At 36.6% G+C, this 144,179-nt stretch overlaps 4 protein-coding genes and 1 pseudogene across 34 annotated transcripts; 3 read left to right on the forward strand and 2 right to left on the reverse strand.

Annotated features, from left to right (window-relative positions):
- Nucleotides 1-6,752: 6,752 nt before the first annotated feature.
- LOC114268687 (putative L-gulonolactone oxidase 4 pseudogene) lies at nt 6,753-8,868 on the forward strand (annotated as a pseudogene).
- Nucleotides 8,869-21,934: 13,066 nt separating this feature from the next.
- LOC145799965 (uncharacterized) lies at nt 21,935-33,520 on the reverse strand. Its single transcript, XM_082889618.1, has 7 exons — nt 33,387-33,520; nt 24,559-24,565; nt 24,374-24,467; nt 23,811-23,847; nt 23,603-23,660; nt 22,668-22,734; nt 21,935-22,423 (listed from the first exon to the last, which is right to left on the reverse strand). The coding sequence occupies exons 1-7, from the start codon at nt 33,518-33,520 to the stop codon at nt 22,377-22,379; spliced, it is 444 nt and encodes a 147-aa protein (XP_082745744.1). The 3' UTR covers nt 21,935-22,376.
- Nucleotides 33,521-44,870: 11,350 nt separating this feature from the next.
- Nucleotides 44,871-55,003, forward strand: LOC114268683 (uncharacterized). Of its 31 annotated transcripts, none has more exons than XM_082888151.1 (11): nt 44,891-45,221; nt 45,317-45,435; nt 48,275-48,408; nt 48,965-50,742; nt 50,933-50,989; nt 51,113-51,343; nt 52,533-52,934; nt 53,035-53,087; nt 53,230-53,344; nt 53,569-53,634; nt 54,648-55,003. In XM_082888151.1, the coding sequence occupies exon 4, from the start codon at nt 49,209-49,211 to the stop codon at nt 50,682-50,684; it is 1,476 nt and encodes a 491-aa protein (XP_082744277.1). In that variant the 5' UTR covers nt 44,891-45,221; nt 45,317-45,435; nt 48,275-48,408; nt 48,965-49,208; the 3' UTR covers nt 50,685-50,742; nt 50,933-50,989; nt 51,113-51,343; nt 52,533-52,934; nt 53,035-53,087; nt 53,230-53,344; nt 53,569-53,634; nt 54,648-55,003. The 31 variants fall into 31 exon arrangements, with proteins under 31 accessions (XP_082744275.1, XP_082744283.1, XP_082744282.1 ...); XM_082888143.1 differs by having other exon boundaries at nt 48,965-50,664; XM_082888149.1 differs by lacking the exon at nt 48,275-48,408 and having other exon boundaries at nt 44,871-45,221.
- Nucleotides 52,832-61,771, forward strand: LOC145799967 (uncharacterized). The gene is made up of 7 exons (XM_082889619.1): nt 52,832-52,891; nt 53,035-53,087; nt 53,230-53,344; nt 53,569-53,634; nt 54,611-54,695; nt 60,379-61,181; nt 61,272-61,771. Exons 1-6 carry the CDS (start codon nt 52,832-52,834, stop codon nt 61,122-61,124), a joined length of 1,125 nt encoding a protein of 374 aa, XP_082745745.1. The 3' UTR covers nt 61,125-61,181; nt 61,272-61,771.
- A 15,327-nt stretch (nt 61,772-77,098) lies between these two features.
- On the reverse strand, nt 77,099-101,656 carry LOC114317074 (cysteine-rich receptor-like protein kinase 10). Its single transcript, XM_082888160.1, has 7 exons — nt 100,733-101,656; nt 79,885-80,022; nt 79,668-79,789; nt 79,181-79,391; nt 78,519-78,753; nt 77,843-77,993; nt 77,099-77,753 (listed from the first exon to the last, which is right to left on the reverse strand). Exons 1-7 carry the CDS (start codon nt 101,559-101,561, stop codon nt 77,424-77,426), a joined length of 2,016 nt encoding a protein of 671 aa, XP_082744286.1. The 5' UTR covers nt 101,562-101,656; the 3' UTR covers nt 77,099-77,423.
- Nucleotides 101,657-144,179: the final 42,523 nt, after the last annotated feature.

The following is a 144,179-nucleotide window of genomic DNA, read 5'->3' on the forward strand; positions in this document are numbered from 1 at the left end:
CATACATCACACGCACGCACACTTATTACAACATTGCCCTCGCGTAGAGGGTCCGAATAAATAATATACAGTCCCAAATGAATAATTACAGTCCAAATATGTACAAAATCCTAATTAATTAACAAATTAAATTAGGAAAGCAATAAATTGGCATGCAAGCCAGGGAATGCCTCAAATCCGCTCCGGATGATGAATGATGCATGCTCCAGTTGCCTTTGTCGGAAAATTCCTTGTGATGTCCCAGTTTGCCTCTGTTTGCAATTATTCTTGGAATGCGTGCCAAGCTCCGGAAGGCTACCGATTTTTGATTTGCTGCAACAGAGAGCAACAAAGGGGCATGGCAAAGTATTTTCACATATGTATGCATGACTACTCTTCGGGGAATGCAGTCCTCGATTCTCGTGTCACCAATCACGTATATCGATGCATGATGGCCGAGGAGTCGAATTGCACGACTCAATATGAAATGAATGCACATATAAACACAACAAGACCTAAACTCCATCATGGATAATCCGGAGTGTCGGTGACTGGAAATTGAGACACGTTCCATCACTCGAAGTATGAAACATCCCTCGTTTCCCGTGCTCGGGCTAACTCCTATCCCAAGCACAATGCAATATGCATGACATGCATGAATGCAACTAATATACAACCTAGCATGCACAATGCTATGAGATGACATATACAATGCACGATGTAACAAGGCATACACAATGCTCTAACATACAACCTAGCATACACAATGCTGTGAAATGAAATGGCATACACAATGCACGATGGACTTACACCAACATGAGTGGACCTCAGCCACACTCACATTAGTAGCCATGAGATGAAAAATGAGACACTCGAAATGCGTGCACACATGCAAGCAAACCGAGGACCGATCCTAAGGCACAAATGCCACTCTAACAAAGCATGGCAAGGTATGAAACATGATATGCAAACATGAAAATTTCAGTACCAAAATATGATGCAAAACAGCCCCGAAACATGGAAACATGGCACCCGATGCATGAAATGAGACCCGAAACTCGAAACTAGGCGCATGGAATGACTTATAGCTATACAAAGAATGCATTATTTGAACATGAAGTGTGAAGACAGAATCAAGACAGTCCCAAAACAAGCATATTTACAGTTTTAAGTAAGGCCAAAAAGTGAACACAAATAGGGCTAAGTTAACATGCAAAAATGGCCCCAAAAGAGAGATAATGAAGCAAGTAGCAGCTTCTGGCCCTAAATGGCCAAGAGCCCTTAAACAGAGTTGAAGAGGGGCTCAAAACATGGTACTTTACAGTTTACAACAAGCCACGAAAACAAACACAAGTATGGTTAAACTATTGTGCAAGAAATGGGCCAAACCCAAAACAGTGCACACGCAAGCTTAAAATACTATGCAAAATAAGGCCTAAAAGGAGGTTTAAACACAAAGAGCAAAAAAGTCGCTTCAAACAGCAAAATTCGCTTGATCAAACATGAAGAGGGGGTCAAAATAAGGCTATTTACAGTTCGGACCAGAGCCCGAAAATACAAGCACAAGGGGCTAACAAAACATGCAAAAATAAGGTCAAAAGAGGGATAAAGAGGCAAGTGACAAAAGGAAGCCTCAAACAGTGAAGATCCCTTCAACAATGTTGAAGAAGGGCTCAAAATAAGCCACTTCACAGTTTATAACCAAGCTCAAAACAGTTTAAAAATAGACCTAAAATACTATGCAAGAAAGAGGCATACAAGAGAGGTAAAGAAGCAAGTGTAAAAAGGAAGTCTCAAACAGGGAGAGGCCCTTAAACAAACATGAAAAGGAGCTCAAAATAATGCTATTTTCAGTTAGGGTCGGAGCCCAAAAATGGAAGCAAGTATGACTTAGAAAGCATGTAAAAGAAGCTCAAAAACGAGGGAAAGTATGGCTCACCCTTGTAGACCAAACTTTAACAGCCTCTTGGCTTGAGAAAACGTGCTCCTTGCCTTTGGAAAACCAGCTCCAAGTGTTGGAATGGAAGGTGGTGGTATGGTGCTAGGTGGTGGTGTAGAAATGGTGTAGGGTTTGGGAGGTTTTGAGGGTTGGAGTGTAGAAAGAGAGAGATACAATGTGGGAGCCTCAAAGCAAATTTTTTAACCTTCTAAAACTAAAGGGGAGGGGCTCGTTTTATAGGCAAAGGAGTGGAGAAAAGGGGGGAAATTTCAAATTCAAGTTTCCCCCCCAAAAGGCCAAACCCTCGGACATGGGTGAAGTGCAAAACAAAATACATGGCTGGAATGCACTTGGGACAAGGATCATGGCCGACCAGCTCAAAAGGGAAAAAAAGGCCATTCACCAAATAGGTGGCCGGCCTGCTAGATTTTCTGGCCGGCCTGCTACTTTTCAGAACAAAAAATGGTTCTACCGGAAAGAAAGGTGGCCGGCCGGTGATTGGGAAGTCTAATGGTGGCCATTCAAGTGTCCAAATTGAAGCCTCGGAAGTTAGCTTTCCAATGGCGCAAACCTTGCATTAAAATTCCTCCTGTGGAAAACGTTATGCCAGTTTCCGTGAAGCCGCGCAGATTCGGTCCTACCCGGATCCATGCCAAACTTCTCCCAACCTTGTTTTCTTCTCTCCTCTCCTCTTTTCTTCAACTACAAACCCCTAAACAAGGTGTTTTGAAAGATTTTTCAAAATATTTCATCTCTCCTTCATTCATTTCCACTTTGTCCTCTCTCGGTTTACCGAAAAGCGCGACATTTAACAAAAAGCGAGCTTCGGGACATCGTAGAAACTTTATTTCAAATAATTTTTTGAAAGAGAGGGTTTCAAGGTCTAAAATATTTTGATCGAGATTGTTTTGGTCCAAAAAGGGGTATGAAGTTGAGATTTGAATCTCTCTCCTTACCGAATAAATTGAACCTTTGCCCTGCACATCTTTCAAAACCATCAGTCGCGTCCAAGTCTTAAAGGCGGTCAGAAATGGGGTGTCCACACCTGTATCTACATTTACATCCCTCAATGAGATGAGGAACATATATTGGCTTCATTGCTCGTTTTGAATGCAATCAACAACATAGCTCAAAACAAAAACAAAAACAAAAACAAAAATTTGTATATAGGAACAAAAAGTCCAGGATTCAGAAGCAAAAGTGGATACTAATTTTACCTTTCTAGATCCCACCAGTTTTCAGAACAGGTCCATCTTAAGGGAAGAAAAGCATCAGCAGGAACTTTGTGCGACTTAAAACAGTCTTCACATTAAGCCGATTGGATCTTTTCACTGACACAGTTTCGAAACAACATTGGTATTTACTTGGCCCAAAAAGATGTAGACACAATAACAAGTCCATTTAAAAGTTTTAACAAGACCTTGAGATATGGTATAGTATTAAGAAATAGAAATGAAATTCAGTTTAAAGACAAAAGAATGAAAGAACTAATGTTACATTCCTAAAATAGAGACCAAATATGGATGAAATGAAACCTGCAGATACTTGCAGGATGCAACATTTAATGAAACTCAGGATACCATCGCTCAACATTTAATGTAATTGAAATAGTTTAACTCCATAAAATTCATACAAAAATTAGAAAACAAAAGAAAAATATAGAATCCAGCACCAGCATTATGCAAATAATTTTATGCCAGAATAATCTTTCAAATAGTTTATACAATCCGAATAATACAATATTAATTTGAATGTTCATTAAAAGGGGAAACATTGGCGGTGTTTGGGAAGAGGCTAAAATTTTAGCCTCATTTTAAACAAATAGCCAAAAGGTTGCACTGTAGCTGAGTTTGTTTTTTTGTTTTAAATTAGAAACTGACATGGACAGATTTGGCAGAAGTGTGTGACTGTGCAGGGTATATTTGAAATTACGATTTTGCCCCTTTTACTTTTTGACTAACCCACTAACTTAGCATTCCAACCCACGGGGGCACTTTAGTCATTTCATAATCATAATCCAAGTTAGGCACAGCTTCATCACGTCATGCACGACTTTTGGGGAATAGTTTAATTATTTTTTATCTAAACATCATTTTAAACACATTTTTCAATACAACAACTCAAACAAAAATCCAACCCAACTTTCCAAACACAAAAACTAAAATAGCCAACTAAAATAGCCAAAAAGCCTCTGAAATAGCCACTTCCCAAACACCCACATTATCTTGGGGTGAGGTAAATTCTGTGCAAAGAAACACTTCCTTGCGCAGATAAAAACTCCACAACTAGCGAAAGAAAATAAAATCAAACTGGAAGAATTTGAATACAAGTCTGAGCATTTGAGTGATTTACCCCTTATGATCTGTTGCAAAAATCGTAGGCCTCCCAATAATCGGTGCATCTTGCTAGAGTGAATCAAGTCAGAGAACATGTTGCCTTTGAAAATAAAGCACTATGGTAGTTGATCATCATTTAACAAAAGCATGTATTTTCGAATGAAAATCTCATATCTAAAAGGATATTATTTCGAATGAAAATTTTTAATAAGGAAAGACTGTATATTTTCAAATGAGAAATTTCAAATCTCAAACAAATATTTTTGAATGGAAAATTTCAAATCATAAACATATTTTTTGAATGAGAAATCTCAAATCTGAAACATATGTTTTTGAATAAGAAATTTCAAATCTCAAACATATTTTTGAATGAGAAATCTCAGATCTCAAACATATATTTTTGAATGAGAAAACTCAGATTTGAAATCTTAAACATATGTAAACCCTAGGAGAAGAATCGACGGAACGAAAAGCTTGAGAGAGAGAGAGAGAGAGAGAGAGAATACAAAATTGAGATTGTAGATGGTGGTGCTCACCTTAGTCAACGATGCAGATGGTGGTGGCGGTGGAGCTTCGAAATCGAGAGAGAGAGAGAGAGAGAGAGAGAGAGAACTTCAAAGTCGAAATCACTCTGAGATTGGATCTGAGATGAAATTGAGTTGAAGAAGGTTCCATCGTAATCTCTGAGACTGAAGGGTTTAGAGAGAGAGCGAGAGCGATCGAGTGAGTGAGAGATTTGAAGGATTGGTTTCTCTAAGACTCTAAATGTTTTCCAGATTCAAAATGAGGACTCAGAGAGAGAGAGAGAGAGAGAGAAGGGTTCTGATTCTCACAGAGCTAAAGAGAGAGGGAGAGGAATATTATTGTAACACATGTGAAGGCTTTTAAAAAACGACTTCTATTCCTTAAACGGTACCGTTTTAATCAAAATAAAATGCGACGTTTATAAAACGTCGTTAAAGGTTAGAAATAGTGGTGTTTAAAAAAACGTCGTTAAATAAACGCCGCTAAATTCTATATTTCCTGTAGTGAATATACCACCAGCCTTTGGTTCCCAGGGAGGGTCTAGTGTCGAAATCATCAGTTTAAGGAAGCTTAGCTATAATTTAAAACAACTTCTAGTTGACTCTAGCTGTGATTATAGCGACACAAAGCTTCTTGTTGAGAACATCCCAGTAGGTGTTCACAGATGTATATTGGCTGCTCGGAGTAAATTTTTCCATGAGCTTTTCAAGAAAGAAAAGAAGGCCTTTGAGAAGGAAGGGAAACCTAAGTATTGTATGAACGATTTGTTGCCTTTCCCCACAGAGGTGTCAACTGGTGTTGATAATGTATGTGCCCAGGGACGGAACTTAATGTAGGCCTATAGGGGCAGTGGCCCCCCCGTTTTGTTCAAGAAGCTTTGTTGTTATGTATAGAATTAGTTCAACACCTGCAACTTCTTTCCTACATGGGCCTTCCTCCCATTTAATTATCATGTTTTTAATATTCTTTTAACATCTGAAAAATGCTGTATAAATTTTTGCAATGAAAGTTAAAATATTTGTAGTATTATTTTGTGGTAAAGTTGAATTTATAGTGGGCATCTCTAAATGAAAGTTATGAATTATTGTAGTTATGTTATGAATGGTATAGTGTAAATGTTACAACCATTGTGGTGCAAATTGTTACAACTATTTGGTGAAAAAAATTACAATTTGTTACGGTTATGTTACATATATTGTGATAATGTGTATACGGAATGCACTTTAAGAGTACACATCATAACAACTCCCTAACATATTATGTTTTAAAATATATTTATAATTATATTATTCACTTTATAAAATATGGAAGGCTTAAATGAGCATAGCAGTATCTCAGCCGATAAAAAATGATTAATAAAATTAGATAGACAATTTTTGTCTCTCACTAAGCCAATCATTATTTTTCACTACCCTAATGTAAGAATTCTTATTAATTAGTGACATTGCTATTATATCAAATATTTAACAAAGTTTATCAATTTCCAATTAATAGCATGAAAAATCATAAGTGTTAATTGCATAAAAATCTATGGCCCTTAAATCCAACCTTACTTGTCTTCCCATCTTTATTTATTTATTTATTTATTTTCTGGCCCCCCGACGATCAAATCCTAGGTCCGTCCCTGTATGTGCCCATGATGCATGCAGACCTGCTATTGATTTTGCTGTGGAATTGATGTATGCATCTTCAATTTCTCAAGTTCCAGAGCGGGCTTCACTTTTTCAGGTCAGTACTTACAACTTTGTTTAGCGGCAATAATTCAACCAAATTGATATGACGATCTCTGTGCATAAGTGCTGGACTGCATAAAAGTCAGGAAAAAATAATGACATTCTTTTGGGACATAGTGTATTTGATTGATACAGTCATGTTTTTTGTTTTAGTATCCTAGAAATGCTTTATTACTTTCGAAAGTAGTCATAGTTGTGCACTGATTACTTGGAGAGAGAGAGAGAGAGAGGGAGTTTTGAATGGATATTGGTGTGAGTGGTTCTTCTGCATATGATGCTGGTTATGTAGATCGTAAATCAATATTGTATTTGATCAATTGTCTCATCATATAAAGGAAAAGAAAAAACTGAATGGATTATTTGAAGAGTATTATTTATCTTGAACTACCAATTTAGTTCTGTGTATATGTGATGCAAACAACAAAAATGACACCCCTTGAGGTCTTCTGTTGAAGTGAAAAATAAGGATGGAGTAGAATCAAATGCTTAATGTGTTTCTAAATTATTTTGTTTCTAATTTTGACAAAATTAAGCTTTGTTTATTTACTGTTCTGCAGCTCTAAATTTGTTTATGCTATGAGAACATTATTTATTTAATTTTACATGATTCTCATCTATGTTTGTATTGTCTTTGGGTATGCCCTTTTCTTTGTATGTACTTAGTGCTTTGCATTTATATTCTTGGAATTGTAGTGCTTCTTGGTATGTGATAAAATCTTCTTGTTAGTGCTTCTTCAAGTTTTAAGTACTGTTTATAAGTATTGGGTTCAAATTCTTCAATTTGAGTTTATTTTGGCGAATCTGATTGCAGTTTATGTTCTGATACAGGCATGTAGATGAATGAAGACTACAGCTTCTATGCCAAAACGTGATTTTTGGATATATGCTAGTTTATGGTTAATGTTAAAACATGATTTTTGGATATATGTTAGTTTGTGGTTAATGTTAAAACATGATTTTTGGATTTTGGATATGTTAATTTTGTGGGTAATGGTGATTAGATATTAATTGAATGAGAAAATGAATTAATGCTTCGTTTGTTATTTGAATGGGAATTGTTATTTTATATGTTAGTTTTATTATAAGTATTTTTTGAGTTCAATCAAATAAAATTAGCACAATTTCAACAACAAAAAAAAAAGAAAAAAGGGATATGATGGCGTTTCTACACATGCCTCTTAAACCCTAAATACTAACGGTCATATTTTTTTTAAAAATATGACGGCGTTTCCAAAACGTTGCTAAACATCATCAGTGACGTCAGTATGTGTTACGTAGGACATTTGGCAGCGTTTTTTAAAACGCCGCCTATACTGATATCATGACGTTTTTAAAACGCCATAAAGCTATAGCGACGGCCGCATCTTTGGCGTTTGGTCCTAAACGTCACAAAAAGAATTAGCAACGTTGATTGCACCTATAACGCTGCTAAATATGGTTTTTCCAGCAGTGAAAGGATCAAAGCACATTAGGTTTTATCATTACTAATTTGAACGGGCAATATCCAATTATACCATATGAACTGAAATAAAAATAATAAAAAAAAGAAAGTTGAAGGACTAAATAGATGAAAATAGTTTAGAAATAATTTTTTTTAATAGAGAGAGAATAATTTAGGGGATAAAAATTAATATTAAACCTTCATATTTTTAACAAGTATTATATTTATGGGGTACCCAGTGGTTGGGTATCACAACCACCTCCAATCCTCGAGAACTTGCCTTGATAGCCATGAGAATGGAAAGATCACGATGTGCCCATGGGACCATAGGGTTAAGGGACTCTTCTTCCACCAAACCGCATTCAGTATTAGCTTATCTAATGTCAAGAGCTTCATTCAAGATGTGCAAAAACTAGTTGATTTGTAGCCTAAAGCATTGTGTGTCCTAGACTTGTACAATGGAGTCCTCATGAGGTATGTCAAGGCCTCAAGTGCTTTCTTGGGCAAACAAGAAGATGGTGTAGACTTTGATATCACTTATTATCGTAGCAAAGACCCAATGACCTCTAGGCTTTATGAAGACATACTTAAGGAGGTGGAGTAGCTTGGCTTGTTCAAATACGGAGGGTTGCCCCATTGGGGCAAGAATCAAAACATGGTGCAATCAAGAAATACAAGAATGTTGGAGAGTACTTGAAGGTGAAGGCGAGGTATGATCCATTAGGGATTTTCTCTAGCAACTGGATAGACCGATTACTTGGATTGAAAAATGGAGTGACAATGGTCCATGAGGGTTGTGCTCTAGAAGAGTTGTGTGTATGCTCTCAAGATGTTCATTGTGCCCCAAGTAAAGGCTACTATTGTCGACCGGGAAGAGTTTACAAGGACGCAACAGTTTGTACCAAGTTAAGTTAAGGAATTAGATAATGTTCATTGAAGGATTAACTCAAATTCAATTTAAATAATATTCATTTACATATGAATATCAAGATTGAATTTGAGAGGATTGTCATAGATTTGAAACCACAATTATGTATGAAATACTTATTTGAAATAATTCATATTAAGGATTATAATTCTATATGAATCTTAATAAATAGTTTTGTTTCAATCCTTATTTTAGCTTCTTAATCTCATATTTCAATTGTCAAAATGGTTCAAACTTATGCAACTTTGTATTAAAATGGTCCACAACGTTATTTTTGTCCAAATTTTATAATAGAAGGGATATTTTTGTTCAAATTTGCACTAAACCACGTAAAATATCAACAATCAAAATAAAACAAAGTATATATATATAACAGTTTAATCTTTTAGATGAATTAGTGATTAAAAATTCAATATAATATCAAAGCTAAGACAATAGATAGATGTTTACATGTATTTGGCAAAAAAAAAAAAAAAAAGAAAAGAAAAAAAGATCTGACCACACGTATATGGCACATATTGAGGGTCAGCATTTCAAGAAAACTAATTGATTGCACTACTGCTTAATAAAAAATCATATATGAAATTAAGTGAATGACCTTATCTAAGTATGGTAGGGGAGGAAGTGGAAGAATTCTATTTACACCCAAAAAATATTTAAGTGAGCCTAATTCTTTAGTATATCATATTAAATTATATAGGGTTACAATTTATTCTTAGTAGACCCTATTTTTTTTTTCTAAATTACCCTTTTGAGGTACACTTAAATAAAATAAATTAAAAAATTCAAATTATTTTTGAAAAACCTTTTGAAATTTTTTTCTTTTGTTCATGTACATACAGGGAATATCGACTAGGGAACCCGACATCAGTGAAAGCGGCACTAGCAAAGAAGGATGGCGAATGAAAAGGAGAGGGTGAACTTCACGTTTGAACTTCCATCTATTCGGTTATGAAAGTTTGAATAATAATGAAAAAAAAAAAAAACAAGCTGGATATTCACTTTTATGTATATAAAAAAAACACAGAAATCAATAGTTTTATTTTGATATTTATGTCAATATTTACATCATCTTTGATGGATTGTCTCAAAAAACTGTTTTAATTATTATTCTAATTCATTGTTTGATTTTGTTGAAACTTTATTTTATTTGCAAGTAATAATATGATAAAAACAATGATGTTGATGATAATAGTGAGTTTTGATGATGTGAATTGGAGTTTTGGAGTGAAGAAAAAGAAAAAGAAAAAAATAATTGAAATGTAAGGAAGAAAATGAAGAAATTTGAATAGGAAGAATACATATAATTGATTAGGTATACCATAAGAAAAAGGGAAAATTGGTCTAGGGTCCCTCTCCCACTTTTCGTAAGGGAAGAGATCCACAAAATTATTTTTTGATGTCTAAGGTCCTCCCATCTGTCACAGAGAAATTCAGCCCCCTTCCTTTTGTCTACTCTCACTCGTCACCACGATCAAACACGCACAGAGAGAGTGAGAGCCATGTCGCCAGAAGATGTGTCGGTGGAGAGGCTTAGGGAGGTTCTCGCGGAGCTTGATCGACGGAGAGAAGCTCCATGGCACAATCACAGTCACCGACGGACAAAGTTCTCAATCCATCTACAACCGAGATTGGGAAAATTTGCAAGGAATTGAATGTTTAGCTACACACAGATGCTACGTAGGTTTTGGGGAAGATTGCAATCTCTCTCTCTCTCTTTCTATATATATATATATATATATATATCTTCATCCTCAATCTCCATCTTCCTCTATTAACTGGTTCATTCCATATCTTGTATAGTTCTTCATCAAGCTCAATTACTATATTTCCCATTTTGAAGAACTTTACCAGCAAATGCTTGCAAAGGCTTTATATTCATGATGTTTATCTGAAATATATATTTATGAATTAAAAAGGTTGATTGAAATATATATTCATGATTAGGAAATTTCAGATAAAAAGCAACGAAAAGTGCAGTGTATTGAATCAACTCCTACATCTACTCAATCTATTACATAGAACTTGGCCTGAACAATCTCTCATTAAATCATGAGAGAGAGACAGAGAGAGAGAGAGCCAACCCATTTTCTTTGTAGAGAATTTCTGTCCAGAGAAATTCTCTGAGATTTTGGCCACTGTGTAAATTTTCTCTGAGAAATTCTCTGGGAGGTTTCTCTGGACAGAAAATTCTCTGGTCATATTTGCCACTTACCAAAGTTCTCTGGTGGTATGAAGCTTTTAAAAAATTACATAATTTAAAACACTTTTTGTCTATTGAATTGGTGGCTTGCTGTTGTTTTGTCTGGTTTTCTATGTACTAATGTCATGTATATTTGCTATAGGCAAGGGTGAGTGCTAGTGTTGTGGTCTATGCTCAACTTTCAAAGCTTGATGGGGTTCTGGGAAGGTTCCATGCCTTACATTGCTTGGAAATGTTTAGGGTGGCAAAATGGTTTTTCCAATGGTGTGTATTAATGTGTTTCATGAAATTTCATATTGAATGTTCTGAGCTATGATATTGTTGCAGAAAATGTGTCGGTGGAAGCATATGGAAGGGAGAGAAATTTGAAATTTCTCTGGAGAGTCCATGAAAGGCCAAGGAGACTAGAGAAATTTTAAATTTCTCTGGAGATGTAATTTTGTGGGAAGGCCAGTGAAGTCAGAGAAATTTGCAAATTTCTCTGGAGTGTTGAGTTCAGGAGGGCAGAGAAATTTACAGTGAGAGGTTTAGGGAAGGTCAACTGAGGCTTGAAAACGTTTCTGGAAAGTACTTGGCAGACTACAACGAAGCTTCAACATCCAAATTGGGATCCAACTGTACCGAAGCTGCAAGGTTGTGGTCTGTTTTGGAGCTCACGCTCCAAGAATTGCTCAAATTTCTCTGGATTCAACCCAGAGAAATTTGAATTTTCTTTGGATTCAACCCAGAGAAAATTCAAATTTCTCTAGGTTCATTTTGACAACTCTAAATTGCCTCTTGTTGATCCAACTCTACCGAAGCTGCAAGGTTGTTGTCTATTATACATATAAAAATTAGGCTAGAGTGGCAATTTTTCTGATTACTCTCTCTCTTATGCTGTTGTTTGGTATATCTAACATGAAATTTTTGGTTTTTCAAGTGATGTTGAAGCTTCTTTGAGTTGGTGTCCCAGTGTTTTTTGAATTCATTGATCTTCTTTTCAATTGTTTGGGCTTGATTTTCTTGGCTGGTTTTGTTTTTTAATTTCTTCTTCATTCATCCGTGAATTAATAGTTGTAAATGCTACCGACACCGCCAATCTATAAATATAACTATCCTTTCTTGTTGCAGTACACAAAACATAAAGGTCAGAACGTTGAGTTCACAGGTTTCATTGAGTTTTCACAGGTTTGATGGTGTCTAAGATGAAAATATTGCACTGAAGAGAGGAAGAGAATTTCTCTGGATTGAATTTTCTCTGGTTGAATTTTCTCTGGATTGAATTTTCTCTGGTTGAATTTTCTCTGGATCGAATTTTCTCTGGACTGAAATTTCTCTGGATTGATGTTGAGGGACCTTAGACATCATGAAAATAGTTGATGTCCTTTATACTATAAAATCATAATATCAAGGACCTTAAAAAAATACCCCTAAGAAAAAATAATATTTTATTTTAAAATTTAATATTTATTATCCTTATTAATAAATTTATATTACAATATAATAAGAAATAAAATTTTAAAATTTGAGCTGTTGAATAATTTTTGGAAGTAGAATGGCCCAAGGAAGAGCGCTACATATCTCGATCCTCTTCATTGGTTGTAATGCACTAGGCCTGACCCAGTGAAAAGGCAAGGTAAGAGAGGCTTCTGCCTTGGGGTTCAATATTTGGATCAGGGTTGAGGGTTCAGGGCACAATCTACTATAGTTTGTGGCCGAATGTAAAGGCCAGAAAAAATTATACTAAAATCGACAGAAACGTTACCGCTGCTCTTTAGCAGCAGTGGCAGCGTCACTTGGTTTTTGACGGTGGGGCAGAGGCAGTCCGGCGACTGTGAGTGTGACTGTGTGAGTCCTCTATCTCTTTCTCAGATTTTAATTGAATAGTTTTTTCCCTAACTTTTGTTTTACAATTTCTGCGCCGTAATTTCTGTTCCTTATTTATGTGCCCTAATGGAAATCTCTATTTTCTATTATCTAGCTTTTTGAAACATATTATTATATGCCGATATCCGTTTTTAGTGGATTGTGAATTTGTGTGGATTTTTTTTATTATATAGTCATGCTTCCTCGGAGATATAGTTCTGCATGTAAAAAAAAAGAAGAAGAAACAAAAAGTAAAAAAATTTATTCACTCTCAATCGGGTGCAATTGATAAATTTTTTAGTAACAAGAAACAAGTAGAGAGATTATTTTTAGTTGTTGAAGATTTTATAATTGAAGAACCTAGTGAAATTAAGAATGAATATAAATATAAATATCTTTTGGGATGTATATGAAAAAAAGGCCCCTCCTATAAAAATCAGAGCCAGTCCTGTCAATTACATATCTAGGAGGATCTCCAATGCTATTTGATATAATACCATTGTTATTGCTATAATTTTGCAATGAATAGTAGTAATTTGTCACATTATAGCAATGATACTTTAATGGTACAAATGTTATTTTGGTAAATCTCAACTAACTTTCTCATCAAATTTATAAGTGTTGTTTGGATATAGGTTTTTAGTATTTTTTTTGTTTATTTTTTGTCTTTTGTAACCTTTTTTTTAACTGTTTGTAAAAAAAATTTATATATTTACATTATACTTGACTAGACAAATATAAAAAATGAAAAAGAAATTAAAAAATTAGAAAATCAATTTAAATATAGGGTCATGATTGAGACCCCCTCCAATCACCACCCCTACCACCCCATACACGTGGCGGGTGGTGATTGGAGGAGAAGGAAAAAAAAAAAAAAAAAAAAAAAAAAAAAAAAAGAAAAAGTGGCCAATTAGGTGAAGAAAGGGTCAAGGGGGTGGGAAAAAAAGGGGGTCCGGGTCATTATTGTTAAATATAATTCACCCTAGCAAAAAATAAACCACTACAAAAAAAAAAAAAAAAAAATTACGGTAGCGTTTGGTAGAGTTTTCTAAATATGATTCGAGAATAGAATTGTATTTTGAGTTTGTAAGTTTTGAAATTATGATTTGAGTGTAGAAAATTTGTTAGTTATGAGTTTTGAAAAGAATTTTAAGTTGAGTTTTGAGTTGAGTTTGGAATGTTTGATGTGACATGTGAAATAAGAAAATTTGATTAGTTATAAGTTTTGAAAAAAGTTTTCAAAACGTAATTCAAATTGTTATAACTTATAACCAAACACAATATTCAAAACTTTATTGAAAATTCTGATCAACATTCATAACTAAACTCTTTTTTAAATTTAATTAAAAAAATTAATTATTAACAAAAAATAACATTAATCAATTTTTTTAATTGAAAATATTACAAAGGAAATATATTTTTTTTTCAAAATAAATATTCAATTACTGATTTAAAATAACTTTTATTGTCTATTTGGTTCGAATTATTATTTTTAAATATTTTTGATTTAAAATATAAAAAATATATATTATTTTTTGTAAAAAAAATCAAAAACAAATTCCCATTTTTTTTTTCCCTCCAAACAATAGGCGCCATTTGCAAAAAAAAAAAAAAAAAAACTATTCAGACATCTGGGGGATGTTTGGGAGGACGATTGGATAGACCAAAATTGCTCTTTTCAAAATTCAAAATTTAAAAACTCACTTTGCTGCCAAATAGATTTTCAATTAAGTTTTGAAATGTGACTTGGAATCAATTTTGGATAGGTTAAACCAAACAATGTGTTGAAAATAACTCTGAAATTAAGATTCCAGAGCTATACCAAACACAGCCGACATTTTTGCATTCCAAGACACCATTCACACCGTTGATGTTTTCGCAATCCAACGGTTGCTTTTTGCATTCTGGGATCATCTTCATTCAGCTGCTTTACCAACACAGCACACCATTCTCTCTTTCTTGAGAAATTCTATTTCCACACACCTAGTTAGCTCAGTACACATCATTTCTCAGTGCACAAACTTATGAATTTGATTATTAATTATTCTTCTTAATCTACATACTAAATGTTTCAATTATACCCTTCACTCATACCATTATACACACACAACCTAACCCTCCTCTACACTAATTGAAAATTGTAGAGCCACTGCTACGGTTCCATTCTAGACAAAGAAAACCACAGTTAAAGTGCATAGTCCATAGTCCTCCATTGAAGACCTCAATTCCATTGAAAACCTCATTGAAGATCCACCATTGACAACACCAATGAAGACCATGTGCATTATATTACAATAAAACTCTTCTCTTTTTTTTTTCTTTTTTTTTTTTTCGAGTTTTGCAATTTTTGGCATTTGGCACCAGTTTTTTGAAATTATCTATTTAATTCAGAAATTTACTTCCGAATAAAATTGCTAAATTCGACAATTGAATAGTATTTCAGTTCTGTAATACTAGAATGAAAAATGTTTGGGAGCACTAATTAGTGCTCCCACTAATTAGGTGGCAGTGGGTCCCGTCATTAATGATGTGATGTTTTGGTCTTGGAATTGTGTTTTTTTTTTTTTTTTTACTTTTTTAATGCATTAGTGCTATTAGTGGTGATGTTTTTAGTGGGATGAATCATTGTTGATACTAGAATTGGTAAATTTATTCGCCAATTGATTTGCTCAGGGCATGGAAGCTCCACGGTGGTTCCAGGGACAACTCATGCTATTGGTTTGTTTCTCTCTTAGCATAATTCTTTCTCTATAGATATATGTTTGTGTTTATATATGCATATTGTGAGTTATGCATTTATGTATGAATTAGAGTTTCAATATAGTGAGAAGTTTTATTTATGAGAATGATGAATTTGTGTTTACAATGAGGTTCTGTTAATCTTCCATTTGAGAAGTTTTATTAATGAGAATGATGAATTTGTGTTTACAATGAGATTGGGATAATCTTCGATTTGAGTAACTATGATTGGGTATGGATTAGAGTTTTTGCAATTTTTTTTTGTTTTTAGAAAATGTATAAAAAAAATATTTTGATCTAATATTATGGATGTATTTTGATGTTTATTATAATAATTTTAATTTAAGATATAATTATTATTAAAGTAATATTCCATTAAGTGTGTGTATTGAAATAAGTAAGTGTTTGGAAATCCCCTCTCGAGAAAGTCTATGGTACATTTTGTTCAAAAAATGTACGGTACACAAAAAATCAATGGCTAGGATTGAGCCACATCATTAAAAATGACCTGCTAAACAGGTCACTTTTTATAGTTATGAGCTAAAATCATATTTCTTCATAACTAAAATCAAATTGATCATAACTTAGTTATAACCACATCTCATAACCAATACCATTTTGTTCATAACTAATACCACATATTTCATGACCACATCTCATAACCAACACCATTTTGTTCATAACTAATATCACATATTTCATAATCATAATGACATATCTCATAACCAACACCACTTTGATCATAACAAATATCACATATCTTATAACCATTGATCACATATCTCATAACTACTACCCACATAAATCATAACCACATCTCATAACTAGTCCATTTGAGTCATAACCAATATCACATATCTCATAACCACTATTTTCATATCTCGTAACCAACACCTTTTTCTCATAACCAACATCACATATCTCATAACCACTAATCACATATCTTATAATTAACACCTTTTTGCTCATAACCACACCACTTTGATCATAACCAACATCACATATCTCATAACTACTAATCACATATCTAATAACCAATATCACACATCTCATAATCACTAATCACATAACCAATACCTCATAACTCATAATCATTAATACATATAGCATAACCACACCCTTTGACACCGCTTTGCTCATAACCATTACCCACATATCTCATAACCACTAAGACATATAGCATAACCAAACACCCCTTGACATTACTTTGCTCATAACAATTACCCACATATCTCATAACCACTAACACATATAGTATAACCAAACACCCTTTGACACCACTTTGCTCACAATCATTACCCACATATCTCATAACCACTAACACATGTAGCATAACCAAACACCCTTTGACACCACTTTGCTTATAACCATTACCCAACGACTAACACATATAGCATAACTAAACACCCTTTCACACCACTTTGCTCATAACCATTACTCACATATCTCATAACCACTAACACATATAGCATAACCAAACACCCTTTGACACCACTTTGCTCATAACCATTACCCACATATCTCATAACCACTAACACATATAACATAACCAAACACCTTTTGACACCACTTTGCTCATAACCATTACTCACATATGTCATGACCACTAACACATCACTACAAGAAAACTGGGCTTAAAAGACAGAACTTTTTGCGACGGCACAACTTGCCGTCGCAAAAAAATTGACTTTTTGAGACGGCACAACTTGCCGTCGCAAAAAATGTGACTTTTTGAGACAGCATAGCTTGCCGTCGCAAAAATGTGACTTTTTGAGACGGCACAACTTGCCGTCGCAAAAAAAAAAAAAAAAAAAAAAAAAAAAAGAGTATTTGCGACGGTAGAGATTGCTGTTGCAAAAAAATAGAGTTTTTGCCACGGTACAAGCTGCAGTCGAAAAAAAAAAAAGACTTTAATAGGTACCGTTGCAAAAAATAAATAATATATATATATATATATATATTGTGGCTTTGAGACGCTTCATATATATATAGTCACAAAATGGTTTAAATAAATGCAACGGTATTTTTCTATCACAAAAAAAAAAAAAAAAAATTTAAAAAAACGACGTCGTCTTACTCTTTTGAACATTTCTCTTTTCACCCATTTTTTCATCTTCCTATCTCTCTGTCTCTGTCGCTCTTTTCTTTCTCTCTCTTACTCATCATTCTTCTCTGTCTGTCTGTCTGTCTGTCTCTCCCTTTCTCTATGTGTCTTTGTCTCTCTTCTCTCTCTCTCTCTCACTCATCACTCTTCTCTTTCTGTCTGTCTCTCTCTTTCTCTCTATGTCTCTGTCTCTCTTCTCTTTCTCTTTCTCACTCATCACTCTTCTCTGTCTGTCTGTCTGTCTGTCTCTCTCTTTTTCTCCGTGTCTCTCGTCCATCTCTCTTCTCTCTATCTCTTTCATCTATCTTCTCTCTCTGTCTCTCTCTCTCTTTGTCTATATATTTTCACCCATTTTTTCATCTCCTTCTCTCTCTTTTCTTTTTCTCTCTCATTCATCACTCTTCTTTCTCTGTCTGTCTATTTGTCTCTCTCTCTCTCTGTGTCTCTCATTCATCTATCTCTTCTCTCATCTCTTTTCTCTCTTTGTCTTTTTCACTCATCTCTCTTCTCTCTATCTCTCTCACCCATCTTTCTTCTCTCTATCTCTCTCACCTCTCTCTCGCTCATCTCTCTTCTCTCTGTCTCTCTCATTCATCTCTTTTCTCTCTATGTCTTTCTCGCTCACCTCTCTTCTCTTTATCTCTCTCCCTGTCTCTCTCGTTCATCTCTCTTCTTTTTTTGTCTCTTTTTCTGTCTTTCACTCTCTCTCTCTTTCTCTTTTTCTCTTTCTCTTTCTCTCTCTCTCTCTCGCTCTCCCCCACTGTGTTCGCTTTGTTCATTCTCTCCCTTTCATTTTCTCTATTTACTGAGCTCCTCTCGATTTATCGATCCACTACAAGAAAATGCACTTTTAGCGACCACTTTATCTCTCTCTCGCTTACCACTTTGTCTCTGTTTCTCTCTCTCTCTCTCTCTCTCTCTCTCTTTTCTATCTGTCTCTCACTCATCTTTCTCTCTCACTACCCATCTTCTTTACCACCTTCACCACTACTGCAAATGCCATTTCACTACCACCACTACTACCACGGTCGCCATTTCACCTCTACGACTACCATCACTACTACCATCGCCACCTCCACTACCACCACTACCACTATTGCCACTACTACTACTACCATTACCTCTCTTTCATCCCTGCCACTCCATCTACTCTACCACTAGCACAACTTCACCACTAATCTCCTTTGCCATCACCACCACCACCACCACCACCACCACCTTCAACACTACTGTTGCTTCCTCTCCTCCACCACAAAATATTACCTCTCTTCTCTCTCTCACTCATCACTCTTCTCTATCTGTCAGTCTTTGTCTCTGTCTCTATCTCTGTCTCTTTCTTTTTCTCTTTCTCTCTTTGTCTCTCGCTCATCTCTCTTCTCTCTATCTCTCTCATCTCTCTATCTCTCTTCTTTCTCTCTCTCGTTCATCTTTCTTCTCTCTTCGTCTCTCTCTTTTTCTATGTCTTTCTCTCGATCATCTCTTTTCGCTCTCTTTCTCTCTCTCTCTTTGTCTATCTCTCGCTCATCTCTCGTTTCTCTCTATTTTTCTATATGTCTCTCTCTATCTCTTTCTCTCTCTGTCTTCCTGTCTCTCTCTCTCTCTTTATATCTCTTTCTCTCTTTGTCTCTCTCTCACTTATCACTCTTCGCTCTCTCTTTCTCTCTATGTCTGTTTGTCTGTCTCTCATTCTTTTCTTTCTCTCTATGTGTCTGTCTGTCTGTTTGTCTCTCTCCCCCATTGTGTTCACCTTGCTCACTCTCTTCCTCATCTCTTCTCTATTTACCAAGCTCTCCACTACAAGAAAATGCACTTTTAGCAACCACTTTGTCTCTCCAAGGGTTGGTCTTTTCTGTAACTGATTTCATGCATTGACTGTATATTGTAGTTGAAGATTTGAGAACCTGATTCTTGGGGGGGGAAAGACAAGGGATTGACCTTCCAATGGGGTCCTTCTGGACATTTTGATTGTTTAAGTTGATGTCAATACCTCTAGATGATGGGAGTTTGGCTGGCTAGTTATTGGTTTCTCACTTGGATAAGGTATCCCAGGAAGCATCATAAAGAACAATTTATGGATATAGGCATTGATCATGGCTTGCAACTTTCAGTTGGTAGCACATTTTTCTTTTTTCCACTTCTCTATTCTTTTTTCTTTTTCTTTTTAATTTTTAGCAGAATATCATGTGTTAATGACTCAACTGACCAACCCTTATTGGATCATTGAGTGCATATACTTATTGCACATTGTTTTGTTGTTATGGGGTGATCACGACATGTGTTCAATGTTAAGTACTCTGACTGAAGATTTTTGTTTAATTCTTCAGAAACCACAGTTCAAGATGAACAATAGAGTGTTGGATAGGACATTTTTTTTTTTAGCAACACATGTAGGTGGTTTCTAGAGCTGTTATTTTCCTCTGGGGTTTCTCATAGCTGGGTTACAAGTGCATTAAGTATGCAGGGTGTGCAATGAGCATACAAACTATTAGGGGGTCTAATCGTGTTTTTATTTCAATGTCTGTTCATATTTGTGTTTTTGTTTTTGTGTTCGCTTGCATGCATTTGTTTTGACCTTTTTACCACTTTGAGCTTAATTTAAAACAGGAGAATATTTAGATTTAAATGAAAAGGGTAGCACTAGGTAAAAACAATGGATTGATTAGTTTGTATCAAGCATGTCCTGTGATTAACTCTGGTTCTTGTTGGCATTAATGCTAGTGATGCATGGTATTCCTGCAATCTTTTGACATCTTCCGTTATCCGTGTTGCTTATCTCATGCTGTTTTTTTGGTAGAGAAACAGCTCAGACTGGTGGGACTCCAGTCTGAGCAACTTATTGAAAATTGATTTCTTTTGATATATCTGTCCATATTTCCTTTCAATGCAAGCTTCCATTAATATTGCTGCAAATTTCAGAAACACAAAACAATATGGGACTGGAGTTGTTGATGAATGTGTTTGGTGTGGACTCGGAGCTGGTGGCTTAAATCTTCCAAATACGCCTGATGGTAAGAACTTCATCGCATTTCTATGTAAAGTTTTTTTGATAAGCTTGCCTTTTAGCCCTTTGCTGAAAGCAAATATGTCTTTGTTTTTCATAGTGCCTCCAGAAGAGCTTTATGCTACTCAACTGTCACAGCTTCAAGAAATGGGTTTCTTTGATACCCAAGAGAATATTAGGGCACTACGTGCCACCTCAGGAAATGTTCATGCTGCTGTGGAGTGACTTTTAGGGAACCCTAGCACATAGTCAGTACACCTATTTTGAAATTTAATCAAAGATTCAGTTGGTCATGTAAAAGTTATCGATTTGGACCAGTGTCTCATAAAAGACAAGGTGTTGGCACTTTCAATTCCATTTTGGGCTGTGTGAATAAGAAAGTACACACTTCCACGGTAAGAGGTGAACTTGGTGGACAAATGCTTTTTCTTTACCAGGCACTTACATGCCCACTCTCTCTCTCTCTGTGTGCCAATGCGCTGATGTACATACACATTTAAGTAATTCTTCTGTGAAATATTTTTAGATTTTATGGATATTGAAGGATGTCGTGATGCAATTCTTGTCCTGTTCCATTTTGATATTTAGTTGAACATCATTTGTTTTGGGAAGTTCATGGTTTTTGTTTAGAGTTCAGAGTACTATCAACAGTAGTCCTAACATGCACCAGTGGATTGAATTGTCATTTCATCTCTCGTCTCGCCAGGTGTAAAGATTTATTACGAGGCAACTATCCTATTTTCATTACAGGTTATACTTTCACCATCAAAAATCAAAAATCAAAAATCAAAAAAAAAAAAAAAAAAGAGGACAGAAGATTTATGTAAGCTCGAAGCTCAACAAAACAATATACAAGGGGCGGCTAAAGAGGCATGTTTTGTGCCTTATATTGCATGCATTTGTATGGACGAATAATGCATTTGATGTGAAAGAATTGGAGGATAAAAACACCAACATCCACATCTCTAAATTTGAAAGGTTGGTTGAAAATGCTTTAACATAATAGTATCATGAAAATTTGTAAGAATTATTTGTTGGATAAATTTTACTTTGTACCCGTTAAGTTTAAACATTTTCTCTTTGGCCATAAAATGTTTTTTTTTTTTTTTTCACCACTTGGTCTCCAATGTTTTTTTTTCTCCCCTAGTTTGCTCTGAAAAACCTACGTCCATCAAAATTGCTACTTTGGTAGCTACATGGTATCACATGACATAATAATACATTATTATAGATCCAACCCAAAACCAACCTACTAATGTTTGGGTCAACTATTGACACAGCATAGCATAATGACAAGGAAAGAAATGGTAGGATCCTGACAACAAATGTGAAGATAACAGAAACTTTGACACCATAAGCATTGACCAAAATATATGCACTGTTAATTTGGGTAGAAAGCAATTACATGTTCTTAACTCATTGTACATGCATGTCCTTTCTTCCTCTCCCTCTTTCTCCTTATTTGTTTGTTTTCCATCTTGCCGTCATTTTGTTTTCATTTCTTGCTTGCATAATTTTACATCATAAAACCACCCAACTTTCAAATGCATTTGGTCAATCAGTCAAGCGTGACAAAGTGGAAGTCTCAAGTTCTTGCTCTCTTTCAATGGGCACACTTCTCGATGGTGGACCAAACATACTCAATACCACCTACAATCCACAAACACAAACCTATATATGGTTAGTAGTCCAATATCTTGCATTACAGAATGGTCATTTACATGACAGGGCACATATGTGGTGGAAAATACCACTTGAAGCCCCATGTGATCATGTACTTTTATTTAAGGAAAATCTTCTGTCACATTAGTTAGAGGGATGGATCATTACACCACAAAAATCTCTAAACTGACAAGCAAACAAAACTGAAAGTCAGAGGGATGGATCATTATACCACAAAAATCTCTGATTTTGCAAAATAAAGGACAATGACTCCGACTAGCTTTGTGAGTGTAATTCCACTGCAAAACACAAAACAATAAATAAAAATAAAGAAAAAGCAATAGTCAAATAACAATGTCGTGATAAATCAACTCCAAGCCCATCCACTATACACAAGCACACCACGATAGAAGTTAGAGAAAGGTTCCAAATGTATGCATTTTATCAGTCTAACTTCTGTATTCTGCAAATAACACAACACATATTTATGCATTTTATCAGTCTGATTTCTGCATTCTGCATTTCTGTCAGATATACTTGCATCTAACTTTCATATTATCACTTTTCAGCTGAGTATTGCTCAGAAATTCCAACATGCTTACAGAACGTCTCTCACATTTCAAGGTAATTAATGGTAATAAACCTGAAGACAGAAGATCCCATTGTACGCAGAGCCTCCTTTGCTCGTTGGCTCCTATCTCCATGGCTTACTTGTGTTAAGAGCAGAAATGTTGTTAACAGAATAATTGGTTTTCCTAGCAAGTCCTGTTGAATTGGCTCTACGCCAAACAACAACTACTACCTCCTTCAATAAGACAAGAAGTAATCACTGCTACAAATCCTTCAAACAAAATAAAAAGTGCATTTGAATACTGACAGAGAAGGCATGTGATATGTGCACACAGAACTCAATAGCAATCCCTATTGACATTATGAGGCTCACCACAAAAACAGGTATACAGTTGGATATCCAGAATTGCCATCACACCCTGCAGAGTTTTAATCAAGAAAATTTTGGTTTCACTTTTTTTCTTTGGACAAATTGTGTAGCCAATATATAAGTCATACTAAACGATGAACAATTAATATGAACTAAATACATAACAAGAATGTTATAAATGTTTTAGAAGAAGCACAATATATGTTTTGTCAAGGAAGAAGATTTACCAAAAGATCCACAACAATCATGGCCAGGACAAGAACAATGATAGCTGAACTCCATAAACTGCATTTAATAGGCAAGGAAAAATAATAGAAGTAAAGATTATTAAATTCAACAAAGAAAATATTAACCATCCAAGAGGAATTTTTTTGTCTCTCATGAAGGCAGAAATATGGCTCAAAACTGAACTAAAGGCTAGAAGAGAAAGCAAACCTGGAGGTGATAACTAGGCAAACAAGAAATACAGCACCTGTCAAATCAAGAAATTAGATAGTCAATAATTGCTCAAAATAATGCATCTAGTGGCATGAAACGATACAAATACATAATATATTGTTAAATGATGTTAGTCACAATTAGAAGGTAATAAAATACATGTGTATCTCTAACATCTGGAATTAGATAAATGAAAAGAAAATCCTGGCAAAAAATAGCACCTTCAATCAAAATACTAGTTACACATTCTGCAGTCTTAAGACTTGCGTACAAACGAACAAAATTTTCAATTATGTTTCACAGAAGAAATAAATACTGCCTTTACTAATGGAGGCTTCTAACCACCACAAAGATGACTTGATCATATCATACAGAACAACTTGAAAGCAGCATGAAACAACAATTCAAGCAGAGATAGCAGTAAAATGAAAGAATTTAATAGAATTACTAGCAACCACCAGGACATTAACATCACATAATTGGAAACTCCAATCTTTGTCACATGGAGTGAAAGGGCTCTGCAAATATACATCATTGTAGTGTAGAGTTTGAATACCAACCAAGTGCTATAGCAATGTTGATCACAACTGTCTCCCATATATCCAGATATTGTTCAAAGAAAATATAGAACACTGAATATGGAAAGATCTTGATCTGCATCAGATAAGTGCAGACAATGCGTTAAAGACATAACTTCATGACAAGAGCATAGGCTTGGAATAAGATGTAAAAGACCTGAACATACTGTCTGCCTATGTCAGATTCCATATCCCAAGTAAAAAAGAAGAAAAAACTATTGATAAGAGTTCAATGGAGTAGACTCAAAGCAAAAGACAATTTTTTGGGGGGATAAAGGTTTGGAAGGGGCCTCACTGAGCTTCAATAAAGTGAGCATAAGCCACACACCAGAAAAAGAAATATTGTTTAGACACAGAAATTGCCTCATGCATACAGACTCAGCCCCAAGTCATTTGAAAAACCAATTACTATAATCTTGAGGGTTGATTGTTTATTTACTCTTCTCCTTGGCACTACCACTTAAATTGAATATGTCAATAATACCATAAAGAATATCTAACCGACTAGGCCATGAATGGAAATGCAATAAAGAATTATCTAAATGATCAGGCCATGAAAGGGTCAACCAAATGCATGGTGCAAGGGTATATTTCCAAATAACTTCTGTGAATATACTGAATAAAAATGGAAAGAATTCATCACCATTGTGAGCCTTCAAGCATAAAAAGAAAAATAAAGTACTTGCATTGCAGATAACTCCAAACAAGAATGAAAGAAGGGAACATTGATTTCAGAAGATAAGAAGAGCTCAAATTATTAGACAGCGAAATTGCCAATGCAACAAGAGATGAACAAGAGAAATTGTTCATAAATTACACATTTTATTAGAAGTTACTAGGATTTCCTACAAACAACTTATTTTGTCACATTTTGGAATATTAGCCCACTCAGCAATGCTACAGACCCCCAGTTGGGGTGACCCCCAGTGACCCCCAGTGCCACGTGTCGGCCTGGGGTTGGTTGAAAACTCAAAAAAAAAAAAAAAAAAAAAACTGTTTTTTTGGACCAATGGGAGAGGACCCCCAGTACCCCCACTGGGGGTCCAAAGCTTTATTCTTAGCCCACTTGCATTACTAATTGACCAGGAAAATGCAATTAACGTTGCATCATAAGTGAGCCGGAATTATTCTTCAAAAAATGTCTTATGTGAGTTATGACATTAATTGGTTACTGTCTCAAGAATGGATCTCAATCAAAACTTGACTTGCAGGAGAATAATACAAATTGTCTCTATGTAGTGTATAATTGATGAAGCTTTAACCACAATTGAATAAATAACATGAGCAAACACCTAGTCTAGAATCTTGTTTGACATGTATTTCCAGAAACTCAGCTAAAGCTTAATCATAGTCAAGGTATTGATTGAAAGTCTCAAATAATTTGCTCAGAATACTTTTGATACTAAGGATAGACTGCACACAAGGGAAGAGAAAAACCAAAGAAATGAGAAGCACTTCCGATATGAAAAATCAATACAGTCCAACAAATAAATTAACATCTTTGGCAAGTGTAGATTTGTCACTTTCTATGTTCTGTAGACATATAATTGCAGATGGCCTATATCTCATAGAGGAAAAGAACACCCATAACTTTATACGTTTGTCAAATAAGTCCTTTCATTGAAAGCCAATACCCCAAACCATATTCATATGCAATTATAACAACAAAAGAATATTCCAGGACAAGACTGTAAGTTAAATTTGTGAACCTTCAAAGAATCAGAAACCCTTGAGCTAAACTCTCGTGCAGCATGCATTGAATTAACAAAATCATCCTGTAGAAAAGGACAAGCAGATCAGGAGGAATATTCTCTGAGTGAAGTTAAGCAAATTAGTAGAAGTATCAATCCACTAAAAAGATCCTTCTCTACCTGTTTCCTTAGTGGTGCATGGTAAGTACGATACTCAGAGGCTCATATAACACCACTCTCGTAACCTGACAACAAGGTAAAAGCTATTAATAATTCATTTGATGATACAAGCCAAAGGGAAGTTCTGATATATTTAAGCACTACATCATAGTACATTTCTTTGGATTGATTATGTTACGACAAGATATATATGTGTAAGCAGCAGAACAGACCATTCAAATCCACACTGCTTGTGTAAGTCCCATGGCCACCCTTTGCACAGTCAGCAGAGGGCAGTGCATTGAGGAACCATGGCAACTTCTCCTTGAACTGAGCTGTAGATGAACGACCATTATCCAGATCCGAGTGAAGGAAGTGTTAATCATATTATTTAATTTTGATGATGTCTAAAATATATTAGTTAATATACAAATTATTTGACACAAATTATTATCTTTTTAAAATATATATATTTGTTAAATATTATTTAAATAAAATAATATTATCTTTTTAAAATATATATGTTAAATATTATTTTAAATATTTTCAAAAACTTTACTATTCACTTTTTGAAAAATAGGGTTAATTACTATTCATCTTTTGACAAATCGATTAATTATATTATTTTGACAAAAATGATTATTTTAAATATTTTCAAAAACTTTACTATTCACTTTTTGAAAAATAGGGTTAATTACTATTCATCTTTTGACAAATTGATTAATTATATTATTTTGACAAAAATGATTGATTGGTTGTATTATTTTGACAAATTTGATATTTATGAGTTGTCTTATTTTGACAAAATTAATATGGAGTGGTAAAATACATTTAGTTTAAAATCTTTACAACATATACAATATTTTAAAAATGACATATATTTTCAGATCCATCATAAATATTATTTATAGAGATTTTTCTGTATGCAAAATTTTGATCAGAGCTTATATAACATTATATGCAGAATACATCACGTGCGCTATTAAATTTTTTACACTACATTAATTATATCATATTATAATTAAACAAGAAGAACAAGATGGAGTTATGTATATATATATATATATATATATTATAAACTAGATGGAGAAAATTATTTGTTTGTTTGAAAGTTGTGAACTTTGTATTAAATTGTCTACAAAAACGGTGGCTCCATGTTTGAAAAAAACAAGAAGAAAAAATCAATCTTATTTTTATCTTTTTAATTCTTATCATTTGCTGACTATTTAAATTTAAGGAGTGTGCTTATGTAAGCAATGACATCAAGAGCCTGCTTATGTAAGCGATGACATCAGGAGCGTGCTTATGTAAGCGATGACGTCAGGAGCGTGCTTATGTAAGCCATGACGTCAGCAAGGAGCGTCCAACGGGTATATTTTTGTGTATAAATAGAGGTGTTGGATGTGGAGAAAAAATCAAGAACTTGAAGAGAAAATATTTCTGTGAGCTCCAAAATTCTGAGTATTCTGCTCTTTCACTTTCAGATCTAAGTCTAGTTTTTGTTCTTACACTTTCATATCTACTCTTTGTGAGAGAATTATTGTAAAAGTGGGTTCAATTACCACTTATTCTTATTCCTTATTTTTGTGAGAGATTTTGTAAGGGTAAGGCATTTATTGTTGAGTGAGGCTCAATAGATAAGAGTAAGTCCTGTGCCAAATCCACAAGCTTGGTGGTGTATTTATTCAATTGATAGTAAAGAAATTCTCAAGGAGGTTCCTTAGGGAGTGGACGTAGGCCTGGCGTGCCGAACCACTATAAATCGCAGTGTTTGATTTTCTCTCTCTATCTCTTCTACTTTTATATTGATAATTATTATTCTGTTTTTATTTATTTATTAAAATTCTGAATATTGTGTTATTTTTAATATTGTGAAATTTTTAATAACCCAATTCACCCCCCTCTTGGGTTGCCTATCTGGGATAACAATTGGTATCAGAGCCTAGACTCTAGTTTTTGTGACTTAACCGTCTCAGAGTAGATCATGGCAACCCCTAGTTATTCCTTACCCGAGGGACAAGCGTCTAATAGGCCACCTCTATTTAGCGGCACAAATTTTAGTTATTGGAAAACTAGGATGACCATACATATTCAATCTAATGATTATGAATGTTGGAAAATTATTTGTAATGGTCCAAAAATTCCTACCAAAACTATAGATGGACTTAGGGTACCAAAACCTGAAGATGAGTGGGATGAATCAGATACTAGAATGGCCCAAATTAATGTCAAAGCTACAAACATGTTGTACTGTGCTTTAGATGCCAACGAGTTCAATAGAATTTCCACATGTAAAACCGCTAAAGAAATTTGGGACAAGCTTATAGTGACTCATGAGGGAACCGAACAAGTTAAAGAATCTAGAGTCAGTTTGCTAGTCCATAATTATGAACTTTTTAAAATGAAGCCTGATGAAACTATTCCTCAAATGTTTACTCGTTTGACTGATATTATTAATGGTTTAACTTCTCTTGGCAAAATATATACTAATGCTGAAATTGTAAGAAAAGTGCTTAGGTCATTGCCAAAAAGTTGGGAGACAAAAGTCATTGCCATTACCGAAGCCAAGGATTTATCAAAGCTAAGTCTAGATGAGTTAATGGGATCTCTCTTAACTCATGAGCTCATAATGCAAGAAGGAAAGGAAGAGGAGGACAACAACAAGAAGAAAGGAATAGCTTTCAAATCCACCTCGAAACATCAAGAGGATAAGGAAGATGATTCAGATGAGGATGAGGAAATGGCGTTCATCACTAGAAAGTTCCAAAGGTTTGTGAGAAAGAAACAAGGTGTACGAAATTTTTTCAGAAAGGACTTCAACAACAGGGATTTTCAAAGAGGAGAAAATCACAAAAAATCTGAAGTAACCTGCTATGAATGCAACAAACCTGGACACTACAAATCAGAATGTCCAGAACTTAAGAAAAAATTCAAGAAGGACAAAAAGAAAGCTATGATTGCAGCATGGGGAGAAGATAGTGATGAAAGCGACACAGAAACCGAAGTTTGCAAAAACGAGGTTGCTAACCTATGTTTAATGGCACTTGGAAATGAAAATGAGGTAAATGACGAATCCTTTACATTTGATGAATTACAATTAGCTTTTGATGAATTACATGCAGAATTTAAGAAACTTAGTTTGAAAAATAATTGTCAAAAGAAAGTAATTTCAAGTTTATCAAAAGAAAATGAATCATTGACTTCCAAGATAAATGTTTTAGAAAATGAAGCCATGAAAATGAAAAAGGAAAATGAGATTTTAACTCAAAAAGAGTCTTCAATTTCTGAAAAACATTTAGTTGTATTGCAAAAAGAAAACGAGTCTTTAAAAAATGAGCAAATTATTTTAAAAGAAAATATTGAAGACTTGAAAACTACTCTTTCAAAGTTCACTCAAGGTAGAGAGACTTTAGATAAAATTCTTAAAAATCAAAACCGTACTTTTGGTAGAGCCGGAATTGGATATAAACCTTTTTCAAAAGTAAAAACTGCCAAAAATGGTTTTGTATATGCATCTTCTAATCACTCTCATCTCACATGTCATTTTTGTGGAACAAAAGGTCATATTTCACCTTCATGTCCTATTAAAAGAAATCCTTTTGCTAAAATAAAAAAGATGTGGGTTCCTAAGGATATCTCAAGGGTATCAAATTCTAACTTTTATGGACCCAAGAAAAAATGGGTACCAATAGAGAAATCAAATTTTTGTAGGTATGTTTCAAGACAAAATCCAGTAATGATAGATGGTATCTCGACAGTGCATGTTCGAGGCACATGACTGGAAATAAAGCTATGTTCGCCACACTTCAACCAAAGGATGGCGGATATGTGACTTTTGGCGACAATAGCAAGGGTAAAATCATTGGTGTAGGAAGTATTGGTAAAAATCCCTCTCCTATTATTGAAAATGTTTTATTTGTTGAAGGTTTAAAACATAACTTGCTTAGTATTAGTCAATTATGTGATAAAGGTTATAGAGTTATTTTTGAGAAAACTCATTGCACTATTGAAAATACCTTAGAAAACAAAACTTTATTTGTAGGTTATAGACATGAGAATGTATATGTGTTTGATTTACATGATTTATCTTCTCATTTTAACATTAAATGTTTATCTGCTATAAATGATAATGGTTGGCTTTGGCATAGAAGATTAGGACATGCTCATTTTGATTTAATTTCCAAGCTTTCAAAAAATGAGTTAGTCATAGGTTTACCAAAAATTGTTTTTGAAAAAGATAAACTTTGTGATGCATGTCAATTTGGAAAACAAACTAGAATTTCTTTTAAATCCAAAAATATCGTTTCAACTACTAGACCGCTTCAACTCTTGCATATTGATCTATTCGGACCATCTAGAACATTAAGTTTAGGAGGAAAATCTTATGCCCTTGTTTGTGTTGATGATTACACTAGATATACATGGGTATTATTTTTAACACACAAAAATGAAGCTTTTTATAATTTCTCAAAACTTTGTAAAAGAATTCAAAATGAGAAAAATCTTAATATTTGTAGTATTAGAAGTGACCATGGTAGAGAATTTGAAAATGATGATTTTATTAAGTTTTGTGATGACTTAGGAATAGATCATAATTTCTCAGCCCCTAGGACTCCTCAACAAAACGGTGTGGTTGAAAGAAAAAATAGAACTCTTGAAGAAATGGCTCGTACTATGCTTTGTGAAAATAATTTGCCTAAATATTTTTGGGCGGAAGCTGTAAACACTGCATGCTATGTTATAAACCGTGCCATGATTAGACCTATTCTTAAGAAAACTCCTTACGAACTTTGGAAAGGTAGAAAACCTAATATTAGTCACTTGCGTGCTTTTGGTTGTAAATGCTTTGTATTAAATAACAATAAAGATAATTTAGGAAAATTTGATGCTAAATCGGATGAAGCTATATTTCTTGGTTATTCTATGTCTAGTAAAGCTTATAGAGTATTTAATAAAAGAATTCTACTTGTTGAAGAATCTGTGCATGTTGTTTTTGATGAATCTAACGATATTATTTCCAAGAATCTTTTAAGTAATGATATTGTAGAAAATCAACCAAGCATGGAGAGCATTTATAAAAAGGAAAATGAAGAAAATCCATTACACGAACATGACGAAGAAATGACAATGGAGAAACTTCAAGAAATATATGCTCTTCCAGAAAATGACTCAAATCTACCAAAAGAATGGAAGTATGCTCATGGCCACCCTAAAGACCTCATCATAGGTGATGCGGCAGAAGGTATAAAAACTCGTTCCTCTGTTAGAAATATTTGTGGTAACTTGGCATTTGTTTCACAAATTGAACCAAAATCATTTTTAGAAGCTGAAAATGATGAAAACTGGATTTTAGCAATGCAAGAAGAATTAAATCAATTTGAAAGAAATGAAGTTTGGTTTTTGACCCCTCGACCTAAGGATCATCCCGTTATTGGTACAAAATGGGTTTTTCGAAATAAAATGGACGAATCTGGAGTTGTTACTAGAAATAAAGCTAGATTAGTAGCTCAAGGCTATAATCAAGAAGAGGGAATTGATTTTGATGAAACTTTTGCACCAGTTGCTAGACTTGAAGCTATTAGAATGTTACTTGCTTTTGCGTGTTTTAAAGATTTTAAATTATATCAAATGGATGTTAAAAGTGCTTTTTTAAATGGGTACATTTCGGAGGAAGTCTATGTTGAACAACCTCCCGGTTTTGAAAATCATAAATACCCGGATCATGTTTTCAAACTTTCAAAAGCCTTATATGGCTTAAAACAAGCTCCTAGAGCATGGTATGAAAGATTGAGTAATTTTCTACTTGACAAAGGTTTTTGTAGAGGAAAAATTGATACAACACTTTTTATAAAAATAAAAAAGGAAGATATGCTAATCGTTCAAATTTATGTTGATGATATCATTTTTGGTGCTACTAATGAAAATTTGTGCAAAGAGTTTGCTAAAGACATGCAGGGTGAGTTTGAAATGAGTATGATGGGGGAATTAAATTACTTCCTTGGTCTACAAATTAAACAAACTAATGATGGAATCCATTTAAATCAAACGAAATATATCAAAGATCTACTCAAAAGGTTTGAAATGGAATCATCAAAGCCTGCAGCAACTCCAATGAGCACATCGATAAAAATCGACAAAGATGAGCAAGGTAAACCCGTAGATGAAAAGAAATATCGAGGTATGATTGGTTCTTTACTTTATCTTACTGCAAGTAGGCCCGACATAATGTTTAGTGTTTGTATGTGTGCACGTTTTCAATCCGCACCGAAAGAGTCACACATCATCGCAGTCAAACGCATTTTCAGATATCTTGTCGGCACTCAAAATTTGGGATTATGGTATCCTAAGGGAACCACCTTTGAACTTTTTGGTTACTCAGATGCCGACTTTGCGGGATGTACACTTGACCGAAAAAGCACTAGTGGCACTTGTCATTTTCTTGGACACTCACTCACCTCTTGGTTTTGCAAAAAACAAAACTCAGTGGCTTTGTCAACTGCTGAAGCAGAATACATTGCCGCCGCTGGGTGTTGTGCACAATTGCTTTGGATGAAACAACAACTTCAAGATTTTGGACTTCACTATGATCATATTCCTATAAAATGTGACAACACAAGTGCCATTAACCTTTCAAAAAATCCTATTCAGCACTCACGCACTAAACACATTGAAATAAGGCATCATTTTCTGAGAGATCATGTACTCAAAGGTGACATTGAACTCGAATTTGTGCCTACAAATTGTCAATTAGCTGACATATTTACCAAGCCTCTAAATGAAGAACAATTTTGTTATATTAGAACAGAACTTGGTATGATGAATACTCCAATATAATGTTTATATTAAAAAATAATTTTTTAATAATTAAATAAAATAAATATTGTAATAATAATTATTATTATAAAAAATAATAACCATAATAATAATATACATATATTTATATATATAATTTTTCTCTCTCTCTCTCTTCCGTTTCGTCTCTATCTCTCACCCACTCTCTCCCTTACTCTCTCTTTTTCTCCTTCTCTTGCTGTCTCGCTCTCCCCTTCTTCCTCTACCCTTAGCCGACTCCATCTCCACCCTCACCATAGCCTACAACCAACTCCACCATCCACAAAATCATCGATCACTTTCATCACTATCACCATCCATCCAAATCCCTCACTAATCTTCCAAACTCCATCACTACTCCACCCGAAATCTGCATCACCATCTTCACCAATTCATCAAGTTCCATCACCGATCCATCAAGATCCGTGACTGATCCATCAAGATCCATTGCCGATCTACAAAAATTCGTCACCGATCTACCCAATCGTCTCAATTTCTTCCGTTCATCAAGGTTATCACCGATCAACATGTTAAAATTTTTGTTGCACTGTGTTGTATTTTTTTACTTGTTATATGTGCTCCAAATTTTCTTGGATTTAATATTGGTTGCTTCTACCTTGATTGAAGTATTTGTTTTTATTTTTATTTTCTCCTTTTTTGCTAGTGCACTTGGTGTAGTTGTTTATGGCCAGATCTTAAGGGCCTTTGGTGTCATAGATTGGTAATTTATTTCTTCAATTTTATGAAATTTCTAGTGCATTAACTCAGGGGGAGACTCATATTTTGAGATTAACAATCATTATAAAAATATATATATATATATATAAAAAAAAGGGCATGCATAATATATATACATTTTTTTTATCTGCCATACTCCTTATCTGCACCAACAAACAATTTTTTTGTGCAAAGTCGAAATTTAAAAAATAATAATAATAATAATAATAATAATAATCATAATAATAAATAAATAAAGGAAGAAATGCTCACAATTTTATTTCAGAAAAAGAAAATATTACTCGATTACAGGTAAATTTTCAGAAGGTTTCACAGATTTTTTCTTTTTCACTTCTCTCAACAATTTTTCATGAGCCTCTGTTACATGCCTCTCTCTATTTTCGATTTCTGTGAGTCTTGGCATTATCACCGTTGCATAATACTGCACTGCATTCTCCAACTGTGCATTTTTTCTTTTTAGCTCTTTCTTCTCCTTACACATATTCACTACTTGTTGTTTTAACAAGCACACCTCATCTCTCCATTGCTGATTTTCTTGTACTCTTGCATGTAATCGTCGCGCCATATTGGAAACTGCAGTCATGGCCTGTGTACTAAGAGCCATAGTGTGATTAATAGCATCGAAATCATTTTGATTGCCAATACCACTAGAACCCTCATTTACAGGCATAGCATGTGCCTGCGTCACTGGTACTCTCTCATTTGCCTGCATTACAGGCACCTCATGCAGGTCCGACTCATTGATAGCCAAGGTAAGGAATGACATGATTACAAAAGAAGCTAAAACAAATTTTTCTCTCAAAACACTTGATGATTTTGTATCTTTGCCTCTGATCTGTGTCACTTTTTATACACTCCATTGCTCCATTCCTCGATGCATATCTGCTATCTCTGCTCAAATCTTTTGTTTGTCCATACTTCCTGCGCTCGAGATGCTCCAAAATCCCCACAATGATTCCGACAAGACAGCCGGCCTCTTATTTTATTTTTGGCCACCCAGATTATTGTATCCACTGTGTTTGTTTCTTATCTTCATCTTTATTTTGATGATGTCAAAGGGGGAGAAAAAATATGATTTTGAAAATTATATGTCGCAGGGTTGTCAAATATTTTGTCAAATTTATTTTGTGTCAAATCCATACAAATATTGCCATCATCAAAAAGGGGGAGATTGTTAATCATATTATTTAATTTTGATGATGTCTAAAATATATTAGTTAATATACAAATTATTTGACACAAATTATTATCTTTTTAAAATATATATATTTGTTAAATATTATTTAAATAAAATAATATTATCTTTTTAAAATATATATGTTAAATATTATTTTAAATATTTTCAAAAACTTTACTATTCACTTTTTGAAAAATAGGGTTAATTACTATTCATCTTTTGACAAATCGATTAATTATATTATTTTGACAAAAATGATTATTTTAAATATTTTCAAAAACTTTACTATTCACTTTTTGAAAAATAGGGTTAATTACTATTCATCTTTTGACAAATTGATTAATTATATTATTTTGACAAAAATGATTGATTGGTTGTATTATTTTGACAAATTTGATATTTATGAGTTGTCTTATTTTGACAAAATTAATATGGAGTGGTAAAATACATTTAGTTTAAAATCTTTACAACATATACAATATTTTAAAAATGACATATATTTTCAGATCCATCATAAATATTATTTATAGAGATTTTTCTGTATGCAAAATTTTGATCAGAGCTTATATAACATTATATGCAGAATACATCACGTGCGCTATTAAATTTTTTACACTACATTAATTATATCATATTATAATTAAACAAGAAGAACAAGATGGAGTTATGTATATATATATATATATATATATATTATAAACTAGATGGAGAAAATTATTTGTTTGTTTGAAAGTTGTGAACTTTGTATTAAATTGTCTACAAAAACGGTGGCTCCATGTTTGAAAAAAACAAGAAGAAAAAATCAATCTTATTTTTATCTTTTTAATTCTTATCATTTGCTGACTATTTAAATTTAAGGAGTGTGCTTATGTAAGCAATGACATCAAGAGCCTGCTTATGTAAGCGATGACATCAGGAGCGTGCTTATGTAAGCGATGACGTCAGGAGCGTGCTTATGTAAGCCATGACGTCAGCAAGGAGCGTCCAACGGGTATATTTTTGTGTATAAATAGAGGTGTTGGATGTGGAGAAAAAATCAAGAACTTGAAGAGAAAATATTTCTGTGAGCTCCAAAATTCTGAGTATTCTGCTCTTTCACTTTCAGATCTAAGTCTAGTTTTTGTTCTTACACTTTCATATCTACTCTTTGTGAGAGAATTATTGTAAAAGTGGGTTCAATTACCACTTATTCTTATTCCTTATTTTTGTGAGAGATTTTGTAAGGGTAAGGCATTTATTGTTGAGTGAGGCTCAATAGATAAGAGTAAGTCCTGTGCCAAATCCACAAGCTTGGTGGTGTATTTATTCAATTGATAGTAAAGAAATTCTCAAGGAGGTTCCTTAGGGAGTGGACGTAGGCCTGGCGTGCCGAACCACTATAAATCGCAGTGTTTGATTTTCTCTCTCTATCTCTTCTACTTTTATATTGATAATTATTATTCTGTTTTTATTTATTTATTAAAATTCTGAATATTGTGTTATTTTTAATATTGTAAAATTTTTAATAACCCAATTCACCCCCCCTCTTGGGTTGCCTATCTGGGATAACAGGAAGCACTGGAACAATTGCACAATGTTAGTTTTAGATAACCGCTTTTGCATTTCATAAGTTGTAAGTTGTAAATTAATTGCAAGATAGCCCACCCATAAGTACATTCAGCCCTACAAAGTACAAAGTACTGATAGAAGGACACTGGGATGTGTTTTCAAATACATAAAGCAGTGGGATCTTACAGTTGTACAATCCTTGCAAACGCCATCCAAGTCGCAAGAATCTTCATCAGGTGAACAACAAGGAGGCTAAAGAAAGAAAAATGGCCAAGTCAGTTATCGGATGATGCATCATACTCAAGTAATGACAAACAAAGGTCATTTTACATTTGAAAACATTCAAAACCATCAAATCAAGGATTCACAATATCAAAATGAACGCCATACCAGCTGGTTTTTTAAGAAATACAACACATTAACATCTCAAAAATCATTCAGAATTGTAGCTTTTTTTTCTTTTCTTTTTTTCCCCCTTTCAAAATTACAAGACACCATAAACTATTGGACCATACATAAATACGGATGATACTTGAGACAGAGAGAGAGAGAGGGCATATTAATAAAAAATTTAATTAACAACGAAGGACTTCAACTAAGAAAAGAAAAAACAGTGAGCATTTCCAGACATTGATCTAGACGGCAATCATTCCCACTAATTGTCCACATGAAAAGCATGGTATATCACCAACCTGGTCATCAGGGGGACAATAACTGCCATCTACAAATTTCCGACAGCAACCAAAAGCCTCGGGTGACATCCATACAAGAAAGTCATCAAGCCACGAGGCAGCTGGCTTAGCAATGTGGGTTGATTCAGGCATTAAAGATGCCCTTGAAATTTGTAGAAGACAGAAATAAAAATAAATTGTCCCAATAACTGATTGTATTGCTGAAAGATGAATGTAAAAGAAACTATTTACAGTAGTTGACTGACCCTCAAGAAAGGCTAGTGGAAATTACCCTTTAGAGAATGAGATATAATGTGTACACAAGTTCTCAGTCATCAATCTCTTATATGATATTTACCACACACAAAAAATAAAAATAAAAGAACAAAAGTAAAAAAAACTACAGACTTCGTAGTGGAAACACAGTACCAATGATTTTCCTTTCTTCATAGTTTTCTAACATTTCAGAAAAAAAAAAGTGAGCATTTTCCACGCATTGAAACCATTTTCTGATACATGTTGTCACGTCTACAAACATACCATACACTTGTTAATAGTAGGAAGTCTCTTATACATCATACGTTAACACTACATGCACTAAAATAAGAAAGAAAATTTTGAAGTTTTGTGTCATTGCACTATTGATGAGATATTATAAAAGAGGAAAAAAAAACCCTCATGGAATTTCAAATATGTTGAATGTTGGTGCCAGTGCAATAGTGGCTAACACTAATTCTGGTACTTGGAGACTTTTTGAAAACTGCATAATGATCTTCATTTTGGTGTTCCACTTTAAAAATGCATTCAAATGCAAGTTTATGCTTCTTTATTCCCAACCCAACCGTATTGTCTCTTGCCAATCTTATCCATCACTAGAGCCCAGAAAAACACTAGATCTAGGATTACCCCCAAAGGAAGCCTTAAATACTTCAGGGGTAATGACTCAATGAGACAACCATACCAACAAACCAATCCCTATAAACTTTCTTTACAGAAATTAATCCTCACAATCGTACTTTTATCCAAATTCTCCTTAAGCCCCGTAACCAACTCAAACACTCTTAACAAGGAAGGCAAATAAACCATTTTAACTTCCTCACCAAAAGATAATGTTATCATCTGAAAACTAAAAGTGGATCATGGAAACATTATCCCTACATATCAAAAAGCCATCCACCAAACACACATTTTCCCTATCAACCAATCAGTTCAAAACATCAACCACTAATGTAAAAATAAATAGGGATACGATAACCCCTTGTCTAAGCCCCTAGTGGCTCTAAACAAATCCCCACTTCCATTAACTACTACTGAAAGATTCGAAGAAGAAAGAAAGTCCCTGATCCATTTCCTCCACCTATCTCCACACTCTTTCTTCTCCATTGAAAAATCTAAAAACCCACAACTTTTATAGAGGGAGGGCCACTAACAATGTGCATGAATATGAAGAAATTATGGTTTTGGGAGGAAAAAGTGATATGCCTATCTTGTCGTGCAAATAGTGATGTCAAAAGTTTGTTACATTGAATTACGTGTTGAACTAACAAGAAAAGAACAAGTTATATCAAATGTTGCTACACCATGAGTTTTGCAAAAAGTTTGTAAGACATCATAGGAAAAAAGGAAGCAAATAATAGAAGAAATATAATGATATAGACATAAGCATGTTCCAGAATGGGGTTCAAATTCACAAGATACAGTTCAAAGGACAACAAAATTTGTTTCAGTCTTGCAACTTCTCCAAGGCCCAGGCTATTCCACTTCCAACATAAATCATGTTATATGTTGGATAAAATCATATGCACATCTAGGCATGTTAAGTAATACTTGAGATATTGAAGCAAAAATGTCAATATGACCTATTATATTACCTCACTCAAAAGAGAATTTGCATCACACTGGCTGATAGAACATAACTGGTTCGTATGTCTTGATTCTGAACTATAGAAAACAGTCATTGACAAGTAGATCAGACAACTGTGTGATACGTAAACTTGTATTGATTGCATAGGAAAGAGACAACATTTAATATACATCACCAATTGCAACAATCAGAAAATCAGCTTGATACTTTCTTTGCATTAAGGCTCACTCAATGCTTAAGAGAGGATAACCCTTATCAACTAGTAAAATATGTGTTGCCTACATCACATTTTGCAAGACATGTTTATTTTTCTTTTTCTTTTTTTCCTTTTTTAACAAAACAATTATGCACCACATGGTTAAGGTTGTGTCTCATGCAAAACCATGTAACATTCCAGTGAAACAAAATGGATGTTTCCATTAGCCTGAAGCAGAAGAATCCCACTTCAAATAATACTGGACTGCATCAATCAAGAAGAAATCCAGTCTGTGTATAAAATTAGCATCCATGCATTGAACCTAAGATCTCCACATTATAGAAAGTGGAATGGCTCTAATAAAGGAAGGTTAACAAACAATAAAATATACTTGAGCGGGTCCTACCAATCCTTGCGATAATTACATCAAGCAGGGTCTGAGCCTAAACACTATCATATATCATGTTCTACCTGGAGACAGAAAATAAACTATAAATAAAAGGAACCAAAAAATGGTTGCAATTCTCACCATAAATTTCCATATGTAAATGCAAATCTTCAGCCCTTTTTGCTTTTTGGGAATTAGATATTCTCATAAGTAGACCATGGGACTATATATTAGTTAACACAACTTTGTTTAATAAGGCAGGGCAGTTAATAAGTAACGAAAAATAATTTTGGACTCGAAAAGATGGGTGGAAACTATTCCAGTCCCTCCTTGACATATTAATTGCCTTCCCTCCTGAAGTGTCTCTGTCCCATGAAGAGGCTTTGGTTTGTTTTCTTTATCCCTTGTTCTTTCAAAAAATGGTGAAGGCAGAAAGAGGCCTCTGTGTGTTACATGCATGTATTTCAAAAGTCCAGTTAAAATCATATCTGACTGAATCATCTAACAAACAGGCAAACGTTACCCGTTTATGATATGAATCTGAGCAAGGAATCCCTTGGCAAACGTTACCCGTTTATGATATTCACACCGATTAGCTTATATTATTTTACTATAAATTTTCTTTTCCACATTACTCAATTAAAATAAGTGTTTGTTTTATTTGTCTAAATTTTTTACTTTACATGTATCTAATAAAAAATTGGATATGCCAAACTTTAAAATATATATATATATATATATATATATTAATAAAAACTTAACAAAGTAATTTTGTAACTTACAAGCAAAGAATTTTTTTTTATATATAAAAATTTACAATGCCAAAATAAAAATAAAAACCTCCTTTAGATTTTTTGCTTTGGGTACAAAAATAAGAAAAACAAATGTGGGTATACAATGCCAGAGCAAAGTGAAAGCAATTAAAGGAATGTGAATATGATTGAGAACCGATGTTAATTGTCAATGATAACAAATATCAGATATTCATTCTTTACGGTTATGGTTTTGAAATCAAAGCCCCAATGGCATAACTATCTTGCGTGGCTATATATATTAATTTTGATTGATAAAAAAAATTAATAACAAATATTCAATAAGGGTTAGGGTTTTGAAATCAGAGCACCAATGGCACATTTAGATGAAGATTAGAGTTAGCAACAAACCTGAACTACGGAAAAGAGTTCTCGGAAAAATTCGATTCGACTGGAAGGGAAGGGAAAAGACGATCCAGAGAGTGAGAGCTTGCGAAGAAGATGTCGACATGGCTGAAGCTCGGATCGCAGACGAGGCTGGTGGTCCTCGAAAGCTTCGACTATGGCAGAAGAGAAGAGGAAGGAGAAGAGCCAACAAGAGGGCCAAACACGACTGATTCAATTTTGCTTCCCTTGTAACCGGCTACACCGATTGTCTATTTGAGATTTAAATTATTTAAATAATTTAATTATGACCTGATTATGAGATAATATGTATAAATAAATAACTAAATATAATTAAGTTATGGATTAATATGATAGTAGTTATGACTAATATGATATTAATTATGACATAAAATCATATCTATCTATCTATACTATATATATAACCAAATGTAGTGTTTTCTCAAAAGGCTTCAAAAACCTATTCCTAAATTCTCATAATTTTAGAAAAATAAAAAAATACATGGCACTTCCTTTTACTTCTCTTTCTACTATTTAGGCCTTTTCACTCCATCTCCCTATAATAAAATATAAAATTAAAATAAAATAATAAAATATTCATTTTGTATCCATATTCATCTATATCCATCACCCACAACTCTCACATCTATATTCATCCATATCCATCCATAGAAATATTTGAATTTTAAAATTTTTCCCCATAGATAAACATATAAAAATTTATAAAAAAATAATTTCATGGTCTACAAATAAAGATAAAGATTAAATAATTGATTTACATAATTAAAATAATAAATTTAGATATATATATGATTTATTAATCTATATCTATTAAAAAAAAAACATACATATATCCAAATCTTTGTTTTGATTTAATAAAACAAAACAAAACAAAATAAAATAATAAAATATTCATTTTGTATCCATATTCATCTATATCCATCACCCACAACTCCCACATCTATATTCATCCATATCCATCCATAGAAATATTTGAATTTTAAAATTTCTCCCCATAGATAAACATATAAAAATTTATAAAAAAATAATTTCATGGTCTACAAATAAAGATAAAGATTAAATAATTGATTTACATAATTAAAATAATAAATTTAGATATATATATATGATTTATTAATCTATATCTATTAAAAAAAAAACATACATATATCCAAATCTTTGTTTTGATTTAATAAAACAAAACAAAACAAAAAGTTCGAATTTTCCACGGCGCCATGACGCTATTGGACAATTATGTTCTTCTTCTTCCCCTCTAATTAACAGGCCTTACAAGATGATGAATTCATTGGGTACTTTAATGGGTGATTTTGGCATTTCGACGAATGAGTTACAAGATAGAAAGGCCAGAGATTCAACAACAGACTCTCTAGAGTCACTTGATTGCTTACTTTTAGCAACCAATAACAACACTGATACATCAGCTGGAGATGATCATGGGATCTCCATGATATTTCCACTATTCAGGCATTTTCACTCATGTTCTTCTTCTTCCCCAATTAACAGGCCTTACATGATAATGAGCTCATTGGGTACTCTAATGGGTGATTTTGGCATTTTGACGAATGGGTTACAAGATGGAAAGGCCAGAGATTCAACGACAAACTCTCTAGAGTCACTTGATTGCTTGCTTTTAGCAACCAACAGCGACACTGATACATCAGTTGGAGATGATCATGGGATCTCCATGATATTTCCATTATTCATGCATTTTCACTCCCTCTCCCTGTAATAAAATATAAAATAAAAATAAAAATAAAATAATAAAATATTTATTTATATCCATATTTACACATCCATCACCTACAACTCCCACATCTATATTCATTCATATCCATCACCTACACCTCCTATAACTCTTACACACACATTTCTGTATTCAGTTTATTTCATATTTTAGTCAAATTCAATTATTCTCTTTCATCTATCCATTTTTATTTTCTTTTATCTACCTATCTTTTCTCAGATTAAGTCATCATCTTCACTATTATATTTTACAAGTTTGATGATCTGCGAAAATCTTATTATCTTCTCCATTATTACATTTTCTAAGTTTGATGATTTGTAAAAAATTATTACAAGGTCGGTGTAATATGATTTCGTACTTTATATCTTTGTGTAAATATATTCTTTTTCCTAATATTTTTCAATTTATCTGCACATCTTTTCATCTTCTCCATTTTTATGCTCCTAATATTATTTCTTATTTTATATGCATTTTTTTCAATGTTTATTATTTGTGTGTACATATTTATTTTTTTTCAATATTTTTCAATTTATTTACACATCTTAATCATATTCGATTTGTTTTCTTTTTCCTAAATATTTTTCAGTTCATCCACGCATCTTTTCATCTTCTCCATTTTTATACTCCTGATTTATTTCTTCTCATATAATAGTGTTGATATCTTCTTCGACTTTTATGAATCCTTTTTTTACATATCAAAAATAGTTCACCTAAATTCAAGAAAATTAGATGTCTATCACATAACTTGAATAAATTAAAATAAATCTCACTCTCAATTAAATAAATTAATAAAAAAATATAAACCAGCAAATATGTTTTCAATGTCTATCACGTTATTTTTCTAAAAAAAAATTCACAAAGTCTAAACCCACAAAATATATATCTATATATAAATTACAAATATCCAATGTCTATCATATTATTTAAAAAAAAAAAAAAAACTCACGAATATTTGTAAATTAAAAACATATATACAAATTATAAATATCTAATGTCTATCATGTTATTTAAAAATAAAAAATAAAAAAAAATCCACGAGTCTTATTTATACAATTTACTCATGCATATCCATCACCAACAATTCACTCAATCAGATATCTATCACGAAAAATTCAATACAAATTCACAAAAAACACTGCTTTGTGTTTATTTTGTAATTTAAAAAAAAAATCTTAAAGTAAATCTAAATAGAATCCTTTTTTTCCTTTGTGTCCCCCCCTCCATTTACAACAGTAATTTGGTTATGTTATCTTTTTCTTATTTTAAAATCATTGTGCTATAATTTTTTTACAAAAAGTTACATTAGCTCCTCAATAGATGGATGTTGTATAGTAGATTTTTTTTTTTAATATATCTACAATAAACAATGATACTTATTGAGATTTTTTACTCTTTATCTTTTGTATTCCAGGTACCATCAAGCTTGCTTATCTTATTCCTTATGTAATTGTATGTCAAATGTGTTAAATTCATTATATAGATAAATATACAATCTCCTCTAAATTTGCGTCATAAATATCGTTTGGCCATGTAAAATGCCATAAATGAATTTCAAACTGTACTACATAAAGAGGATTTACCAGTAGAAAATATTGATGATTGGAAAATCAAAATGTGTTGGGCAATGCAAAAATTAGGGAAAAAAATAAGTGAAAAATATTTGATGAAAACAATATTACCATCGAGCTAGAATAAAGTAAAAAGAACAAATTTTGAAAATTTTATATAAACACTCCTCATAAGGTAATATATCTTCTTCTTCTTCTCTTCTTCTTCTTCTTCTTTTTTTTTTTTTTTTTTTTTGTATGTAAAAAAATGATAACATTTTTTTTTCTTCTTCTTATTTTTTTAGCAGGCACTTTCTGGGACATTTGGACATGATGAGCAATATTTATTGAGTTTTAATTTATCAAATATAGATAGATTTAATTTATAACATTCAGTTTATTATTAGTTTTTTTAGAATATATATGTTTTAAATATTCGGTTCATTGAGAAACATCTTATTTATTGTTAATTTCATCTGTTAATTTTATCAATTAGAAATCAAATTTATTATTTCAAGAAAAATATGTCAGTTGGATGATTATAATATTTTGTAAATATTTGTTTTGAAGTATTATTGTCTTTACTTATAAAATTTGAAAAGATGATTCATATACATTATGATTATAATTTTATGATTTAAATTAGAATTTAATGCATTATTAAAAAATTTATACATTATTAAATCAATCCTGTGCATCACACGGATTTACCACTAATAAATTCATAACCAAATCTATGGTACATCTAAATGTATCTTAGCATCCCCCCTCTTTCTCATCTTCATTTTCATCAAAGAAGTAGGCTGAGCATCTCTCTCGAGATCGGCATCTTTCTCATCAAAGTAGGCTGCTTTATTATCACCCCCTCTCTCCCTCTCTCTCCATGTTCATCCATGTCTCCATGTTCATCAAACCCATTCACCCTCTTTCTCTTTCTCTAGATCTCATCTCACCATCATCAAACCCATTTCCCTATTACCATTTTCTTGGAGGCCCACCAATCACTACACCAGCCACTGCCACTCCGAGCTTGGAGTTCGATCCCGAGCTTGGAGTTCAATTCTGATTCTAAGCCCCTCCACGGATTCGATTACTTCGGTATATACTGTTTCTATTCGATTAATTCGGTTCTAAGCCTTGAATTTATGTGTTCCGATTCTCCTCTCTCATCTCTCTTTGATTTTGATTTCTAGGGTTTTCGTGCCCTTGTTCAATGTGTTTTCACTTCTGCGATTGCTCGTTTTGGGATTGAACAAGAAGGTCCTCTTCGCGATCGCTTCAGTCAAAGTCTACTTCGAAGAGCGTTTTCACGGTACCTTCTCTCTCTCTCTCTCTCTCTCTAGCTCCTGTTTTGTAATTCTTACATGCTGATTTTCGCTTGCATTTCGAGATTCCTATGATTTTGCGGTGGTTTAGTGGAAGGAATTGATGTTGAATTTGATATTCCTTGCCGAAGATTGACATTATGATTACGCTTGTGTTGTCGATCTGATGATCTGAATTTTACTGTTGTGATAGATGTGATGAGAATTTGATATTTAGATTGTTTTGTCTTTGATTAATCAGAGTATTTAGTATACAAGTAAGAATCCACTACTCTGTAATATACCTATAAATGATTTTTAAATAATTATGTAAAACTGTTTTTTAAAGGGTCCTCAACTTCTGCTTCAATTGATAGATGAAGATGAGATGAGTGAAGAATATGGTCATGCTCTGCTCTACATTTTTTTTTTCTTTTTTTTTTCTGCAGAAGATGATGATAAAATGACAGTAGACAATCTAAAGTAGAGAGCAATAAAGAGACATGATTGAGAACTAGAAGTGTTATTTATTTTTATTTTTATTTTTTTTACATTATGAATTCAGTAGGATAGGAATGAATATATGCAGAGTCGATTTGCCAAATCTTGAGGGTGGCTATGATGTTGGCCTCAGTAGCATATAAAATTTGTCTGAAAATGGAAAGGAATATAAATTTGAGACTAAGCCCATCAATGGACTGTATTCTAAGCCGAATCTGATCCAATAATTTGTGGTTTTAATGTGATTATTCAATTACTATCAGAATCTAATAGGTCTATTGTTAACAGATTAGACATGGATATAGTTTATCTGATCTGTTAATGATTCTGTTCAATTATAAAGATGAATATGCTAGTTATAAAATGTTTCAGCTGTCAAATCCTAATTTATTGGATGGTGGCTTCTCTTTTTATGTAAAGTTTCTCGCAGACTCTTGGCTGGTGGTGCTCTCTCTCTTTTTGTCTCTCTCACGCACACGTGTGCACATTTTCCCCATTTGATATAGTTGTCAGACTCTTATTATAGTCCAGGTTCTGGAAACTGGATTAATTGTTAACTCTTTTTGAGCTCCTTCGAGGAGCTGGATACCGTTGGAGATGTAATGAACATCTTATTTTCAAAATGGCTTCAAATTGAGATGAAATATCTTATGCATAAAAGTGGGGCTGTCTTATTTGTATTCCCCCCTCCACCATGGTTTATGCAGTCTTGTCTTTGGGCTGGATGGATGTAATTCAAATTGGAAAGTTGACTAAACCATCACTTGAAATCTTAGGAAATTCTTGTAACCTCATGTATTTATTTTGTTTTGGAAAAAATGTTTTCGACCTTTTGAATCATTGGGAAATGTTAATGGGGTTTAAACTTTGAAGTGCCCAAATGTTGAAGTTTTGAAAGTGAAACCTAGCAGTTTAATGTTTCTGCTTATATTATGAACATTGTTGAATTTATCAAAATCTATGATCAAACCTTTTGTCTCCACTCAATTGGTTTTAAATTCTCTATATTTTGGTTTGTCTCAATTGAAATGGTTAGATGTCCCTATGCATACCTGAAGGAAAGGATGCATTGTTTTTCTTTCGCATTGAATTTTTTTTACATTTTTTTTTGGATAGCTAATTAACTCGCATAATGATTTTAAAGGAGTAGAGTTCAACAAATCATTGGTGCTATAAATGATATGCATAGTGATTTTATTAGATAGATATGCCCCAGCCCACCTCAATGCATCCTTGGAAGTCAACATCATTATTAACTAAAAACAGCACTCAAACTTGGCAATTCAGCAAAAGATGGTATTGAAAAACGTTGTCATTTCATTAAGGTTGAAAGTTGCAATTTTTTTTTCTCATTTTTTTTGTTTTGTTTAATTTTTGTTAATACGTGTTACAATACGATTGTTCTATAAATTAATTTTATATTCTTAAAATAAAATTTCAAATTTGTTTGTTTGTTTGTTTGTTTCCTTTTCCAACAAATTGACCTTATTTTTCACTTGGGTTTGGAAGTGGACTCATTTACTTCACAGTTGCTGCTTTTGCTTGGTTTGTTCACAGGTTACATTTTATAAGCTACTGTCTGCATACTGTTAGGCAATGTCATATTCCTGTATATATATTATATATTGAAAATAACCTTCTACGGCATATAAAATTATGTTATGAAAAGTATAATGGTTTATGACATGGAGGAAAATGCTGTAAAAGATTATATACGGCTATGAAGCATGGGTGTGGGTACTAGTACGATACGGGTACGAGTACGAGTGCGGGTACGCCAATACGCCAAAGCTCAAAAAAAGTATGATACGGGTACGGCTGCGGTACGCTGATAATTTTTATGTATCCGGTACTCGTACGGCATCATTTTTGGAGTACCCGTGCTTCATAGATATACGGCATACAAAGTATGTCATAAATATATTAAAAATGACCTTTTACGGCGTACAAAATTATGTCATGAAAAATGTGATGATTTATAACATGCAAGAAAATGCTGTAAAATATTATATACGGCATACAAAGTATATCATACATATATTAAAAATAACCTTTTACGGCATGTAAAATTATGCCATGGAAAGTATGATGATTTATGGCATGATAAAAATGTCGTAAAAAATTATATACGACATACAAAATATGTCATTAACGTTTAATTTGTTACTTTTTATAACTTTACTTGCATGTCGTAAATGACACTCAACTTTTCACGGCATGTTATATAACGGCATTTATGTGCATGACGTGAAAGAGTTTTTACGGCATGCATCGCAAGCCGTAAAAATTCAATTTTGTTGTAGTGTTAATACCATTTCCACTCTCTCTGATCTGTGCCTGTTTCAGACCAAATTAGGTGAAAAAAATACAACAGACCCAAAATCTTTTATGAGATTTTCAAATATTGAAACTCAGTGCAAAACCTAGAAATTGGTTGAGTTGAGATGAAGAACAAGTTCATCAATCATATTGGAATCCAAGTATTTATCTTCTAAATTCGAACTAGATTGCTTCAGAAATTTATATAAATTTGTGACATTTTGGTTGACTGATCATTCTGAAATTTGTTATTGACTAATTGTTCCAAATATTTGTGAAATTTGTGAATAATTTCTTGACTGATCATTCTGAAATTTGTGTTTGGGAAATGCAGAAATTGGTGAAATTTAATTTGAGAAAAAAAAATTGAAGGAACAGATGCTATAATAAATAAATGAATTATGTTTGACAAAAAAATTATTAGTGAATTTCGTTTAAAAAAAAAAAACTTCAAACATTTTGGGATATTTTCCTGGGAGAGGATGAATTGAGCTTTGGAGCCAAAATCTGTTATTTTTGATGATGTGCCATGTTTATGTTTAGCAAGAGGAATAGCAGGCCATTGGAGACCCCCCTTTTTTTCACTCTTGCCAAATTATGGCTTTGGCAGCTCCATTGGAGATGCTCTAATAGCTATATAAAATAGTATTATGAACTTATTCTTATTTCAAATCAAGAAAATGTCATTACATTGAGGATCTTCCATTACATATGCAGTACCAATAACAAAAATGGAGAGGTAGCTGCTAATTTGGCAATACAGTCAGCAATTGCATTGGCTTCGATCATGATAGTTATACCGCAGCTGCTGGAGCAGGGCAGAGAACTTGGCACAAAGATGCATGCTGTCCTGATGATATTAAGAAGGAAGAAAACATCTGAAAAACCCTCCTCTCCTCTCATTCACAAACAAATAATATTCCTGTTTACTGTGAAATTGACCATTAATTGATCTATTAGAATGCACCAACTGCTTCTTCCTCATCTTCGTTCCTACAAAGTTGATACCACCGTTATTCACTGCTCCATTATTCTCCTGCTAAAACTCCCAAAATTTTCTTTCTTCTCTTCAACACCCCAACAACAACAACCACCACCACAACAAGAAGACCATAATCAACGGCAGAAACAAAAACAACTCAAACAGATGCAAAAACATGTAGTTCCTTCTCCTCCTCCTCCTCCTCCTGCAATCCCAATTGGGTCCCCTGCTCAAATCCAAAAGCTCATAGCTTCCCAACCAGACCCACTCCTCGCCATAGAAATTTTCAACTTGGCCTGTCGCCAACCCAACTTCCACCACTCTTACTCTTCCTTCCACACTCTCATTCTCAAACTCGGCCGATCTCGTCACTTCTCTCTCATGCACAACCTCCTCTCTCGTCTCAAAGCCCACGGCTGCCCTGTTGCTCCTTCCCTCTTCTCTCACATCATCCGATTCTATGCCGATGCCCAACTTCCCGACAAAGTCCTCAACACCTTTTACACCATCCTCCAATTCAATACCAAACCCCTGCCCAAGCACCTAAGCCTTGTCCTCCAGGTCCTTGTCGCTCATCCCACCTATCTCCGCCCTGCTTTTGACCTTTTCAAATCTGCTCACCGCTTTGGAATATCACCCAACACTAACTCGTACAACATTCTGATGCGTGCCTTCTGTTTTCATGGTCGTCTCAGCATTGCATATTCCCTGTTCAATCAGATGTTTAAAAGAGATGTTGCTCTTGATGTTGAGTCCTATCGAATTTTAATGCAGGGATTGTGTAGGAAGAGTCAGGTGAACAAAGCTGTTGACTTGTTGGAAGATATGTTGAACAAAGGTTTCGTGCCAGATACTTTGAGCTATACCACATTGTTGAATTGTTTGTGTAGGAAGAAAAAGCTTAAGGAGGCTTACAAGCTCCTTTGCAAGATGAAGGTTAAAGGATGCAATCCTGACATTGTTCATTACAATACTGTCATCTTGGGATTCTGCAGGGAAGGTCGTGCTTTCGATGCTTGTAAGGTTCTGGAGGATATGCAATCAAATGGGTGCTTACCGAATTTGGTGTCTTATCGAACTTTGGTTGCTGGTTTATGCAATCAGGGCATGTACGACGAGGCCAAGAATTATATGAAAGAAATGATATTGAAGGGGCTTTCTCCACATTTTTCAATCTTTCATGCATTGATCATTGGTTTCTGTAATGTTGGTAAGGTCAATGAAGCTTGTGGAATGTTGGAGGAAATGTTGAGCCATGGGGAAGCCCCGCATGTGGATACTTGGTTGGAAATTGTACCTAGAATTTGTGAGGTGGATGAAACTGTTACAATGGGAAATCTTTTCGAAGAGGTTTTGAAGGTAGAAATAATGCCTGACACAAGAATAGTGGAAGCAGCTGCTGGTTTGGAGGAATATCTAATCAGGAGGATACATGGTAGATCAAGAGTTGCTTGAAAGTTCTTTGTTATTTACTTGTTTGATCCATTCTATTCCCCTTCAACCTTGGGAATATGTAAGGTTCCAGGCTTGGACAACCTACTCCACATGGTTCTGTCATTATTTAGTTCAGTTTGTTGCCAAATTAGTTGTTGTTAGCTTAGTTGATTGTAGTGTAGTGTTTGTGTCAAAAAATGGTCCATTTTCTATGTTGTTTAACATTGATCTTCTACAATCAATTTGCTTATTTGTTATTTTTTGTTTAGATATTCATTTAAGATGTGATAGGCAAATATGAGAAGGGTAGATCAGACACTGATTAGGTGAGACATTCTCATGTGGCTGGTTGATATTGATAGTGGAATTATGGTTGGAGAAATTTTGAAAGCATATTGGGTACACAAAGGGAGATGGTAGATTTATGTTTGGAATGATCCTTGGTGCAGGGATGCTGTCTCAAATGTGTTTTTCCAGGCCTATTCAGCAACCTGATGGATAAAGATGGCTATATGAGTAAGTCAGGGCCGAGTGTGGTCCGGAATTCATGCTTTGTTACGAACATGCAATATTAGGAGTTGGATTTGGTGATTGGTCTTTCCCATAGGACGTTGCAGCTTCTATCCTGAATTGCAGAGAGAGTTTGTCTTTACACACTGCAAAGTATCTTAAAACTCGAGGTAAGTGAAGGAACTATGGTATTATTAGAATATTATCAGAAAATGTTATTTTTCTATGGAGGCTTAGAATATTATTAGATATTCATGTAAGATGTGAGATCAATCACTACAACAAAACTAACTATTTACGGCTTCATGTTTACGACATGCATCGAATGCATGTCGTGGTTCGTACATTCTATGACATTTTTTTTTTTTTTTGTAAACCGTTAATATTTTTTCAATAACAACATACACACCATGTAATTCATTAATTCATATATTTATGGTATGCAAAAATATGCCATAAAAAATGTATATTTTCACGGTTTACAAAAATGTTGTAAAATATTTATATTTAAAACGACATATATTTCATGTCGTAAACTATTATAACTTTATGCGGCATGCATTAGCATGCTGTGAAAACTTCTACTATAAAAAATTTTAATCCAATTTTTTTATTGCATACAAAAGAATGTCGTAAAAAAATACATATTTTCACGACATACAAATATTTGCACTTAAGACGACATACATTTTATCTCGTAAAATAGTATAACTTTACACGGCATACATTAGTATGTCGTGAAAACTTCTACTAAAAAAACTTATATTATTGAATTTGTAATCCAACCCTTCAATTGAATAAAAATTGCGTCACTTGAAATCATGAGAGAAACTTTTTATATACATTTATATTTATTTGGGTTAATTACACTTTTCACCTCTATAATTTGATCTAAATTTTAATTTAATTCCTATAGTTTTGAAGTGAACAATTTGATCCCTATAATTTGAGTTTAGTTTCAATTTGGTCATTATGTCCAAATTAAAGATTAAAATTAATTATTTTGGAACACTTGTCAATTTTTTAAGATATACACATACAAAATTAACAAAAATTTAGACAAAAAAATTAAATTAAAGTACAAATTGTCCCTATGGTTCTGGAAATTGCATCCCACCCTTGAAGTTTAAAATTTTATAATAAATGATCTATTTTATTAATAAATTATAATGTCAATTAACAGTTTTTAGTGATATTAGAAATTTATTTCAAATAATAATTCAAGTAATTTTATTATTATATTAGAGCAGTTAATAATTTTATTTTTTAATTAATTTTGTTAAATAAAAAAAAAAAGTATAGAAGGGGTATTAATTCTTTTGAACTTTTTTATTTTATTTTATTTTCCTATTAAACCAGGTTAGATCAAATAGAGTCAAGTTGAAAATTTTGCAATCCCTATTTGTGTCGTGGCCACCTTGAATCTTATTGGGGATTCTTCGTTATCGCCTCCTCTACTTGAGCGAGAGAGAGAGAGAGAGACCCTAGGTGGGTTCAGTGATATGTTTTAGTCACTGTATTCAAATCGGATTATGGACTCGCCAATAAAACCCAACCCCTCTCTTCTTCACTCCTCCTTCAAAACCCTAGAAAACGAACCAGACCTTCAAATCCCCTGATAGATCTTCATACAATCGTTTTCGCTTTCGATTAGCAAAATGAAGCCGGCGACGAGTAGTTCGAGGAAAGGGACGCCAAAGAGGAGGAAAGCGACGCCGGTGAGGAATTAGACAGAAATTGATCCAATTCGTGAAAGGAAAGGTCAGTTTTTCTCTCTTTCTCTATATGCATTGATTTGTTGAGATTTTTGTTTTAATCTTGTGGTTTTGTTGTAACTTTGATTTTGATTTGATCTGTTCAGGAGGAAAAAAGTAGCATGCTAGCAGACTCCGCTGTAGTTGTGGAAGAACTCTGGTACGTCTTCAAGACTTCAATGGCTCTGTTTTGCTTATTTATACTACAATATATATATATATATGTATGTATGTATGTATGTATGTATGTATAAGCTCGAATCAATTACAGTAGAGATGTTTGTTTATATATGCTTTTGAAGGTGGCAAGGGATCGATTATGCTCGATTGAATCATAGTATGATTTCATTCTTCAATTTCTCCAAACCAGAGACCGCAGCTTCTTGCTGGAGTCTAGTCAGGTTGAATGCTTTCAAGGTCATTTGCTTCTTCTTCTTCTAAATTTTTCCCCAATTCAGTGTAATTTCTAAAAATAATTACAAAATCATTTGTGGTAACTTTTACATCATTAATAACCAAACTCTTTTAATTTTTCATGAATCTGTAATAATTTGCTTAAAATACCAATTAATCTAATAATTAAGTAGTATTATATTATTATGTGTTCAACGAAAGATTATCATGTTAATTGGGTTGGGCAGGTTGGCAAGGGTTTGTCCAAGGACTCCAAAGCACAGAAATTGGCTTTCCAACACTGGATTGAAGCTGTAAGTTTTCTTTCTCATCTCCATAGATGGACCAAAGGGAAGCAACCTTCAAAGATTGGAAAAAAAATCCCCCATATTTTATTTGTGATTACAATGAATCTCAATTACAATCATGTAGAATAAATCAACAATTTTTGAACTTTTTTTTATTTTTATTTATTTGTAATTTAGATGCTAGTGCTTTCATCATGTATCCACTTCTATATATAACTTGTTTGATGGAGTATGTGTTTGTATATTAATTGCATATCAGATTGATAATAAATGTTGCCGCAGATTCTCTATTCTATTTGACGTGATCATTTCAATGAATTAGGGTTTAAGCTATGTTTAGTTTATAGAAATGTTAAATTTCTATTTGACTTAATAATTTCAATAAATTTCTATGGCCCAGTATAATGTTTTGTGGAATCAATGATATTTTTTTGCAATTGGTAAATTACTTTAGATTTTTCTGAGAAGGTTTCAATTATTTTCTTCAATAACACTTTTAATTTCTCTCAGTTTGTAAAAAGAATTGCCCAACCCTATGACTGAGGCTTCACATTGTTCATGTATTCCATTATCCGTTTAAGTTAGCATAGTTACATCAACCTTAAGATTGTGATTTCACATTGTGTTGGGCCATTTGTGTTAACATAGAATTTCCACTTTTTGTCTCTCGGTTGGTAGCTTGCTAATTGATTGCTCACTCCAAGGCTTCAATAGGAACAAGGGTAGAACCAAGAATTCCTAGAACAGCTAAATGTAACACTAATTACATAATTCACCATCCTTGATAATTGTGTATTTATTCTGAATGCACATCCTCAATCCATGAAAAGAAAGTGCACTCTCTAATTCTAGATTTCAATCAATCATGTTAATGACACTAATTTCTTTATTTAACATATGGGTTTTGAATTTTGATGCCTATTTTTGGAGATTTATGAATATGACTATTGAATTGAAGTGGATTTGTGATTTGCTTTGCCAGCATTTGATGAAAGATGACTTCATTCTCTCTTATGCAGAAGAAGGCGCCTTTTCAGAAGCACAGAGAGGAGGAGGTGAAGAAAAAGGTTTGGCTTCTAATAGGTCCTTTAAAACCTGTTGGTTTACTAACCCAACACATTACACACACACCAAAGATTGATTCTGAATGTAGCTTTTTTTGATTAGGAAAATTATATGATAGTGATATCTTTAAATGTAGCTTTTGTTGCTTAGGCTTGTTAGTATTAGAAAATTAGGAAGCATATGCTGTGCATTTAGTCACAGATTTTGCATTAATCTGAAATGTATATTTTTATTGTGGCATTTTGCAATTTTTGTACAAAGGATTGAATTATGATGTGAACTTATGGAGAAAGTGCAATTATTTCTGGAATTATGAAAGGCATTACTTTCTCATCAATATAGGGAGAATTTATGTTTTTTTGGATGTTTAAAGTCATATTTTGGAATCTTTGTTATAGTATGTGTGTATGTATGAGACATTATTTCATACTTATTAAAAATTAATTTATAATAATGTTTGGAATTGTATAGAGTAAGAAATGATTTTGTAATGATGTAAAGAATTGTATAGAACAGGTAAGATATAGTAAGAGATATAGAAACAACATAATAAATGTATATATATTAAAAATGACCTTTTACGGCATGTAAAATTATGCCGTGAAAATTATAATGATTTATGGCTTAAAAAAAATGTCATAAAAAATTATCGGCTGTGATTGGGGCCTCGAATTTGAGGCTCGAAATTGCCTCAAATGCTATTTTTTTTTTTTTTTTCCTGGGCTTATACATTAAAAAAAAAAATAATAAAAATAATAATAATAATAACAAGCAAAGCATCAACCCAGCAAAAAAAAAAAAAAAAAAAAAAAAAAAAAAAAAGGAAATTCGAGCCAAATTTGAGCCAAAAATTTGAGGCCTCAATCTTTTTCCAAAAATTATATACAACATAAAAAGTATGTTATTAATGTTTAATTTATTACTTTTTACAACTTTATTGCATGCCGTAAATGACGATTAACTTTTCACGGCATGTCATAACATTTGTTTGCATGTCGTGAAATGCATTTCATACTGTAAAAATTTAATTTTGTTGTAGTGAATTTTCTTTCCACTTTGAGTCTCTGTATGTTTGTAAACTTATTTAGGGGATAAATAATCCTTTCCATTCTTGCTCTGGAGTCTTTGTAGTCTTTGACCTATTGGAGGTGTTTGTTCCGTGTCATTTGTATTATGAAACCTCACAAGTCACGAGACCATTAATAATCCGTGATTCCGTGAATGAAGTCAAATAATACTGTCAACATTGCCTGTGTTTCATGCAAGAGTGCTTTGATTACCATAGCCAACAAAAACCGGTAAATAAATATAAATTTCTGTGCTGGAATGTGTCCCACCTATTGTGAGGGGCATCTTTCATTCAGCCGTTTTTTAATACAGAATTGTCTTCTTCTTTTCTTTTCTTTTTTTTAATTTTTTTATTTATTAAGTTCTAGTTTTTTTCGCTAAGGCTAGGAGAATGAATTGTTTGTAAGTATTTTATGTTTCAATTATAGTTTTTGTTGTTTGATTATTGCGATTGGTTGGTTTATATATTTATGGATAAAGTTTTTGTTATGTATAATTGTTTGTTCTATTGTAGACTCTGGGCACAGTAAAAGCTTAGAATTCCCTGTGAATCAAATAATTAGATTTTTATTGTGTAATCAACCACTCAAAATAATCAATCTTTTTGAGATCTTTTTTTATTTATTCAAAATAACTATTTTATCTTCCTATTGGAAACTCCATTTGTGTGATTTTCAGTTGAGTTATACAAATTGAATCGAAAATATATTACAATTAAGACATTGGTGGTGAATCCTTAATGCTTTAGTATTTCATATTATTATTACTGCGAATTATTTTTAATCAATTTCAAATTATTCAAATCCTTTTCATTTAATTTAATTTAATTTTATATTATTCTCAATCACTTGGTTCTTTATTCGAATATACCAATCCTGTGAATTTGACTTTGGACTCACCGATACTTTATTATTTCGCGACAAATCTGCACTTGAATATACACATTCAAATTGTAGCACTTTGCTTCATTTCCTTCACATAGAAAATGGTGTTCATTTAATCACCATTCGTCTCATGGCCATTTGATTTACAGTGCTCAAAGATAACAAGAATAATGAGTAAATTACACCATGCACTTCCAAAGTATAAAATTATTGGATTTTTGTTAATGTGGCCCAATCAATAACTGGAATCGAGTTCTTTCACAAAAAAGAAGTTACTTTTAAGTAAATGGTTTGAGAAAAATTCAATAGTTCTAGACCAAATAAAGATTTGCTACAAAAAATACAATAGTTTAGTAGAGCGATGCATGCTTTGCTTAAGGTATTGAATTTTGGATAAATTACACTTTACCCTTTTTCTATTTAGTCACTTATTCACTTTAACTCTCAAAATTTGATTTTTTTCACTTTGACCTTCATGTTTTATGTTTTTTCCAATTTATTCCTAAAATTAATTTTTATTCAAAATTAGACAGAAATGTCATGATAACTGTCATATAAGATAAAAATATATATTATATTGAAATATGAGTTTGTATTAGAGTTGTGAATTATATATAATAAAATATTTTTCTACCACGTGATTATCAATGTGTCATTTTCTATCTAATTTTTAATAGAAATTAGTTTTAATAGTAAACTGAAAAAAGCTTGAAATGTGAAGCCTCAAAGTGAGAAAAACAAACATTAAAGAGTTAAAATAAAAAAAGTGATTAAACATAAAGGAAATAAAGTGCAATTTTCTCTTGAAGTTTTGGCTTCATTGAGTCGATACGCAAAGTGAGATGGAGATACTCAACTTGATACTTGGACCATAAAATTATTGTTCATGAAAGTTTCTTTTACCCTTATGTTTGGATAGAATTTTTTTTTTTTTTAAAAAAAAAGGTGAAATGTAATTATTAAAATTTAAAATTTTATTTAAATTTTTTTTCTAGATATTTACGTCAGAGTTGCATTCCATTTCCATCTAGTGTAATTATTTTTTTTCACTTTACTACTGATTTGCAATTTCCTCATTTTTAGAAGGGACTTAGCTGCTTGTCAACATAAATACCTAGAAAAAATATTCGAAAAATTATTCAAAAAAATATATTTATGGATCACAATCATTTTAAATGTAATTTATATCTCACCAATTATAATCCACGCCATTTTCTAGATATTTACGTCAGAGTTGCATTCCATTTCCATCTAGTGTAATTATTTTTTTTCACTTTACTACTGATTTGCAATTTCCTCATTTTTAGAAGGGACTTAGCTGCTTGTCAACATAAATACCTAGAAAAAATATTCGAAAAATTATTCAAAAAAATATATTTATGGATCACAATCATTTTAAATGTAATTTATATCTCACCAATTATAATCCACGCCATCCATACCATTTTTGGTATATAAATCGAGAGGCAAATTCATGATATGAAACATTTTTTGGTTTTCAATAAAAATAAATAGCATCAATGTTTTTAAATAGGGTAATTCTATAATACACACCCTGTTTGGTGTTTGTACCATATATATCCTGTGTGGGTGATTTTCCGACCACACTACCCGCCTAGTAATCAGCTGGAGAGCACCGGCAGAATAGATGGCTTCAGTAAACCTGTAACAGAAAGAAAAGGCTCCGGCGGTGGCTCTTCCACCCGGGGGCACTCCGACGATCAAGTCAGTATATCTCTCAAAGATAATCAAGTGCTAAACTCACAAGCTTGAGTATAAAACTGCGTACCTTAGACCCACGGGGGTGCCTCTCTTTTATAGTTTACTCAATCCAAGTCCTACTAGAAGCCTGACTTCTATGGACTCCAATTTAGTACTTACTTTGGATTCCTCAAGAGATAAAGATAAACTCCCTAAGAGCTTTATCCTTATCTTAGCAAAGTCTTCTCTTTTCTCTAGGACTCTTGTTCCTTATCCACTTATCTCGGATTCCGATATCTTCGGAGATAACCTCGGCCTAGCCAAGATAACCTCGGCACAACTACCACGACACGTGGCACGTCGGCGTCACCATGCCACGTGTTGATACTCAGAAAATATATCCCCACAACTGCCCCCTAGGTTCTATTACCTCGGTATCCTGAGGTGATGGAACCTATATCGATATTTCTTTCTGCATATTGGCTCAAAAACTGTTTAGCCAAGATCATTCATTTCAGGCCGACGTGTTCTCTTCGGAGAACAAGAACTCAAACAAATTCCCTCACGCGCATGAGCTGTCATGAATTTCTTCTCAACCGTTCCTCTTACGTGTTCTATCTTCATTGGCCCGTGTCTGTGACGCGCTTGTAAGCCGTCTTTCACCTGTCTGCGCCGTCTGACGCATACGTTCCTCCGGGCGCAATAAATGCCCTGTTTTGCCGCCGTTTCAAGTTTTTTACAAAACTTTACTTTCTTTCTTTGTTTCTTTACTTTTGCACTTGATTTTTTGGCTTTCTCTCTCTCTCCCAAATCCGCCATTGCTCTAGCTTCAAGCTCTGCAACCGTCTTCATTCTTCCATTTCAGCGAGGGTTTCGCCGTTTCGTCGTGTCTACAACCGTTGCCTTACTTCGGCGACTTTCATCCCGGCTTCATTTGTTCTGGTAAGCCTCTGTTCCTCTCATTCCCAATTTCTTCTATGTGCTTTCGTTTTACTTACTGCCATTATTGCTCTGTTCAAACCTTTGATTTGCTGAACTATTTATATGGATGCGTCTATTCCATGATTTCACTCATATTTTGAACATTTGCATTGTTTCAACACTTTTCTTGCCACTGTTCTTGACCTTTTACTTCTGTATTCTTCATGTTCTTGATAGCCCATCCTTGTTCTTGTTTCTGAAATTTCGCCTTTGTTTTCTGTTTTTTTTTTTGTGTCTTTGCCAGATCTTTGCTTTCTTTCAATCTTTGCCGTCATAGATTTAGGTTTGGGCTTTGTCTCTAGAACCTTCAATTTTTAGGGAAAACTGAAACAATCCTTACCAGCATATACCTAGGGTTTCGCCAAGGTCCCGATAACCCCTTAAGAACACCTTCTTTCTGAAACCTAGCCCTCTGTCTTTAGGCCGACGTTATGGGTATGTGGAGACATAGGGTAAATACCCCGACCAAACTTGAGTACTTTAGGCGGGAGTTCTCTATTCCTGCCGATGTACATCTGAGGCTAGCTGAAGATAATGACTCTATCATGCCCATAGATGATTCAATGCCCTTTCCTATAGTAGCTTTTACTGAGTGCGGACTCCGGCTCCCACTTAACATTCTCTTTCGCGAAATTCTTCACTTTTACAAGTTGAACCCTATGCAACTTGCCATAAACTCTTACCGAGTGATCAATGGCATCATAGCTTTAGCTAGGCAGGAGAACGCTAGGATTACCCTGGCCGACATTCAGTACTGTTATACCATGTGCCCCCTTAGCCTGAAGGAAAAAGGCTTCGTCTATTATCTTAAGCCAAGGTCGACAGAATACAAAATCGTAGCTGACCTCCCAGACTCCAATAAGGGGGCTGGAGATGACTATGTTATTGCTTCGGGAAATTGGGAGTTTGGCCCAGACGAGGACGCCCATCTCTACCCTCTTCCCCGATCTATTAAAGAGGGCAAGGGTAAGAGCCCAATGTCAATACTTTAGTTGTTTCTGTTCAAGTCTTCAATATTTTATCTGTTTCTAATGTTTGTTTCTTCTTGCAGACGTTCGTAAGTTACCAAAAGACTTTCGCCAATCCTACGTTCCCAGCAGAGACTTAAAGAAGCTCCTAAATCTGCCAATCCAAAAGCGCAAGGCCCCACTGGTACTGAATTTTATTCCGACGTACAAGTCGACTTTGCCCGACGTTCCCAAACAAAAGAAGAAAAGCCTTTCTCCTCCTGCTGCTACAACTCAAACCGCCTCTTCATCACGAACAGATCAAGAGTCAACATCTGACCCAGCTGATCTGCCATCTGCTTCAGCTTCATACTTAATCCCAATACCAGAAAGAAAACGTCGGCGACGACTTGTCAAGACTGCTGAGATGGGTCGCCTGAAGCCTGTTGCTGTTGATCTCTTAGCCGACCTACCTGCCGACGTTGATGCTGTTCCAGCTCAATCCATGCCCCCACCAAAGCCAAAAAGAATAAAAAAGGCTCAGCCCAAGGCCAAAGCTACTGAGGTTGAGGCTGAGGATGCTCTGCCCATCTCACAATTGGCTGAGAGTAAAAAGAGTGCTTCTGCTTCTGCCAAGAGGTCTGCTGAGGCCCAGCCGTCAGAGTCCACTCAATCGAAGAAGCCGAGGTCATCGTCTGCGACGACCTCGGGTTCCAAAATACCAAGAGTCCCCTGGGTGCCTGAAATCACCCTGGAAGATAAGCCTGTTCTTGCTTCTGACAGTGCCGAAGACATCAACGTCGGCGTGGCACTCAGTACTGCTGTTCTCCTTCCTGGTGATCTTGAGTGAAATGCCAAGATGAGCGAGTACGAGAACTACGCCCTCATGCTCCAACGCTCTGTACAAGTAAGTTCCCCTATTTGGTAACTTGTCTTTCTGTCCCTTTTTCTATACTTGCAAGGTTTGTGTAATAACTTTTCCCTTGGGTTCTTTCAGGCCATTCAACATGCCCATTCTCTCTCCATGCAAGCTTTTGAAACAAGGGAGAAGTTGGCCGATATGAGGTGGGAGGTTTCTGCCCTGAAAAAGGAAAACAAAACTGTTCTGACAAAGATGAAGAAGCTGGAAGATCAGGCCGAGGCTGCCACTAAGGCCCAACAGATGGCCGAAGAAAAAACAGAGTCTGCTGAGGCTATCAGAAAAGTTGCCGAGGCCGAGAAAAAAGAGGTCGAGGTCAAAAAGACCCAAGCCGAAAAAGAGCTTCAGAAGGCTCTGGCCACCAAAAAAAGTCGAAATCAAGGAAGCTGATGAGAAGGCTTACGCCCAGGGCATGGCCGACGTCACTGAGGAATATAAACTTCAAGTCAGGCAGGCATGCAACAGGGGCTTCTCCCTTGGTTGGATGGCCCTTGCCAAGAAGCTTAACATTCCTGACGATTCGCCACTACGCAAAGCCGACGCTATTCCTCTGCCGTTCCCCTCACCTCCTCCATCAAGTCAACCTGAAGGAGAATCTGAATCTAAGTCTGAAGGTGAGGACGAGGCTTTAGTAAGGAAGTCCAAGGAGGCTGGTGAGATCAAGTCCCCTCCTCAGGATGATCAAGTCCTAGACTTGACTCATGAGGAGGATGAGGAGGTTATCAAGGAGACCACTCCTGAGCAAGCATCATTTGATGTTCCTCTAGTCGGCAAGAGCGTTGATGAAACCCTTGTTGAGATCGACGCCGAGATTGCTGCAGATAAAGAAGTCGAGGTATCTCTTCAGGAGACTTCTCAGGTTCAGATCCAGCCAGTTGCTGATGCTGAAAAGTCTTAGCTTTCATGTCTTTTCTTTTGCACCCTTGTACTTTGTTTTATTTTTTGGACAATGTAAGCTTCCTTTCATGGCCGATGTGCCTTTCTTTGTTACTTCGAAACAATTTACTTCTGGTAGGCCGTAGTGCCTTCTTTTGTACACAACTGCAAGTTTTTCTATGGATGCTTTAATCTTTTAATTTCTCTTGATTTGCTTCTACATAGTTCTATACTTAGAATATTCTGTATGCCTTTCATACTTTGCCATCTTTGTGCAATCTTCTCGGGGTTACATATCTCGGGTGTAATAACTACAAGCTTTTTTTCGGCAAGATACTGACCTGCAATCTCATCCTGTAAATTGCTGCAAATTTCAATAGATGATCGCATGTCGGCTTAACATTATCTTGTAAATTGCTACAAATTTCAACAAGTGTTAAGCATCTTTTTTGGTTGGATCAACTTGTAGACTGCTACAGGTGTGCAAACTATAACCTCGGCTTCACTTCGACTTGTAAATTGCTACAAATTTCAACAAGTGAAGAGAAACAGTAATCTCGGCTTAACTTCAACTTGTAAATTGCTACAAATTTCAACAAGTGAAGATAAAGAATCAGTTTAATTCCAACTTGTAAATTGCTACAAATTTCAACAAGTGAATTAAGGAATAATCTCGGCTTAACTTCGACTTGTAAATTGCTACAAATTTCAACAAGTGAAGATAAAGAATCAGCTTAATTCCAACTTGTAAATTGCTACAAATTTCAACAAGTGAATTAAGGAATAATCTCGGCTTAACTTCAACTTGTAAATTGCTACAAATTTCAACAAGTGAAGATAAGGAATCAGCTTAATTCCAACTTGTAAATTGCTACAAATTTCAACAAGTAAATTAAGGAATAATCTCGGCTTAACTTCGACTTGTAAATTGCTACAAATTTCAACAAGTGAATTAAGAAATAATCTCGGCTTAACTTCAACTTGTAAATTGCTACAAATTTCAACAAGTGAAGATAAGGAATCAGCTTAATTCCAACTTGTAAATTGCTACAAATTTCAACAAGTGAATTAAGGAATAATCTCGGCTTAACTTCGACTTGTAAATTGCTACAAATTTCAACAAGTGAAGATAAAGAATCAGCTTAATTCCAGCTTGTAAATTGCTACAAATTTCAACAAGTGAATTAAATGTCTCTGTCTTCTCTCTGCCCCCAATGTGAACCTGAGTTCTACTTGGGTTCTCATTGCTCATGTCTTCCAAAAATACCAATATGTAACTTTATCCATCATATATGTTTTAAAGAAAAAGGGAAAAGATTTTATTGATGACATCGGCCAAAAATAGTGCACATCTAATGATAGAAGAATTTCAAATTACAAGTGTTCCAAGGTCTTGGCAGTGCTTTGCCCTCGTTATCTTTAAGCTGATAAGCTCCATTGCCTAATACCGAAGTAATTCTGTACGGTCCTTCCCAGTTTGGGCCCAGCTTGCCCTCTCTGGGATCCTTCTTGTTGTCGACTACTTTTCTCAGGACTAGGTCGCCGACTTGAAAATCTCTTGGATTGACTTTCTTGTTGTAAGCTCTGGCAAGCTGTCCATGCATTACATACTCTGGAGGCATGTAACCACTGAAAACCATTAACCATTAGTTTAGCATAATAATAAGAATATTACAAGAAACTTTACTTAAACAAATTTTTGGAGGATAAAATCACATATCTTAAACCGCTAAGGACATAATGCATCAAGATTTAATAAATAAATAAATTGTGCTAACAAAGACTACTTTCATAAGGGGCTAAACAGATGGGAGTTGCTACATTGTGCATCTTTAAAAAAGTATATATCGTATGTATTCTACCACAACAAACGTAATATAACTACAATATTAATGTGTAGGGACCAAGTTGTTTAAATTAAAACTATAGAGATCAATGCAAAAGAATAATTAACCCATTTGTATTTGTTTAAATTAAAACTATAGAGATCAATGTAAAAGTATAATTAACCCATTTGTATTTTATTCCAGTCCAAGGGGGAGTATTTGAAGAAAAAGAATGATGCTTGTACTTGAGACTGCATAAAGAATTAACTAATCCAAAATATAGAAAATAAATTAATGGGATTGGGGGACACAAAACTTACTATGTCCCAATGATTCGACTTGTATTTCCTTGAGTATTATCCACATCGAAGATCCTATCCATTCCAAAATCTGAAATTTTTGCATTCATATTCTCATCTAATAGAATATTGCTAGCTTTGAGATCACGATGTACAATTCTAAGTCGAGAATCTTCATGAAGATAAAGCATCCCTCGAGCTATCCCTCCTATAATCTTGTAACGTTTTGACCAATTCAACTTTTCTTGTTGTGGATCTATACATTGATCAGAATATATGCTCAAGGTAGCAGTGAGGAATTAGACATGGGTATGATATGTGTCAATGTTATTCAAGTTGCGATGGAAACAATAGCAGAGGAATGCATTAAGGTTAGATTTTGATCATGAATCTGGGTGGGGATTTAAAAAGGAAAAATGAAAATTGTGAATCAAATATAAGCTAATTTTTTTTTTCTTCATTTTCCTTTGTCTTTTCAATTTTCAATCCAAATCTATAATCTAGAGTGTAAATGGGCTTCTTTTCTTAGCATGCATTGCAATACTAGCCTACTAGGTCAGTTCCTTAATAAATTCAACTACAAAATTCATCGAAATCATGTTTTACGGAGAAACAAAATAAAATATAAAAAATATATATTATAAAGAACTAGAGTTGTTCAAATGTACCAAACCGAACAGTAAGTAGTCCAAGCTTTTGTTGGGCACAAATTCATAAATGAGTATCTTTTCTTCTCCTTCTAAGCAAAATTCTTCTGCACCTTGCCCCGAGTTTTGAGTGTGAAAAAAATCACAATTAAAGCACCTCCAATTGTGAAAAAAAATTACGGGCCAAAACCACAAAACAATCTACTAAGAAGACAGAGGAATTACACACGAGAAAGCGAATCCACTCTCGAATTGAACCAAACCCGATGTGCCTCTTCCGTCATTGTTTTCCATCTCGGAATTGCTTTGCCCAACGTTGAATCTATAACGCCGATGTTAAATCTATGACGATGAGCCACTATAGAATCCACCAAAGTTTCAGGCCCAAGTTTTCCAAAATCCATCAGAGAACACATCTATCTTTTTGTGAATGAAAGAACAAAATCAACCCTTGATGTTTGTCAATATATAGTTCGTTGATCAATCAATCACCTTCAATATATCAAGAAAACTCAAATATAAACACCCTCCAATATATAATACTTTGCTTTTTTCTGCTATTTGAGAATCTGGACGGGTTAAACTCTAAAAATAACAAACAACGCACTTTATACTAAACAGAGTTGTGAAGACTACTTGACACTCACTTTATTGCTCGAGTGGTGTGACTAAGGGCAGTGCACACATATAGGCTAACCGCTCGAGCAGTATCAACAAATTTTTAACAAGAAAAATGCCTTGTAACCCGAATTTGTATGGCTTGTATGACTCAAATGTATCAAAACGACATCGTTTTACTCCCAAAACGACGTCATTTTGAGATATTCAAGCCATTCGGGTCATGAAAATTCAGACTACCAATCATTGTTGCTTTAATAAATACCACCCCTTTTATGCACTTCACAATCATATTCTAGAAATTTTAATAAAAAAGAGGTAAAAATATCTCTATTATTTGCAAATTGTTTTTTGACGAATGGAATAATAACGCAAATTGTTTTTTGACGAATGGAATAATACATGAAAGTTTTAGTTTGAGCAAAATTTTACTTTGATCATCGTAGTTTTAATTTGAACAATTTGAACCCCATATTTTTAATTTTGTTTCAATGTAATTCTTGTCACTTGCCATTAGAATTTTAAACGAAAAAAATTATGTGCAAAAATACAAGACGGAAAGTGGAATTCAAAAGAAACTATAGGGACCATCGGTGTCATAAATAAAATACACTAATGGTCTTATAGTTTTTTTTTTTTTTTAATTTCACTATAGTGCTAATTTTACACCTGATATTTTTATATTTAGAATGTTTACAGTGCATAATGAAAGGACTGTGTTGTAATAAAATTAAAAGTGTAAGATATAAATTATTTAAATTAAAATAATGGAAATTGAAACAACATTTTGTTTAAACTATAAAAACTAATGGTATAATTTACGCTTAAAAAAGGGTATATACAGTGGCAGAGAGTTGGAACTTCTTGTCAAGAACAAGAATGCAAAACTACGGTGACATAGTACACAAGACTGGATTAAGATTTGAGAAAATTTTAATTCAATTTAAATTTTAAAAATAATTACAAATAAGTGATAAATTTATAAATATTAATTATTAAAATTATATTCTTTACCATGATAGAAATAATTTTTTAGTCCCTTAAGATTTTGTAAATTGCAATATATGATCTTTTTTCAGTGTTTTATATTTTTAAGGTAGATACAGGGTTGGAGTCATGAGCAATGCAAAACTAAGAAAAATAATTCTAGGATTGATTCAGTTTAATTTAGTTAAAATATATTATTTTACAAGAAAATGAAATCAATATTTTCTCGACTGTTGCACCACTTGCAATTCCTATCCCATTCTCATTTGTTAAGCCCCTTGCTGGTAGGATTGTGTCAAGATATTACTGTCTATTTCTCAGACCATTCATCAATAAAAGGGTTGCTTTGCTGGAGCGCCAACTGACCCTCCTGGACCACTCAATAACTTTTCCAACGGTTGGGCTTTTCTTCCTTGACTTTGCATTATTTTTTGTTAAATCATAGTAGTCGCTCCTATAATTTTTGTAAATTATAATTATCTCCGTGAATATATTGAAATGTAAGCTTGTCAACAAGCCGGGCTGGAATAGTTTGTGTGTTTGATTTCTTATGTTTTATTTTCTAATTTGTTTTACATGTTTACATAAATAAAAGTATTGAAAATTAAACAAAAAAAAAATCATTTTCATTTTGCGCAAAAATAGTTTTACAAAATTTCAAAATACTTTTGCGTGTTTCTAGAATGTGAGTTTTTTCAGAAAAATTTCTTAAAAACTATTTTCGAAAATAATTAGCCAAACAATTCTTTTGTTTCCTAGAATACAAAAACACAACCAAAAAGTAAAACTCTCAAATCAATGTTTTGAAACCTATACTGGTGAACGATCCCGAAAAGAGATGGGGTGACAATGATTTGAGAGTTTCTGGTCAAATAACCCTTGAAAGGAGAGGGGGTTATAATCTAAGTTATATATTCGTCTTATTTTATTTGCGAACTAAAAATAACCTTTGAAATATAAGTTAGAAATTGAGTTTGGCAATATGTCAAATAAGCTGTTTATTATTGGTTTATTTCTGTCACATCACTTCTCTACTTTTTACACGTCTTTTTGTAATAAATAAAAAAAATAAAAATAAACCATGTCCAAACCACATTCCTTTTCTTTTACAAAGTTCAAAGGAGAGGATGAAGAGGAAGTAGACAACAATGAGAAAATGTAGGAAAATTCACAATCTAAGAAAGAAAAAATCTAGGAAAATATTCTCAGTTTAGGAAAATTATCATTGAAAGGTTGGTAGCAGGCCCACCCACAAATGGAAAACGAAATTGAAAATAAAAAAAAACAGTCATAAAATAATTGCATCATGAATATTTATTTATTTATTTATTATTATTATTTTTTTGTGTGTAAATGTGATATAGGAAAAACTTGCACTAAACACATGAATAGATTTGCACTATACACACAGGAGATTTGCATCACCACAAAAATGAAATTACTTTTTAACCATTCCACTAAAATGTAATTGAGAATAGCGTCTCTCTAGTTTGAAATTGGATTGGACGGTGCTATTGATCCAAACCATTATGTGTAAAACTCGTCGAGTGTATCAATCTTGCAAAATATTATGTTGATTAGATATTGATATCCTCTTGATCATAGTGCATTTGTTTCAGAAAATTATGATTTTAAAAATAAATCACAGACACAAAGACAATATGATCAAGTTGCTATCAATATCTGATTAACGTAATTTTTTTGCAAAAATTATGTACTTGACGAATTATAGACACCCCATTTTTGACCAACCTTAAGACTCAGACGTTATCAATTGAGCACTCGGTGATAGTGCACGTTGGGCTCGTTTCGAGATTTCGGAGTTTTGCTGAGAGCCTTGCCTCCGGGCCTCTAAACTCTTTGTGTTTCGGCTCGATTTGTAGACCAAGCCTTGTTTTCCTTGCCTGAGGGAGGGAAAGGTCTTGTAGACCATCTCTTCGTGGTCATAGACCACTTTTCCCGTTGGGAGACTAGATTTTGGTTTTCGGAGCCTTCGGCTGCGTGCCTTGTCTCGGGATCGCTTAACGTTCTCTGTTTGGCGTGATTTTTGAACCACACCTTGTTTCCTTGGCCTAGAAGGCCACTGTGGTTTGGGGGACCACTTTTGTGGTCGTAAATCACTTTTGGTGCTTGTCAGCTAGTTTTCGAGGCTCCCGGCTGCGCGTTTTGCCTCCCGAACATTCGTCTTGCATCCGTTTTGGTTTGTTTTTGGTACAAACCTTGTTTTCCGTGTTTGGAAGGTGGTACAAGGGTGGGAGACCAGTATTTCTCCTTGGAGACCACTTTTCTTCCCGCCAGCCAATTTTCTGATCTGACAACTGGTTTTCTTGCTCTTTGGGCCACCTTTTTTGGTCGGCCACCCCACCCTTGGCTTGTTTTTAGCGTGCTGATCATCTCCCACCATGGCTGACCAGTTGTCTTCTTGGGAGACCACTTGTAGTGGTCGGCCGACCACTTGAAGTAGCTGGTCGACCACTTCAAGTGGTCGGCTGCTTTTTGCCACCTTTTTGGAGATATTTTCCTCCAACTGTGCCAGCTGGAGGGCACTGAAGCTATCCTCTATACACGTCTATGGAGGGATTGCCTTGAACCTTAGCTTCCTCAAGAAGCTTTGCTTTTGGCTCTCTATAAGAGAGAACCATCTCCTCCCTCCTCTAGGTTCAGAAATTTGGAGCTTGAGTGATAGATATTCACTTGTATCTATACTTCCTTCTTCGCTTCATTTTTGTGCCTTAAAGTATAGTTTTGTCTTACTTTAACACACAAACACACACTTAAACACCATATTCTTGGAGCTGAGGCCCCTTGAGGTTGTTTTTGAAGTTCTTGGACTGGTTTTGGTTCAAAAAGTATGCTGGAGTTGCAGTTTTAAAGAAGGTCTTCAAGGGTGAGTTGCTAACCCTTAAATCCCCCATTCTTGCTTAAGCTTTTGGACCCTTTTGCATGCTGTTTTAAGACTAACTTCCTACTACAAAAAGTTCTGATTTTTGGACCTTAAAATGTTTGTTTAAGGTCACTTTTTCGTTGGGGGTGATCTACCCCTTCTGAGGCCTCGTTAGGCCTTGTTTTGAGCCATCCCTTTTGGCTCTTGTTGTAGCCTTTGCATGACCTTTCTACCACTGAAATCCAGAGGATTTTCAGTGGTGAAAAGGTAGTTTTGGGGTCCTAAATAGGAGAGGGTCATCCCCTCTCCTTGTATTTTGAATACTTGCCATATATGCCTCATCTTTGAGCATGTATTTTAAGCTTGTGTTGGCTTGTTCTTAGCATGTATTTGGGATTATTTCAGCATGCCTTAGATCTATTTTTGGTTTTCTTGATCATCCCTTGCATGCATAATACACTTGTAGTGTAAATCTCTTAAACTAGCTTTGTATGCTTCATGAAGTAGCATGTCATTCTAGCTCATTTTGAGTCCATCTCAGCATGTTTTTGGTGTTGTTTTGCCATGTCATACCTCTGTTAGGGTTTGGTTTGGTCACCTCTTGTATGCCTCATGCACTTGTAGTGCAATTCCATGAAATAGCCTAGTGTGTCTCATGATTTAACATGTCATTGTAGCATGCTGTTGGCTTAACTTCAAGAAACTTTTGTCCATGTTTTAACATGTTTTAGCTCTGATATGTGTTGTTTTGGCCATGCATGACTTGCTTTGTATAGCTATAGTGCATTCTAGCTTGTTAGCTTTGTGTATTAAGTCCACTAGCATGCATTACTTGGACTATTTGAATGATTTGGCATCATTTAATATGTGATTTCAGTCCATGTTTCATGGCCATGCACTTGCATTTATCACTCATTCAATGCGTTGGAGGGTTTCCCCCTTTATGCCTTAACATGAGTCATTGCGTATGCCTTCATGCCTTAGCTTGCGAGCCATCATTTCAATGTGTTTTTGGGGTTATTATGCCATGATATAACTCTGTTTTTTGTTGGTTAAGTCATCCCATGCTTGGTCTTAATAGGTGTAGTGTAATCCACCTTATTAGTCCTGTATGCATCATGCCTTATGCCCCTTAATAGGTGTAGTGTAATCCACCTTCCTTCCATGCATGTTTTAGATTCATTTTAACATGTTCTAGGATTGTTTTGGGTTGCCCTTGCCATATGCTTCATGAATTGCATAGTTATAGTGCAATTGGCCTCGCTAGCTTTGTATTTTGGTGACTCATGCATGCTATCTTTGAGCTATTTAAATGATTTGGTATCATTTAATACTTCATTTCAGAACATGTAGCATTGCTATGTTCCCACTTCTTTCATGCTTTGAATGCCTTTGAGTATTGTGCATTGTTGCCTTACTTGTAGCCTAGCTTGTATGCTTGCATGCCTAGGTCTTTGAGCCTCCATCTTAGCATGTTTTGGTCCATGTTTTGAGCTATTTCAGCTTTGTCCATGGTTGGTTCATGCATTCGTGCCATGTATTGCATGCCTCCTTTGTAGTCCTCTTTAATGGCTTCATGCTTTAAGGACCTTTGCATGCCATGCTTGTGTTAATTAAGTGATTTGGCATAATTTCTTACTTAATTTTAGTGCATTTAGTGTTGTTACACTTTCACATTTGTCACTCTTTGAGCACTCTTGAGAGTTGTGCTCTTAGGTCTAATTGGTGGGCCAATTGGCATGCATGCTTACATATGCTTTTGGTGCCTTTGCTTTTGTGTTTGGGCCATTGATGTGGGCATGACTGAGGTCTACCTCTTTCGGTTTAAGTCCATCTAGTATGTTCACTTGCATGTTGCTTGCATGCTTATCTTACTTCGCATTGTGTATGCTATGTAGTCCTTTGCATTGTGCATGCCATGTTGTTCCTTGCATTGAGTATGCATCTCCATAACATTGATAAGTTGCCCTTGTTGCATTGCATTGCGCATGCATGCATTACATTGTGTTTAGAATCTTGTGTAGTTCATAGCATCGAGTATGCCATGTTGTTTGCATGTTGATTCATTGCATTGTGTATGCTAGTTGTTCTTAGCATTGTGCATTGTGCATGCCATTAGCCTTGTTAGGTTGTTCATATTGCATTGTATGTTTGCATGCTTGTGTTGCATTGCATTTTTGCATACTCCATGTTACATAGCATTGTGCATGCCATGATATGTGTTGCATTGTGTTTGGAATATGTGTTAGTCCAAACACGGGAAAAGAGGGACATTTCATACTTGAAGTGATGAAACATACCTTAATTCCCGGTCGCCGACGCTCTTGATCATACATGATAGAGTTTTAGGCTTTATGTGTTTACTTGTGCATTCATTTTACATTGAATTGTGCAATTTCGCCTCTCGGCCATCATGCATTGAAATGCGCGATTGGTGGCCCGAGGGTCGAGAACTACACTCCCTTGAGCTTATGAAATGATAGGGAGGGTGGTTGTGCACACATACCTTGCAAATACATTGCCATGCCCTTTCTTGCTCTCTATTGCAGGAAATTGGGATTCAGTAGCAACAACTGGTCGGCCAGCCAGAAAAACTAGCTGGCCGACCACTTTTTTTGGCTTTCAACAAAGATAGGTGGTCGGCCATGGCTGCAGACACCAACAACTGGTTGACTATCCTCCCACAGGTCCCCAAGATGTATTAGAAGCTTTCTGGAGCTTGGTGCAAGGTTCTGAGGACAATTGAAAACAGAGGCAAATTGGGGCATCGCATTGGATTTCCGAACGAGGCGACCGAGCATGCATCCAGTCTTCTCCCTCTGAGAACCTCCTACTTTTATTGCTTTCCTTAGCTGCCATGCTTAGATAGCTAGTTTACACTTTGGTTTGTACCTAATTAGTTAATGCATTAACTATTCAATTTGTTTTGTAACAGTTAATTAACTAGGATTAGTTAATTAATTTGTTGTGTAATAATTAGTTTAATTAGCTTAGATTAGCTAGTTAGCTTCTTATTCGGACTCTCCCTCGAGAGGTCCAATTGTTGTAATAAGCGTGCGTGTGTGTGATGCATGTCTTCCAACTGCCATTTCTTTCTCCCTTTTACTTAACCGCTTACGATGGTTAGTTTTAGGGCATATTTTGTTTAGCATACATTATGCTTTGCATGCGTGCATCATTCATCTGTATTGCATGCACCGGGCTCGGCGCATCATACTAATTGCATTGTATTTCAATACCTATTTGAATACATGTATCAAGTTGCATTTCACATGTCATCTTAGAATAGCCGAGCCTATTTTAGATGCATTTTTCGCATGTGTTGCATTAGCCATCTTAACATGAACTAGGATCATGCATGATTTCTAACTAGTTCTTTATTTTGGCTCGGAGTACACTATGAGTGTTTACGCTTTAGCATACTGCATGTGTGTCATTGATTGCCATGAAAGTATGCTTGCCATGAGGCTAACTGCTTATTTTTTATAACTGCCTGAATGCCTGTGGGTGAAGGTTGGATTACTTGAATTGGAACAATTCATCGAAATCCTCGATTTAGCCTACTTGCGAGTAGCAAACTTCAAACCATTTTCAAACAAACGGATATGCAATGTTTTGTTCCAACTTAGGCGATGTAGTCTATACTTGTGTGTTGTGCGCATCACGTAGTAATTCTAGGTTTAATAATCGGAATAAGAACACATGTGTTTTCAAAAACAAAATATCATACTTAGTACAGGCCGATCTTTGATCGGGCGAGCGGGGATGTTCATTACATGACCTTCTCCTCTCGTACCCAAGTTCCCGAGCCGAGGCAACTTTGGTGATGACGGAAACGTGGCCTTAGGCACAAGTCTGGGTTTCCTAAATTCCCCCAAAATAAAATGTTTAGGTGGCGACTCTGTATCTGACAAAGCAGTCCATGTTTGACACTTCTTTATAAAAATTAGTTTTCCAAAATGATTTGTCGGATTTGAACTCTTTGGTGATTTATCGGTCTTACATTGCACATTATAAGATTAGATTCAGAACCGTGACATTGAGTCTGAACTGTAGTAAGCCTAATGAACAAAACAGATTCCGCGCCGCAATTTTCGTGCGCGGAGCTTGTGACGTTCGGGCGTGTCCGCACGAACTATGCACATTGAACGATTTAGATTATTAAGATAAATCTGAAATTGAACTCACCAAGACCCAACAATACCATCTTATCTGTTTTCAAAGTAGGGGGATGATCTTCCCAATGTTATTTTTCCCAATGGAAAAGTGATTTTTTACTAGTCATCAAAATGTAGACTCTCCCAATCCCAATCCCAATCCCAATCCCAATCACAATAACACCACCAGAGGACTCCCTCTTCAGTCAATCATGGCTCCGGAGTCAATGCTTAAACGTATAGAAATTGGAAAATTGTTTCTAATTCACACTTCGATAATGATGCCCCCAAATTCCACATATAACCAACCAATGCCCCATTTCTCACAATTTTTTTCTATTGTCTGATGGACCGTTGGGATGTATTTTCTCAGCAACCAATCAACCCCCAACCCCACCAAAAGATGACAAAAAGAAGGATTTTATTAATTAATAAGTGTTGTAATTGTACTTGTTTATTAATTAATAAAATCCTTGTGGTGCTTGATGTTCCATCTTTAGGTTTTTAACCTATGTTAATCTTTCAATATTTTTTGCTATGTTTTCCCTCCTTTATATACGAATTTCTTATATTTTGTCAAAAAACATATTATACATATATATGTTTATATTAATTTTATACTTTATTAATTAATATTTTAGGACATTTATTAACAAGATTCACAAAATAAAAGCAATTAGTGAGGCTGAAAGAGTAAGATAAATGTAATTTTATTTTTTATTTTCATTGAATTTTTTTTCATTAATAGAATCCTTACCACAATAAATGATAACAATAATGATAAACCTTGTCATTGTGTTGAATTGTCTTTTAAAAAGAGCTGAGTTTCTCTTTAGTTGGCAATCAAACTGGAGAAGTGCTGTTAGAGTTCGATGAACCCATCTTAGACCCACTTCAATGATCTATTTTTAAAAGTTGATAAATATGATTTTAAAAATATATTCACTATTTTTTAAAGCAAATATGATTCAATTATATAATTATCAAATAGATCGTTTAAATTATTACGGTAGAGCCAACACATAAAAATAATAGAGTAATGTTTACAAACATAAAAATTATATATAACGATGTGTCTTATTGTGATTGTTTCATTTAAAAACACCAATCCATCGATATAAATATAATTATAAGCTTGTCACTACCATATCATTTCAGACGTAAATTATGTATAAAATTTTAGTGATATATCATTTTTTTTTCTAAACAATAACTCTCTAATTAAATCACCAACTAGTGAGAACTTGACTCTTAAAAAAGAGAGAATAAATTATAAAAACACTCTCTAAGGTTTGCTTAAAATACGATTTGCTTCATGTGATATTAGAAATTACATCTCGCCCTTTGAAGTTTCTAATTTTATAACAAATGACCAATTTTATTAATAAATCATCAAGTCAATTAACAGTTTTTAATGATATTAGAAATTACATTAAAATCGACAATAAATTCTAGTACAATGATTTGAGATTTTCTGGTCATGATTCTACTGACTGTTTTCCAATAATGTTCACTATTTGAATTACTTGTAAAGCAACTCATTTTGCATATAGCAAAAGCTATATCTGGTCTAGTACAATGCATGAGATACATCAAGCTTCCAATAGCACTAGTATACTCAAGTTGTGCAATTGCTCTACCAGAATTCTCAATTAATTTAGCACTTGAGTCAAACGGTATACTAAATTCTTCAACACAACGAAGCTTAAATTTTGAGAGCATTTTGTCAATGTAATGCTTTTGACATAAGGCATAACCCCCATTATGCCTTTTTACTTTAATTCCAAGAATAGTATCAATTTCTTTCTCCTAGATCTTTCATTTTGAAAATAGAAGATAAATACTTCTTGGTTTCAAGTATCCCTAACATGTTTGTCCCTATGATGACCATATCACCAACATACAAACATACAATCATACCATAGTCATTGGTAAATTTAAAATATATCAACACTATTGTGTGTAAAACCATCAGACATAATCCATGAATCAAATTTTTGATGCCATTATTTGGGTGCTTGTTTTAAACCGTATAAAGATTTATTCAATTTACATACTTTCCTCTCATTTCCTGGTAGAACAAATCATTCTGGTTGATCCATATACACCTTGTTAGCCAAAAGGCAACCCAAAAGGAGGGGTGAATTGAGTTTCTACAAATTAAAACAAACAATTACCCAATAAAATTTAACAACTAGTACTACACGCATAACAAATGATTATCACAATTATATCAAATAAATATCACAATAAATGGAAAATCAAAGAGATTCGGGAAGAGAATGCAAACAAGATTTATAGTGGTTCGACTTCAGCCAAACTTACGTCCACTCCTTAATTTTCACTTGAGATTTTCAACTATTCTTCTAACTTCACAGAGGTGCTAGCAACCTCTTACAGATGGAGCAATCCTCCACAAATTTACATAGATTGTTCAAGTCTTTAGAACCTTGCAAACCTAGGTGATTCTTAATTATGATTTTTGTGGTATTTGGTAATGACCTATGATGGTGCTGGTTATAACGTATTTATAACTCATTATGATTCTAGTTGGGATTTAATTATGACCTTTTGTGATTTTTATTTTAGTTATGACCAAGAGGTCTTTGATTATATTTGAAGCAAAAATGTTACAGATTACAAAAGTTCTACCAAAATTTTTACCAAATGTCTCACATAAGTGTGGGACGCACATGACACCCACATGTTGTAGGCTCCACACCCATGTGAGACATTTGGTAGAAATTTGAGTATAACTTTTGGGATCTCTAGCATTACTCTATTTGAAGTGGTGCTTGGTGATTAGTCTTAAATTATGATTTGGTTATGGCTATTGTGATATTGATTATTGTGGTTATTATTTTGGTTAAAACAAAAAAAAAAAAAAGTCTTTGGTAATGCTTTAAATAATGTTTGGTTATTACTTATTATTTTAGTTACGACCAAAGAAAATCTTTGGTTATACTCCTAAAAAGTAAAATATTTATAGAAAAATGTAAAATAAAAAAAATCAATAAATACACAAGTGTACAAAAAATATAAAACTTCAGTATATTTTCCTATTATTGTTATATATTGAATTTTTTTATACAATAAATATTTACTTTTTAGGTGCATCCAAGTTACATGCATTTAAAAAGTAAAAAATATATATATTTAAAAAAAATTGATTAAAAAAAAGTCTAAACCTGACAAGGAGATTGATTCTTGTATTTTCAAATATAATGATATATAAATCAATTTTTTATAAAATTCATATATAAAATGATGTGGTTTTATGTGATCTTTTATCTCCAATTAAAACTCCAATTATTGTGATTTATTATTTTAAAATATTTTAATCGTTACATTATTTTGGATGAGTTTCAAGAATGAATATTTTGTTTGTAAATTATTTTTCATGTAAAACACACCATTATTACATGATTTAAATGAGAAATTTTGTATTATTCGAATTTTATTTTCAAAAAAGGAGCCATGTGTCCTTTCTCTGTTAATTAGCCATGTTCTTCCTCCATTATTGCTTTAATTGTAATTGGCGCTGCTGGCATGATAAGAGTGTATTAAATTCAATCACAAAATTATATATAATTTCTGTACAAGATGTGAGATTCATACTTAATAAGTCCCACCTCATGTGAGAGATTTATATCCAATTCTATAATAAAAGTTTGGGCACTTACAACTTTATCAATAATAAGGCCTATGAAAAAGAGAAGCACAAAAAAAACTAAAATAAATAAATCTCCAAACAAAAAAGACCTCATTTGGATTTTGGGCTGAGGCTAGGGCACTAGAGAGAACATGAACCCTATATTTTGTTTTTAATCTTTCAAATGTTGAAATATATCATTCATGTCCAACTTTGAGTCTATTGATATTCATCTCATGCCATTAAGCTATCTTTGAACCTTGATATTGCCTTGATTGCTCACATTATCGAGGGTCTAGTTCAGTAATCGATAGTTCATTCACAGAACATGGCAATGACTTGCTTGTAGACTGATTCGAGTCAAGGTCTTCTAGTGTGTTTGGTTGCATTATGCTACGGGCAAAAAATGCTGGTTCCTGAGGAACTGATAGAGTAAAGGAGTAACTACTGAGCATCAAAACTACCGCTGCCATGGAAGGCCTGGCATTAATGTTTTCTTGGACACACAACAAGCCTATATGGATGCATCTAGTGACCTCATTTCTTGAATAAGATTCTTCCAAATTTGGATCCATCAATTTCAAAGGTGTTCCATCTCTCCATAGTTTCCAAGCCTGCAATAATTCATTATATGTAACATGTGGATGTGATGACATTATCCCTAAGTAGGGAAATAATAGTTAGAAAGTATGTAATCACTCACGTAGCTTAACAAGTCTTCAGCATAGCTTGATTGGTAAAAATTACTGATCTTCTTGCCACTTATGATCTCCAAAATTAAGACACCGAAACTAAATACATCGGACTTTACAGAGAACTGTCCATGCATTACATACTCTGGAGGCATGTAACCACTGCAAACCATTAACCATTAGTTTAGCATAATAATAAGAATATTACAAGAAACTTTGCTTAAAAAAAAATTTTAGGGGATAAAATCACATATATTAAACCACTGAGGACATAATGCATCAAGGTTTAATAAATAAATAAATAAATAATTGTGCCAACAAAGATTACTCTCATAAGGAGCTAAATAGATGGGAGTTGCTACATTGTGCATCTTTAAAAAGTGTATATCATATGCATTCTACCACAACAAACGTAATATAACTACAGTATTAATGTGTAGGGACCAAGTTGTTTAAATTAAAACTATAGAGATCAATGTAAAAGTATAATTAACCCATTTTTATTTGTTTAAATTAAAACTATGAAGATCAATGTAAAAGTATAATTAATCCATTTGTATTTTATGCTAGTCCAAGGGGGGGTATTTGAAGAAAAAGAATGATGCTTTTACTTGAGACTGCATAAAGAATTAACTAATCCCAAATATAGAAAATGAAATTAATGAGATTGGGGGACACAAAACTTACAATGTCCCAACGATTCGACTTGTATTTCCTTGAGTTTGATCCACACCAACGATCCTAGCCATTCCAAAATCTGAAATTTTTGCATTTATATTCTCATCTAATAGAACATTGCTAGCTTTGAGATCACGATGTACAATTCTAAGTCGGGAATCTTCATGAAGATAAAGCATCCCTCGAGCTATCCCCCCTATAATCTTGTAACGTTTTGACCAATTCAACTTTTCTTCTTGTGGATCTGTACATTGATCATAATATATGCTCAAGTTAGCAGTAAGGAATTAGACTTGGGTATGATATGTGTCAATTTTATTGAAGTTGAGATGGAAACAATAGTAGAGGAATGCATTAAGCTTAGATTTTGAGCATGAATCTCGGTATGGATTTAAAAAGGAAAAGGAAAAATGTGAACATAATATAAGCTATTTTTTTTCTTCTTCATTTCCCTTTTCTTTTCAATTTTCAATCCAAATCTATAATCTAGATATAGTGTAAATGGGTTTTTTTTTCCTTAGCATGCATTGCAATACTAGCCTGCTAGGTCAGCTACTCAATAAATTTGACTACAAATAATGTATATTCATTGAAATCATGTTTTGCTGTGAAACAAAATAAAATATTAAAAAAATATTATAAAGAACTAGAGTTGTTCGAATGTGCCAAACCGAATAGTAAGTAGTCCAAGCTTTTGTTGGGCACAAATTCATAAATGAGTATCTTTTCTTCTCCTTCTAAGCAAAATCCCAGTAGCCTCACTAGGTTTCTATGTTGAAGTTTGGCTACCAATGCAACTTCATTCTTGAATTCTTCTGCACCTTGCCCTGAGTTTTGAGACAACCTCTTCACTGCTATCTCTGATCCGTTAGGAAGTATACCCTGAGAATATATGACATTTACTAAATTTTGGATCCAAAATGTTGAAACTTCTAATTTTTTTTTTTTTTTTTTTTTTTTTTTTTTTTTTACACAAATGAATTTTTACCACTAGACATAAAACTAGTGAGGCTTATTGGTTTATGGTAAGAAATAGTTGTGGAACCTATTACTTTGTATCTACTATAAGAAAATAGAGTAAAAAAAATTGTTTATGAAGAATAATATTATTGTATTTTATGTCGTTGAAATCATGTACAAGTACAAATGACATCTAACCTTGTAGACATGTCCAAATCCACCTTGGCCAATTTTGTTTTGGTCAGAAAAGTTGTTTGTGGCAGATTGAATTGTACCCAAATCATATTGCAAGGATTGTTCCGTTGTAATTTCATTCCCAACTGGACAAATCAAAAGGTAAATGTAATGGAATTGTTGATTTATTAGTAGAAGAATAAATGGTTAAAACGAAAGAAAAATGTTTTTTTTTGTTTACCATTATCCTCAGCAATGGAACCATATTTCTTCTTTGTTTTCCTACTTCGGAAGAACAAGCATACAACAAAAAGCAAAAGAGAGACTCCAGTTGGGACAATGATGGCAATGAGTACTTGTGATGAGATCCCACCCTTTCCTGCATCAACAAGAAAAAAAATGTATTTGTTGAAAATCTTCACAAGTAAAGAATAGCTCACATTTGAAAATTATGCTTGATATAGCAGATTATAGTTAGAAATCAAGTACGAAAAAAACCATAAATTTGAAATTCAAAGTCAAGAACATGATTGGAAGACTGAAGAAGTATCCTCCTCACCAGCTCATAGACTCACCAGCTCATAGAGCTCATGGACAGCTGTCAATGTTTGTTAAAGCTGCATCATCACAGCTCTGTAATTCTAGGAGCATTAGTTGTAATGGTTAGCAAATCTGTTATGAGTTAGTTAGGCAGTTTAGGTTTCCATTATATAATCTGTTATGAGTTAGTTAGTCAGTTTATGTTTACAGTATATAAATCAATGTAAGTTCCAGATCTGAAATATAATGAAAATAATGAATTCAAAGAATCTCAATATGGTATCAGAGCTTTGAAGCTCTCGTGAGCAAGATCCACAGGTCTCCAATGGCTGATTCTTCCCTGCCATCAAATCTTAGTTTACTAATTTCAAATTTCAACTCTCTCATTACAGTGAAGCTCGAATCCAACAATTTCCTCATATGGAAATCTCAGATGACAAATATGCTTAGAGCATCTGGATTTCTTGATCATGTTAATGGATCTCATCCATGTCCATCTCCAGACCTCATTGATGAATCTGGAAAACCTGTTTCAAATCCAAGTTATGTGCAATGGCAATTGGTTGATGCACATTTGCTTACTTGTCTAACTGCAACTCTATCTTCATCCATTTATTCATCTGTTCTTCATCTGACTCAAAGTGATCAGGTATGGCAATTCTTAGAGAAGCAGTTTACTTCAGTTTCACGCTCTCATATCCATCAACTAAAAACCAAACTTCAAACTCTGCGTAAGAAATCATCTTCAATGGAGGTCTATCTCTCTCAAATTAAAGATCTTGCAGCACAGCTGGCTTTAGCTTCTGCAAAAATTGATGATGAAGATCTGGTTTTCTTCACTTTGAATGGTCTACCAGAGGAATATGATGCTTTCAAAACTTCTATTCGTACTCGATCTGAGCCTATCAAAATGGAAAATTTGTGTTCATTATTATGCTCCGAATCCATTCATATTGCACAGAAACTTAAACAGTCTTCTGGCACTGATCTTCATGTTGCCTATTCTGCCTCACAAGGATCATCTTCATCAGGTTATGATTCTTCAAATTCTGTTACTAGAGGTTTTCACTCTGCAAGGGGCAGAGGTTCCTCTCATGGCTTCAGAGGCAGATATAATAGTTCTCGTGGTGGCAGATTCAATAACAGATACAACAATACTAGTCATAATAATAACAGATCCAGAGGAGCCTTTTCCTTCAACTCTGGATCTAACTCTGGCTGCCAGATTTGTGGAGGTTGGAATCATACTTCTTTTGATTGCTGGCATCGACTGGATCCTACATTTCAGCCTTTCTCTGGCAGCAGTTCCTCTCAGTCAAAGGCTTATGCTGCTTCAGTTCCTCAGTCATATGCTGCTTCAGTTCCTCAGTCCTCTTCTGATCCTTCCATACCTCCTTGGTATGTTGACTCTGCTGCTACCAATCATCTGACCAATGACTTGACTAATCTGCAACAATTTCAGCCTTATCAAGGTCAGGATCATGTTCAAGTTGGTAATGGCTCTTCCTTACAAATCAGTCATATAGGTAAAGGTATTTTGCCAACTCCACATTATTCTTTTCCTCTCTCCAATCTTCTTCATGTTCCAACTATTTCTTCAAACCTTTTATCTGTGCATCAACTCACCAAAGACCTCAACTGCCTTGTTATTTTTGATGCTAATACTTTTGTCATTCAGGACAAATGCACGAACAAGATTCTGCATAGAGGTGTTAACATCAATGGTCTTTACCAGTTCATTCCTTCATCTGAACCATGCTCTTCTCCTCAAGTTTTTCAATCTAGCACTACTGCTCCTCTGTCTGATAGCACTCCAACAACTCTGTTTCAGTCCAGCAATTCAGCATCTGTGCCTGATTTGCTGTGGCATCAAAGATTAGGCCATCCATCTTCTTTAAAGCTTCAGCATCTGGCTGATGTTTTACCAAATAAATTGTCTTTAAATAAGGCCTTGTCTTGCCTTGATTGTAATATGTCTAAATCTCATAGACTTCCTTTCACATTGTCTAATACTTTTGTCAATTGTCCTTTTGCCTTAGTTCATAGTGATGTATGGGGTCCCTTTACAGTAGATGATGCTCCATTTCGTTTCTATGTTTTGTTTGTGGATGACTACAGTAGATTTACTTGGGTTTATCCTTTGAACTACAAGAGTGAGGTGTATGATAAATTGCTTATATTCAAAGCATATATTGACAATCAATTTCAGACTTCTCTTAAAATACTTAGGACTGACTGTGGCACTGAATTTGTCAATAAAAGAATTGATACTTTGCTGTCTTCTCATGGCATTGTTCATCAAAGTAGTTGTCCTTATACTCAGGCCCAAAATGGCATAGCTGAACGCAAACACAGACACATTATTGAAACTACTATCACATTGCTTCATCACTCATCTGTTCCCATTAAGTTTTGGTTTGATGCTGTTGCCACATCCACATTCCTCATTAACAAAATGCCTTCTAGTATTTTACATCACAAGACACCTTTTGAGATGTTATTTCATACCATACCTGATTTCTCTCTTTTCAAAGTGTTTGGCTGTCAGTGTTTCCCTTGGTTAAAACCTTATGTTCCACACAAGCTAGCACCAAAATCCATGTCTTGTGTTTTCTTAGGATACCATCCTACTATTAAGGGATATAGATGTCTTGAGCCTCTTTCTGGAAAAATCTACATTTCTAGGCATGTTATTTTTAATGAATCATGTTTTCTTTTTTCTCAGCAGTCCACAGTGTCCTCTTCTTCATCTACTTCAGATTTATCTACCCTTACATCATTTTTCTGGCCTGCTGCACTCAGTTCTTCAGCTCCCATTCCAACTCAGTCTCCTTCTTCATCTGTTTCATCTTCTGCTGAGCATTCTTCCAGATCTGAGCCTACTCATCCTCTTCCTCAGCCTATTCATATTTCCTCTCCTGCTTCTCCTGCTTCTTCTGAGCCCTCTTCCAGATCTGAGCCTACTCTTCCTCTACCTCAACCTATTCCTATTTCCTCTATTACTATTGATTTACCTCCTCCTTCTCTTTCTTCCTCTGTGTCTAACATCCATCCCATGATTACTCGATCTAAACATAGGCCTTCCCACTGTTTTTCTGCTAAAAGTTCTCTTCTTGAAACTGAACCTACATCTGTTCATGATGCTCTTCACTCTCCTGTATGGTTTCAAGCCATGCAAGAAGAATATCAAGCTCTTCAACAACAAGGCACTTGGGACCTTGTTCCTCTTCCTTCGCATAAAATTGCCATTGGGTGTAAATGGGTTTTTCGCATTAAAAGAGATTCAAATGGTACCATTGCTCGTTATAAAGCTAGATTGGTGGCCAAGGGATTTTTGCAAACAGAAGGAATTGATTTCCATGAGACCTTTAGTCCTGTGGCTAAACAACCCACCATTCGCATCTTTTTGAGTATTGCTCTTCAAGCTCAATGGTCCATCAAACAGCTTGACATTTCCAATGCATTTCTTCATGGTACACTTCAAGAGGAGGTCTATATGCTGTAGCCTCCAGGGTTTGAACAATCTTCTACACATGTTTGCAAACTCAAGAAGGCCTTGTATGGTCTCAAGCAAGCCCCTCGGGCTTGGTACTCCACCTTCTCAACTTTCTTGCTCTCTCAAGGATTCACCAACAGTCTGTCTGATGCTTCTCTTTTTATCAGAAAAACTTCTACAAACCTCACTCTGCTCTTGGTATATGTTGATGACATCTTACTAACTGGTGATGATCCTGCTTTCATTACTCTGCTTCTTCAGCACATGCACACGTCCTTTTCCATGAAAGATCTTGGTCCTTTGTCTTATTTTCTGGGCATTTCAGTTATGTCTGATGAGCATGGTTCCTTTTTATCTCAAGCTAAATATGCTGCTGCATTATTGAATAAAGCTGGAATGGCCGACTGCAAACCATGCTCCTCTCCTATGATAGTTAAAGCTGTGTGTTCTACAACAGATTCCCTGCCATTTACTCAGCCATCACTATATAGAAGTTTGGTTGGTGGACTGCAATATTTGACTATCACTAGACCTGATCTCTCCTTTGCTGTTAATCAAGCATGTCAGTTTATGCATCTCCCTACCAATGCTCATTTTCATGCTGTTAAGAGGCTCCTTAGATATGTCAAAGGGACTCTACATCATGGTCTCTTTTTCACTCCCAGTTCTTTTGCTCTTTTTGCCTTCTCTGACTCTAACTGGGCCAGTGATAGCCTTGATCGAAGATCAACATCAGGCTACTGTGTATATCTTGGCTCAAACTTAATTTCATGGTCCGCTAAAAAGCAGGCCACTGTTTCTAGATCATCCACTGAAGCTGAGTATCGCGCCTTAGCTCATGCTACAGCCGAGCTCACTTGGATTCAACAATTGCTTAAAGACTTTTGTGTTTCTTCTTCTCCTGTTCCTGTCCTATGGTGTGATAGTTTATCTTCCATGGCCTTAGCATCCAACCCTGTTTTTCATTCAAGGTCCAAACATATAGAAATCGATTGTCATTTTATTCGCGAAAAAGTGGTTGCCAACCAGATTGAGCTTAAGTATATTCCGACCATGGATTAGGTAGCTGATATTTTCACAAAGCCTCTTCCTCCTTCCAGATTTCATTATCTTCGTGACAAGCTGTTAGTGGTTTCCTCCCCTATCAGCTTGAGGGGGGCTGAAGAAGTATCCTCCTCACCAGCTCATAGACTCACCAGCTCATAGAGCTCATGGACAGCTGTCAATGTTTGTTAAAGCTGCATCATCACAGCTCTGTAATTCTAGGAGCATTAGTTGTAATGGTTAGCAAATCTGTTATGAGTTAGTTAGGCAGTTTAGGTTTCCATTATATAATCTGTTATGAGTTAGTTAGTCAGTTTATGTTTACAGTATATAAATCAATGTAAGTTCCAGATCTGAAATATAATGAAAATAATGAATTCAAAGAATCTCAATAAAGACAAACTTGGAATAAACAAATGATCTACGTACCCAAAGCAAATGATTTTGCAAGTTTATATAATTTTTTTGGGGAACAATGTACAAGAAGAGATTTAAAGTATTAACATATCAAATCATCTAAATAGAACTTGTATTGGGTTTATGGGCCCAAACTGGAGCGTTCAGTCCTCTTGGTGGATGGGAGACATAGCAGTTCCATTATTTACAACAAATCTCATCCAATTATTTAATTATTGATATCCAATGAATCATTTAATATGTGTGTAATCTGCTCAATAACCCTAAGAAATGAATAATTTCAATCACTAGATGACCCAATAACTTATCAGGTTTAATTTTACGTAAATTGCTAGTAGGAGGACCTAGAGGAGGAGGAAGAACCAGTGAAAGCGGTGGTGCAGTGGCGGTGGCCTTATAAAAGGGGTGCTACTCATAGGCCCTGTTTGGTAAAGCTGTGGGAAAGTGATTATAACTTATAGCCTAACAGCTTATAGCTTATATCTGTGAACATAAGCTGATAACTGTGAACGTAAGCTGATTTTTTACTTATAAATTAAGCTTCTCCTCTCCCACTCAAAAAATAAGTTGATTTTTGACTTACAAAAAACTATAAGCTGTATTGTTAAGCTGAACCAAACACATCAAAATAGCTTAGATTAAGCTAAAAGCTTAAATAAGCTGGAAATAAGCCCTACCAAACAGGACCATACCAGACAACACAATTTGGAAACCAAAATCCTAAACCTTGCCTTCCCAGACAACAACTAGCAAAATTTGAGATACCAGATCTAAGGTAATTATTGCAATCATAACTACAACAAGCCCGTGCAGTGTTTAAAACGGTGTAAATTTAGTTTCTTTAGTTGCAAACTTCTTGCCATACTGACTATCCGAAGAAGAAGAGGAATCCCAAGTGACTATATCATCCATTACACCTCCCAAGACTTCTACAAATCAGTTTAATTCTATTACATTTTGCGTATTAACCAAACTAAGTGCAATTGTCTAATCCACATAAGAGAAGATAGATTGGTTTGAGTATCGCGATATGCACCCTTCGTACCAAACCATGGCAACCTCCAAATTGGGACACTTTTGGACTACTTCTTTAGTAGCAGTGGAGACGCAGGCTTGACAGACGGCAGTGGAAACATCACCATGGCAGAGGAAGAGGCCGTAGGCTATGTCGGGGGGTTGAGGTCGATGGTGAAGTTGGAGAAGCCATTGGTGGTGGTGGTGGAATTAGAGGAGAGAACAGATAAGAGGGTGTTGAGGTTGGTTTGGTATGTGTTGTTGGGAGTGTAAGTTGTTGTGTTTGGGCAGACATATAAGAGAGAATCTGAGCTAACTTTGGTGCTGCTGAGGATGAGAAAGAAAACAAAAAAAAGAACAAAAAGGGTTGTGGGGATGTTGAAGGAAGGGATCATCATGCTGATCAAACTCTTTCTCCACATATTTTTGGGTTTCAATTGATCGATGAACAAGTAGTTATGATGGAAATGTTCGGTTGCCTAAATCTTCAAAAATATGAATTTTAGATCAAGCTAAAAGAGATTTTTTGTTAATAATTTTGTGTTTTGTGTTGGGCTTTTTCATTTTAATTTGTCTCAATTTTTTTTTAAGTTCCAAGTCCACCAAATTTATAAAAGGAAATAACAATGCAGGGTGGAAAACTAATTTTTTTTTTGTAAAATATGATGGTGCAACTCCTTGAATGGTGGGATGGAACTCAAAAGTTACAGGGATGCAAGTTTGAATTTCAACCCTCTATGTCTGTGTAATTTTTTTTTTTTTTTTTTTTGTGTGTGTGTTTCACTGACCTGTGATTTGCCCAATTTGTAGAGATCTAAAAACATAATTAAAAAAAAATCATTAAATACAAAAAATATTAAAAAAAGAGCAAAGTACAAATATACCTTTTAAGATTTATTTAAAATACGAATTATCCCCATGGTTCTGTAAATTGCATTCAGCTCTTTCAAGTTTCTAATCACATCATCAATGATCCCTTTTTATTAATAAATCATAAGGTCAATTAACAAGTTTAATGATGTCATAAATATAATTGAATTAATAATTCATATAATTTTATTGTTGTATAAAAGAGTAGTTAGAAATTTCACTTTTTCTATTATTGTGGGCGCCGTGCCTTTTTCGAGTCTAAGACTCGTTTCCCACAAATTGTTGTACCAACTCGCTTTAATAACAAAGAGTCTCCACTTAATTTTTTTAAAGGGAAATTAAGAAACCTTTAACAATAAAAACTAAGTTAAGGATTGATCCGTCATAACTAGAAGATTCTAGGTTCGGGAGCTTAGATACAAAAGGGGAAGATCATTGAAAGAAAACATCCCATTTTACCCAATTCGAAGATTAGCCTATACTAACTTTCTATTTTATGATTTTAATTGTTAATTATTCACAAATTTCATTTTAAGCCTAAAACCTTTAACTAATCCTAAAACTATGTGATTTGAATAAAATAAATTAAATGAATAAAGCCATATTTTCCATCCAATAGGTGAGTTTCAATATTAAAAAAAATAAAAAAAGGATTCTTAATCATCCATGGCCTTAAACATAAACTAAAATAAATAATATTCATAAATCATTCAAAACAAACAATTTTGCAAGAAAAGCACATAGACTTGGATTATTAAAAAAATAATGCAAACAAAACATGCAAATGCTATGAAAGATGGAGAGACTTACCTAGATGCCCACTTTCAATGTCTTACATGCAAAAGTTGAAATTAAACATAACCTATCATACAACTAAACATACAAAATATTATCCTAGGCCTAGTTTGAAGCTACTAAATGATGCTTATACACAAAAAGCAAATAACAAATAAAGAGCTAAACTACAAACTAACTACATGATGATTTGAACCAAGCCTAATATTGCATGATTGCTATATGAATGCATGATCCTAAATATGTTGTTCTAATGAAAATAGAAGAATCATGGTGAAAAAGAAGAAAAAGATGAGTAAATATGCAAACTATATGACGTATAGATGAACTAAAGCCCTAAGCATGCTTGACTATTGAAAATAGATGAAAACAAGTTTGAGATTAACAAAGAAAGTGTGTTTTACCTTCTGGTTTTCAAGAACTGAAGAGCACACAAAAACAAGTCAAGAAAACTTTACTTTCTTGTTTGTAGGCCTCCATCAAGCTTAGGATTCTGATATTAGTCCAAGTCTCCAAGTCCTTAGAGTATTCTTGATTGCCTTTGGTTGATGTTAGGGTGGGATTTTTGAAATTTAGGGTAAGGGGTAGGATTTCTTTCTTACAAGCTCTCAGATGTTCTTAAAGGTTCACAATTTTGGAACCCCTTGCAAGAGAGGGTGGAGAGGTGCTTTTATAAGCATTCCTAGCTTGGACAGAAAAATAGAGAAGGTTGTTAGAATTGAGCATCGCTTTCTTCCTAGCGCGTCACTCCAATGTCACATTAATTGTCATCCTTGCAAAGTTTTCATTTTTGTCTATCGGGAGAGATGTGGCTGCACAAGGGAAGTGCGACCCCACAAGGGAAGTGCGACCGCACAAATCAGCTACAGCCGCACAATGCACATGCACATGCACGTGAGACCAAGGATCCAAGTGTCAACTTTGTAGGTGCGGGTTTGTATGGCTAGGTGTAGCATTGCATAGCTTTTGCCTACTTATGGCCCAAGCTAGCTCAAATTGTCTTTAGATCGATATTTTTGATAAAACTGATCAGTAATTTTAGAAAATATCATTAATCTAAGTGCAATTGGGCTTCCCTTATCTCTCGGGGTCAGAAAATTGGTTTTGGCTAAAAAATGGATTCAGGGGTATTTTGGTCATATCAGCAAAAAGTTGGTTTTTAGGCCAAAGCAGGGTATAACAACAAGTTTCAACATTCCAAGGGTTGAGATATTATCATTTTATCATTGGGAGGCCTACGAGCGTCCGAAGTCTTGGGGTCAATCAAAATGGGATGACTACAATTACTTCTATTAAATAAAAAAAATTTACAATGGACTATTTGTAATTTCCAGAACCACTAGAGAGACAATTCGTATTTTAAGCAAATATTATGAGTGTATTTATAATTTACCGAAAATAGAACCAAAAAGCCAATTATTTTATTATTAAGGGATACATCCCTCTATGTATTTGGGTAAGAGTTTTAGGACATAAAAAGTTGGTTTGCAAGTGAAAATCCCTAGAATTTTGAAATTCTAAATGGATAAGGATAAACTGTAACATAAATGGTCAGAAATGCTATTTTAACTCTAAAATCCTATACATTTTTCCAACATTTTTTTATTCTCTCTCTCTCTCTCTCTCTCTCTCTCTCTTATTTTCGATTATGTTCTTTTCTATCACCTTCGCCGCTGTCGGAGCCTCCACCGCATCCACAATGCCACCCCACCATATCAACCATCACCGGCACCATTTCTATTGTCGTCACCATATCCATCGACGTTGTCCCACTACCGTTCATCACATCTTTCTCTACCATCAACTGGTATCTACTATCATTCACACATATTCAGTCTAAATTTGATTGATCTAATCTTTTGCTATGTTTCTCTCTTTCCAACATTGTTCATCCACCGTTGCTTGGACATTTTTAGTTCAGATCTAGTTGAAATTACTATTCTCTCTCTCTCTCTCTCTCTCTCTCTCTCTCTCTCTCGAATATCGTTATTTTTTTTTATAAGTTGATTTTAAAAATAGATTCAGTTGATTTGTATGTTGTTAATTGATAGATATTTTGTTATATTGTTTTATCTATATGTTTTCTCTTTTAGGTTCATTGATTTCAGATTTTTCGCTAGAATTAGTCAGTGAAATTTCACTGACTTAGATTCTAACTTTCACTAATTTCGAGAAATTTCATTGTGCTTTTCATTATTAGTTAAAAAAATTTATATATGTTTTGGAAAGTATATAAATTTCACTCACATAGCATAGTGAGATTTCATTTTACAAGAGAGTCATCAAAAATTATCATAGAGAATTTCACTAGCGTTGGAGAGTTGCAGGAAAATTTTCACCGAAAAAATGTACCAATGATGGTCATTAGAAAGTTACCACCATCAATCGAAGGTGGCAACTGGTGACCGAAGGTGGCAATTAGAGGTAGTGGAGTAATGAAACTATAGCAAAAGTAATTTTTTCTAAAAAAAAGTCAATATCCTTAAACTGACACATACGTAATTTAGTTGTCTTTAAACTAAAAAAAAATATTTGCTAAAGAGCTGAAATAAGAAAATATCATATTATTTTAGTGAAATTTTTCTATTTTTTTTAAAATTTTTTATTTTTGCAATTCATCTAGAAGAATAGAATTTAAATATAGTAAATTTTTGATTTTTATTCAAAAACAAAAATGCGTCCGACCCCCAGTAAATCTCACCCCCAGTGACCCTCCAGTGCCACGTGGCACTGCGGGATTAGAAGGAAAGAAAAAAAAAATTTGACCAATAACAGCGCGCCACGTCACTAGGAGTCAGACTCCCACTAGGGGTGTGAAGCATCGTTCATTCAAAAATTCATTGAATACGAATAAAAGTCAACCCAGACGTTTCAGGCCACAAAAATGAGCACTTATGCCACGTCATAATTTGTAATAACACAAAAATAACTAGGGCAATGCTCCAGTCCCCAAGTGGGGTGCAACCCCAGCACCCCACCCCCACCCCCACCCCATCCCCACGTGGGGGTTCAGGAGAGGAGAATCGAAAAAAAAAAAAAAAAAAATTGAGCTAATCACAAATCACTAAGGGTGGTGGGATCACCCCAGTTGGGGTTTAAGTCATTTTGCAAATAACTAAATAAATATATATCTATTTAAGAAGAAAAAAAATAATTTACTCTGCAGAATCTCTGCAAAATCTGCAGAAAATGAAATCAAAATAAAATCAAGAATGAAATCAAGCAATCAATTACATGATCATTAGCCTATAAATAGGATGTAGGTAACAAATATTTCTTCACCAAACACTGCCATATACTTTGATAGGAGAATTGTACCAGGGGAAGTGTTCCGGAGAGCTCCATTAATTCCGGTAAGCTTATTCTTCACGTTTTCCTTTCAAGTTGATATATATATATATATATATTTAAGGTGGGTGGTGATCGGTGGTGACGAGGGAGGTGGTTGCCGGTCGGCGGTTGTGCCAAAAGTAAGAATAAAGACTGATTTTCCAAGTGCGATGGTGGCCACAGGAGAGGCTGCCATGGAGTTTTTGGGGCTGACAATAGCAGCCATGGAAGCAAAGGAAAGAAAAGAAAAAGAAAGGAAAAGATAGTAGAGAAAGAATAGAAGAAAGAGTGAATAAAATGAGAGAAAAATAAAGAAAAAGGAGAGGAAAATCTAGAGAGAGAGTAGCTAGTTTCAGGGAAAATTCTACCATGACAGTGGTTTTCATACATAAAAAAAAAAAATATAAGATGAATGCTAATTATTGGATGAGTAGATAGTACAATTAAGTGAAAAAATTAAGGTACTTTTTTAAAAAGTAAAATAATTTTAGTTAATTTTGAAATAAACAAATCATGCTAACTTTTCATTTACTATAAACATGCTTACCATTTAAAATATTACTCGCTAATGTTTCGTTGGGGAAGAAGGATTAGGTTAGGTTTGGAGTTATGTTAGTTATAAAAAGACAAAATAAGTTTTTTAGTTCAATAAGGCAAAACATCACATCCAATTCATAATTATTACATTCTTTTTCTCACAAAAAGTCAAAAAAGTCAAAAAGTACTTCTCAAACGAGATTTTTTAGCCCAAGCTAAAATAGTCAAAAAGTCAAAAGACAACCCATTTTCCTAACGAAAGTTGAATACGTCATCACCTTATTTCTTAAAATTTTTTACATTTTAAATTAATATTAAATACATAAAATTAATGACACATCATATTTAATTTTTTTTATATTTTATTTTGTTATGATTTATAAAAAGTAAAATATAATAGGTAAATATTAATTTGAAGAATAGAGCATCGAAAATGAAAAACTAAAAAAGTTATAAGAAAACCTGCTCAACTGCATTTTCCTCCCAACTATTTTTCATGACGTATATGCAAATTGTTGGCCATAACATTGCTTTACAACTGTTACCAACACAATAAATAAACAGTGTCACTGGTAGCACCTACCTTTCTTCTTTCTTTGTACCCTCTATTTCTTTTATTTTTTTTAATTTCAATTTTTGTCCGAACATAAAGTTCCATTTTTACCCTCTCACTCACTCAAATATATCTCTCCTCTCTCTCTCTCTCCGCTGGTCCCAAACCCTCTCTCAGATCTCTGCCTCTCTTAGTGTTACTCACCGTTGTCTCACTTCTCCACCGATCTCCCTCCTTCGTCGATTTTCTCACATCTGTTGCCGTTTTTTCACCTCGAGGCAACTTCACGGAGAGGATTTGTCGACGTCGTTAAATTCCGACGACGAGAAGACACCATCGCCATCATCTCTTCTGGAGATCATCATCATCATCGTTAAGGTTCTGCCATTGTTGAGAAATCCCCCACTATTGTGTTGTCACGTCGATCACTTCAGATTTGAGATCATCCAGATCTATTTCGTAGATCAACTAATTTATCGCCATCATCACCAGATTGGACCTCCACACACGATTTCGCCAACTTAGAGTGAAACCCTAAACGACCATTGATGTATCAGACTCTAAACTGTTGGGTATACCTCCTTATTGGAGTGTGGGACCCAATTGATTTATTAAAAGAGTTTTAATTTGGCTTGGTTTAGTATAATATATTTTTATATATTATATTTGAAGAGACCCAATTCAATTTGGATACAATTATGATTTAATTATAAAAATCCAAGATTCACAACATATATAATATAACTAATATATATATTGTTGCTTCTTCACCTTTTTCCGTAGTACGTGAGGCAGCAGCTATTTGTTTGTTCAATCTTGGTACATGTGCTACAAATTGATTCAAGTTTTGTTCTTTCAAAAGCACTATTATTCGGTGGCTGGCGTGTGGAATTTTCTTCACGTCGTTTCGGCTGTTTTGGTAGAATTGATTTGGGTTGTTATTTTGGATCTTCTACAACTCTGGTTCAGAAGATTTGGTTCATCTATTTGGTGAGGTCTTTCCTCTTGTTTATTTGTGATTATTTGGAATTCACCTAAGGGTGTTTTGTGAGACCATTAGTATCTCGTTTGTAATCGTTTGAAACTTATTTGGTTGATAGTGGAATCGGATTTCGATCCCGTGGACGTACCTCACATTGAGGGAACCACGTAAAAATTCTTGTGTTGCCTTTGATTTAATTTTTCCGCATTAGTTTTTATTCCTATTGATTGATTTACTTGTGGGGAATCACGGATTTTCCCTAACAACTGGTATCAGAGCTTACGATTTATTTGGGTTTAGTTATTTGTGTAAATCAATGGAGGGGAATGTGGGTCGTATGTCTAGCTTCAATGGAAGTAATTGGGTAACTTGGAAAACTAAAATGGAGGACCTATTATTTTGTAAAGATTTGTATGGACCCATTGAGGGTGCTAGTGGCAAACCCGAGGGTATGAAAGATGATGAATGGAATAGGCTTAATCGAAAAGCCGTTGGTGTTATCCGTCAATGGATTGATGACAGTGTGTTTCATCATGTTGCTACTGAAACTTCAGCACATGATTTATGGAAAAAATTAGAGGGCCTTTATGATAGGAAATCAGCCACAAATAAAGCCTTTCTGTTTCGTAAGTTGGTTAATTTAAAATATAAAGAGGGCAGCCCTATTCCGGAACATCTGAATGAAATAAAGAGTATTGTTAACCAACTTGCTTCTATGAAAATTGTTTTTGATGATGAGTTGCAGGCTTTGATGCTACTTAGTTCTTTGCCCGAAAGTTGGGAGACTTTGGTTGTGACCGTCAGTAATTCAGCGCCCGATGGAGTTGTCACAATGGGCCAAGTCACTAGTAGCCTGTTGAATGAAGAAACTAGAAGAAAATCAGCTGGTTCCTCTCATTCGGAAGCATTCATTGTGAGAGGTCGAAGCAAAACAAGGGGAAGGAGTAAGACTCCTCATGGTCGTGATCAAAGCCGTGACAAATCGAAAGATGGTTCTTTTTCAAAGAAAGACATTGAGTGCTATTATTGCCATGAGAAAGGGCACATGAAGCGGGAATGCCGAAAGCTCAAGAATAAGGAGAAAAGGCGTGACAAAAGTGTGGACAAGAAGTAAGAAGACACAACGGCAGTTACTACCAATGCTGATCTCATGGTCGTTTGTGAAGATGATTGTATCAATTTTGTGGGCCAAGAGAGCAATTGGGTGATTGATTCCGGTGCTTCTTTTCATGTGACTTCTCGAGTTGATTTCTTCACTACCTACACCGAAGGAGATTATGGTTTTGTTCGAATGGGTAATGAAGGTTTGTCCAAGATTATAGGTATGGGTGATGTTTGCTTGGAAACAAATTTGGGCTGCAAGTTATTGCTTAAAGATGTAAGGCATGTTCCCGACATTCGTCTCAATTTGATCTCTACTGGGAAGCTAGATGATGAAGGCTTCAACAACAAATTTGGTGATGGAATATGGAAGCTCACGAAGGGTTCTTTGGTGGTGGCTAAGTGCAAGAAGACTCATACACTTTATTCGATGCAAGGAAAAATTTGTAAAGGTGTTGTCAATGCACTTCAAGATGATACTTCTACCGAATTGTGGCACAAGCGGCTTGGCCACATGAGTGAAAAGGGGCTGCAAGTTTTGTTCAAGAAAGAGCTTCTACCCGGTTTGAAAGGTACACATCTTAAAACTTGTGTTCATTGTTTGGCGGGTAAACAACATAGAGTTTCTTTTCATAAAAATGTTGTTTCTAGAAAAGAAAATGTTTTGGAGTTGATTCATTCTGATGTTTGTGGTCCTTTAAAAGTTAGAACACATAGTGGTGCACTTTATTTTATTACTTTCATTGATGATTATTCAAGGAAAGTTTGGGCTTTTCTACTAAAAACTAAAGATGAAGTTCTAGAAGCATTTAAGCATTTTCAGGCCATGGTTGAAAGAGAAACAGGGCAGAAATTGAAGTGCATCCGATCAGACAATGGTGGTGAATACATTGGGCCATTTGATGAGTGTTGTCGCAGTCAAGGTATTCGGCACCAAAAGACAGTTAAGAAGACTCCTCAACAAAATGGCGTTGCCGAGAGGATGAACCGCACCATTGTGGAAAGAACAAGGTGTTTGCTTTCACAAGCTAAATTGCCAAGATCCTTTTGGGGTGAGGCATTGAAGACGGCGGTTGACGTGATCAATTTGTCTCCTTCCTATCCTTTGAATGGTGATGTTCCAGAAAGAGTTTGGACCGGTAAAGATGTGTCTTATGAGCACTTGAGAGTGTTTGGTTGCCGAGCTTTTGTTCACATTTCAAAAGATGAGAGGTCCAAGCTTGATAGTAAGTCAAGACAATGTATTTTTCTTGGCTATGGGCGTGATGAATTCGGATATAGATTGTGGGATCCGGTCGACAAGAAAGTCATTCGAAGCCGTGATGTTGTGTTTCTTGAAGACCAAACAATTGAAGACTTTGGCAAAGGTGATCAACAGGAACCAAAAACTAGTGATCTCATTGACATGGATCCATCTCCTTCATCTTCAGTTGATGATGAAAATGGGGGAGATGTGCAGCCACCTATTGAAGATGTAGAGGATGATGCTAATCCTAATGAAGTTGAGCCAGAAATTGAGGAAGAGCACCCAACTCAAGAACCGCCACCACAACTTGAGTTGAGGAAATCTACAAGGGACCGAAAACCTTCAAGAAAGTATCCTCCCAATGAATTTGTGTTGATTTCTGATCAAGGGGAGCCTGAGAGCTATCAAGAAGCTATTGAGCATGCAAAGAAAGGTGATTGGAAAAAGGCCATGGAAGAGGAGATGAACTCCTTACTTGAAAATCACACCTATGATTTAGTGAAGTTGCCTAAAGGGAGGAAAATTCTGAAAAATAAGTGGGTCTTCAAATTGAAGAATGATGGCAAGAATCTGAGGTACAAAGCACGTCTTGTTGTGAAAGGCTTTGGGCAAAAAAAAGGTATTGATTTTGATGAGATTTTCTCGCCAGTTGTGAATATGTCTTCTATTTGGGTTGTACTTGGCATGGCTGCAAGTATGAACCTTGAAGTTGAGCAACTTGATGTGAAGACTGCATTTCTTCATGGTGACCTTGAAGAAGAAATTTACATGGAGCAACCGGAAGGATTTGTGGAAAAAGGGAAAGAGAAATTTGTTTGCAAATTGAAGAAAAGTTTGTATGGTCTCAAGCAAGCCCCGCGGCAATGGTACAAAAAATTTGACTCTTTCATGATGAATAATGGTTTTTCTAAAACCACTTCGGACCATTGTGTGTTTGTGAAAAATTTCCCGGATGGTAAATTTATTATTCTTTTACTTTATGTTGATGACATGTTAATTGTGGGTCAAGATTCTACCATGATAAACAGGTTGAAATTGGAGTTGAGCAAGTCTTTTGCAATGAAAGATTTGGGACCGGCAAAGCAAATTCTTGGTATGAAAATTGTTCGTGATCGCAAAGAGGGGCTGATTTGGTTGTCTCAAGAAAGCTACATTGAGAAAGTTATTGAGAGGTTCAACATGAATAAAGCAAAGCCGGTTGGTTGTCCACTTGCAAGTCACTTCAAACTTAGTTCGAATCAATGCCCTACAAGTGAGAAAGACAAAGAAGAGATGTTGAAAGTTCCTTATGCTTCAGCAGTTGGTTCTTTGATGTACGCCATGGTTTGTACAAGGCCGGATATTGCTCACGCTGTTGGTGTGGTGAGTCGTTTTCTCTCTAATCCGGGTAAAGAACATTGGGCAGCGGTAAAATGGATTCTAAGATATCTTCGAGGGACTTCGAAGGTGTGTTTGTGTTTTGGGGATGGTAAGCCGATGCTTGATGGGTTCACAGATTCTGACATGGCCGGTGATGTTGATTCTAGGAAATCTACTTCGGGGTATTTGATGACTTTTGCAGGGGGAGCTGTGGCATGGCAATCTAAATTACAAAAATGTGTTGCTCTCTCAACTACCGAAGCTGAATTTATTGCTATTACAGAAGCTTGCAAAGAAGAGTTATGGTTGAAGAAATTTTTGCAAGAATTGGGTTTGAAGCAAGAAAAGTATGTGCTTTATTGTGATAGTCAAAGTGCTATTCACTTGAGTAAAAATTCTACTTTTCATTCGAGATCGAAACACATTGATGTGAGATACCATTGGATTCGTGATGTGTTAGATTCGAAATTGTTGCAACTCGAAAAGGTTCACACCGATGATAATATTTCAGATATGTTGACAAAGACTTTGTCGAGGGACAAACATTTGAAGTGTCGAACTTTGGCGGGTATGGTTGATCTCTCCACCTAAGTCGGTAGGGGGAGAATTGTTGGGTATACCTCCTTATTGGAGTGTGGGACCCAATTGATTTATTAAAAGAGTTTTAATTTGGCTTGGTTTAGTATAATATATTTTTATATATTATATTTGAAGAGACCCAATTCAATTTGGATACAATTAGGATTTAATTATAAAAATCCAAGATTCACAACATATATAATATAACTAATATATATATATTGTTGCTTCTTCACCTTTTTCCGTAGTACGTGAGGCAGCAGCTATTTGTTTGTTCAATCTTGGTACATGTGCTACAAATTGATTCAAGTTTTGTTCTTTCAAAAGCACTATTATTCGGTGGCTGGCGTGTGGAATTTTCTTCACGTCGTTTCGGCTGTTTTGGTGGAATTGATTTGGGTTGTTTTTTGGATCTTCTACAACTCTGGTTCATCTATTTGGTTCATCTATTTGGTGAGGTCTTTCCTCTTGTTTATTTGTGATTATTTGGAATTCACCTAAGGGTGTTTTGTGAGACCATTAGTGTCTCGTTTGTAATCGTTTGAAACTTATTTGGTTGATAGTGGAATCGGATTTCGATCCCGTGGACGTACCTCACATTGAGGGAACCACGTAAAAATTCTTGTGTTGCCTTTGATTTAATTTTTCCGCATTAGTTTTTATTCCTATTGATTGATTTACTTGTGGGGAATCACGGATTTTCCCTAACATAAACCTATCCCTACGCCACTAATTTTCGAGCTCAAACTATCAAACCATTAGATGTCACCGTGATGAAGTGAAATTGAGCGAAGAATTGAAGCATACAAGTAAAATTAAGGATCGCGAAGTCGAAGATAACTACAGAGGATTAGCTCAGAGAGAGAGAGAGAGAGGGATTTTGGGCATAACTGGAAGGGGGAGGAAGAAGAAGTGGAGGGGAGAGAGAGAAGAAATTAGATAGGTGCTAATAGCAGCACTTTAAATAAATCCTCCTTAACTATGGTTGGATTGCCTGAGATGAGACCTATTGGCTAACATAAGTGAAAACTTTGAAGGCTGAGTGTGTTAGATGAAATTTTTATTTATTTATTTATTTATTTTTAAAACCTTATGTTGCATTTGGATGGATGAATTTGAAATTAGGAGAATTGTTGTCAACATAGACAAATCTATATAATCTATATTCCATAAGGATCCTTGTGCTACTAAAATCCTTGTTGAGGAGAAATCCAAACAACTAATATTGCAGAGAGACCCAAAACTCAAAAGTCACAAAATTCATGAAATTTATCATATCCAAGATTTTCTAAAAATTAGAAAAAAAAAATCAATATATATATTATTTTCTAAGATAACTTGAAAAAAAATCAGTATATATATGATTTTTTCTAAAATCATATATATACGTTTATTAGAAAACCACACCCCCCCCCCCAAAAAAAAAAAAAAAAAAAAATCAACCCAAAACTCTAAAATTTTCTAAAAATCACAAAAAAGAAAAAAAAACTCTGAGTCTATATGAGAAAATCAAAGGGAAAAAATGGCTGGGCCGATGAGATTGGCTTTGAGTTGAACAAAGAGGTCGTAGAGCTGGCCTAGATCAGCAGCATTCCAGTGAGAGTAGAGAAGGGTGAGGCGAGCACAAGGGTTTTTGAGATAGAAAGTGACGATGTTGTTCCCAGATTTGGTGTCAAGCAACAACCAATCTTTCGTCGGAAATGGGTGAGATCTTGAGCGCTGAGAGCTGTGGAGAGAGAGGGTATAAGAAGAGGGTTCGCAGGTTCGCAAGAAGAAGAGGGTTCACATGTCAATCGTCTGTTCTTCTTCTTGTTGTGGCTTCGATTAGAGGAGTGAAACAGAAAAGGGTTTACAGGTTCAAGGTGTTAGCGTTTTCATAGACAACGGAATGAGAGAGAAAGAGGGAAAGAGAGGGAAAGCTAAGGACTAACGCTATGTTTGGTAACTTAGGAGAGAAAAGAAAAGAAATGATTACTTAAGTAATAAGAGAAAAGAAATGATTGTAATTTTTTTCTTTTTTATTTGGATAAGTAAGAAATAAAAGAAAAGAAATGATTGTGATTTCTCTCCTTCTTGTTTGGTTAGATTTCATTAAGAGAAAAGAAAATAAATTATTTTATGTTATATTACCAAAATAACCTTTTTATATTTTCAATCATTTTATTTCTTTTATTTTTACAGGGGTAAAATTGGTATTATGAAAATATAAACATTTGTGGATTTCTTTTCTCTCCCAATCTCTCTACTTTTGGGAAGATTGAAAATAAGAGTTATGAGAGAAATGAGTTTCTCTCTATTTCTCTCTATTTCTCCCCATTTCTTTCCACTTAAGATAACCAAACAGAAAAAAGAAATACATTTCTCTCTATTTCTTTTCTTTTCTCTCCAAATCACTCAATCCAAACACAGTGTAAGGAAGCTTGACAGAACACGGTAGAGAGAGAGAGAGAGAGAGGGGGGGGGGCAACGATAGCTGTGGTGACTTTTTCTTTTTTTTTTTTCTTTTTTCAATGGTCCAGATTAAAGATTTCAATCTAAACGCTCAAATTCATTTTTATGTATGGTACTCAAGTACTACTTTTGACCAAAACAGACCCAAGTTCATAAAAGAAAACCAGCAATTGCTGGAAGGAAGAAGACATAAAAAATAATCCTGTGTGATTGTGTTATGAAAGTATTTTATACCTTAGTGTATTTAACCCAATCGGGTAAGACTTTGACCCCGAAAATGATTATTCTAAGATTTTTTTGAAGTGTAGAATCTATTTTTGAGGTTATTTTACTTTGATTTTGATCCCAAAATTCTGATCATGAAATGGGTTGATTTATCTGACTATTCGAGACAATTAATGGCAAAACCTCAACCGATTGCCATGATATATTAATAAGTTATCCCCTGAACTTTTGATGACCTGATTGATAACTTAAAAAAAGATGTGAAATATAACTACAATTTACACAATTTTTCTATTTTTTTTTTCAAATTCATACACAAATCTATTATCCAAGATTTTTTAGGTACCTAAAAGGAGAAATTATTCAATGCTCATGGAGCAAGTTTAGGTCGTGATCAAAATGAGGAGTTATAGGTTGAAATCATAGGGCTTACCATTTTTATGTTAGAGTTTTACGAGATAAAGTGTAAAGTGTTGACATGTAAATGGAATAGAGTATTGCTCCAAGAATATTGAATAATTTCTCCCGTAAAAGGGGATCAAACACTCACCACCACTAGCAGCGCCGTTGTCAGTCCTGTTGGCTGCAGATTCAGGAGCTTTTGGGGGAGGAGGATCTACGGCGACTGGAGGAAGAGGAACCAAATTCTCGGAGAACCTATAACTAAGGATACAGCTTGGTGTAAAAGTTCTCGCTTCTATCTTTCCAGCTGCGCATGTTTGAATACCACCAATGACACCAGACAGGCAAGAATTGCAATACGTTGGTGACAAGTCTGCTGTACACTGTGCCATGCTGGACAATTTCCAATCAGTTGTGATATTATCTTCTCTTTCTGCGTACATAGTGGGCTTAGAAGTATTGGAAATTGCCTCACTTCTCAGTTTAGTGAATATATCCCGCAAATCCCATTTGGTTATGTCTCGAGTATTAAAAACACAAACTGCTGATCCTATCTCCGTGGTAGAGAAGAAAGAAATGTTTGAGTAGCGAATAAAACACACATCATGCCATATATATGCCTCTTTTCTGAAGGGACATCTTCTTACAATCTCACTGCTTGCCTTCTTGAGGCAATTTTGGCAGTCACTCAAGGAAACCTCACCGATGCAGAGGAACCGAGCATAAACTTTGTCTGGGTCATCCCCTTCTGTCACGTTGGGGTAGATCGCTTTGCCACTACCATTATAAATGTAAAGCGGTGACCGGTTGAGGGTGTGGTTCAGGTTGATATCAAATTGGCTACCAGCAGTGAAATTGGCATCCGGACATATGGCATCTATGGAGGAAACCAGTGCCACGATCAGACAGTGTGGGAGGATAACAAGCAGAAGCAATAGAGAAAAAAACAAGGGAGTTATTACAACTATAGGCATCATTCTGTTTCCTTGCAACTTTTTTTCAAGAACTGCAGAAAATAATAGCTAAAAGTGTTTGCTGCTAAAGATGTTGAAGAGAAGAACATGTACACATATAGATTGCCTAGCGCTTACTTTGACTAATCAAACCGACACGATCTTTCACATTGATACACGGTATCATCGTTTAATAATAAAATACTGAATGCCATGAGTAAATCTCACTATACAAATGCTTTTTGGGCAAATTATATCGGTATTCTCTGCATTTTGTCTCCTTTGCTATTTTAATTCTTTTAATTTTAATTAGTTTGATTTTGATATTTAATTTTAAATTTTGTATCAATTTAATATAATTGATAACGTCAATTAAGGATTTTGAAGAAAAATAGTCACTGAATTGATTAAAATTAACTCATTGAGTTAAATAAGTTCACAAATTTTGTTGATAAAAAACATGACACGTCCTGTTCATCCGAGTATTTTCTCCCAAAAAAAAAAAAAAAATATTAATATAAATATATAAGTGAGCCGCTATTCTCATTCTACTTTGCTTCAAATACATTATTTTGTTTATCCTTTATTATACATAGTTACATTAATATTCCTTTGCACAAAATACACTCCCTAAAAAAACTAAAATTTTAAGGGTATTAATGTATTTTTGAGTAAAGCAGGGAGTGTATTTGGAATAAAGTAGAGTGAGAATAGCAGCTCCAAAAAAAACTAATAGTTTAATTAATTTGAACAAATTGAGATAAAATCATAAATTTATAGTCAAAATTAAAACAATTGATATTATAAAAACCAAAATAATGTAATGACCGAAATATAGAAACTACAAGTGAAATTTGTCCATGTTTCGTTTAAACATTTTTTAAAAAAATTATCTTTAGGGGGTAAATTACACAAATCAATATGGATTCTTTTCAATAAAAAATCCTTCTCCATTTCGATTATAACAATAATTATGAGTCTATGTAAACCCTATAATAGAATTTGGAGGATTTACACGTAGGTCTTAATAAGTAAACTTATTGTTCAATAGATCTTATGATAATTAACCGTGTTTTTTCATCAAACATTATTAAAAAAAGTCATTAATTGTTAATTTTCAATGATAGTTTAAAAATTGTCACAAAAAATGTCATTAATTATAAGTTTTAGCGGCACTTTAAAAAAATCGTTACAAAAAAGTCACTAATTTTCAACTTTCAGCGATAGTTTGAAAAATTCATTATAGAAAAATGTCACCAATTGTAAGTTTTAGCTATAATTTATAAGAACTGTGACAAAAAAAAAAAAGTCAATAATTGTTAATTTTTAGTGACATGTAAAAAATCGTCACAAAAAATTATTTTTAACAACAACTTTATTAAGACTTATTTTTAATAGAATTTAATTAGAATTAAGTCTAACTATTAGAACTATTGGTAGTTTACCCCAGAATTTGTTACACAAATATTTAATGGTTTTTTTTTTGGTTATAGATTGCCTATAGAGAATTATTATTTTTATTTAACACATTTAATGAAAAATTGAAATTTTTATAAAGCTCGACTCTGTTCCGAATAGAACGCAATAGGGGACAGACGGATAGATAGCAATATCAGCAAATTTTTAATAGATACCACCCCTTTTATACAATTCACAATCATATTCTAGAAATTTTAATAAAAAGAGGTAAAAATATCTCTATTATCTGCAAACCGTCTTTTGAAGGATGGAATAATACATGAAAGTTTTAGTTTGAGCAAAATTTTACTTTGATCATTGGAGTTTTAATTTGAATAATTTCAATCCCACACTTTCAATTTTGTTGCAATACAATTCCTTTGTCACTTGCCGTTACAATTTTAAACGAAAAAAATTACGCGCAAAACTACAGGACGGCAGTGGAATTCAAAAGAAATTATATGGACTATCGGTGTCATAAATAAATAATAGTAATGGTCTCATAATTTTTTTTGAATTTCACTTTAGTCCCTCTAATTTTACACCTGATATTTTTATATTTAGATTGTTAACAGTGCATAATGAAATGACTATGTTCCAATAAAATTAAAAGTGTAAGATATAAATTATTCAAATTAAAATAACGGAAACTAAAACAACATTTTGTTTAAACTATAAAAAAACTAATGTTATAATTTACACTTAAAAAAGGGTATGCAATGGCAGAGAGTTGGGACTTTTTGTCAAGAATGCAAAATTATAAGGCAAATGGTCAAGTCTAATGATACAGTCACACTAGATTCAAAAAGATTGGGCAAATTACATATACACCCCTCGAGGTTTGGCTAAATTATAGATACCTCCTGAGGTTTCGGAAATTACATCCCGCCCCCTGAGGTTTGTATTTTCATAACAATTTGCTCCCTGAGGTTTATATTTCATAACAAATTACCCCCTAATTTCTTATGCAAATATAGCATTCAGGGGGGAATTCGTAATTTCTCAAACCTCAGGGGGCATCTGTAATTTAGCCAAACCTCGAGGGGTGTATATGTAATTTGCCCATTAAGATTTGAGAAAATTTTAATTCAGTTTAAATTTTAAAAATAATTACAGTAAATTTTATAAATATTAATTATTAAAATTGTAATCTTTACCATGATAGAAATAGTTACAATATATGATCTTTTTTCAGTGTTTTTATTTTTTATTTTTAAGATAGATTCAAGGTTGGAGTCATGGTCAATGCAAAATTAAGACAAATAATTCTCGGATCGGCTCAGTTTAATTTGGTTGAAATATATTATTTTATTTAGTCAAAATATATTCAAGCAAAAAATTAAAATTTTTACTTTGCATAGCATGAATTTAAAAAATAAATACTCATCATACTAGCCAATTTATTAAAGTCATATATATGAAGCGATTTTATAGCAAAAATAAACGTTAAACAGGTAAACTATAGGGTTCTTGAAATACCAAAAAAAAAAAAAAAAATGGGCTACAAAAAATTTAGGGACTTATATATATAAAGTATGTCATGCAAGACACAGGGCTATTTACACTAAATATTTGAATTTTAAGTAAATTAAAAATACATCTCTTGTTATTTAACAATATAAATTGTCTGCTGTAGATGTAGAAATTACATCTCACCTTATTAAGTCTTTAATTGCATAACAAATGGTATATTTTGTTATTAAATCATTAAGTTAATTAAGAATTTTTAATAATATTATAAATATATTTTAATTAACAATTTAAGTAGTTTTATTATTGTATATGATAGTCATTAGGATTTGTTTTTGTTAATTATGTTAAATAAAAAATTATGACAAGAAAATATTTATAATTTTCAAAATCATAGAGGATAATCTATATTTTAAGTAAATCTTAGGAGGCAGATTTGTAATTTATCCCTGAATTTTTTTAAATTATAATTTTGATTTTTTACTTGAAGGTAGTTTTTGTTTTAATGAAAAAAATATATAATGGAATGATTTTTTTTGTAGAGGTTAAAAAATAATAATCCCATACTTTACAAATTCAATCTCCACCACACAAATATATATTATCCAGAATAATCCGAGATGGTGATTTTCTAAGGTGAATAGCATTTCCTAATTGTAAATATTAACGATGAGAACTACTATGATAAAAATAAATTTGAGAAAATTAAAATAAAAAATTCACTGAAAATAATAAAATACAAAAAATTGAAATATTTGAAAAGTCAAAACCAAACTAAATGAATTTCCACATCATTTTAGATAGAATTTCTTTCATATTTTTGCTTGGGAAGAGCTTGTTGGAGGTGCATTATTAAAGTTGTGAGATGACTTTGCTCCTTTTCGCCAACCACTACCAAGACTATTTATTTTGGACCAGTTCACAAGAAAATGAAATCAACATTTTCTCGACTGTTTCACCACTTGCAATTCCTATCCCATTCTCATTGGTTAAGCCCCTTGCTGGTTGGATTGTGTCAAGATAGATGAGTCCAGATCCTCTGCCATACATTCCTGCAGTGGCCTCTGCGGTGGTTCAAAACGACGTCGTTTTGAACCTTTTTTTTTTTTTTTTCCTCTGTTCTTATATTTCAGCCTCCTTTTGTTTTGTGTGGTCTTTCAACCCTAGCCCCCCTCTCAGTGAGATGAACAGAGGCGATGAACGGGGAGAGGCCGACGTGACTCCTACAGCGAGGCGATGGAGGCGAGGAGAGGAGAGGCAGCGGTGAGGCGAGAGGCAGCGGTGAGGCGAGAGGCAGTGGCAGGAGACAGACAGAGAGGGGGAGGCGACGGCGACGAGGTCTGGAGAGGCGATGAGGTCTGGTCTTCATTCTCATTATATATATATATATATATATGATTTGATTTGTGGAACCAGATTTGTTGTTTATTGTTCAGTTGAATTTTTTTTCAATTTTTTTTTTGTTTCATTAATTTAAGTGATGTACTCACCTTCCTTCTCACTTGGAAAAGAAAAATGAGATTGAGAATGTTTCCACAACAAACATTTTTGTTTCATTAATTAACTTGGTCATTTGCTTTGAAATTCTGGGTTAATGGGTTTCTAGAACCACTGAAGATGAACAATCAAATTGAAGAGAGAACTGACTAACAGGAGAGAGACATGAATAATTATAATGACTTGATGGGTCATCATCATATTTACCATAGATCATGCCATTCATTGGATTACAAAACTGTGAACATGATAAACATTGCTTTGTGGGTGATGAAGATTGAGTTGCATGAGGGATCTCACCCAACTACATTTCAAGCTCCTCGCTTCGCCGCCATAGAATTGCCGTCGTCCTCAACCTGTCTCTGTTCACCTCTCTCGTTTTATGGTTTAGGGTTCTCAACAAATGAGAGAAAGAAAAGGGGGAAAGACAAAGACAAAAAAAAAAAAAAAAACAACTTACAAAACGACGTCGTTTTGTAACCACCGCAGGAAGCATTGCAGGAGACCACGACAGATGATCTGAACTCAAGATAGATAGGTGATTATTTAATGAATAATGCTAAAAATCATGAAAATAATATCATGAAGAAGATCATGAAAGATTTTTCATTTTTAGATTATACACATAATAAAATACCGCACACTAATCATTACTAATCAAAGGATGAAAAATTTTCATGATACATTTCTTGATATTATTTTCATGATCTCTAATATTACTGATGTTTCATAAAATTATGATTGATAAAGAGGCATAAGGGTCATAATTTATGTTAGGGATAAAAAATAATATGAGATTAAGTAATTAACGATTAGCTTGAAGTATGATCACGTGGTACACCTGAAGTATTGAATAATTTACTAGATATTAACCGTCTATTTCTTAGACCATTCGTCAATTCATGGGTTGCTTTGTTGGAGCGCCAACCGACCCTCCTGACCACTCAATGACTTTTCCAACCGTTGGACTTTTCTCGCTTTGACTTTGCATTATTTTTGGTTAAATCATAGGGGCTCCGATTCGTAGCTCGAATTCGGAAGCTCGAATTTGGCCCGAATTCGGAGAAGAGGAAGAAGAGAAAAAGAAGAAGAGAAGAAGGAGAAGAAGAACTGGACTGGAGGGGGCCATCAAAATCGGAGGTGGAGGCGGAGGCGGAGGCGGCGGCGGCGGCAGGCGGAGGCAGAGGTGGAGGAGGGGCTGAGCGACGAGCGACGAGCTACCGACGAGCTACGACGCCGACGAGCTGTGTTCAACGACGTCAACGAGCTCTGTGTTCTCTCTCGCCTCTACTCTGCTCTCTCTTGCCTGTGTTCAACGAAGAAGAAGAAGAAAAGAAAGAAAGAAAAGGAAGAGAAAGAAAACGAAGAAAAAGAAGAAAAAAAAAAAAAAAAGAATGGCAAAACGACATCGTTTTGCCATTCGAGCCAAAATCGAGCCACAAATTTCGAGCTACCAGTCATTTTCCAAATCATAGTTATCGCTCCTATAATTTTTGTAAATTATAAACCGTTTGGGAGGAAAAATATGGGGCTTTTTTGGCTATTTTAGTCACAAAAGATAAAATAGGTTATTTTAGTTACAAAAACCAAAACATCACATCCAACCCATAATCATTATATTATTTTCTCACAAAAAAAAAAATCAAAAAAGTCAAAAAGTCAAAAAGTGCTTCCCAAACCAAGCTTTTTAGCCCAGGCTAAAATAGCCAAAAAAGTCAAAAAGTCAACCCACTTCCCAAACCAACCCATATTGAAATGTAAGCTTGTCAACAAACTGGGCTGGAATAGTTTGTGTTTGATTTCTTATGTTTTATTTTCTAATTTCCTTTACATGTTTACATAAATAAAAGTATTGAAAATTTTAAAAACATTTATCATTTTCATTTTGCGCAAAAATAGTTTTGCAAAATTTCAAAATATTTTTGAGTGTTTCCAGAATATGAGTGTTTTTCAGAAAATTTCTTAAAACCTATTTTCGAAAATAATTAGCCAAATAATTCTTTTGTTTTCCAGAAAACTAAAATACAACCAAAAAGTAAAACTCTCAAATTAATGTTTTGAAACCTATACCGGTGAACGATCCGAAAAAGAGAACGGATGACAATGATTTGAGAGTTTCCAGTCAAATAACCCTTGAAAAGAGAATGGGTGATAATCTAAGTTATATATTTGTCTTATTTTATTTGCAAACCAAAATAACCCTTGAAATATATGTTTGAAATTGAATTTAGTAACATGTCAAATAAGTTGTTTGTTGAGGTGCTGTTTGATAAAATTAAAAACTGAAAATTAAAAATTAAGAATGAAAAATTGAATGCTGAATTTTTTAATCTAAAAAGTTATTTGGTATGTACTAAAATTTAAATACTGATTTAGTTAAGCTGTTTGATCTATACAAGTAGCTGAACTCTGAAAAATAATTAAAATTAAAATTTTGTCTTTTTACTTTTTACATTAAAATATTTAATTAAATTCTTTTATCACACTAATATAATTAGTAAAGAAATTATTGTAATCATAATTATAACATTATATTTCAAAATTTTGAAAGATTATAATGACTATAAAAGAGAGGCACCTCCGTGGGTCTCAGGTAGGTGTTTTATGCTTTGAGCAGTAACTTGTGAGTTATACCTTGATTTGATATCTTTGAGAGATTATTGACTTGATCGTCGTAGTGGCCTTGTGTGGACGAACCATCGCAGAATTCTCATCTTCTTATTGGCAGGTAGTTGGCTCATTCTATTCTACCAGTACTCTCCAACTGAGTTCCCATTTTGGTTGTGTGGTCGACAATAAACACTCACACTTTGGCGCCGTCTATGGAAACTTAGGGAGAATAGATGACCAACAACGACCAGGGAGAGAGAATCGAGGACAACATTCATAGTGAAGAAGAGCAGCATGTGGATCCTAATGCCAAAGAACAAAAACAGAATGAAGGAGTACAGGAACCGAATCCTTGGGTGCACGATGCCAGCAAGAGGCACAATGGCCGGAAGAAGGAAAGCTGAGATGAATACTACAATGAAATTAACCCCCCGGTATGGAAGGATAGATGTCTGAGGAGGGATGAGGAGATGAAAGAAATGGCAAACAAGTTGACAAACCTGCAGACTGCGGACAACTTCATGATGCAGAATAACGTGATGCAGCCATCGTTCCCGTTGCAGGAGACACCAGCGCCAGTAGCCAAAACTGATGCCTTGAAAGGAGGACCGAAGGCAGTCCTAGTCATCCTATATCATGGCAAGGGATAAGGAAATTCACATCGATCGTCCAAGGATGTTAGGAATACAGAGTCAGTATGAGTTGAGTCACAGAGGACACCCCGGACCAAGGGGACTTATGTCAGGGTATCTTGACAGATCTAGGGGCAAGGCCTCTACTTTGATGATGTAGGGGACGAAGGGAAGTCCAAGAGGATGCACCATTACGCCGGGAGCAGCGTGCTGGAAAAACTGAAGTTTGTTGATAGTTGAGCTCCCGGTAGAATGAATAAGGACATGAGAGACTACCTCTAGAAGAAGAGACTAAACGCCAAGATCACGTCTAACGTTTAGCCGAGGACGCCTGGTGGAGTTGGATGCATTGAGGCGCCGAAGAGATTCAACATGCCGAGGTTTCAGGTCTATGACGGTAAGTCTAATCCAAATTTTCATGTTGGTTTGTATTTGAATTCAATAGTTTTGTGGAGTGGGAATGAGCAGATGTTATGCAAAGTATTCCCGTCGTCATTCGGGAATAGCATTGGATTGGTTCCATAAGTTGCTCAAAGGAAGTGTAAAGAGTTGGGAAGGCCTGGCCGAGATGTTTGTGGCCAGGTTCGTTACGAACAAGTTGCAACCACTGAGGGTAGACTCCTTATTGGCTTTGAACATTAGTGATGGTGAAAGTCTCAGGGCTTACGCCAAGAGATATTATGAGGTGTTCAATCGGATTTCGGCTTGTAACCATGAAGTGGATGTCGTGTCTTTCAAGAATGGCCTGGATGATAAATGTCTGCTCTGGAAATCACTTGCAAAAACTCTACCGAAGAGTATGGAAGAGCACATGGCATGGATTGAGAAATACGCCAGAGTAGAGGAAAACACACCAGGGGTGAAAACATCGAAGCAAGAAAGAAGAAACGGCTCACCGAAACGAGGCTGAGGGAACGCTAATGTTGACAAGCACAAAATAGGAGCGAGGGCCATGTAGGCGATCAGCACGGTATTTAGGATCCCGATCTATAAAGTTTTGGAGAGGATCAGGATTCAGCTATACTACAGAGTGTTAAAGAAGATGCCTGGTGAGTTCATGGGCAGGAGCGCTGGAAAGCACTATGTCTACCATAATGAAGATAGGCACCTGACTCAGGGATGCATGGCTCTGAAGTCACACTTGGAGGATATGGTCAGACAGTGTCACCTGAGAGACCTAGTAAATGAGGCGAGGACAAGAGAAGAGTATGCGAGGCTGCCCTAGGCACCAATAGTACCACCTCCACCACCACTACCGCAGCAGGCAGAGGGACCTCGGGTAATCAATGTGATTCACTCGAAGGTTAATGAGAACGAAGTTCCAAGGGAGACCCAGAGAGTAAGGCACTTGCAGTATGTATATCAGGTCCAGCAAAAGAAGCCCATGACATATCAAGGACCGATAATTTCTTTTACTGAGGCCGACTTGGATGTGGTGCAGCATCTGCACAATGATGCTAGTGGTAACTTTGAAGATTGGAGATTGCCAAGTGAGGCACATACTGATCAATCAGGGCAACTCTTGTGACATCATGTATGTCAGATATTACAAGGAGCTTGGCCTCTATCAGGATGATCTAGAACAATTTCACTGCTTGGTGGTTGGATTCAATAGGACGTCGACATAGCCTTTGGGAGCCACAAATCTGGAGGTGCAGGCAGGGAACTAAAAGTTAACAATGGAGTTCACTGTGACAGATACCTCTTCCCCATCATTTTGGGACGACCTTGGTTGCATGCAATGAGGGTTATTCCCTCAACGCTGCACCAACTATTGCGATTCCCAACAGAACAGGGGATTAAAGAGGTACGATGAGATCAAGTATAGGCAAAAAGTTGGTCCATGGCAGCAATCAAGAATACCTATAATATAAAAGAAGCAGAAAGTGCAGAGATTGAAATCGAAGACCACAAGGTCTTGGATGACGTTAGCAAAGAGCCTACTGAGAAGAGCGAAGAACCCTTGAAAAAGGTTCTCATGCAAGAAGGTGATGACGAACTATTATTCCTTCTCGACTCTAGCTTAGCTGAGGAAGAAGAAAGAGAACTAGAAGCTTTCTTAAGGGAGAACATAGAGGTGTTTGCCTGGACACCTTATGAGATGCTAGGGATCAGTCCCGAGGTCACTTGTCACAGATTTAATGTAGACAAATCGGCTAAACCTGTTATCCAGAGAGCGAGAAGACGGACATTGATACATGTGCATGCAGTTGAGGAGAAGGTAGACAAGCTATTAGAAGCACAGGCCATCAGAGAAGTGAATTATCCAATCTGTTTGTCTAATATAGTAGTATTGAAGAAGAAGAATGGGAAGTGGAGGGTCTGCGTGGATTTCACAAGCTCGAACAAGGCTTACCCGAAGGACAGTTTTCTACTGCCCAAGATTGACCAACCGGTAGATGCCACTTCAGGGCATGAGAGGATGAGTTTTTTGGACGCATATAGAGGGTATCACTAGATTGTAATGTATGCCCGAGATAAAGAGAAGACTGTATTCATCACCCCTAAAGGACTCTATTATTACAAAGTAATGCCTTTTAGGTTGAAAAATACAGGAGTGACCTACCAAAGACTGGTCACCAAGATGTTTAAACATCTGATTGGGAAGACAATAGAGGTTTACATAGACGATACGGTTATTAAAACCAAAGGAATCTGGGAATCATCTAGCCGACCTGAATGCGGTCTTTGACATCCTGAGATCATATTAGCTTCGACTCAATGCATTGAAGTGCGCATTTGGAGTTCGATCCGGTAAGTTCCTAGGATACTTGGTCACTAGGAGGGGTATTGAAGCAAGCCCATATTAGATTAAGGCCATCCTTGACTTGAAGAGCCCAACAATAGCCAAACAAGTACAAATTTTGATTGGAAGGGCAGCAACCTTGAACAGGTTCATTAGCCGAAGTTCAAATAAATGCAAACAGTTTTTTGGTTTATTGAAGAAGGCCGTAGGCTTTCTGTGGACAATAGAATGCAAAGTCACCTTGGCTGACTTTAAGAAGTATCTAACAACCCCACCGGTGTTGTTGAACCCGGTACTGGAAGAAGAATTGTTCCCGTACCTAGTAATTTTAGACCACGTTGTGAGTGCCATGGTAGTCCGAGAAGAGGAAGGTAAGCATAAGGCAATATACTATGTGAGTAAGATCCTGGCAAGTGCAGAGACCAAGTATCTGCCCCTGGAGAAATTGACATTGGCCCTAGTAATGGCCTCAAAAAAATTGAACCACTACTTTCAAGCCCACAAGATTGTGGTGTTAATTGAACATCCACTAAAGTCCCTATTGCAGCATGGAGACTTGACAGGAAGAATAACAAGATGGGCTGTAGTTCTAGGTGAGTATGACTTTGAATTTAGGCGAAGAACAGCAATTAGGGGCCAAGTTTTGCCTGACTTTGTGGCAGAGTTCTTTTCTGACTCGATCCCAAGGCGGGCATCGATGAGCCACAACCTAGGATGCCCAGGAGAAGAAGAGGAAAACCAACTGGGGCCACGAAACCCCACGTCGGTGGAACAGAAGAAGATAGTAGAAAGGCTAAAACCATGTGACATTTACATCGACGACTCTTTCTGCCTCTTTGTTGATGGTAGCTCAAATAGTTAGGGAGTGGGGATAGGAGTGGTTTTGGTATTGCTATATGGGCGAATAATAGAACAATCCATTCGTTTGGGGTTCAAGGCCTCAAATAATGAAGCAGAGTATGAGGCACTGATTGCTGGTCTGAGGCTAGCAGCAGCTATGGAAGTCGACAAAGTGGTAGTCTTCTGTGACTTCCTGCTCATTGTAAATCATGCAACGGGCGAGTACGCAGCCCGAGATAAGAGAAAGATAGCATATGTCAAGGAGGTTGTTAAGATGCTAGCACGGTTTGAAAGTTACTGGCTACAGCAAGTTAGCCGAAATGATAATAGCCACACCGACGCCCTGGCTAACTTGGCCAGCGTGATGAAATCAGGTGAGGTAAGGACAATAATGGTAGATTATTTGTTAGGCCTAAGTATAGAACCCCTGATTATAGAGTACGAAGCAATGTGCGTGGAGATGGGTCCATGCTGGATGGACACCATAGTTGTGTTCCTCAGAGATGGTAGGCTTCTAGTAGATAGAAAGAAAGCACACAAGACCAGATTGAAGTTGGCTAGGTTCTGTCTGTCAACAAAAGGCTATCTTTACAGAAGGTCCTTCACTAGGCCCCTTCTGAGATGTGTACATCCATTCTAGGTTGAGGACTTTCTGTATAAGATCCATGATTAAATGTGTGGAAGCCATGCTGGGGGTAGATAACTTGCTCATAGGGCCATATCTCAGGGGTACTAATGGCCTTACATGCAGAAGGATATTGAAGTCTATGTGAAGAAATGCGAGAAGTGCCAAAGGTTTGCACCTTTGATACACCAGCTAGCTGCAAATTTGAATTCAGTATCCAGTCCCTGGCCATTTTCCCAGTGGAGCATGGATCTTGTTGGGCAATTTCCCTAGGCAACTAGATAGAGGACGTTCTTACTGGTAGCAACTGACTACTTTACGAAGTGGGTGGAGGCTGAACCCTTAGCCAAAATCCAGGATGTGGATGTGAATAATTTCATCTAGAAAAACATATTCACCAGATTTGGAATCCCAAGAGCCATAATAGCAGATAATGGCACTTAATTCGACAACAAGTTGATCAAAAGCTTATGTGCAAAGTACAAAATTAAGAAATATTACTCTATTCCTAGCTTCCCCCCACAGTAATAGTCAGGCCGAGGCATCTAACAAGACCATCCTGGATGGGATCAAGAAGAGGTTGGAAGCTGCCAAGGGCAAGTGGGTGGAGGAATTGCCTAATGTCCTGTGGGCATATCAGACTATGCCAAGAAGATCAACTGGAGAGTCTCCTTTTGCCATGGCGTATGGCACTGAAGCGGTCATCCCCTTGGAAATCGGCATCCCTGGAATCAGAACCCAAGGAGTGGAAAATGAAACAAATGAAGCATTCTTTGCTCGAGATTTGGATCTAATAGAAGAAAAAAAGAACGAGCAGCAATTCGGTTGGGGGCATACCAGTAGCAGCTAGCTAGCTAGGGCATACAACAAAAAGGTCAATCCCAAAGAGTTTCAAATTAGGGACCTCGTCCTTAGGAAAGTTATCAACAATAAGAAGGATCCTAGGGAAGGCAAGCTTGGCCTGAACTGGGAAGGACCATATGGAATCATCTCGGCTCCGGCAATGGCGCATATTGGCTGGAAGATACTGATGGCAAGGAGTTGCTAAGACCTTGGAACACAAGCAATTTGAAGTTTTTTTACCATTAATTTCTATTTTTTGAGATTTATGTAAAGATTTTATTAGCCGAAGTATTAATAAAATGCTAGCTCAGTTTTGTTTTTATATTGTTGAAACTTGTGCGATAGGACTGAACAGTCTTATGAAATTCCCATGGTGAAAATGACGAATAACTTAGACTTGCCGTAATGGTAGAGTTGAACTAAGTTTGCGATGTTTCTAACAGAAACATGAAAAATAACTTAGACTTCCCATGCGTGGCTGCCTTTTCGTGCTCTTTTCGGATACAACCAGCCACATAGTTCGGACTCCCGTGGTTCTGAATCTGATTTCACAAGTGCAATGTGAAACAGTGAAAACACAAAAAGAGTCCAAATTCGACAATTCTTTTAGAAAATCGATGTTTGAATCAAGTGCCAAAAATAGATTGCTTTGCCAGATTTCAGAGTCGCCACCTAAATATTGTTTTTTGAAAAATTTAGGAAACCCGAGACTTGTGCCAAAGGCCACTTATCCGTCATCACCAAAGTGTCTCGGCTCGGGAACTTAGGTATGAGAGGGGAAGGTCAAGAATTAAGAACCCCACTCGCATAATCAAAGATCGACCTCTACTAATCATTATGTGATTTTTATCTACATTATTTGCTCTTGTTCCGATTATTAAACTAACTTTACTAGGTGATGCACGCAAGTATAGACCAATTTGCAAAAGTTGGAACATTTGATTTCATGTTTGTTTGAAAATTGTTTTTGATACTCGTCACTTGAAAAGGTGAGTTTGCATGTACATTAATCAATATATCCCAACTTATGTAAAAAGGCCTTCATCCACTGACAATAAAAGAGTTATATTACTTAAGCAATTAGCCTCATGAAAGTATGCTTGGCGTGGAAATAAAAACACTTGATGCAAGATGCTAAAATTAAAAAATTGCTCACCTAATACTCCAAGCCAACACAAAGCAAAAATTGCTCACTCAGTACTCCGAGCCAATACAAAGCAAACTAATTAGAAAATATACATGCTCCTAACTAACGCAATATGACTAATGTGACACATACAAGTTATGTAATTTTAATAGGCGCGGCTATAAACATGACATATGATTCCATTCAAGACATGCAATAAAGTACGTATTCAAGTAATGAATTCTAAACATTTAGTTAGCATGATGAGCCGAACCATGGATGCATGCAAGCCAATGTATGCGAAGCATAAGAATGCTAATTTGAAAAATGATGTTCTATTCTAACCATCGTAAGCAAGTAAGTAAAAGGGAGAAAGACGTGGGGTTGGAAGACATACAACTTATTACACATTTGCCCTCGTGCAAGAGTGAATGAATGAATAAGTAACTAACTGCTAAGCTATAATTAACTAGTAGCTAATTTATTACAAAAAAATAAACTAACCATCTAACGAAACATTGCTACAACAACATTAATTACAACAATAATAATTAATAATTAATCATCAAACAAGGATGCACAATGCTTACGTGCGTAGCGTCCAGAAACAACTTTGTCTGTCCAGACCATTCTGTTTCACCTTCAGCCATTGCCCTCTGTTTTCTGCAAGACCTACTGTTGACCAAACATTGATGGTCGGCCGGCCCTCATTGAAGCCCGACCAGGCCTAAGTAAGGCTGGTCGTGCTTTAATTTCATGTAAAATCTTGTTTTTGTGTTCTGAAGTGAAAACGGTGCAGACAAAGTTATTCTGAACTCTGTTTGTCCCTTCTACTCTTCTCTCTCATGGTAAGCCTCAAGAGAAGAATTAAGTCATTTCCAAAACCATCAATGAGAAAATTGATTGCTTGATGAGTTAGGACATGATTTTGGACAAAATTTAATGAATGCAATGAATCAACAACCACCCCTCCCTTCAATCATAGAGTGAACTCAAAGAGGGAGGTAGAGACACTTCAAGGTTCATCAAAACATCATGAATTGATGTGAGAAAACCCTTGGCACATTGGACTCGGCATAACGTCCGGTCGAACCCAAGCAAGATACTTCATTTTCTTTATGTGGGTTGGTTCATTTTAGCAATTTTCTTAGTCCATTCCATTCTTTAGTCGATTTGTCCAAAGTGATAATTAAATCCACTAAATGAGAAGAAACATCAAACGAGAGGTGATCCTAAACATGAAAGAGAAACCATGCTGTTGGCGATGAACCTCTGTAGAGATTAAGCCATCGAACATAGGTCTCATTTTCATGCTTTGAATAACCATCAATCGGTTGAAATAACTGTGAAACAAAAGAAAAGAAGAAAAGAGGGAGGTTGCAAAAATGAACACATGAATTTGATTATTAGAATGAGACTCTTGATATGAAACTTAACCAAAGAAAAGCCATCAAAGCACGGGTAACACAACACAACAAGCTAGATATGAGGACTTACAACATAATAAGCTATATATTCAAATCATACACTAATTAAATAAATTAGAACAGCCTTAAAAAAGCCTTTAATATACTAAAAAACAGTGGCTAAAATCAAGAGAAGGTACGTAAAAAGAGTAGAGGAAAAACTATGAAACAAAGCCTAAGGAGGGGTGGCTGTAGCACGCGCCCGCGAGGGACCCCCGCTACAGTTCGGACTCGATTTGTGTCACGGTTCTTAATCTGAACCAAAGAGTCCAAATCCGACAAATCGTTTTGAGAAACAGATTTTTGAAAAGAAGTGCCAAACATGGACTGCTTTGCCAGATACAGAGTCGCCACCTAAATATTTTATTTTGGGGGAATTTAGGAAACCCTGACTCAGTGCCAAAGGCCACGTGTCCGTCATCACCAAAGTTGCCTCGGCTCGGGAACTTGGGTACGATTGGGGAAGGTCAGCTATGAGCACCCCCTCTCGCTCGATCCGAAGATCGGCCTCTACTAACCATGATATCCGTTTTTGAAAACATTATGTGTTCTTAACCCGATTATTAGCCTAGAATTACTATGTTCCGCGCACAACACAAAAGTATAGACTAGATTGCCTAATTTGGGAATAAGCATTGCATATCCGATTGTTTTGGAAAAATGTTTTGGAATTTGCTACTCGCAAGTAGGCTAAAACACGGATTTCAATGAGCCATTCCAACTCAGACAATCCAACCTTCACCCACAGGCATTTAAGCAGTTATATCACATAAGCATCTAGCCACATGGTAAGCATGCTATCATGTTAACATTCACACTCATGCGAGATGCTAAAGCGTAAATACTTACATCGTACTCCTTGCCAAAACAAAGAACTTGTTAGCAATCAATGCATGATCCAAGTCCATGTTTAAATGTCTAATGCAACGCATACGGAATGTCACTAGAGTAGGCTCGGCTATTCTATGAATGACATGTGAAAATGCAGAAGTAGCATGTATTCAAGTTAGATTTGAAATTCTAATGCAGTTAGCATGATGCGCCGAGCCCGGTGCATGCAATACTGATGAATGATGCACGCATGCATAGCATAAGGTATGCTAAATTAAACATGGCCTATTACTAACCATCGAAGCAGGTAAGTAAAAGGGAGAAAGAAGTGGGGGTTGGAAGACATGCACACACTCACCCACACTTATTACAGATTCGCCCTCGCTCGGGGGGACCAAAAGAATAATACAACGACCGAAAGAATAATACGAATTAACTAACTCGCAATCTAATTAATTATTACAAATCACCAAATTAATTAACAAATTAAACTAAGCATAAGAAAAGCAATAAAAGGGGCCTCGGGAAGAGAGTTTGATGCGCGCGTGCTTGGGTCTTGCTCGGAAGTGCACTGCCATGCATAAGCTGCCTCTGTTTTCCCTGCACTGCCTCTTGGAAGACTGCCAAAGTCTTAGAATTGCTTCCCTGGACATTGGGAGACACCACCGGCTGAGTAGAATCATCACCGGCTGTGGTGTGTAATCATCGGCTGTTGATGAAGCTATCGGCCCAGGAAGGATTTCCGGTCGGCACTAAACACTGCCGGTAGGCAGAAAGTTCCCGCAGAATTTGCAATTGACAGCAGCAAAGGGCAAGGCATAGCATGGCAATGCAATTCAAGCAATGTATGCACCAATCCTATCCCTTATCATGTATACGACTCAAAGGGATATGGTCCTTGGTTCTCGGACCATCAATCACGCATTTCAATGCGTGATGGGCCAAGAGACCAAGTTATGCATTTTCATGTCAAATGAAATGCGATGCACACAATCAAACCAAGGGGCTTCTACCTCCATCATGACTTGGTCAAGAGGTAGAGCATGCATGCCAATGCAATGCAATCCTAATCATGTGAGCTAGCATGCAACATGAACATACAAGCAAGTGATGTACACTAGGTACACAAACTAAGCAAACAAGCATGCCATAACTATGCAAACTACTAAAGTATGCAAGATGCAATCTAATCATGCAACATGCTAGTAACTTGACCAAGGGAATGCATGCCAAATGCGAGTGATTTCAAACATGCAACACATGCAACCAAAGCATGCAAACATGGGATAATGTAACAACACTTGAATGGCATGCAAGGGATGGACTTCCACTAATTGGACAGCTCTAAGTTAAGTCCAAAACAATGGCCAAAGCTTAAGAAGATGGGACCAAACACACATACACACATGTACACGTTAAGGCCTAAACACCTAAGCATCAAAGGGCATCTTTTAAGCACACTTAAAAGGGAATAATCATAGACATGGGGCATGCATTAAGCTCTGAAAATCATGTAAGAACATGGTGCCAAACCAAGCAGACAAGATAGGCTAAACATGCAACAAATGGCCCAAGCATTCAAGGCAAGCTAATGAAGTATTGAACTACACTTGATATGACCACACATGGTAAGACCTAAATGACCAAAAACAGATTTTTAACACATAAAACAAAACCCAAAAGACCACTTAGATGGCATCTAAATGGCTTGAATTCAAAAGCATGCACAAATGCACTTTCAAGGAGTATACCACACAAGCTCATAAGGCATCAAAGAGGCATCCAAGGCAAGCATACAAGCATGCTAAGGGGACTGAAATGATGCTATAAATGGTGCCAAACCATTAAAATAAAGCAAGTAATGCATGCTATACCCTCACATACTTAAGGCCAACAAGCCAAAAATGCAAAGGGGCTATAATAAACATGTCATGGCCGACCAAAATGACTAAGGACAGACCTCAAACATGGAAAAATAAGCACAAAAGCTTCACAAAGCTAGGCCTAAAACATGCTAGAATAATGGTTTACAACCTAAGGCATGTTAAGGCCTAAACATGGCATTACAAGGTAGGTATGCTAAGCATGCATGGTGTACCAAAACCAACATACAACAATGCTATTTCATGGCAAAATAAGTATAAATGGCACCCAAGGCATGGTCAACATGAGGCTTAGCTAGGTGCTCATTAAAGAGGCAAAAATGGCCCTTTTCAAGGACAACAAAGAGAGGGGGTGGCCCTCTCCTTCTTGGGACCTCAAGGCACCATGCTCACCTTTGAAATCCCTCAAGATTTCAGTGGTGAGGAGGCCCAAACACCAAGGTCTCGGAGCTCACACAAAATGGTGCAAAATGGAGCCTTACAAGGCTTAAGGGGGGTCAAACAACCTCAAACCACAAAACACTCTAAACAAACTATTTAGAGGGCCCAAAAACATAACTTTTTTATATTATACACTAAGCTCAAAAACAGTTCTAAGATAGGCAAAAATACAATGCAAAAATGGGGAATAAAGGGACAAACTTCTTACCCTTGAAGACCTTCTTCACAAATGGTGGACCAGCTTCTTCCTTAAGCTTAAACCAGCCCCAAAACTCCAAGAACAGACCTTTGGTCCTTCAAGAACCAAGAAAAGGTGTAACACTATGTGTTTGTGTGCAATAGTAAGCCTAAACACACACACTAAACACAAGAGGAAGAGATGTAGAGCTAGGATATAGACAAACCCTAACCCTAGAACTCAAACCCTAAAATGGCTGTCTAAAAATGTCCAACCCTTGCAACAAGAGAGAAGACCTCTCTTTATAGAGCTTATTGTCTTGTAAAGCTTACAAGACAAGCTTCTAAAGAGAGAGATCCCTCCATACACGTGTATGGAGGGGAGCCAAATGCAAGATAGCTGTGTCAAAATATCTGCAAAAGCAGATGCACAGTAGTCGGCTGGCCAAAGATGCAATTGACCAAAAAAAGATAGCCGACCGGCCATCTATAGTGCCGGCCGGCCAAATATTTGGCCGGTGGCCACAAAACACAGCCGATGGCCTCAAGCCACGGCCGGTGATGGGTGGGGATGGTCTACAAGCCCTACCCTGCCTCTCAGAGGCAAAACAAAAGTGTTTGGTGTCAAACCAGGCACAAAACAATCGAGTCGAGAGGTCCTGCGACGAGGCACGCTGCCAAGGCTTCCGGGAACTCAAGACGAACACAAACATGGATAATCACCGAGTGTTTAAATGGTGACGTCCAAGTCTTGAGGACGGTCAAAAATGGGGTGTCTACAGTGGCTAACCCCTCCACTTTTTGCAATTTTAAATCACATATTTTAGTTCCAAAAATAGTCCAAGAACAGTCCCCAAACAGCCCAAAAAAAGTGGCTAAAAGTGTGTTTAAAGAGCACAAAAAGATAGACAAAAGCAAAAGATTTAACTTTAGAAAGCGGAATCAAGGAGAGGTGGCTAACCCCTTCACTTTTGAGACCTTTAAACCATGTTTTTCAGCCTTTTTAAACTCTGAAAATCAACATGTAAACCAAAGACAATAGTGGAAAACAATGGGTATACGCTATGGGATAAGGTGCAAGAAAGGTTGTAACCTCAATGTAGGCACGAGCCAAACGACGTCTAACACAAGCTAAGTGCCTACGTCCTTAATACTAGCCTCAGCGCAGCATGGATGCTTACACATAACAGAACCATGTTTTAACGTGAAAGGGGTGCGAGCACCTGCAAAACTATGTTTTTCGTAGAAAGAGAAAGAGTACAAGTAATTGGGTGGTATGATATAAGTGAGGAATGATTTGCTAGGGAAAGATAATGATCCTAAATGCTGAATGCAATAAGACAAAATATAATGCAATGAATGCAATGGACGAAGTAAATAAAGGGCATAGGCCAAACTACGTCTTACCTAGAAAGGACATGGACGCAAAACAGATCACGTCTAACACAGAAAAGGTGTTGACACCCTCAATACTGGCCTCAGCGTAGCATGGGTACTTACACATGACAGAACCATGTTTCAACGATGGAAAGGTATGAGCACATGCCAAACTAAGTTGAACATGGAAAGGATGCAGGCAATAAAATAGTACGATGTAATGGATGTGATAGACAATGGGTAGCTGCATGCAATAGATGTTATATACAATGCGATAGAGGTAATAGACAGTTAGGAAGTGAAAGTTCCTTACAAGGGCAATTGGTGATGACTCACCTCATGCTGTTGGGGATCTTCCTCTTCTTCTTCATATACTTTTCTTCCTGGCTATGTTTGCAACTTTCTCTATTCTCCAATAGGGGTGACAAACTAGGTTGGTTCAGTATCCAGAATTGAGGCACATACAAGCTACCTACCTCAACCTATGGGGTTGCCATATAGATTTCAAGCCGAGGATACATCTCTGGGTATTCAAACTAGACTTTAGACTCGAAAATTCCAAACTTTTGCATTCTAAGCATCACCATTCGAATTCTAGTTTCCACCGTCTCAGTTTATCTCCTAGGAACTCACTGCAAACATAGCTAGGTGGCTATACCAGACCACCTGAAGCCGTTCGAGCATGACAAACACCAAAGAAATTGCACCTTTAGAGGATTTCAGGTCTTCTAGACCCATGAGTGCAGAAGACAGTGCAAATGAGGTGCACAAAATAGTGCAGAGTAAACGAATGCACAAAATAGTACTATTTGGATGTACAAGATAGTGCTATGGGGATGAATGCGCAAAATAGTGCTACGTGGATGCACAAATTAGTGCAATACAAGTTGAATGCACAAAACAGTGCAATGCGAGGTAAATGCACAAAACAGTGCGGTGTAAGATGAATGCACAAGATAGTGCGATACAAAGTGAATGCACAAAACAGTGCGATGCAAGGTGAACAAAACAGTGTGAACAAAGTGCACAAAACAGTGCGATCAAGGTGCGCAAAAACAGTATAGTGTAAGATGAATGCACAAGACAGTGCGATGCAAGGTGCACAAAATAGTGTGAGACAGGGTGTACAAAATAGTGCGAACTCAAGGTGCACAAAATAGAGCGAGCTAAAGTGAATGCACAAAACAGTGCGAGTGAGGTGAAGATGTATGAATGCACAAAACAGTGCGATGCAAGGTGCATAAAATAGTGCGAACTCAAGGTGTATGCACAAAATAGTGCGAACTAAAGGTGAATGCACAAAACAGTGAGAACTAAAGGTGAATGCACAAAATAGTGCGAACTCAAGGTATATGCACAAAACAGTGCAAACTAAAGGTGAATGCACAAAACAGTGCGAACTAAAGGTGAATGCACAAAATAGTGCGAACTCAAGGTGTATGCACAAAACATTGCTAACTAAAGGTGAATGCACAATACAGTGCGAACTCAAGGTGTATGTACAAAACAGTGCGAACTCAAGGTGAATACACAAAACAGTGCGAACTAAAGGTGTACAAAACAATGTGATACAAACTAAAAGATGCATGGTATGTAGAGGGAAATGAGTAGTACTCAAAGTAATGCGTTATGTACCTTATGAAATGAGTGCAGGGCAACTTGCCACAATTTATGTATTGAAATCAACTTGCCACAACTTATTGAAATGTAACACAAAGGGAGGCAACCCGACAAAATTCTGTTAAGTACAGAACAAAGTCAAGAGCAAAAGTAACCAATCACACAGTTCAAAGCAACCAGGGTGTATGAGCATGTTTGCATAATCCAAAGCACATGTATTAATCAGAGAGAAGATGGCAATCCCGAGAGAGTTTTGAAATGGTCAGAGACAACGTTCAAAAGCTGAATCATATCAGAATCGTCATGGGGGTGAGCTCACCCTAACCCAGGGTAAAGTGTCCAACAAGTGCTTTGAGTGCACAGAGAGAAAGGTTGGATCCATGCCCCTTGTTCAAATGATGACCCCGATCAAATGTATTGAAAATTGCCCCTAGTGTCCAGCCATTGGCCACCGGGTGGGTTCACGCCCCATGTTCGATTGATGGCCCGGTCAGATGTACTGAAAATTGCCCCTAGTGTCTAGTCACTGGCCACATTTTTCAACATTATGCAGGCACATGTGATGGGGATCATTAGATCCTAGAACAGCTGCCAACCAATCAAACTGATGCTTTTTTTCTGTCCCAGCATGTTGAGAATCTACTCTATTTTCCCCAAAGTAGTGATGGATTTTTCACATACACTTTGCAATGATCATGAATGCGCGATACCCCTTGTATGGGCACTCTCAGTTTGTTTATAAATTCCACACATGGACTTGTTTTTGAGTTTGGAGTGAACATTCGTGTATGGAATTTTGGCGATGCCACTCTGATGAACTTTGAGCGACAAACACACTATGGTGACTCAATGAAGGGTGTTTTTGAGCGACATACACGTTATGGTGACTCAATGAAGAGCGCTTTTAAATGACAGACATGTTATGGTGACTCAATGAATAACGCAGACTGAAACAAACACTAGGCATGATACAACAGAACTCACAACTGACCTAAAAGCAGAAAAAGACTCAAGGTGACTGATCGTTCATAGTGCCCCTAGTATTACCTATGCTCCGTTTAAAACTCAATTTCATAAAACCCAAGTTTTGATTCATTTTTGCTCAAGTTGGAGATTCAATTGATAAGTTCAAGTATTGAAAATTTCTCCACTTGTTGATTCAAGCTATTTCTTTTTTACCCAACGCAAGTATGATTTGTGCAACAGTTGGTGTAGCTCATGGATTGATGTGAAGTTGACGATGTGAATTTGGGTGTCGAGACGAACAAGATGGATATGGTTGAGATTGAACTTCAGGATGAAGTTGCCTACGTATCCCAAGAATGGAAATTAGGTCAACGTAGTTCATGGCTAAGGTTCACTCGAGTTTTGACACTCTCCTTTTGTGCTCTAACTTTTTCCAAAGTTGCCCCTTTGGGGCTTTCAACCTTGTGAGCTCTATTTGTTTGACTTCTCATTTTTCATGCTCTAACTTTTGCCTAGGTCGCCCATTCGGGTTTTCGGCCTAGCGAGCCTCTCAAGGATAGCGTTACAACATTTGTAGTGAATTTGATCAATAGTCATCGTTGCCCTAACACGGGAACTGGCTTCACCTTGATTTGAGTTTGGTTCTCCATTCTCTTATGCATGTCTGCTTCTTTTCTTTTGCACCATTTTTAGAGTTAGTTCTTCTTGCAATGTGGTACTTCCTTGTATTAGCTTCCCCAGATTCAGACAACATTTCCCTTCCTCATAGTTGATTGGACTTCTTTCCAATGAATACCCCTGGCTTGATGGTTGATTCTTTTTTCTTTTCTTTTCTTTTCTTTCCCTTTCTTTTTCTTCTTTCTTCTTTTTCTTCTTTTTTGGTGTCACTTATCCATTTCTTTCTAAAATAATGAAAACACCAGGGGGAGAAAATCTATGATCGTGAGTTCTGAAAGCCATCTTGTGCTTGCCAAAATGATTGCCTAAAGGTGAAGAGCATCCCTAGGACAATGCAGAATACCACGCACAATTCTGAATATATCTTCACAAGTTTTGTCAAAGAAACAGTTGAAGAAGCCGCTTAATCTTTTGAGAACATGAAGGACTTTGCGCCGATAAGTCAGAATTCACTCAAACCATTTGGGGGATCCTTCTTAATACTTGAGCTTATTAACAGAATCTCATTCCATAAAAAATAAAAATAAAAAAATAATTCAAAGATTTTTCCATTTTCAAAAAGGTTACACATGCATTACTATAGGCACAATAAAATGATTAGAAATTTGACTTCCGCTTTCTTATAAAAATGAAGACCTAAGGGTACATGAGAGCAACTCAAAGGAAAAGACTCAACTGATGCAGCAACGCAAGAAAAGACAAAGAAAATAAAACTCATAACTCAACTATTTAGAGGACAAAACTCAAAACAACATCAGCATCCTTGAGACAAATGGGGTTTTCACTCTCCAAGTCCATCTATAGAATTCAAAAACAACTTCCAGTAGCCCACGAGAGAGTTCAAACCAGCCTTTAATTCAGCAATACTAACATCCACACTCAATAGGATTTATTTCAAACTTTCGAATTGAGTCTCACAGATTGAGCCTCACAATTATCCTAGTTATCTCCACATATCTCCTTGGTTGTGCAGGCTAGGGTCAATGTTGGTTGTTTTGCAAACCATGGATGGGATCTATGCTATGGGGTGGCATTCTATTGCAGTCAGGAAGAGGTTAATTAATAACTTTGGGTTTTGGTGGGGTGATGACCTTATTGTCAATTAAGTCTTGAATTTCGTGGTGAAGGCGAAAGCAATGGTCAGTATGATGACTGTACTGCTGATGAAATGTGCAATATTTGGTAAGGTCGTGTCTAGGTGGGAGAGGGTTAGGGAGAGATCGAGGATTGAGCGGTTTGAGATGCCCTTTCTCCATCAGTACCTTTAAGGTGAGGGTTGGGCTTATTGTAGACACCCCATTTTTGACCGACCTTAAGACTCAGACGTCACCGATAGAGCGCTTGGTGATGTTGCATATCGTGCTCGTTCAGAAGTCTCAGAGTCGCGGCCGTGAGCCCTGCCTCCGGATTTCTGAACCCTCTTCTGTGCCTTGCCTCGGTTTGCGAACCACACTCGGTTTTCTCTGTTTCTTTTCCTGAGGGAAGGGAGAGGTCCCGTAGACCATCTCTCAGTGGCCGTAGGCTACGTTTTGTGGTCGTAGGCCATTTTGCCCATTTCGGAGCCCGGTTTCCGATTTTTCGAGACCGTTGGCCGTGTGCCTCGGTTCGGGACTGCTTAACCATCTCCGTTTGCTCTAAATTTTGGCATACATCTTATTTTCTCCCTTTTGAGGGACACTGGGGTCTGAGAAACCCACTTCGTGGCCGAATGCCACTTTCGGTGCTTAACAGCCCATTTTCGGGACCCCGAACTGCGTGTTTTGGCCCTCGGACATTCGTTTTGCATCGGTTTTCGTTCATTTTTGGAAGGTGCCTCTATTTTATCACCAGGAAGGTCACTGGAGGGTGGGAGGCCAGCAATTATCTTGGCAACCAGTTATATTCCATTTTCGCCCTCCGACGCCCGTTTCTCGCGCTTCCGAGCCAATGTTGAACACCTTGGAGCCATTTTCTTCAACCCCCAAACCACATATTTGTGATGTACACACATGGGAGGACCCTAAAAGTTGATGGTCGGCCACTAATGTTGCTTGACCCTTTTGAACCCCTCCTTCCGAGCCAATGGTGAACACCTTGGAGCCATTTTCTTCAACCTCAAACCACATATTTGTGATGTACACACATGGGAGGACCCTAAAAGTTTATGGCCGGCCATTAATTCCATTTGAACCTTTTGAACCCCTCCTCAAAATGGCTTGTTCTCTCTCCTGTTTTAGAGTTTCCAAATTCGAACCACAGGGTTGTGAAGAGGAGACCTGGGAGGCCACCTTTTTGTGGTGGCCGGCCACTAAATCAAGTTGACCCTTTTGACCCCTAGCCGGCCGGCTAGGGGAGGTGGCCGGCCGGCCACCTGCAAGTCCAAAAGGTGGCCGACCATGTTCCTTTCAATTCACACTTTACAGCTGTATAGTTGTTTCCCCCAGAAAATATCCCAATCCGGGGGATATTTTGTGGGGGAAAGCCTTGGTCCTTTGGCCCCCACCCTTTCCTTCCATACTCCCTCTCTTTTTTGTCCTTATAACCAGTAGGTGGCATTGGTGATAGAGGTTGGAAAAATTGGTCTTCAAGCTTGCATACAAAAATCCCTCTCTATCTCTCTTATTTCCTTGAAGAACCTCCAAGTCCTACACCACCACTTCTTCTACACCACCAACCCCCACCCTTCCATCCTCCATTCCAGAAGTTTGAAGGTGTTCTCCAAGGCCTAAGGAGCCACAAACTCAAGCCGAGAGGCAACCAAAGTCAAGCCTTCAAGGGTAAGTAGTATTTTTCCCCTTTTAAGCTTATTTTGGTATCTTTTCTTAGCCATACATGCTTATTGTTTTGAGCTCCGGCCCTAACTGAAAGTGGCCTTATTTTGAGCTCATTTTCTTGTTTCATTAAGGGCTCAACCCTGTTTGAGCCCCCCATCTTGCACTTGCTTCAATATCTCCCTTGAATGCCATTTTCTTGCATGCTTTGGCAGCCCATTACGCTTCCATTTTTGGGCGTTTTTCAGAACTAAAAATAGGCTTATTTTGAGCCCCTCTTCAACATTGAAGAAGGGCTCAACACTGTTTGGGACCTCCATGCTATACTTGCCTTTATATCCCTCTTTGGTCCCCATTTCTTGCATGTTTTGGTAGCCTATTATGCTTCGGTTTTTGGCCATTTTACAGTACTAGAAAAAGTCTTATTTTGGCCCATTATTCATATTTCATTAAGGGTCTTTGGCCGTTTGTGGAATATTTTGTATACTTTGTGTTATAGCCTCTTTTGAGCCTCATTTTGCATTGCATTTCTAGCATGTTTGTATACTGTTTTGGGGTTTTTACAGTTCTGTAAATGTGCATATTTTTGGTCCCTCTTCAATGTTGTAGAAGGGAATTTTTCAGTTTGGGCTGTGCATATACCACTTGCCTCTTTGGCCACCTTTTGGCCTGTTTTCTTGCATAAGAGCTTAGCCATATCTATATTTGTTTTTGGGGTTTTTACAGTTCTGTAAATGTGCATATTTTTGGTCCCTCTTAAATGTTGTAGAAGGGAATTTTTCATTTTGGGCTTTGCATATACCACTTGTTTCATTGCCCTCTCTTGGCCCCTATTCTTGCATGCCATTGTTGCCCTATCCTTGCTTGCTGTTTGGCCATGATTTGTACTGGTAAAATGCTTATTTTGAGGCTGCCTTGCTTCTGTCTTTTCATCTCGTGTACCAATTATGCATGCTTTGTATAGCTGTAGTTCATTCTATGCGCCTAATTTTGCATTTCGGGAGAGATTCCATGCATCGGGTGTGTTTTCGCCTCATTTCGGGGCTGTTTTCCCCCACATTTCATTGCTGAAAATCCATTAGCATGTTTTCATACCATTTCCATGCCATTGCATTGCATATGCCATTGCCTCGGTTTGCGTGCCCGTGTGCACGCATTTCGAGGCACTTCATTTTCATCCACCGGCCTCTTATGTGAGTGTGGCTGAGGCTCTCTCATGTTAGTGTAAGTCCATGTTGCATTCTATATGCCATTTTAGCCATATTGCATTGCGTATGCCATTGCCTCGGTTTGCGTGCCCGTGTGCACGCATTTTGAGGCACTTCATTTTCATCCATCGGCCTCTTATGTGAGTGTGGCTGAGGCTCTCTCATGTTAGTGTAAGTCCATATCATATTTCCATGTCATTTGCATTGCGTATGTCATTTTCTCGGTTTGCGTGCCCGTGTGCACGCATTTCGAGGCATCTCATTTCTACAGCATAGTGCATACTAGGTTGTATCTTAGATCGCATTCTGTCATTTTCTCAGTTTGCGTGCCCGTGTGCACGCATTTCGAGGCATCTCTTTTTTACAACATAGTGCATACTAGGTTGTATCTTAGATCGCATTCTGTCATTTTCTCGATTTGCGTGCCTGTGTGCACACATTTCGAGGCATCTCATTTTTACAGCAAAGTGCATACTAGGTTGTATCTTAGATCGCATTCTGTCATTTTCTCGGTTTGCGTGCCCGTGTGCACGCATTTCGAGGCATCTCATTTTCATAGCGTTGTGTATGTTAGGATTGTATCTTAGTCGCATTTCATGCATGTCATGCATATTGCATCGTGTTCGGGATAGGAGTTAGCCCGGACACGGGAAACGAGGTGCGTTTCGTACTCCGAGTGACGGAACGTGTCTCAATTCCCTAGTCACCGACACTCCGGATCATCCATGATGGAGTTAGGTTCTTGTTGTGTTTATACGTGCATTCATTCTATATTGATTTGTGCAATTCGACTCCTCGGCCATCATGCCTCGGTATGCGTGATTGGTGGCACGAGGATCGAGGCATGCATATATTTGTGAAAATACACTGCTATGCCCCTTTCCTGCTCTCTGTTGCAGCAAAATCAGGAATCAGCAGTCTTCCGGGGCTCGGCGCGCTTTCCAAGAATAAACTGCTAAACAGAGGCTAATTGGGGCATCCCGGTGGATTTTCGCGCAAGACAACCCGGACATGCATCATCCATCAGAAGCAAGGCAGTCCCTGGCTTGCATGCCAGTTTTATTTATTTTCTTAGTTAATTTATTAATTAATTAGGAATTTGTAATATTTGGACTGTAATATTTGGACTGTACTATTCTTTTATTCGGGACTGTATTATTTATTCGGACCCTCTGCACGAGGGCACAACTGTAATAAGTGTGCGTGTGTGTGTTGTATGTCTTCCAACCCCACGTCTTTCTCCCTTTTATTTACCTGCTTATGATGGTTAGATTAGGGCATATTTCAATTAGCATACAGTATGATAGCATGTTTGCATTCATTCATCTGTTTTGCATGCACTGGGCTCGGCGCATCATACTAACTGCATTTGTATTTCAATTCCAAGTTGAATACATGATAGTTGTAGCATTTCATATGCCATCTTAGAATAGCCGAGCCTGCTATAGTTGCATTTTTGCATGTGTTGCATTAGGCATTTCTGTATACTTAGGATCATGCATGATTTCTAATGAAGTTTCTGTTTTGGCTTGGAGTACTCGGTAAGCTTTATGCTTTAGCATCCTTGCATGCGTGTGAGTGAATGCCATGACAGCATGCTTGCCATGAGGCTAACTGCTTATGTGATATAACTGCCTGAATGCTTGTGGGTGAAGGTTGGGTTATTTGAATTGGAGCAAATCATTGACTGCGAGTTTTAAGCCCACTAAATAGTGGCAAAATCATCTTTTCTAAGCCCACCCGAGGGTGGCAAAATCTGTATTTTAAAGCCTACTTGCGAGTAGCAAACTATCTTTCAAAAACAAACATGAAATGTTTTGTTCCAATTCGGGCGACCCGATCTATACTTGTATGCTGTGCGCATCACATAGTAACCTAGGCTAATAACTGGAATAAGAACACACAATGTTTTCAAAAATAGATATCATGGTTAGTAGAGGCCGATCTTTGATCGGGCGAGCGGGGGTGCTCACGAAGTGACCTTCCCTAATCGTACCCAAGTTCCCGAGCCGAGGCAACTTTGGTGATGACGGACACGTGGCCTTTGGCACCGAGTCAGGGTTTCCTAAATTTCCCATTAAAAAAAAAACATTTAGGTGGCGACTCTGTATCTGGCAAAGCAGTCCATGTTTGGCACTTCTTTCAAAAAATCTGTTTTTCTCAAAACGATTTGCCGGATTTGGACTCTTTGGTTCAGACTTAGAACCGTGACACAAATCGAGTCCGAGCTGTAGCGAGGTCCCCCGCGGGCTGGTTACACTTATATGGAGATGGGTGAAGGTTTGTTTTTGGGAGGATGAAGCATCAGGTTTAGAAATATTGGCAAATGGGTTGGCAAGTGTTGGCTGGGTATTCATGAGCTTGGGATAGGAATCAGGATGAGTGTTTCTAGTAAAGCGTCCATTTTCATTGCTTGCCCCCTGATTCCAAATACTTCCAACCTGAGCGATAAAAGTGTCATCCACAGTCTTTGCAATGATTGCGAGCACTTGCTGCTTGTTCAATCCTTTGACCTTTAAAGTTTCAATAGCCCACCGAAGATGTGCATAGGGATCAATACTTGCCCTGGCTTTATTCTTTCCACTTGCTTCAGCTTGGCGAAGGGATTGAGTGGCTATATCGAAGCGAGGCCCACTTGTTGTTGATATGTCATCATTTAGCCTTAAGAGAGCTTCGGGTTAGCCATTTCTAACTACAACTCACCCCAAGATTAGGTAGCTTTTTGACAGGATTGAAACCCCAAATGTTAAATCTGCTACCGTTCCTTGAAGGTCATTTTAGGCATGAGAGAAGTGTCATGCCGTTGGTAATGAACCCCCAAAGGGATTAAACCATTAAGCGTAAGACCTCAATCTTATGCTTTAAACAAGCAACTAGTTTGAACCAACTTTCAAAGCAAAGCAAAAGCCAAGAAAGGTGGGAGGTTGCAGAAGTGATTAAGGGTGAAAACAAGTATGGAAAGCCATAAACAAATGCTATCAACTCAAATAGGTTGGTGGCTAAAGCCTAAACTACCAACCTAGAAGGACTATTACACTACAAGCATACAATACAAGTCTAAAATACAATGAATAGCTAAAAACAGTCCTAAAACAGTGCTAAAACAGTCCTAAAACATGCTGGAATTAAGACAAAAATAGCTAGAATAATAAGCTAAAACATGGAGTTATGTAAGCTAGTAAACAAAGTATGAGGAGGGAAGGCTACCCCTTCCATTTTTAGACCTCAAAACATGTGCTAGGTGGAGGGAATGGTGAGCCACCCCTCCACCCTTATTGGCCTTAAACCACAAGTTTTAGCTCAAAATTCCAGAGTTTAAATAGTCCAAAAATAACCCAAAAATGGTAGGCAAAATAACAATTAAAGCAAAACAATAAACCAAGACTTATATCTCTTGAAGAGGAGAACACTTTGCAAGTGTTAAACCAACACTTACACACCCTCAAAGAGCTCAAAGTAGGCTCAAAAGTACCTCATCTTAAAGATCACAAGGTTTGGTTTAGAATGTATAGGCAAAGGCTCAAGAAATTTGCAAGAGAGAGAGAATTGTAGAGAGAGAAAATATTTTGCTTCAAAATTTTCCAACCTTAAAGATGGAAGGGGAGGTCTCCTATATATAGACAAACATCAAACTCCCTCAAAAATATTAATACATACACATGTAAGCAAGTTGACACATCTGTGACAACAGCTGGCACAGTTGGCAAAAATATCTGCCAAAACACACTTGTGGCCGGCAGGCCATATAAGTGGCCGACAACCAAGATTAGTGGCCGGCAGCTAGCAATGGTGGCCGGCAAGACCCAAGGGTCTTCAAGCTTGAAGAACTATGGTTGTGGTCGAAAACAAGGCAAGAGGTGTATAGGGTTTGAAGGCTCAAAGCTGTGGCATTCTGCTGAGGACTTCGAGCACTCGACAAGAATACAAACATTCATTATCGGGTGTACAAATGGTGACATCCAAGTCGTAAAGGCGGTCAAAAATGAGGTGTCTACAGTAGTGAAGTTGCCAATCCACCTCTGTTATCTAACACTCGGCCATAATTCGCAGCGACGATACTTCAATCTTTATCGGCAAAATAGCTTCTATCCCATATACTAGAGAGTAGGGGGTCACCCCTGTGGATGTGCGAATTAACGTTCTATAACCCTAGAGTGCAAATGGTAGTTTATCTAGCCAATCTTTGTAAGTTTCAACCATCTTGTGCAGGATGTTCTTGACATTCTTATTGGCGGCTTCAACGGTTCCGTTGTTCTATGGTCTATATATTGATGACTTATGAAAAGCCACGTTGTATTCCTCAAGCAAATCCACCACCTCTTTCTTGAAGTGTGAGCTGTTATCCGATATGATCTCATTTGGCATTCCATACCTGCAGATGATGTTATTTTGGATGAGTTTGGCCACGTGCGATGCCTTCAATGCAGAGTAAGATTGAGCTTCCACCCACTTAGTAAAGTAGTCGATCGCCACTAGAATGAAGTCATGCCTATTTGAGCCCTTTGGCGAGACTGCCCCGATGACGCCAATTCCCCAGACAGAGAAAGGCCACGGTGAAGTCATGTTGTAATGCTTTGATGGCGGGATATTCATACGATTAGTATGGATTTGACATTTGTGGCATCGCCGCACAAAGCTAATACAATCCTCCTGTAGACACCCCATTTTTGACCGTCCTCAAGACTTGGACGTCACCGTTTGAACACTCGGTGATCATCCATGATTGTGTTCGTTTGGAGTTCCCGGAGGTCTCGGCTCGCGCGCCTTGCCTCAGGACCCCCGAACTCGACTGTTTAGTGTCTGGTTTTGTACCAAACACTTTTGTTTTGCCTTAGAGGGGCAGGGAATGCCTTGTGAGACATCCCCATACACCACCGGCAGTGGCTGGAGGCCACCGGCTGGTCTTTTTCTTCCGTCGGCAATTTTGTTTGTCGGTCGGCACACTTTATTGCCGGTCGGCATAATTTGTTGCCGGTCGGCACTGTTTTTTGCCGAAATAGCATTTTTGGGCAGCCGACCACTGTTCCTCCACTTTATGGAGATATTTTGTGCCAGCTGTGATAGCTGGCACCAACTCCTTTCCCCTCCATACACGTGTATGGAGGGATTTCCCTCTAGCCAAGCTTGTTGAATAAGCTTTGCAAGAGGGAGTCCTATAAGAGAGAGGCTTTCCTCTTGGTTCTAGGTTAGAAAAACAGAAGCAAAAACCAGCCTTTGGAGATATAGATACATATTATATCTATACCTCTCTCCCTCTCCCTTCTTGTGTGTGTTTCTTGGCTCAAAAGGTGTGCTTTACCTTACTTTTGCACCATTACACACACCATTACACCTTACTCCGAGATTGAGGGACTTGGAGGAGTTGTTTCTTGAGTTTTGGACTGGTTTTGATCCAAAGAAGGAGGCTAGACCATTTGTTCTTCAAGGGTTCTTCAAGGGTGAGCATCTTCCTTTTTATTCCCCAAACTTGCATTGGTTTTCTACCTACTTTGTTTATTGTTTTAGCTCTTGTGTATAACATAAAAAAGGCTCATATTTCCCTGCTCTAAGACTTTCATTAAGGTCACTTTGTGGTTTGAGTGCAAACTCACCCTCATAGGCCTTGTTTGGTATATTTTGGTGCCTCTTTGATAAGGTTTTGTTCACTTCAGCATTTCGATCTTTTCATCACTAAAAATCAGTGTATTTTAGTGTCAAAAAGGATGGTTTGAAGTCTTGCATAGGGGAGGGACACCCCTCTCCCTTCATGGTTTGTTTACTTGCTTTTTGGGGCTCAAAAGGGTAGCATGTGTGCTTGATGTCTCTTAGCTTCATTTCAGCATTTTTTTAGGTATCTTAGATCATATATAACCTCTGTTTTTGGTCGGATTTGGGCCTCTTTGTATGCTTGCAATACTTGCTTTGTATTGCTCCATCTTGCTTAGAAATGCATCTCATGGTTAGGCCATGATTCTTGTGAGAGTTGGCTTAGTTCCATGAAGTTCTTAGTGATGTCTTTCCATGCTTAAGGTTTATTGGTTATCCTTTTAGCCATGCTTGACATGTTTGTTAGGGTTGCTTTGTATTTTGGCTTAAAAGCTTTTGAGCATGATGGCCTCTAACATGTATGTTTGTGATTACCCTCATGATTTAACGTCATCTAAGGATCATTTTTTTAGTCCAAGAATCATGCTTATATGTGTGCATGCATGGCCTCTTTTGTGCCTTGAGGGTGTGTCCTCTTATGCCCAAGAATGAGCCTTAGTGCATATGCTTCATGGGTGGTGCTTTAGCTGCCTTATTAGGAGTCTTTGGGGTCCTATTTTGCATGCACAAATTCTGTTTTTGCTTCGCTTTAATCATGCCATGAGTAGTCATGTTAATGAGGGTGGAATGTTTCCCTTTTGTGCCTTAACTTTGGGATCATAAGTTTGCTTGTTCACATGAGTTGATTGTCCATCATTTTGAGCACTCTTGGCCACTGTTTTGAGAAGGGTGAGGGCCTGCCCCTTTGCCATTTTAAGCCCTCTTGCATGCTTGCTCCATGTTTGTTGCATAGTTGTTCCATTAAGCTTTGTAGCACATCAATCCCATAGTCAATTTGGTCCATGTTTATATCATGTTTGTACCTTGTATGCTTGATATTATACATTTATCATGTTGGTTGCATAATGCTTGTTGTGCTTTACATCTTGATGGCATGATACATTTGAGCCTTGTTGAGCATTACATGCATTGCATTTACTTGGTTTGGGGTGTCAAACTAAGTGTGGGAATCAAGGACCATTCATACTTCAAGTGATGCAATGTGCCTCGATTCCCGGTCATCGGGACCTTTGACTCCATCTTGATAAGGCCCCGGTTTTCATGTTGTTTGTTGCATACATTTTCATATCAAATGGCAAATTTGATCTTTTGACCCACCACGTACCATTGGTGGTTCAAGGATCGAAAGTCATGCTTCTTTGAATTCAAAATATGATAAGAAGTAGGACCATGCTTACATGTGTCCAAAAACTCCATGCTATGCACTGTCTGTTCTCTGTTTGCTGTCAAATTGTCTTCTGCAGGAAGTTTCTGCCGACCGGCAGAATTTAGTGCCGACCGGCACTATCTGGAATGCCGATGAATCCGATAAAGTGCCGATGGGAATTTTGAAGTGCCGGTGGCAATTCTGTCTGGCCGGTGGTGCTCTGCAGGATGCAAGGAGCTTGTTCCAGTACTTTGGCAATTTTCAGAAAGACAAGGCAGTACAAACAGAGGCGACAAGAGTATAGTACGGGTTTTCCGGGCAGGACGGATTCGAGCATGCATCATCCGCGCACCCCGAGGCAGAGGCTGTGGCCACCCTCTTCTTTCCTTTTGCTTCCTTTCTTTTAATTAATTAGAGAAATTTTGTAATAATTTTGTTTGTTCATTATTTTGGGACTGTAATATTAATTCGAACCCTCTGAGTGAGGGTAAACATGTAATAAGTGTGGGTGAGTGTGTGTATGTCTTCCAATCCCCCATTTCTTTCTTCCCTTTTATTTATCTGCTTATAATGGTAGATTAGGGCATTTTTGAGATTAGCATACCTTATGATGTGCATGCGTGCATTCATGCATCTGTTGGCATGCACCGGGCTCGGTACATCATACTAACCGCATTCGTATTTTCAAATTCCAAAATTGAATACATGAAACAGTTGGTTGCATATCATATGCCATGTTTAGGTTAACCGAGCCTAACTAAAATTGCATCTTGTATGTGTTGCATTAGGCAAAATAACATGAACTAGGACACGCACATTTGCTAACTAGTTTATTGTTTTGGCACGGAGTACAATGTAAGTGGTTATGCTTTAGCATCCAACATGCGTGTGAATGTTGCCATAAAAGTATGCTTGCCATGCGGCTAAGTGTTTACATGAGATAAATTGCTTGAATGCCTGTGGGTGGAGGTCAAACTGCTTAAATTGGGATAATGCGTTAAAACTATATTTGTTTTAAGCCCACTAGATAGTGGCAAAACCGTCTTTTCTAAAAAGCCCACTTGAGGGTGGCAAAACCTGCATTTTAGCCTACTTGCGAGTAGCAAACCATTTTCAAAATGAACATAGAATGTTTTGTTCCAATTTGGGCAATTTGGTCTATACTTGTTTGCTGCGCACACAACATAGTAATTCTAGGCTAATAACCGGATTAAGAACACATAAAGTTTTCAAAATCAGATATCACGGTTAGTAGAGGCCGGTCTTCGGACCGGGCGAAAGGGGGTGCTCATAGCTGACCTTCCCCGATCGTACCCAAGCTCCCGAGCCGAGACAACTCCGGTGATGACGGACATGTGGCCTTCGGCACCGAGTCAGGGTTTCCTAAATTCCCCCATTTTAAAATATTTAGGTGGCGACTCTGTATCTGGCAAAGCAGTCCATGTTTGGCACTACTTTTTCAAAAATCTGTTTCTCAAAACGATTTGCCAGATTTGGACTCTTTGGTTCAGATTAAGAACCGTGACACCAATCGAGTCCGAACCGTAGCGAGGCCCACGCGGGCGCGTCTACAGTTTCTGGCGACTCTGCTGGGGAGCTTAGAGAGCTTGACTCAAACTCGTGATATCCTGTTTTGATCTCATTTATGTGTTTCTTTGCATTGCATGTGCATTGGTGCGCCTAGGAACACAGTGTTTGCCATCTGCCATTCCTGAACGGTTTGCCGGAGGCTTGTCTTGTCAAGGTATGTCCACAAGGCTGACCGACTATGGGCTCTGACAGTATGGGAACACAAACCCCGGTTTTACCGGGGTACCCTTTTTTACCATTCGACCTAGTGCATATTCGGAACCATAGTGACCATTCCAAGCTAGGACAGGTTGCTCACCCGATGCTAAGTTGTTTGAAACCGCTGCGTGCGTAGTGAAACCCTAGCTCCTGACAAAATAGGACAGGGAAACCCTATCCCAACATAGGGGTGTTTTGGCTCTCTTTACTTGCTATGTGCTTTTAGAATGTATTTCTGCAGGGAAATGAACACATCAGTTTGTAAGTTTGGGCATCAGGCCTGAGAGCATCAGCATCAGCTTTAAGAGAATCAGTTATCTGCGGGTATCAGGGTTCGGTATTGGGAATAGAGATTTTGAGAACAGTGATCAGTATCAAGGAACAGTGTGTTGGGCTCATCGACTATGTGTTTTGAATATCCAACCGTATATTATTTGTTTATTTTATGCTGTCACGCTGTCCAGTTGTTGGTTTATTTATTGCTTTATTTATCTTTTTGCTAGGTAGTTTAGCATCATTGCGTCCAACCCAGTAGACATTCCCCAAGCACTCTGGATCAGAGGTCGCCGGCTCCATCGATCTGAGGATCTGATAGAAGGACAACCAGTGTACCATTCTCTACCCCCGGTTACTAAACGGAAAGCAACTAGGCAGAGGATATCGGTTCAACAGTCAGTACAGAGGGCTTCGTCTACCCCACCTGTGTACAGTAGGGATCAGGATCCCGTTTCACCCACAGAGAGGGAACGCATACCAGCAATTCAACCAGAGCAGAACAGTATGGCTAGCTTAGAGGAGATGGTGCGCCAACTTCAGGAAAGCATGAAAATGATGCAGCAAGATGCTGCCCGACAGGCAGAATTTGCCAGGCAACAGGCTACAGTTATGAGTGAGCAAGCGGATTTAATTGGGAGATTGCAACAGCAAACTGGGGCATCACCTTCACAGCAAATCCCTCCTCCATTAAGGGTTCCAATACTCGAAGAGACACCAAACGCCCGGAATGTCCAAGAAGATACAGACATCCCAACGGGGCCGGCTCCACCCCCGATTCCGCCTCAACAATCCAAGGCAACCACTCCCATTAATGTATCGGATTCTCCCTTTGAGTCTGAGGTAGACCCCATGACGTTAAAAATGCACAAGCTTGAAAAGCTGTTCAAGAAATCTCAAGGTGCGAAGTCCATTCCGGACATTGGAGATGGGTACATCGACACAGCTGTGACGCTGCCAGATCGGTTTAAGATGCCCCAAATTGATCGTTTTGACGGGTCTGAGGATCCCATGGTACACCTGCGACTGTTTTCAGACGTCCTAAGGCCAATGGGCCTCACCAGATTACAGAAGCTGTCTTTATTCGGCCGTACCCTGTCAGGTGTGGCGTCCGCATGGTATGCCAAGTTGGAGGATGACGTCAAGAGAAATTGGGACGAGATGGCTGAGGCCTTCATCCTGCAGTACTCGTATAACACACAAATCGAGATCACGACCCGGGATCTCGAGACAACGAGGCAAGAACCCAAGGAAAGCTTCTCAGAGTTTGTAACTAGATGGCGGGCTAAGGCTTCAATGATGACCTTGAGACCCACAGACAAAGACCAGATTCGGATGATTGTGCGCAATCTTCAGCCGAAGCTAATGCAAAAGATGATTGTAGTCCCCTTTCCCACCTTTGCTGATCTGCATGAAATGGGGGTGCAGATCGAGGACGCCTTGAGACAAGGTTGGATTGATAATGATCGGGAGCAACCCCGCAGAAATTTCAATCGTAGTACTAATGCAGGCCCGAGTGGCGCTACGACTGCCAGGACCTCCGAAGTGAGTATGGTCACCACTAACCCTTCCCCAAGAAATACAGCAGCCATGCCATTCTCCGGCGCGTCCGGAAGCAACTCGCAAACAGCCAAATACCCTCCCAGAAACACCAGAACCTTCGCTCCACTTTATATGCCCCTGTCCAAAGCTTTGGGGGTTTTGATCAGAAAAGGGCATCTGAAGCCCCTAGAGCCGCGGCCCTTACCTGAAAGACTACCCGCCACCCACAACCTAGCCAAATATTGTGCGTTCCACCAGCAGCATGGTCATGACACTGACCTATGCTTTCGTTTACGTCATGAGATTCAAGATCTCATTGATAATGGGGTGATTCTCCCCCCTGAGAAACCTAATGTTACCACAAATGCTCTCCCCGCACATAACCAAGTTCCACCACCCAAAAGAGTCAACTTCATCTACACTGGGGTCGCATCCTACGATCCCAGTATCTACATTACACCCTCCTACCTGCCTAAACCTAAAGTTTTCCTCCCCGATTGCACCGATCTGTGCATGACGGATGTCTCCATAACCCAACCCAAGCCAGTGGTGGTGACCATCGAGAATAGGAAAGAGGTTGTCAAACCAGGGTCCGTGGAGCCTGAGAATGATGTTGGGAATGCTTACAGTCCGAATGACTACATTTCACCAGTGGGCCGGAATAGACCAAATGTCGAATTTCTAGTCGGGGGAGAGCTGTGTGTAATCCGAGGGGACAATTCAGGACAGGGAATGGATGATTTGACAGCCGTGGAAAAGGATGTTGTCAAGCTCCAATTTCATGATGACCAAGACTCAGCCATCAACTGGTATGATGATGAAGAATCAGCAGAGGCCACGGGGTGGTTAGACGATCAGCCGGATGTAATAGGGGAGTTCCAATCAGAACAAGGCCCGGCAGGGGCAGGAATGTCAACAACGGCCGGGAGTGTCGAAGAGCAGAATGCATCGCCGGAGAGCGCCGGTGTCGAGAGTTTCGCTCGGGAATGGAGCATTTTGAGTACAGGGATCAGTGAGCAATCTACTGCATTGACACAGTCAGAACAAGAGAGATTCGAGGATTCTGAGAGGATCAGGAAAGCAAAAGGCCACGTGGGGGTCGAAACCGCCACAAGTACGGAAATGGAGAATGCTGCGAGCATAGGGATAAAAGGTACTGTGAGTATCGGGACAGTTGTGTCAGAACCGGGCGGGTGCTTGTCTGTCGCAGATGGTATGTGGTGGGAAGACGACGATCTATGTCTTGCCCACACGGACGAGGATTGGAAAGGTAACCAACCAGATGATACCTGGTATATCGGCGAAGTCGATCACATGACTAGGAGTGGACGGTATTTCAAGCCTCCACACCTAGATCAGCCGGAGGCGTCTGGGAAAGATAATGAAGCAGAGAAACAAAAGGAGAAGCGACTCGAAGACGAGGCCGTGTTGAGACAATTGAAAAAGATACAGGCAGACATCTCCATCTGGGGACTGCTTATGGCTTCTCGAGTACATAGACAAGCCGTCCTTACAGCCATGGACAAGGCCAAGCTGTCCATAGACACCACGCCCGAACAACTGGTGGGCTTAGTCTTTTCAGGAGGAAATTCCCCAGCATTGAGTTTTTCTGACAAAGAGCTGCCACCCGAGGGTGCGAACCATAACAAGCCGCTCTACATCTCTGTCGAGTGCAGGGATAAATGGATACCTGTGGTGCTTGTCGACACGGGATCCGCCATCAACGTCTGCCCGGCAAGGACAGCTTATGCGATTGGTTTGAAAGTCGCGGATTTTGTGCCAACGGCCCAAGTGATTCGGGCGTATGACAACACAAGCCGGGAAGTAATGGGAACAATTAAGATTCAAACAAAGGTCGGGCCAGGACAGCACGAGATAGATTTCCATGTCTTGGAGGTTCCCGCAACGTTCAACTTGCTTTTGGGACGGCCGTGGCTGCATCCGGTAAAGGCGGTCTCCTCTACCTTACATCAAGTGGTGAAATACCCCTATGGGAAGGGAGTAGCCATTGTCTTTGGAAACTCATCAATTCATCCACCACCAGAGGTGTCTACGCCTGTTCTAGAAATTGAGCACGGTATAGAAGATGTGTTCATATCAGGTTTTACCTTGGCCGAGGCTCGGGTTGTACAGAACATCATGGCAGCTAACGAAGGGGTGTATGTCAGTGCCCAAGCAGTTTATCTCATGAACAAACTCCAGCACATCCCCGGGATGGGATTAGGCAAGAGCGGTAGGAAAGGTGCCGCAGCATCGACCGAAGTGCCACATAACCCCCATACCTTTGGTTTGGGCTACCTACCCACCAAAGAGGATTGGATAAGGAAAGGAAAGGAAATGGCCGGAAGGGCCAGGGAGAAACAGATGAGGAAGCCCTTTGACTTGATGCACCAGCCCATTCGGGGGACCCTGAACGGACGTTTCGTCCGGGAGGGGGAGGACTTTCCGTTCTGTGGCTTCCCGGAGCCGTGGCTCAACGCGGAGAAGAAGCGCGTACCGGGATTTGAAATTTTCTTTGATTTACAGTTACCTGAGGATGACATCGCCGAAGGGCAGGCAGATCTATCGGCTGAGGCCTAGCAAAGTAAGGAGGTACAGTCCGAGGACGCTGAAAATGAAATGGGGGCAGCGCTGGCGTGTCTGCTGTCAGATCCTCCAATCGAACAGAGGTGCTTGGGGGATAGCTCCTCGGTATGTGTGATTGGGAATGAAGCGGCTGCGGGCCTACCATCAACTATTTTGGATGCATCCATCGCACCTTCTCTCATCTGGCAATATGAAGAAGGCTTTTTATCAAGCAGCACCGGGTCAGGTAGTGAGCCGGAATCTGATTCTACCGAATCTTGTACGTCGGAATCAGATTCCAGCTCAACTGAGTCTGAGTCCGGTATTCCCGGGGGTGGTAACCCGGATACCACAGTCCTGTCTAGGTCGTCTTTTTCATTTTCTTTTGAGTCTGTTGTAACAGAGGAATCCGACGGCTCGGAAGTATTTAATGAGAATGACGTGGATGTGGTTTCGGAGTATTTTTCTATGCCTTTGATTTATTGCTTAAATCAGGATTTTCAAAATTTTGATGAAAACGATGAGGAAGAGATTCCTCCGGTTTTGCAACGGTTAATTGATCAAGAGCAGGAAAGATTTGTTAAACCTTTAATGGATGAAATCACTACTGTGAACGTCGGTACTGAGAAGGACCCGCGGCTGGTCCAGATCGGGTCCACGTTGTCTTCTGAGGAACGCGAGCGCTTAGTCGCTTTGTTAAAAGATTTCAAAGATGTTTTCGCGTGGTCCTACGAAGACATGCCTGGAATCGATCCTGAGATTGTACAGCACCGGATCCCTCTTGATCCCGAGGCCCGACCTGTCAAACAGAAGCTCAGAAGGATCCGCCCTGATTGGGCCATTAAGATCAAGGAAGAGGTCACCAAGCAGATTGACGCAGGCTTCCTGTTGGTGTCTGAGTACCCGACTTGGCTGGCCAACATTGTTCCGGTGCTGAAGAAAGACGGCAGAATTCGGGTCTGTGTAGACTTCAGAGATTTGAATAGGGCCAGTCCGAAGGACGACTTTCCTTTGCCGCACATTGATGAACTGATAGATTTCACGGCAGGACATGCCTTGCTTTCGTTTATGGATGGTTTCTCAGGCTATAATCAGATAGTAATGGCGCCCGAGGACCGGGAGAAGACTGCATTCACTGCCCCGTGGGGTACATATTGTTATCGAGTGATGCCATTTGGGCTGAAAAACGCAGGAGCTACCTATCAGCGGGCAACAACTACAATATTGCATGATATGATCCATAAAGAGGTCGAGGTGTATGTGGACGACATGATTGTCAAGTCCAAAGAAAGAGAGGACCACTACACCGCCTTACAAAAGTTTTTTCAAAGGATCAGAGAATTTCGGCTGCGGCTGAATCCCCAGAAGTGTACTTTTGGTGTTACGGCAGGGAAGATGCTAGAGTTTCTGATAACGCAAAGGGGCATCGAGGTCGACCCTTCCAAAATCAAGGCCATCTTAGAAATGCCACCACCAAGGACTGAAAAGGAGGTGCGAGGCTTTCTAGGTAAAGTGCAATTCATAAGGCGGTTTATCTCTAAATTAACCTTGACTTGTGAACCACTTTTTGGCCTCCTGAAGAAAGGAAAGAAATTCCAATGGGACGGCCGATGTCAAGCAGCTTTTGAGCAGATCAAAGAGTATCTACAGAACCCGCCTGTATTGTCACCGCCAGAACCGGGGAGACCGCTGATATTGTATCTTTCGGTAACTGAGACCACCATGGGCTGCATGCTCGCACAAGAGTCGGAAGACAAAGTGGAAAGGGCTATCTACTATCTGAGCAAGAAGATGCTGGATTACGAGACCCGCTATACACCACTGGAGAAGGCTTGTTTGGCCTTGGTATGGGCTACCCGGAAGCTGCGGCACTACCTGTTAGCTCACTCTGTAATGTTGGTTTCACGTTTGGATCCCATCAAATATCTTTTCGAGAAACCAGCACTTACAGGTAGGCTAGCTCGTTGGTTGCTATTGCTTTCCGAATTTGACTTGAAGTATGTAACACGCAAGTCGGTGAAAGGGAGAGCGGTAGCGGAGTTCCTTGCCGACCACCCGGTTGAGGGGGATGAAGCGGTTGAGTACCTATTCCCAGATGAAGCGATTCTGCATATCGAGGATGAAACTTGGACGATGTACTTTGACGGAGCGTCAAACCAGTATGGGTATGGGATAGGGGTGTTGCTGATAGCGCCTGACGATTCCCGTATCCCTTTGGCATTCAAGCTCCAGTTCAGAGTCTCGAACAATGAGGTAGAGTATGAGGCATGTATTGCTG

The sequence above is a fragment of the Camellia sinensis genome, chromosome 9, assembly GCF_055761805.1.
Source record: "Camellia sinensis isolate YWXY chromosome 9, ASM5576180v1, whole genome shotgun sequence".
Classification (NCBI taxonomy): domain Eukaryota; kingdom Viridiplantae; phylum Streptophyta; class Magnoliopsida; order Ericales; family Theaceae; genus Camellia; species Camellia sinensis.

Excerpts from the sequence above, each read along its gene's own strand:
- LOC114268683 (XM_082888134.1), top strand. The coding sequence starts at position 49,209 with ATGCACCAACTGCTTCTTCCTCATCTTCGTTCCTACAAAGTTGATACC. Across the intron at positions 50,665-51,112 it reads TCTAATCAGGAGGATACATG|GGATGCTGTCTCAAATGTGT; the intron begins GTAGATCAAGAG and ends TCCTTGGTGCAG.
- LOC145799965 (XM_082889618.1), bottom strand. The coding sequence starts at position 33,520 with ATGGATCTTGATGGATCAGTCACGGATCTTGATGGATCGGTGATGGAA. Across the intron at positions 23,848-24,373 it reads CAACATTGCTATAGCACTTG|GTGCTGTATTTCTTGTTTGC; the intron begins GTTGGTATTCAA and ends TTGATTTGACAG. Across the intron at positions 23,661-23,810 it reads TGCCTAGTTATCACCTCCAG|TTTATGGAGTTCAGCTATCA; the intron begins GTTTGCTTTCTC and ends TATTAAATGCAG.
- LOC145799967 (XM_082889619.1), top strand. The coding sequence starts at position 52,832 with ATGAAGCCGGCGACGAGTAGTTCGAGGAAAGGGACGCCAAAGAGGAGG. Across the intron at positions 53,345-53,568 it reads TCAGGTTGAATGCTTTCAAG|GTTGGCAAGGGTTTGTCCAA; the intron begins GTCATTTGCTTC and ends TGGGTTGGGCAG. Across the intron at positions 54,696-60,378 it reads AGGAGGAGGTGAAGAAAAAG|ACGTTCGTAAGTTACCAAAA; the intron begins GTTTGGCTTCTA and ends TTCTTCTTGCAG.
- LOC114317074 (XM_082888160.1), bottom strand. The coding sequence starts at position 101,561 with ATGATGCCTATAGTTGTAATAACTCCCTTGTTTTTTTCTCTATTGCTT. Across the intron at positions 79,790-79,884 it reads TTCCATTGCTGAGGATAATG|TTGGGAATGAAATTACAACG; the intron begins GTAAACAAAAAA and ends TGATTTGTCCAG. Across the intron at positions 77,994-78,518 it reads AGTCGAATCGTTGGGACATT|TGGTTACATGCCTCCAGAGT; the intron begins GTAAGTTTTGTG and ends AATGGTTTGCAG.